We start from the raw sequence: 130,022 nt of genomic DNA, 5'->3' as shown, positions 1-130,022 counted from the left end.
TATGGTGATTACGGATGTTGAATCAAACGATTAAAAAGGACTTTATCTACTAACAAAAAAGAGACATAAATTTTGAATTAAAATGAATAAATAATAATTGAATACTTTTCAAAAGCCTTGAAAAATATTAATAAGAAGCTTATTGATTACTTTGACTTCGGCCGCGTTGACTGGAGAAAATTAAAATATATTATTTATGCATACAATAATACAAACCTTTCCTCTATTGTAGTTAAGTGCGGATAATATTGTCAAAAATATCCAAATTACAGTATTGGAAAGTAATATAATATAATATAATAGTAATAATAGTATCGAAACTATAATTTGATTTCATTGAAAGGATAAATGCTCTTAATTATCGGCTTAATTAAATTGAATCAATAAATAATCGAAGGAATCATTAATTATTTCTAGCAGGTTATTATTATGAAATCTCTGCTACCTACGCGTACCTGACGCAATGTGTGCTTGGCACATGTGTTATAATTATCTTCCTCGCTTACAGCACGGCTAGGATCCCTGTGCTGTATGATAGCGACGATTTATCACACACCTTGTTTACATGATAAGCTCTGAATACTCGATGTCAACGACACTACGCTTTAATGACTCGTTGCGTAATATGCGTAATTTATGTAGTATAATCGTGATGTCACGTAGTTCTGAGTGATGTGTGAAGTGTTCCTGTTGTACTTGTACTCAACTTTATACGCTGGCAAATGGGACGTCTCGTGGCAACAGGCTCTTGACCAGCTTTGTAAATTATTGGCCTATTCAGCCGTTAGCAGAACGTTTCGAACATAGACGTGGCCGTATTTTAGATAAAAGTAGTTTTTTTTACGTAGAATTGAAATTCTTGAATGTTTCTTTGAATGTATGAATATTTATTCCGCATAAACCACTCTCTGGTGGAATAAATCCGGTATTCATAAAATATTATAAATTTGTTATGAATGAAACACAAAATAATTTACAAGAAAATGCTTTTACTTGAGTCTTCACGCTCTTTCACTGAACTTTATTAAGTACCCCTTTATGACACTTGGGGGAGCTTTGCGGCAGGAAATATTAAGGGTTCTTAAAAGGACTTGTGTCCCTAATATGATAAGTTATGCAATAAAGTTATTTCGAGTTGTGATTGGATCAACATCTCCGTATAAAAGCAACCCCTGTTAGAAAATAGACTATAAACCTCCGTAGAATTTTTGTCAGGTCATATATTTCAAGTAGTTTACACTATGCGTTTAATATAATAGAACTTATTCGTGCTCTTTATTTGTAGAGTAGACGCTTTTCTTATTCAAAGCTACAAATGAACAACAACAAACTGCAACACGCTATCCAGGAGAGCAATTTGAGCCACATTAATTTGATAAGCAATATAAATCTATAAAATATAGTTCCACGCAGACGCATCTAGCTGGCTGAGCTAATGACTCGTAACAAACCACTGATGGCGTCTCCTGCGTGCCTCCAGGATATCAATCACGGTGACTCACGCGCAGAAAAACCATAATCATAGCTGTTATTAGAGCCTTAAACAACTTTTTAGTCAAGTTACGATTACATCATAATTGTTGAGATAACATTCCCTGTAACTGTTTTTGTAGTGACATTGCTTTCTTCCTTATTAAGATGGATATTAATATGCCATTACCATACTGCAATCAGTCACTGGCCCACAGTGTGTTTAACATTCTTGGAGATTTGAATTTGCTTGGAAAGTATATTAGCAATAGAAGATCTCTAACGATGTTTTAGTCCTGGTTTTTAGGGTTCCGTAGCCAAAATGGCAAAAACGGAACCCTTATAGTTTCGTCATGTCCGTCTGTCCGTCTGTCCGTCTGTCCGTCTGTCACAGCCGATTTACTCGGAAACTATAAGTACTACAGTGATGAAATTTGATGGGAATATGTGTTGTATGAACCGCTACAAAAATATGACACTAAATAGTAAAAAAAAGAATTGGGGGTGGGGCCCCCCATACATGTAACTGAGGGATGAAATTTTTTTTTTCGATGTACATACCCGTGTGGGGTATCAATGGAAAGGTCTTTTAAAATGATATAAAGTTTTCTAAAAACATTTTTCTTAAAGTGAACGGTTTTTGAGATATCAGCTCTCAAAGTCGTAAAAAGTATGTCCCCCCCCCTCTATTTTTATAACTACGGGGTATAAAATTCTAAAAAAAATAGAGGTGATGCATGCTAATTAACTCTTTCAACGATTTTTGGTTTGATCAAAGTATCTCTTATAGTTTTTGAGATAGGTTGATTTAACTGTAATTTATTATATTTGCTGCTACGGAACCCTTTGTGCGCGAGCCCGACTCGCACTTGGCCGGTTTTATTTTTTAAGCGTAGGTGTTCTTTATTGCAGAATATGTTTATTGCATTATTTTTCATTTTAAGTATGATATAGTAGTAAGTACGTAGTGCAAAAATGGGTGTGATGTGTTCATCATAATAATATGCTTTAAAATTTATGTTCACAATTTCGCTAATCACTATCACTAATCCATCTTAATACATCAGTATTAATTGTATAATGGCTTCTAACTCTTGATTACCATAGTCAACAAAAACAGAGGTTTGCAACTTCCACGATAATGTGAAGGCACATTGTCACCGAAATGTGTTATCGTAAGCAAGTTGGGAGCGCTTTCATAATACAATATAGCCTGCACACAATGGACGATACCTTTCCAGACTTATTCTTGTGGCGTGCGATATATTTACGACTGATTTAGGAGAAACTGTGGAATGTCTTTTCGAGTAGTATTATGAGAGTAAATAAGCAAAATCTAAATACGGGAATTTCCCTATGGTAGGGCAAAAGACGCGGGTTATACTCCCTAAATTAATAAAATGAAGAAATAATTTCTTATAAGTTTACATGAAAGACACTTACTTATAACACAAAAAATTTAAACAAACGTATTAGGTATAAAATGGTTTTACGTGACATAAGTATGTACTATTTACTATTTAACACATATTTTTACAATGAAGTATACATTCAAAAAAATTCTTCCTCCTGACTGTCAAATCTTCAGTTTAACAATTTAGAAGTTATAACAACGCAAAGCTCTAATAATAAGCTCCCATATCACGTGTGTCGTAACTCGTAAGGCAAGTGACAACAAAGAGGCGATTTGTCGTCCCATTGTGGCAGACAATGGCCGACCGTGGCCGCTTGCTAATGGAGGTGATGGGCTCCGCTAACTCTTACCAGAAAGATGACACTGCTCAATTGTGCCCTTACGTATACGTCACTTTAGACGAGTCAGTACTATGTCGCGTTAGAGTTTCTATGGTACTATGAACGTAATCATTTTGCTGTACAATCGAAGGAGGCTTTTTTATAACTGAAATAAACTTTGATTATAGACATGTTGTTGTTACAATGATAGGTAGTATTGTTGCATTATTTAAAATAATGTTATTTTATTTTATTCCGTTTTTCAGTCTATCCCTGTTTAAATAAGGACAAATATTTTTTGTACTTACACATCTTGAATCGATGTAATCTTAATGAAGGGCACGGGAATTAACGCCATGAAAATTAAACCTGAATGGGGAAAATACACAGGGGCTGAACTTTTTATCGGGAACGAGTAACGACCATCTCGTTATAACTTCACGATAAAAGCGCAAACGCGAGTGGAAAGTTACTTTGATTACATATTATAATAAATGAATGACTTTTTGTGACAATATTTATATGTCATGTGGATAATATATAGTTGCGACATTACTGTTCATTTTAAATACAATTTAATAACAAAATTGTAGCAATTAACCTCATATTTCCTTGAACAGAGCTTTTACCTACTCGCATGGAAATTTTCCATTTACATTACTAAGAGCTTTGTAATTTTAGCTATCTACGTTAAGCAGTAACAAAGTAAAACGAGTTCTTTTTTGCTATTAACGTAACGATGATTAAAAGGCAACGCTTTTATGTAATATAAAATTCAGTTTCATAACTAAAAATTAAAATTATTATATTACAAAGAAAATGCTGTACTGCGGCGTAAGTCGTATTTAATCATACAAGTAATACACGTAACTGATGTGTTTAACTAATCACTGTATAAGAATTCGTAATCAAATGCCCAAACATCATCACTACCTACATAGTATAAAACAAAGTCGCTTTCTCTGTCCCTATGTCCCTTTGTATGCTTAAATCTTTAAAACTACGCAACGGATTTTGATGCGGTTTTTTTTTTAATAGATAGAGGAAGGTTTTATTATATAATTTATTAGGTTTTAGAAAAAGCGAGCGAAGCCGCGGGCGGTAAGCTAGTAATACACATTTACAAGAGTAACAGAAAAATAAGGAAAATGTATCAACATTCGAATAACAGAATAATCGTATAGTTTAATTGACGGTATGTTTCCTACAACTTGAACTCTCTTTCTCAACCTTTTTAGGAGAATAAAAAAGTATGAGTAAGTTATTTAACCTACTAGCGCTATTCCAAAATGCTTTTCGTTTCAAAATTTCATTGCAGAACCATTCTTGAAAGTCAATAGACACACACAATGATTTCACTTACAAAACAGCGACAGCTTTCATGCTTTGTTGAACGGAATAAATTTTTTTGACATAATATTCTGTATCCTCGAAATATTGCTTCTTCAACGATTTAGCGACATATTTTTGCCCCACTAATGCGGTTAGTACAGGAGGAAGTCGTCAGGGCTGCGCTGGCGGAAATTGTCAGGCATTAAGAGGAACATTAACCGTTAATATTAAAGGGACACCTTGCCCTTCCTTCTAGATACAGTTATGGACGCATATTCGCAGCGGGATGACTCGATAAACTATATTTACCTATAATTAATGTTTATGGGCTACCATCATTTATGGACGTACCTATAGGTAATTTTATAATTTACAGTTGGAATAAATCCAATTTTACTACTTATTTGCCTAGGTGCCTATTAAACTAAAGAAATATATACCTACGGTCGTCTAAAACTTATTATGTAATTGTAATAAACATTGAAATATGTCCCATCAAGCGCTGGATTAAATCGGAAAACAAAATATGATAATACTACTTATGAATTGTATTTATTTGTTAGATCATTTAAAATAAAATACAAAATATAGAATAGTAAGTACCTAGGTATTATTTAAATTGCAATGCACTGCAAAACATTATCTACGAAGCATTTGTTTTGCTACATTAATAAAGCAGTGCATACAATTTATAAATAACTAGATAGTCGTTTAATAAAAAGAGACAACCCTCATAACCTTCAACGAGCAAATAAATTGGATGACTACAGCAGCAATGACTATTCAGTTTTTCTGACTTATTATTATACGCAATTTACCAGCCCCAAGCATAAAAACATGGAAATTTAATACAATAGAACATAAAATTGTATCGCCCCGTCTTGTTTGTGAAAATCATCCACTGAATTAATTTTTGGCCAGAGCGAAATCAATTAGTGTTCCCTCAAATGCATTTAACGACTACAAAACCTCACTTCATTACTTTATTGCATTAAAAAGCGATAAAAGTTTGTCATCGGTAAAGAGGGAATTAAAACTTGAAGAATTACCAGATCCCAGAAGGTCTACATGAATATGTATTTATGTTTTTTTCAATCAAGAGTAAGTTGTAACCGGGTGGAATATGTCAGACGTGCGTTCATCCAGTTATTTGGAATATTTGAAGAATTTATGATTTATTTAAAAAATCTAGCTCTACATTTTGGTTAATCCTTTAAGTTTAATAAAATATCAAAATTTAATCGAATTCCATAAATACAGAGTTCATGAGTCATTAAGTAAACGTCAATAAAAATTTCACGGAAACTCCGTAGTTGCCTTGGTATTTACACCCAGTTCTATAACAACAATTTCATCATCATATGTTCACAGACATACTGATAAGATTTGTGTTCCAGAAACCAATATAGAAGAGTGCTATCAATGAGAAAGTAGATTAAAGTTAGCAACGATGTCGCGATTTCTATATCGATTCCACATTGACCTCATTACAAGGTTCATATCAGTTAAGTAAAAGTATACAAAACCGAACCTTGATTATGCTAAAGTATTAAATATTTCTACACGGAGGTAATCGTCAATGATAACGAGTAACTTATCGAAAAATACAGAAATCTCATAAAATACGTTTATTTATTGAGGCCCGGTTCGATCTTTGATTAGGAAATCTCAAGCAAACAGTTGGTATTTATACAGAATTCGTTTTGTTACTGTGTTTCATCAGTGGGAATAAGGTAAAAATATTTCTGCGTTCCTTATCTTGTTTTACTTCGAAATTGCTTGAGTACGTACGCTTTTGCCGATATAAAATAAAATGTTTCATACACTTGTTTTTATATAACAAAACTAAAAGCTCTTTGACGATTGAATTCTAAGCTTCTTTTCTATTTATCTATCCTTAATCACTTACGGCAGTCATTTGATACGAATAAATCATTGTTTAATTAAACACATAAATCATTATTATCGTTTAAACAGAGACGCAGAGAACACATTTATGTCAGCCTGGAACGAGTTTAAATCGCACTTGACCGATTTCTTATTACGATCCACATTTGCGGTTTGTTTTTGTTCTGAGTTATAGTTATATCGGTGGCCACAAATCACAGTGCAATTGCCCAACCATGCATTCCGAAATAACATAGCATGTCGTTTCTGTGTCATCACTCGCTTCTGTTAATTTACTGTCTGTATCATATGTTTAATACAATGTAGATGCACCACATGTATTTTCTATACTTCTTGATATTGAAGATAGATTACATTACGCGAAGTTTGGGTATTCCCACGATACGAAATCTGCACGCAGCTCTGCTAATTCTTGGTTGGTGTAAAATGAAAGGAACGTAATAAATTAATTGCATCAAGTGTTACGGTACTCTGTGCAAATGTAGAGCATCAATTATACTGAAGAAATCATGAAGCTTATCTAGTTATTGCTGTGAAATATTTAAAAGCGTTATCATGAAATCAATCATAAATAATTATGCTTATCCATATTTTAATTAAATGTTACTTTTTATGGATATAATTTCCGGTAGGTTTTTGGTGCACTAGTTCTTACAAAATATTTAAATATAGGCATACAATCAAGTTATTCTTAAGTAAGAAGAATTAAAAAGCCAGATATCACTATCTGCAATCACACTAAATTAATTATACACTCCGAACCACTTACTGACAGTCACATTCCAACCTTACCTTTTCAAAAGTCGAATGGCGCGTAATAAATATGATTATGCGTGCGAGCGCCAAAGCCTTTATCTTCCATCGACATTAGTGGAAATATAATTTTGTGCGCAATATCGCCTGTTCATGCTCCCGTGCAATAGCTTCCGCCAACTGACGAAATCAAATAATAGCCACACACCGCCACTGGAATGCAGCCATCGATAGCGAAGGCAAGGTATGTGTACAATAAAGTAATACCTGTCGCAACCGTCAATGAAATCGTGGCTACTAAACAGTGTACGTTTCTATTTTCATCGATATAAATTTCATCGTATTAACAAATTGATAAGTGAGTAACTAATCCTTTACAAAATTTAATCAGACGTTACCCTGTAGATTTAGACAATACGATAACGCTCCCAGTTCCTTGTTCCGGTGATATCTGATCACTAAATAGATAGCATGGTCACGAAGGAAACCTGAATCTTAAATTAAATAAACGTTTTACCATCAATTCTAGATTCCGCTGTCAGAATGCAACTAAGTATAAATATTTCAAACGGACATTACACACCTCACGGCTGGGATTGTAGTTAAATGTCATCTTGACCTTTGGACGGGGTGTGGTTTCGGAATAACCTAGAGGTCGCAGGTCAAAGGGTACCTATTAAGATCGTCTAGATGCTTTTAAATTTTGCAAGTAGTTAACTTGTTAGCTACAGCAGCATAAGAATAAATAAACGAAACTATTATTTTATTAAAATGTTTGATGAATTTTGCATTGCATTGCATTTTATCTTCAGGCTAGATGATTTATTATATTTGATAACTGACATCATTATTTCTTATGTTATTTTAAGTGGAATTCTTGGTATTGTTAAATCTTAATTTGCAGATTTAACACGGCGGGAAACCGCTGAAGCATGGCAACTCTTCCGCTTCCCCTCTTTGTCTTATTGACATTTACAAAATGTTACCACATCTTACTGGCTTACCTTTACGCCATTGCAACAAACTATGGCTTGTTGTTACTTAACAATTGCAATTAACAGGATCTAACTAAATAAAACTATTTGTGCTGGCATCTGTAGATACAATTTGCATGTATTAGTTGAACTTTAAGATTACTCTACATATCTAACTTCTATTCAATATTCAAATATTTACTTACCTATCTTATAATCGGATGTTGTAAGTTTAATGCCATAATTAAGGAGGAACATGTTTTTCATTGAATTACATATATATCTTAAATATTACTCTACATTATGTTAAGAAAGTAACTACATTGTTAGCATCTTAACGATATATCCAGTTTATGATTATATTTACAATAAATTCTACACCCATTTTAGTATATGAATATTTTCAATTATTTATAAACATAAACTAAGCTGGAAGTACGACTATAGGTACTTAATATATATTTTGAAACTAGGTTTCCGCCCGCGGCAGCGCCCGCGCAGTCAAAGAAAAACCCGCATAGTTCCCGTTCCCGTGGGATTTCCGGGATTGCGTCATTTTCCCGGGACAAAAAGTAGCCTATGTCCTTTCTCGGGTATCAAAATATCTCCATACCAAATTTCATGAAAATTGGTTTAGTAGTTTAGGCGTGATTGAGTAACAGACAGACAGACAGAGTTGCTTTCGCATTTATAATATTAAGTATGGATGAAAAGAAGGCCAGTGAACGTTCATATTTTTCGATAATACAAGGTAAAGTATTCATAACTGAATAATATTTAAATTTTATAAAGCGCTTAAAACAAATTATGTCATTTATATACGTCCAACAGAATTAAATGCTTTATGATATTTCATTTCGGCAAGATAATTATTATTAAATTTTATTTTTATCTTATTTATATAAACAGAATCCCAATACTATTTGTGTTTTACGACCGACCTGTGCCTACAGGAAGAAATAATTAATAGAATAGCATTAACAGAACATTTATTATATCTATTTTAAAAGGAAACATGATGTTTAGTATATTTATGAACTCGTGTTGGTGAAATATTTCCAAATACCTACATCAAACTAAATTCGAATATAAACTTAAGAAAAAAACGAACAGTTGGATAATGTGTTATCTTTTTATAACGACACAAAAATAAGTTAAAATGTGTGAATCTCTTTTGTCACTTCTTCCTTCAAAATTCGTATAATATAAAGCTATTCCATATTAAAACATTAACTTCAGATCAGAAATGCATCCATAATCGAAAAAATTAAATTGAGTTCATAAAATTAAAAACTAAACGGTTACTACTAGAATAATTAATGCCTATAACAAACAAAAACTTGTAGTCGCTCGGTCTACACTTCTCTAGAAGTAGGTAGGATAATTACTATTGCATGCACGCATTCAACCGCAAAAAACATTTTACTCAAATGTACTTGACTAAGGAGTAAGCCTCATTCTTAATCCCATGTTTAGTAACATGTTTGCTGCTTGTTTTGTTTTAATATAAAATTAATGTCATTTTATTGCTCTACAGAAAGAAAACCTCACAGCAATCATAATTTGTCACGACGTGGATTGCAAACGGAATGTATTTAGAAAAAATGCAGGCTTTAAACAAGCTTTAAACGAAAGTTTGTAGTTACCTGTTTTTGAACATTAACTAAAAACTGTTCGAAATTGCACCTGAATTTCACAAAGCATGAAAAAGGAATTCGTCAATGTCAAAATGGCTTAAATACCTACACTACATTTTTTACTTGCAAGAAATATAGAGAACAAGTTAAAAATCGCGCATACCTGAAAGTAATTACGCCTTGAACAATACAGTTATTGCTTTCATTGAAGTTTAAAATTACATTGAGGTTCGTGCTGTCAAGGTGTTCATACGAAACATATTTAGAATAGCGGCGCGGATAATGAACTTTTAAGCGGTGATTTGCACTTTGCATCTATTTCAGTAACATTGGCAGCATGGTTACGTACTTGCGCTGCTGAACTTACAAACATTTTGAAGTCTAGACTTGTAACAACGTCTCCTTTATTACATTACGATCGTATATCATTTCATAAGTGACTTATCTTTGGTATTTTTGCAGTATAAAAAAGTTAACTGTAGTGAACATTTTATTATTCATATTAACGTAATCAGATCAAAATACCGTACTAATTACTCTTGTAAATTGCACTCGTTATTAAAATCAAACCAATGCACATTGCTTAAAAATCCTTCGAAGAAATGGTACGTTTTAATTAAAACTGAAAGGAAAAACGCGAAGAATTTTTAAGTAAGCGAACCGACAAAGGAGGGAATTTCAGATTAAATCGATACCCATTAAGCATCCTCCAGCTGTATCCGTGTGCAATGATAACGAAAGTTTATTAAAATTATTTCTAAACATTGAAAGCGGTCGATAGCGTCGTTGACAAAGTATGTAGATAATATTAGTTTCACCTGCTCACTTTATGCATCCTCCTCGCGGTAGTTACAGATTTGAGATACGCATTCGCTAACGAACAAAATACCTTCATGACTATTCAGTTACTGCGAATACACGTTATAATAAATGATAAATAGAGAAAGAGAAATCTATTTAATTCTAATTAAGTCTGTATGATAGATCGTTTTAATTTAACGTCTTCAGTTTCGAGTTCGTAAGATAAAGTAATGTTATAAATCATTAATGTATTTAATAGAAATACTGATAAAGTTAATACATGTAATATATAAAGACGCGTGATTTAGATTTAATCTCGCAATAATTAGGGGTCTTTAACATTTTTAAGTCCATTAACTTGCAATTTTTTTATTCTCTCGTACATATTATATGATAAGAATATGCAAATTAATATTTCTTAATTAAAAACACATGTATAACAGAACTATATAGGTACAACTTGTAAGACTTGTGTTTGTATAAAGGATTTTGTTATTAGCAAATTTCAAGCGTTCATATTGGGTAGATACCTACTAAAATCCTAAAGACAAATAGTTCTGCTACATCGCTAGTTCGTGCAATGAACCAAATCACTCGGTTCTCACGGGATACAGTTTAGTGTGTACTTATCAAATGTCACTGAATACCCAATTATGGCCTCGATATTTGTCTTATATAGTGTATTGGCGTCTAGTTAATCAGATTAATATTAACGAGACCAGTCGAACGGGTTGGTGTCGTGGTTTCGTGAGAGGTGTAATTACATCCGTGGCCAAACAAATAAATAAACTGCGCCATCCGATGACAGCGCAACAACATGATGGGAACTATTTGAAATAATTCACTGTAATAGCTGAGTTATTCAATCGTTAAAGGGCTTGTGATTAAGTGAAAATATTTTAACGATCGCGAAGAAACTTTAATTGCACAACGTCCTGGCTGAAACTTTTATGTAATCGCTGTGTGATTCACAAAAACTGATGCGCAATTTCTAATTTTACTTTGAAGGTTTTTGTTGCAAAATTATGTTTCATAATTGAAGACATATTGTTCTCTCTCATTATGGAGGAGAGTCTTTCTAATATTTGCAATATTAATACGGCTTTTTTTACGAATTTCCAATCGCCACATTGGAAATTAATGTAGTACCTACCTATACGTTGAATTGAAATTTCGTGTGCAAAGAATAATTGAATAGTGTAATAAAAATAAACTTTTTCATTCAAAGGTTTACTGAACCAAGAGGTCGCTCTTGGTTCAGTGAATCAGGCATCAAAAATATCAATATTTTACATTTTCATTACTGATTGACTTCTCACGCGTTATCTTTTCAGATATAAACTACCTATTTATGTCAGGTATATGTATGCACCCGCTCTATAATATTAACTGATAAGCTATTCATCAAATATAGAGGCATAATTTCTTTAATGGTATAAACTAATGGTACCTACGTTGCGATATAATGTATTCAGTTTGAACTTTCCATAAAATTTTCCATAAAGTAAAATTTTGTCAAATCTGCAATTTATTACAAAAAAAATACCAGAGCATGCGACATTGAATTGTGTGGCAGGATCAGGAGTACCCTAAAATTAACCGCTAACGTAACCCACGGCTTATTATCAAGGTAGAAAAGTGACGACGAAGAAGTTAATTTAGCAGACAGATCAATACTCATGTAAATGTTTCAGACGGCAGCCAGTTTTCTCTTTAATTACCCTCATAATTTTAATCAACAGGAGCTATCGTTTCCATTGAATGCGTTTCAAAGGCTTTTCATCTAAAGTAGCCATATCTAAAAATACCACATTGTCATGTACCAAAAAGGTCTGGCACAAAGGACCTACGACCGGGCCGCGTGAGACGCTCCGTCGCGACGGGTCGATATTACGCGTCTGCTCGCTGCAGAGATATGAACCGTCACACGATTTATTGGAAAGACGACGGCCGAATGCGAAATGCCGGCAAATCGTGGAATATTAATAAGTTTATCATTTGCCTTACACGGTGAAAGCACTGTGTAACGTTCCTGTTTATTAATTACGCAGACACTCGAAAATATCCTATTTATTTTACTAATAAATATATTTTGTTACTGATGCTGGAAATGTCATTTTCGTGAGAATGAGATTTTGGATTATTATTCAATTAGGTCCAACATTGGAATGAAATTTAGAAAAAATAGTGCAGAGGTAGACATAGAGTCCAGAATTGGACAAAGGATACCTTTATTATAAAGTTACAACTAATGCAAATTCGGGATTTCGAGGTTTGAATGTACAGTAGCTATCTATGTGTTCATAAATCGTTATCAGCGTTCTGTTGTTATGCTGAAAACGAAAATACTTTGAGATAGAGACGAGTAATATGAAAAGTAATGTTCACCACTGGTCTATGATCTACGCAGGATCGATAAAATAATATTACATCTATTTTATTGTTATTAAGTTTTACAAGAATTTTTATTGAATAAAATATAAGTGGTTATATTACATATTTTTTAGCGCTACACACGCTATAGTCGATATTGACCTCGCTGAATATTTAAGAGTCTCTCTAAAAATCAATAATTTTATTCATAATGTTTATTATTATTAACAACCATTATATTATTATAAACTTTATAATGATGACGGCATAGTACTTCTTAATTAACCACTTTAACAATCCTACCAAAATAAATATCGATGAACATCTGGAAACGATAAGAAGGTAAATTCATTGGAAATAATGGTGTTATACTTAAACTAATAAGCTTACCAAGTTTAGTGCAGTGTAGTTAATTAATACCCTGTTCAATAGAACGTACTTATATATAAAACTCCACAATAATAGAGTCTATATTTATAAGTAGTAGTTCGTGTTTCAGCATGCGTATGATAAACTTTTTCGTTTGCAGATTAGATTTATAATAAAGAATAAAACAAAGTAATTTTATTCTATAGTCATGAATATGAGGAGAGCTTGCTCATGTATTGTCCGGTGTCCCACACTCTCTCATATTTCTAGGAGTCGTGGAATATTCATTATAGTTTCGGCGATGTCAATACAATCATGAATCATTTGTTTTCAGATGTTAATGTATTCATATTTATTGGATACTAGCTTTCCACCCGCGGCATCGCCCGCGCAATCAAAGAACAACCCGCATAGTTCCCGTTCCCGTGGGATTTCCGGAATAAAACTTATCCTATGTCCCGGGGTAAAAAAGTATATATATTCTCGGGTATCAAAATATCTCTATACTAAATTTCACGCCAGTATGTTTAGTAGTTAAGGCGTGATTGAGTAACAGACAGACAGACAGAGTTACTTTCGCATTTATAATATTAGTATGGATTAAATGATTATTATTAAGAGTTATTATCCATAGCATAACATGTTCACTTCATGTTTTATTATTTTCTTCGCGATAATTTTTATTTATAGACCCAGCTTTTTCAGTACACTTTAATAATAATATCAAATTCGACTTTTTAAATCAAATTTATCTGGCTTTTTATCTACAATGTGTCGTTTAACACACATCACACATCTGCCCGTTATATTCCCATTACAAAAATAGAGTGTAAAGCTTGATAATCCCTGTTCCGGTCAACCAAACAGCTTTATTTACACGCCAGAGGTTATCTGGAGATAAGGGCTATCCTTAATGAAGGATCAGATGTGAGATGTGCCTGGCATTGATCTTTGTTTGTCCCTAGAGCGGTCCTAACTGCCACGGGGTAGGCGTTAAGACTCATATATTGTGTTTATCTTCTTTGGGCGAGCAAACGATGTTTTTGAGGATGTTTGATCTTTGAGTAAGGAGGTTTTATAACTGTATAATAAAATAATAGAATATTTACATAGGTACTAAATGGTTTTTAATACAAAGTAGGGTTATTTGGAATTCTTTCCTGAACATAGATTTGAATGAATTCTTTCTTAAACATAGATTTCAAGAAGTATTTTGTCAGAGACATTTGATGTTTACTTGCTACGATCATGATGCTGATTAAATAATAATCATTATTTAAATATCTTTACGCTTTCTAATAATTTTCACTTCTACGACATTTTTTACTCAAACCTTAAACCGCCGACCAGCACAAGTTACGTAATTTTATAGAAAGATGCTATAAAAATGTTATAGGCAACATTATTACATTATTTTATATTAAGTTTAAAACAGCGAAACAGGGAGGAAGTAACAAAAACGTGACTTCCGAAGCCAACTTCGCCATGTGCTGATCAGATCGGAAGTCGACCGACTTCGTGTGCAATAAAATATATTTATTACGTATAATTTATATATTACACATCTAGTTTTATATATTATAACCTCACATCTATCGATAATATACATTTAATTAGTTTTTTAGCAAATAAATTCAATTTACGATTTACGAGAATAATTTTATTAATTACGACAGAAATATATAAATATTTCATCATAGCATAATGTAGGTAGTTTTTGCGATTAGCAGATTTCGTGTGCGATTAAATGAGAAATCTTATTTTACATTAAATTTTTGCAATAAAATTACACAAGTGAAATAAAAAACATATTTTGATTTATTTTATTTTTATTAAGCAGGTACCTACGGTGCATGCAGAGTTGTGCAGCAATTCCATGGTTTATGAAGTTTTGGGTACCCAAATAATTCTTAGAAACATAACTGATGTTTGATTTTACCGATGTCTAATACTACAATAATCTGTTTACCTAAATCCACATATAGCTTTAATCTAAATGGCAACACAGATTTTTTAATGATATAGGTACTAAATTAGAAACACATACACATACAAAAGAAGATAAGGATAATCTACGAGTACCTACAAGGAAACAATAAGCTAGGTAATACGAGTACAATAACTCAAGTGCATCAAATGGTGAGAAATTACAAAATGTCTACAATGAGAGTTGCAATGTCTCGTATGAATCCTACGCTTGCAACATTCATATCCTGTTGAATCACGCCTTATTTTGAGATACCATCTTCAGCCATATTAACGGAAGTCGTTATTCAATAAGTCCATTAAAATTCAATCAAATAATATGAGTTTTGAGACAAATAACTTTTACAAAAAACTATGAGTCACAACTCACAAACGTTCCACCAAAAGTTAAAAAAAATCACGATTCTTATCATCTTTTGATTGAGGTAATATAATAATATTTATTATGTGAAAATGTGTGAGAATTTTTTCGTATTAAAATTGAAATGTTCTATTCTACTAGTAGTTTAAAAACAGTCGACCAAACAAACTCTACATTTCAACTTCCACATTTTTATTCATTTAAAATACAAGTAGGTACTTTCTGTTGTGCCTGCCCTATTCCCTAGTCTTGTGTTTCCTTTAAATAACACCAACACTTTAAAAAGCAATTTAAAACTACTACGTGATTATTAAGCAACCGTACATCCTGTTAAACTGTCATAATATTAATAATATCTCTACGCTCAGTTATTAAACTTTAAATACTATTGGTATCGCATATTAAATGACCATTCGATGTTCCAATAAGTGTATGGAAAGCTTTCTGGGAAGTTTCGAGCCCACTGCCCTCTGCAGAATACAAAGTAACATGAGCTCGTCCTTGCGACATGAACTGACATATAGGCAAAGGCTGATGTAAATTGAGCCGTGAATGCAAATGGTGTTTCTCGTATACATTTCGGTATTGTGAATGCTTCAGTATGACTTCTGTAACAAACAGTAGCATTGTTTGAAGTAAAAAAATTACTTGGTGTTAAATTGGCATACAAATCACAATTATTCCAATTTGAAAACAGAAAAACAAATTTATCTTCTCTAAAAGTTTGTGACTCAAAGACTCTTTGAAAGTAAAATACATATGGACCTTCTAAAAATAGGAAAAATATATATTGACCATGCTCTTTGCAAGTAAACAAAGTATAATACGTAATAAAGTATCTCAGTGTACTACCAGTGGCAACTGAGACGCGCTAATAAGAAATTTTAACATCGAAAAATGTCATACAAACATGCGTCAGTTACATTTGGCCCTGCAGGTCAAAGAAAACGGTACTCTGTTTAAGTTTAAACAATTGCATAAACATTGGGCGGTGGTACAAACCGAGGCACATTTAATAACGCAGTCACGCGGAATACTCGTATCTTCACGGTATCGTTTTACGATGTTGTTCACACACTGTGTAAATTAAACGCATGCGCGTGAACATGTATAAGTAATTAGTACACGAATAGCTTAAAGACTTGATTACATAAGATGCTGTTCCCAACACATTTAGCACTCTTCGAGAGAGATTTCTCGACACGAGATCATTTATCCTGCTTAAATAGGAGGTAAAATTTATGACAACGATTAGTTTTAATTACTCAATTCAGATCATTAGAGAAGATATCAGGTAACGTAATCCTCAAAACTAATAAACCACGATATTGACTGATTTTTCTCTTTGTTCTAAATTTGAAGGTAATAACTGTCATTAAATTATGCACGCTTGAAAGCCTAGACCTCAAATTGCTGATGTATAATAATCGTAACCGATTTAACGGTCAAGGTAATGTTTAATTACTCAAATTTCTAATTTATTAAATTAAATTGATAGAGTTAGCGTAAAATAAAGGTTATAATTTAAATTGATTTTTGGGGATGATAAAGTCGATATCACACCTAGTATGGAAAGATATAGAATGTTACTTTATCTGGAAGAACTTTAAAAGAATAATTATTATTAACAAAGTAGATAGTAGGTACTTTTATATGAAAATGTAGAGCAAAATCTTTCCACGTTGAAAATATTATGTTATATTTACCAAATCAAACAATCTCGACTCAGGGATTACAAGGGAAAAAATATTTCGCTACTTCAAAAAGCCAGTTATTACGGCCTATTTTCGAGAATATGTGAGAATATCAAAGTCGGAGACATTCATTTGAACAAATGACACATGAAAAATTTAAGTAGCGAACATAATTTAGTCCGATATTTGAAGTCGACTTACGAATACAATTTGCGAAAATATATTTTTTTATCAATTATTATATTTCATGCTTTATGTTGTATAGTAAATATTCTTATCATATAAAAAGTTTTTAGTGCATATTTTTTGTAAGTTGAGCCTCATAATGTTATTTACGTACGAGCCACGTGTTCCATCGCCGCTGTGTCAATATTAAAAGTAGATTTTCTATAACTGTTGTTCAAATATCTCTTTTCCAACCTAATTTATATACATACACGTGTACTTAAATACTCTTCAGGCAAACAATGGCATGAATATTATTAGTGTCTTTAAAATAAAATAAAACCTCAATAATGGGACAAACAGACAAAGTTCGCTTTTAAAGAGGTAAAGAATATTGCACGTCTCATAAGCGAAGCGTTGAGGTGGGTACTACTGTCACTTCGCGCAAAACATCTGATTTTTCAAACTTAAAATGTCTTTATGTATCATACATTGCACTTGTAAGATAATACATACACACACATATTAAGAAAAAACACTATTTTTAACATTCATGATATTTTTGATGTCATTTTTGTTATTTAAACTAGTTAAAAAACAGTTTAAAAAAGTTCTGTCTTGGACGTCCGTGTGTCTGTATGTGCGGAGGATTTTCTTGTTAACACGATAGCGACCAAAATACTTTACTAATCGAGTCTTTTTTTTTTCTCTTACGCTTGAGTATGCTCAGGAATAGAACCCTTTCATTTTTCAGGGTCTGATTCGATGTGGTTTAATTGTTATTAAATAAACAAAAAAAAAATATCGACTGTTCTCCATAATTTTAGTATATCTATATGTATATACTCTTTATTTTTTTTTTATATTTATAGTGTACTCAAAATTCACCATTATAAACTCGATTCTTTATACTATAAGCCAAGGTTTAAAAAATAAGTTGGTAGTCAGTCCCTTAAACCTGCGCAGTTTCACATCTAGGTGGGGCCACAAGAAAAATAGCTCAATTATTACGGTACCGCTTTCTTTACTTTTCCAACTGTTTTATTTTATTTCTTTTTTATATTTATAGTGTACTCTTTATAAATAATCAATTTTATTGTAAAGGATGAGATTATGAGGCGTGCACTTTTGGATTTTCCAAACTATTTTTGAATATAGTATAAGTTGTAAGTCAAAATAAACAGTAGTAGTGTAGTTTGTTGTCAGTCAGTATGTTTTCTGATAACTCAGAATAAAGAATAAACTTTCTTTATTTTATTGTAATCATAAAAATAGAGTATAGATAGTAGATATTAAAAGTCAAATGTATTTTATTATTTTTATATTTATTTCAGGCAAGAGCCGGTGACATAAACACCTTACCACTAAAATGCATATAAATATTTCGAAGTTTTTTAAGCGTCTTTACTCTTTAGTATATAAATCGATTTTAAACATTCGGCTTATAAAATTGAATCTTGTTTAATGATTCGTGTTATCTGTAACATGTGCAACAAGGACTCGGTTATCGAGCAACGTAACTTAAAACATCCCAAAGCAGTGCACTTCAATCTCGTTGTGATAAAGAGATGGGACATCTGGCATTCAGCTCAAGTATCAGGTTTGTCCCATACGACGCCAGACCTTTTAAACAATTTAAAAGGAGTATAATAGGTGGCCATCATATTTTTAATAGAATTATTGGTACTACTTATGTAGATTATATCGAATGTAATTAACAATTATATTCCATTGGTATAGCTTTATATACCTACATAATTGAAAATGATATGTTAAGTAATTGATCATTTAAAATTAAGATTGGTTAAAGACAAGATAAATCATGTTCAAATTTCGTGTTAATCTACACGGCAACAATTTTTTTGTCTATTCGTTTTTAATTACAGGAAATGACTAATAACAACGATGTATGAAAAACTTGACAGAATCATGTTTTGATTCTGACTCCGCGTAATTTCGAGTTGCGGTTCAGCAGCACGAATGAATGACATGAATAAATTCCCATCATTAGTGGATCCCGGCTTGCTTTTAATTGAAGTGACCTATTAGCGAATAGTTGAGTAAAAAGCCTCCCTGGCACTGTGCCAACTTTTGCTTTAAGCGAAAATTCCCTTGAGTTAAGGATTGGCCCAAATTCCAACATTCACATATTCTCCGCAAAAAGATTTTTATTTTCATGCCGTTCCATTTCTTGGATAGCGCCACTTTAACTTGACATTTCAGTAATATAACAATGAGAAAACAATCCAAAACACGTGTATCAAAGATAAAATTTTCCATTAACAAATAAGCATAACGATATCGAAATATTTCATGTATCTTATTATTCTATTTATATGTATATCAGAATGAGGATTATCATTTAACAGTCTTATTTTCCAGGAGTATTAGAACGATATATTTCGAATCAATCATATTCGTTTTAAATAATATCTAAAATTTATATTTAAAGTACATAAATTATAATATTAAAATTTGACCAACTTTTAAAGCATGAGGTATATTATGTTTCAGTGCTATTCCCTCTTGTGGATGAATCACGTTTTCAATATGGCTGGAAATATAAGTAGATCATCCAGAATCATAGCATATTGGTAACCTGATATTCTATGCCTCCGATTAGTGCAAATGAGCGAACGCCTCATTCTCCATACACTGTCGGATCCAGTGTGGTCTTAGACTTTGTTTATTATTAATTAAGCTGACAAACACGCTCACTATAGGCATAACTATTATACAGCGCTGCTCAGTATCCATGTACCTTAAATATACTCTGTCATACAATAAATCATTCGTTACAAAAACATTTAGGGTATAAAATTATGTTGTATTACAACCGAAATGCCCCCACGTGCTCGCACGTGTTAGAATAAGTGTTATCTTTAATTCCATGTTTACTTTATGCACGTCTTCCGAAACCATAAGGTCACTGACACTCATGATGTATTAGGGTTAGCTGGAACAGGTATCATTATACGAGCTTATTATCTTATCGATAAGCGTGTTCCTCGACAGGGTGATCGGTCTGAATACAGAAGGTGGTACACTTACAAGGTAATTAGGTGCGTTGCGTTCTTTGAGGTACAGTGACACGGCACGGCTGTGTAACAGGACCCTGGCTTTATTAGCGCAGATGACTTGCCGCTTTATTGGTTTCCATTGGTTTGCATCGCGGAACACACTAATCCGACCCCACAGAATGTGCATGTTAACGCATAGTAACAACACAGTAACAATGCGCGCTTCATCCTCGATTATTGCTTCTCAGAAGACTAATACTAATACCAAACAGTTGAAATCAGATCTATTAATTTGTTGATAGAAATCACGATAAGATAATTGGTATTTCCCACATAGCGTATGGTTTTAAGTAAATTAAAAATTTTAACATACATTAAAGATCAGCATGAAAGTTATGTTAAGAAGCTAACGCTAAAAAATCGATTACCTGATACCTCAGATTAGCTAGTACTTTATATTTATGATGTATTTTTCACATTTTAAATTGCATATTCATATAATTTGCGTTCAAAAGCAAAGTATAGTTTAGAATCCATGCGCGCACTATTTCACATTTAGGACATCAAAATTTTAATCTTATTGCGTAGCGAACAGAAAAATGCGATTGGAATGGCGAGCATTTTTAGTGAAATATTTGTAGTAAAGGTATCTTTTCATTATAGATTTATTCTTCTTAAATGAAAAAATATCAATGACTATTAATTAAACAAACTTCCCTCCACTAACAAGCTTAAAAAGAGTTATTAGTTTATCTCTAACAAAAACCCACCTCGGTTAGTTCCAGTCGGGAGACAAAGGCTCTCGCTACGCTCTTGTTAATTCCTAAGCACTTTCCCACTGTAACAATTTTAAAAAGGAAGTCACGGTCCGGAGTTCATTACCCCAAGAGCCTTAATAACACCATGGAGATGCGTAAAAGCATATATGAAAATGAAAGTTCAAGTGACAATGAAAGCAACATTGTGATGGGTAATTAGATATATGGGCGAGTAAATATGTTTTTACACATAAAAATGTGTAGATAAATAGATTATACGTTATATTGTCACATTATACAACGCAAATTCCATGTAATTGCAAGAACTCAGCTAATCTACATACATGTCAATCGTCAATTTCATCTGCCTTTTACGAAATGCGTACATAGCATTAGATGACAGGTTGATGGCAGAACCAGCCAGACATTACCCTCTAAAAGGACCTCTGCCTAGGTCACGAGAAGGTACAAAAACTTATTCGAATGCAAGAAACATAAACATGAATATTTAGAAGCTGTTTTTATCGAATGGCATTATGAACATTTAAAAAGATCTGGTCGCAGCAGACACATTAATATTCATGAATGTCCTGCAGTCGTATTAAAAACTCATTTATTGATTCTCACAGTTATTGCACAGTGGGTAATTTTTACACTTGTAATGCACCTTTCACGATCTTGTTAAATATCCATGTTTTACAAAATTAGGTATGCTTAATACCTACTTGTATCATTGCTGGAAAGCTTCAGAAGCATCGTTGTATTTTGTAAAATATTGAATGAGTGCCACTGGATCTGTACGATTCTGAAAAACTACAAAGGAAGGTTCTTAAAAAAATTATCTGGTAATGCACTCTAAATTCGTTCTCTATTTCTGTTACAACCCTTATTAGAATGAATAAAACGATAAATATAAACAAGATCCGTATAGATAGAGGATAGTGTTGAGTTTTTTACAACTATCATAAGGAGGACCCATTTCTTGATATCGATCCCATAAATTTTAATAAATTACCCATACACGCCGCGATAGTGTCGTAAAGGCAAGATAATAACTTATATCGTAACACTCATGATACTTGTTTTAATAGTCAACATTGTTGCACGCATCATTGAGTGCAAAACTATTATATAATCGCATTACTTTTAATAAAATCTGCGATTTATTAACATGATTAGTAAATTCATGTTCGCTAGTGAAGCGGAAAAAATACGCGACGGTAATAACGTTATCGTGGAGATGTTCTGACCGAAATTATTTTTACCCTTTATAAACAATGTTAATCCTAAGGATAATCCCTTATTTATCGTTCTTGACAGCTTTTTATCGAACCGTTTTGTTCAAGTTATGAATACAATTAGAATTAAATTAAGATTATAAAATGTAACCTTTGCAGAAGTGATAGGATAGTGGTAGTAGATATTTCATCCATGTAATTAGTAAATTAGTTTCTTTTGCAAATTTGTTTAGTATCGACTTCAAACTTATTTGCCGCAATCAAAAGTTGAAATTAGGTACAAACGTTAATTAATGTTATCCTTCATCAAGATAAAAATTGAAACAGAAAGTAATACTATTTACAGTCTTATACAAATAATCTTCACCTAAAATCCTTTACAATTCGTGAAGTTTGACTGACAAGCATCTTTTAATAAATATTACGTAATACAATGCTGATCTTGGTCCAGGGGTAAGTAGCCAGGGCTTCAGTCCGGCTTTAGCTAAACCAGTACCCATTAGCGAAGGCCTAGCCGCAAAAACAACAGGGAACGAATCGGGAATGCGTCCAGGATCGAGCTATAGATTAATGTTGCCCTATGTCTTACAATTTCCATTGGTATATTATTTTAGATTACAGAAAAATTTACGTTCAGTAATGTCATATTATAGGTGTAGAGCTCTATATGTTATAATATTGTCTTGTTGAGTAAGTTACTTTGAATGAACATATTTTGAGTTTGTGAATTAAATAAAAAGTTTTGTGGTATACAATGATAATGTTAAAGTGATAGTGTTTGGAATTCCGATGTATAACTAGTGAATATTGTGTAACTCTATATTTTGTGTATGACAGTTATTAGTGAAATACAGCCTTCAGTAAAACCACAGATATTTCTACCTTTTTTAAGAATTTGATTTATACAATCTGAACTAACTAGTTCAGATTGTTTTTCCTGCATGCATAACTATGCATTTTTAAATTAATTTTTAAATTCTGTCTAATAAAACACTTGGGAGACTTGTGTCAACAAGCTAGCAACACCAATATCTACTCCATTAGGTAGCGAAATAGCACACGTCTCAGCAAGGACCTCATTTACGACGAATAGCCATCCTTCATGAACCGTCCGGTTCTTTGCTTTAATTACACCTTCTTCAACGTCGCCAGCATTGTTGTGTCTATAAAAGTGTATGGAATTTTATTACCACCTAACCAGTAACATTTGAAACGCAAATAGCATGGCATCTCGATGCTATCGCCTTCTTAATTTGCAGGAGATAACAAAAAGTACCTTAGAATAATTAATACAGATATAGACTGTGTATAAAGTAAATAAAAAGAGCGTGTTTGGCGAGCACACGTGTCAAAAGTGAAACTTCTTTGGCAAGATTAAAAGATACCAAAATCTTCGCTTTACTCCATGTAACGTGACGGTATCGGTGACGTGACGGTATTACGCGACCTTGATATATTATTACTTTCAATGTGCCCAAAGAAGTGTAACTTGAAAAATTGTATAATTCGCTAAAAAATATTGATCTTTGCACTAACTGTGCATTAACATAAGTAAGCGTAAAGCAGTAAATAACTTTTCACTTCATTAAACATCGAGGAAACCACGCATTGTTTCATATTCATGTTGCTATGCAAAGGGCACTTTCTACTTGAAATTTGGGTTAAATCGCTTTAATACATTCATTTTTAAACCGTGACAAAATTGTGTGACAAACTTTTATAAATAGTTACCGTAAATTTTGAAAATATATTTTCAAATTTAAAAGTTTTTTCTGTACTTCTGAAAACAGTAGTTGACAGTTTACAAGAAAATAAAAATAACAACATCCACAAAACATTTAAAAAAAACAAACAAACGTACAAAAAAGCAAAACATTGATAAACAGAAGGAACTGTTTTCTTAGAAAAGATGAAAGCTAATAAACCTTATACCTAATACCATCCATTGACTTCACTTATTTTATAATCTAAACGAAATTAAGCACTCAACAATGCTATAGACCCGAATTGTCAAAGCAAGTTCCCATACATTACGTAGAGAGTTTCCAAGACCACAAGAACAGTAATTGGTCACAGCGGATGTAGTGATCTTGTCAAAATGTAATCTGTCTAGAATGCCATTACCCGACTTGATCATAGTTGCCTCATCTACGCGTAATTCACATAATAAACGTAATCTTTATTCGCGGCAATCAATCCCAAAGCCTACTCACTATTTTCTAAAGGTTTAAAATCTCTTTGTTATGAAATGATGGCTTATTATACCAAAATATTACGTAATATAAAACATAATATAACTGCGTAAAATTACTATTTTAAATTTGTGATTACTTTTTATAGTTGAGCTAAGCTATAAAATATGACTCTACAATAATTTGATTATTATATCATGAATAAAATTAATTTACCTACATTTTATATATAAATGTTCTTAAGTTTTTAATACATACTAGATACAAAAACATAAGCTACTGTAATGTTTTTTTAAGACTTATTTTCTGCAGACTAAATTAAACTTACGTGAGGTACGCAAAACTCAGGTTTCATATTATAATATAGAGATAGGGATTATGAATAAGTGAAATGTAAAATGTAGGATGAAATGAGAAGGAAACCACATTATACGGTATACCCTCATATTTGCAAATAACGTCTTATAATTTATTTTTTACCTTTAATTTTAATAAAATGAACAATATAGAGCATGAACCTATTAAAATTATAAAAGGCATATGACTAAAATAACAATTTAAAATAATCTCAGATAGCTCAAATAAAAAACGTTCATTCATAATACATATGATATTTGCACTAAACAATTACAAAGAGTGGCAGTAGCACCAACATATCTTGGATATTTCTCTCTCCCTCGCAGGTCAGCAGCACATAAACTCTGAAAACAAAAATAAAATATAATACTTTAGGATCTTGTAAATGCCTTTCTCGGTAATTTGTTTTTTGCTTATCGCAATTGCTTAATTGTTGCAATTATACTTGAGACCTTAATACTTTGTCGCAGATAATGAACGCTAGCTCAGGATTCTCAGTAACCGCTCAACTAGAAACCTGAGCTTCGTGGTACAGTAGAATGGACACGTACAATATGATATTAACGGTATGCGAGAATATAAAGCCTCAACGTATGCTTTATTTGATTTTCTAAAAAGCCTACGTAGCTAAATATTTATCCACTAAAATTACTAACAAAACAGTGCCGGAACATCATAATTTATTATTTACAGAAACCTGTTTCAAAGTTTTGTTTACACTCTGTAAGCGGGCATTCGTAGTGCGCGTTTAACATGTAAAATACTAAAGTTTAGTCGGAGCAAAATGAGAACTTCAGGTTGTCCGGAGACACGAATGTCCTAATAAAATGGAATGTTTAAGATTTTGATTCACTATTTCAAAATATCTTAATATTCAAACATCAAAATGGTGACGCAAATTTCAAAGGTTTGTAGATATGTATTATATTTATCAAACGAAATAATTATCTTCCCTATATATTAACGCTGCATATAATATAGAATGTCATGCTCTTAGATTTTTATATCTATTACCTATATAGTACGATACTTTGTATTGATAATGCTTTACAACAAATTAGCTTCGTAATCTTATCAATTTTTATTGGCTCATTTAATGGCATGTCCGCTTTATAGACTATATTTTAAACTTTTACAATCTAATTATGTATAAAATAAGTTATTTGCGTGTAAAACTCGATTTATACTAATATTGCAGTTTTATCTTTTACGTTTATTGTTAAGAAATGTGATAACAAAATATAATTTAATTATAAACATGAATGTGATAACAAAATATAATTTAATTTTCAATTATATCAGACAGACACTTGATCTAAGGACAGACATTAGCTTTTGAAAGCTTTTATTTTCATAGATACAGATTGCCTCACGATTGTCTACAAAACAATCATTTCGCGATCGCAAACCTGGTATACTGCACTTACAAGCGACCTTCTAACTTCTACCTTACTAAGCGGGTAAATAAATGCTATGCAATAGTGAAGCATGCGTGGTTGGCTGGCGCGCAAGGCCCGAGGAACTGTAACGACCTCGAAGGACGCGGGCGCATTGTGCCCGCGGTTGCAATATCCGCATACCTCGCTTGACCGCACCGTTAATTAATGATTTATACTGCAGCCAATTATCACTACAAACAAAATAGCGTTTACTCCATTCGTGCTCGATATGAATGGGTCAGCGCGAGGAATCTATATAGAAATTGTTAGCAACTGCCGATTGCGCGTTGCTTTCAGTGAGCGTGAAATAATATCGGTAGATCTATAATATGGACATTTCTTTGCATAATATTTCTTTATAGGTAAACGTAAGTAGCAGATTTTGTATTGCGTGTAATTTTATATTTAGTTGGTAATTCTTTATTTCTGTACATACAAGAGGTATAAAGAACCAATACAAACAATTTTTGAATCTAATAAATTAACTAATGCGCTCTGTGAATTACTTAATAAAAAAAAATCGCCAAATATAGAAAGAAAAGTTTTATATTTAATTAAAACACACCCAGGATAAATAGGTTTAAAATAGATTAAGACCTTGATAGCGCAGATTTTGTTTACAAAGATGCGATCAATGAACTTTAGGGAACCTCTAGCGATCACCACAGGAAACTATCGCATTCCAATAACTCCACTTGCTATGAATAGGACATGGCGACTCCATAAACAATAATCAATACCTAGAAATGAATTGTAACACTGCTAATAAAATAACAATAAATATTAATTTTATAACCAACTAATTCCATCTCGACAGAATCATTTTATTATATTTATTTTATTTTAGTATCGCGTCGTTGCATTCATTATTTACAAGTCATTTTTTATTACCATATATACCTATATGTAATAATCATATATGGTAATAGTGCATTTATTTATATTTACTATTCAAGAGCATTTAAGAGAGGTATTTCCGTAAACCACAATTGCGAAGCGTCATGGAAATCTGCATGAAATCTGCAATTAATATGATTAACTAAGGAATTATACTGAGAATTGCGAATAGTTAGCGCTGCACTGTATTACATTGATATATTGTAATGTTCTTGCTCAGTATCATTACACAACATAATCTGTATATAATCCAGTTTAATAGCTATGAATACTCATAAGTCATAGCCTAATGCTGCTTAATCGATGTATAATACATTGTACCTCATTGTACACACATTATATTTTATCTCACCTGACAAATATTAAATGCATCTACTAACAAAAAAGGTATATATTGACGGTACAATTGTCTATGAAATATTAAATTTAATGAATAAACTGGAAACGAAAAATAAAACAAAAGAAAAAGGTTTTTGTGACCCATCCCGAGCCTTAATACAAAAGGGTTCTAATATAATAAGCTATTTGGCCAAAGAATGGGTAGAATACAACATAAAGAGAGCCGGAACAATTTTCCCAAATAGATACTGCAATAGAAACGTGTCCTACATTTTTATCATTTGCTTGAAAAAATAACATGTATGGCAAATCACAGAGTTTTACAAATATACATTGTTTATGTGGATATATACAAAGTTACAGTATTTATAATAAATTATTTCAGTCACATAAAATGAATGTACTTCGTAGTACCTACCTACTAGACGCTACTCGCATTTTTAAGCAAAGTAAATATGAAAGCGACTCCGTTGTGTACCTACCTACCTCCAAATGCAAATATGTAATATGAGTTGAACTGAAATAAAAACCTTATTCAGCATAAAACTTAATATAAACTCTGAAAGATCTGAGTAAATTTATACCGTATAAACTTAATGGAAATGTAAAAAAGTTTATTCAAAGGTATTGAAATGTATTGTTCGTAGAGTCCAACTCTACTCATAAATAAGACAATTTAATTTTAATCAGCTCTTTTTCAATGACGACACATATATTATTATAAGTGATTCGCCGAACACCCAACGAGCAAATCGAACGTAAAATATATCAGTTCTATGGCTCTTAAAAATATACGTCCGTAACTTTCAAACAATAATGATAAAAAATAAGTGTAAGTTCTTTTACAGCCACTTCATCACTCTGCAGACACGTTTGTGACAGAAGGTGGGCGAAGATATTTCCCAATAGCAGACACTAATGACTGCGTCTCCCTGGTTTTGAGCGACATCAGAGACATCGGTTTCCGTTGCTATCATTGTGTTGAATTATTTGCTTAACTCCTCCGTATAAAAAACATTTCCTATGAAATAAGCATTATTATCTAATTTACCATAGAATACAATAACTCATATGTCAGGTATGACGATCAAATTTGAGAAATCCGCATGAATCGTAACAAGAGTAAAGTGTGTCGCGTGCGCCAACATAGATGATCTCCACCCGCCAATCATTCCGTTAATTGGAGAGAATCATCGCTGTAGAAAGTCTATGGCAAAGGGGGGAGTTGCGTCAACCAGCGCAGTGTCATCGGACACCGCTAGTGCAACAAACTTCACTTCGGATGCTAATAAAAGTCAACTTTTTATTTATATTTCGTAAACAATACGACAGCGCGCACGTGCCTGCGCCGGCGCCAAGTTTAAGACATAGCAAGCGTCCACTTTTTAACATAATTTCATTGAACGAACAGTACGTTCTATCTTTTGTTTCATGGCCCGTCTATTTGAAGAATAAATGAACCCATCTTGAATGACTTACTTCAGCAATAAAACATTGTTATTGTGGAATACACAAGCCACTAGATCCTCCCGCAGCAATTATGTTCGTGTGACTTTTGTCAAACAATACAATGGATGCGGTCATTTGTTATGAAGTTTTTGTCAGCAACGCCACATGAAAAATATTCCATAGTTACGATTTGAATGCTACCAATTTTGAATGGATATTTATTGAAACCGCAAACTTTTGCAACATAATGAAGAGATTGTATGAACAAAAAATTCTATTGCATTGTAAAACAAGCACAAAACTGAAAACAAAACATCGTTGCATAACCAGCCTTTGCTTCCTATATTAGTTATGCTAAAATCATTAAACTAGTCTATTTATTTTATTATTCATTCATCACAAGCGAAAGGAAGGAAGCTTTCAAACAATACATAGCATATATAGTTATTTATCGCTTATGTATTTGATATTTAATAGCGCACCTGCCTAAGGCGTCTAATCCAAATAAGGAGCGGTATCGGTGTATGGGTATCGCTATACTAGTTGCCTCATCCTGGAATTTATTTATCATGAAAGGTAAGGTTGCGTTGCGACTATGGCGTGCTATGGCAGCGTGGTGTCGTCGTATGAGGTCGTTGAGTCAGAGGCCCTTCCTGCGTTTACCATTTCGGGCCGAGTTACGTGAGCGGCTCGACGCGACCAGCACTCCAATGACAAGCGCCTGCTCGTCTGCAGCGATTGTTATTTGCAATTGAAGGAAGTCATTATCCATTGTTGTTGTCGCAAAAGTCGACAGCTCCAAACAATCAACTCTGCATAGTCCATTCATATTCACTTCGATTAGGTAACATACGAAAGCAATAATTGAAATGAATAAACTCTAATCGGGTTTATAATATCGCGAACCCATACATTATGCTTAACGGCCAATTTGTTTACTAACGATACGAAGATATTAATAGAAACCGTGATTAATATAATTAATACACTAATGATGCAATTTTAAATCAAAATAAGATCATTTCATTATCATAACGACTGATAGTGTAATCATTATAAATTTCTTGCAATCTTTAATAAAAGTGCATCGTAAAATTCTTGTATGTAATATATCCTTAATAAGGTACTTTAGTTTCTCTGATTAATAGATAAGAAATAATCGCTGCCTACCGTCCGCCTACAAATTACCTTCACCTATTATAATATATTTACAGATTTATAGGCTGTTAAAGGTTAGTGACTCATTTAATTTATACTTTTATTAAGCGTTTAGAGCTTTGTAGTTTCTAGTATTCGATTTGTTTTTATTGCAATTATAAAATAATAATGCGTTTTCTAGATTTACAGGTTATTTAAGTTTTTGGACTAAATAAAAAATGTTTGAGAGACTATAGTTGTAGTTTAGTGGAAGCCTAGATGAAAAAATCAATTAAGCTTCATGACATAAACGCTTTTATATCTGAAATATTATACAAAAACAAGCAAAAACATTACACAAATAATCCTTGATAATCAAAACAAACTTTTATGATTCACCTCATTGCATTTCTACAGCCACTAACTATATTTTATACTGAACAACAACAAGCAATCATCCCATAGAAAAATATAATAGACGACCGCGAAACAATTACGTTAAAAAAACCTTATAGCATCCATTTTATGGTTAACATCAGAAGTTGTCGCATTGCGTGCATCCACGTGCATCTTTCGATTTGTCAACGTCATAGAACATCATTGAACCTGTCGTCTAACTTTTACGAAGAAAGAAAGCGTTGACATCTTTTTTTTTACTAATCTGTACGAATGAATACCTAGGTTGGAATACATACAAAAATATGTTTAGGATTATTATTTCTACGTATATTTGCTATTTTGTGAAATAGTTTTTAATTTTAGGGATTATGTCCGAATCAGTGATTTAATATGTGAAGTAAGGCTTATCCACTTATCATACTATGAAAATACTTTATAATTATGATGAAGACGACTGTTTAACATAAAATAATATATGTAATGACGAACATAATTAAATTGAATGAATAAAAACAAAACCAAATAGCAAGCGACGATAGCATCATAGATGTTCATGTCCATTACTTCAATTTTTTCTCACAAATATTAATTGCGCGTACAGTAACATGAGACAGGTGTGTTTGTTTTATTTGTGAGGATGTGGAGCGACATTTTTCAGCCGGTTAATTGTAATCATACCTGTATGTAAACGCTAGTTTTTTGACAGACCACTCTTGGAATCCCGATGACATTCGCACTGTGTTGCCATTTATAAACTAAATAAACATTACGTTACTTGCATTCCATTACTTCATTCGTAAAGTTCACACGCTCGATTTTTTGTCGGCCTTGGCCATGAAATTAGCTTGAAACCAAATGGGGCTATTAAAATAATATTGTCGACTGTCGTGCGTTTAGTGTGCAATAATATATTTAACATTGATCGGTATCAAAGTTTATTGGTGTAAAAATGTAACAATTAAAATATCAGAATATGTAATCTCACGCATCGAGTGGCACACTTCTCGGCTCTCGGCTCGCGTGTGCAATGCGCATACGGCTCCGTCATTAAGACATAATTCGTTTATTAACCAAGTGAATCTTTAGGAACATCTCGAATACGTAATCATATTATCGTTTTATAATAGCTATTACGTCAATTATTGCGTTTCAACTACAATTTCCTATTTCGTGTACTTTATATTTTACGTAAAATCGTGTAATAAGTAGAGTGCCATGACCTAGAACTCGCGCAGTAAACTCATAAGCGGATTGCCTTGCTCGTATCGATATGACAAATTGGATCACTCACTGAATATCTTAATGTTCGCACCCAAATCGCATTTAAATATAATCAACGCGATATTTCTATGAATTTTCATACATAAGTTATTTCTTTATATTTTTCTTTCTTGTTCTATAAAAAGCTATAATAAAATTTATGTGCGTACTTCGTGGTAATATGAAATAGGAATTAGGTTATTAATAAACAATGAAACGCACATCAATAGAAGCCACAAAGATCCCCTATACTTTTCACACCTGGGTTCAATAAAATCATCATCATGTATATTATATTTTTTAATATTTATATTTCAGTTTCATATAAATATGTCGAATAAGTACTATAGACATAACACCTTTTTCTTTCTTTGATAAATTTTTGATCTTGAAAGATTCTTTCATTTTTAAACAATTTTTCCAAATCTCTACTCATCATAAACAGTGCACATTTTGCGAAGTGCACAAGTTGCGAAGTGTACCATTTGAGAAGTGCACCAGTTGCTAAGTTCACCATTTGAGCATGATCTACAAGTTGAGAAGTGCACCAAATGCGTCAAACCCCATTCAGAATCTACTCTAAAGAATAAATAACTCAGCCAATGATGGTCAATCCTTTCCTTTAAAACATTATACATATGAAACACCCATGATCTACTTACGCGCATATTGCTAACGTTTGCTTTTATGAAATTGTTTTACAATATTTATGATCAACAGGATGATACGGTTTATGGCTGGTTGCAGAGCTTCACCGACCATCAGTGCGTACGTCAGTCGCGCTTGTCATATGTATGGAAATTCATAAAACCGTTCATAGCTAGACCGACCATATGCACGCGTATTTCCATACATATGACAAGCGTGACTGACGTACGCACTGTTGGTCGGTGAGGCTCTGCAACCGGCCTAAGTTACGCATACTTAGTTATCTACACATTTTCGTAATAATGATACAACACCACAGTACAACACAGATAGACACGGTACGGTCTCCTAAATTTACAACGTTAATTATATTAATTGTTTTTAAATCAGCTTCAAAACTATTGCTCCGAAAAGCTCTTATTATTGCATGTGTTAAAGTAAAAAATTGACGATATTTGGGCATTGAATGATTTTATTATAAAAAAATCGCAATATGTAATGACGTATGTATTGCCTTATTGAACCTTCCGTCTTGCTTATTACCATTTAAGTAATTACTGTAACATATTATTACAATTGAACTGTAATTATATATGTAATGCGTTAATCTTTTATATGCTTCTTGGCATTTACCATATTGTTATGTATATGAGTATTTTTTATTGTTATCCCTTTGTTCATTAAATATTTTTATAGCAAAAAATACATAAACGTTTAATCCCAGATGTACGGGAATAAAAAATAATATTATGTTACCCACACATTATTGTTTATTATTTACATATTATTATACATTTTAATTTTACATATTAAGACGAGGAATATCATTTTAAATTTCTATTTCAATTATGTATTCTGATGAATTTATGTATTCAAGATTGCAACGCTTTTTTACTTCGTTCGTGGGCAAATGATTTTAAAATTAACTAATATTTATTAAATATGTAAATAGTCGAGTCTGTACACTAATTGAAGTTATATTTACATGAATGTCCCATTTTATATACTCCACTGTATATTACAATAAACATTAGAAATGAATAGAGTGCACATACATTACTTTTACGTTATATACTATAGCAATAGACACAATGTTTCGTAGAATTTCTAAGCAGGTAAGTGTTACAGTGAGATGTTAATTTATACCATATTGATGTTAAAACGAATATAAACCATATTATAAATGTATGTACGGAGAATCTCACTAATGTGGAGTTAATAGTGACGATAACGTATGCTTCACACGTGATTATGATGGAAAACGTGTTTATTTCTTTTAAATTACGATCCCGTGACCGCTTTACTAGCTTAATCTTATTTTTTTTAATAATTAATTAGTTAGACGTGTTATTTCTTGAGGTATACCCAAAATTTTAAGTGTATAATAATACGTGGGTAAGGTTATTTTATTAGTCTTCAGAATTATGTTGAACTGTAACAAAAAAAATTAAAATATTATTTAAAAAAACACTATCATATCACATATCTTATAACAATAATGTGAATTAAAACTGCATCCAATTAATAAAAATAACAAAAATCTTAAAACAAGTTTTGGTAGGTAAATTAATATAAATGAAAATAAAGCTTAGGTACTTTACTTTTTCAAATTGTGCATATTTTATTTCTTTATTCTAATTAGGAAATAACCTAATATTAATTATGAAAATATCACATAGAGCTGTTAATAGGTATTACTATCCAAATGCTAATTGTTCATCTATTATGATTCCATGCAAATTGCAAGCCTTGGTTTTCTCATATCACATAATAAATCAACGCTGTTTTTATGAAATTGTATACATTTAAATTTGTTTAGCAACAGATGTTGCTCACAACTTGCTTTGTAATAACAGAGTAATTGTAGCGTTACTTGCATATTAATCACAACGAAATCATTATTTTATCTAACGTTTTGGTAAAATAAAATTCTAAGTTTTAAAACAGAAGTTTTTTTTTATCACAGCTATTAGTTGGTGCAGTGCGATTCAGATTTCTATAAAAATCGAACTCTTACAATGAGAAGTTAAACTTTAAAGTAATATTGAGGTATTAATTACATCTAGCTAAAGTCTATCAAATTTTAAACTTAATTCCAGCGAAATTTTTCTCTTCAAGTTAATAATTTGTGTCTGAAGAGAAAAGTTTTCTCTTTCGTGCCAAATACTAGTAAAGTTAGAATTAATAGATAATATAGTTATAGTTAGTTGTATTTTTAAGCTCCTACATATTATGTATAAATAAACGAGAAAAATACCTGATTCATGTATCTTTGTATGTTTTATATTCTTAATGATATAAGTATATAAAGTATCCAATACTCTACCTGATCAAATGTTTGTACATTTTTTAGTAAACCATAACGATATCAACACCTCCCTAAGGAAAGTCGGGTTGTCAAGGTGAATTGAACATTAACTGTACAAATCCTTCCCGTTTGAAGATATGTAAGTAACAAGGTAATACAGAAATTATAAACAGAGAAGCAATAAACCCTTTTTTGGCAGTCGAGTAAAAAAAAACTACTAAGGGAACTGTAGACATACTCTCAAATCACATTTTCAAGATATGTTCCACATTCTTCAATAATAATGTCTATTTCGTGAACGATAAAAGGAAAATTGATCTTTTTTTTAATTAATGTAGTGGCTACAATATCTTTATTCACGCCGTTTAATATTCAATCAACCAATTTTATGCATCTATTCTATCGCTTTCTAATGTTTTAATAGTTATGGCTGTTCTCGTTAATTGCTCTGTATATAATTAAGATCTTTTTACTTTATACTTTCTTCTTCACATTATTGCAAACTAAATAATTTTACTTAGCACGTTAATTTTCTCGAACATTCATTGTTGGTATTTATTTTAGTATGACGCGTAAACTAACTTTCTATACAATTTCTATCCAATAATATGAATTCACAACTTGGCTCCAACTGGAACATTTTGATGGAAAAGTATGAATGAATGCACCGTCGACTCTATGCGACGTATCTTTTTAAGATAACGTAGTACAATCCAGCGCCGAGATAGCTTTTGATTGTACCATAACTGAAAGCCAAAATTCGCTCATAACTTCAGGCTGAAACAGCGCTGTAGGCGCATTGTTGAATAATGGTTTGTAATTCGTTGTAGCGCGGCTGCTCATCGCTGTACGGTGTGCTGCAGTAGAGCCGGGCTGGTGCGTCCGTCAGTCGCGCCGCGCGCACCGAAGTCGCCGCTCTTCGCTATACCGGTCCGTAGTCGATAGCCAAAGTCGATCGTCAGCATTGCGTCCGCACCCGCCCTTATCAAAACATTCCCGCATTGAGATCGATCTGCACGTCTCTACGCTATTTGTGATAACGCGTGCCGATTCCCAGTGACGTCATGACTACAATGTATTGTTTATAGTGTTGTGTCTTACTGCTCGTGCACGGTAGTTACTGGATTGTTGTTTATTTGTTTTGTTTCATTGATAAGAAGCTAAAATAGTGAGTATATTATTGTTTTTATTTTTTGTTATGATTGATTGTCAGAAAAGTAAACTCAAAATAATTATATTGTATTAGCTAAGAATAACATAAATGCATACAAATAAATTATTCTAAGAATAATACTGATACTCGTGATTTAAAAATATATAAAATATATATTTCACATAGTTAAGTACCTACGTATATAATAATCATTTAAATGTAAATTTAAACTTAATTTTATAATATACATGCACTGATAATTTAGTTATTAAAATTATTCTTTGCAATTTAATTTAACAAGCAAGGTTTTCGTCGAAATAAAAAGTAACTTTACAACCATTAAAATAAATAAGTTATTTACTAAATTGCTTCTAAGGCAATTGAAGATTATAAAAAGCCTATATAGAAAAGACCATGATATTATTATAATTTCCTAGTCGAGACAAAGTAACGGTTGTTTATCCTTGAAGAACCCATTCCCGCAATGTTACAAAAAAATATAAAGTACCATTTACATTTTCTAATTCAATTTGTATGCTAAAGAGCAAGACAAGATGCATTTAAAAATAGAGACAAATGTCTCAAAACTCACATCCGCTTTTATAGCTGAAGCGTTAAAAACGTATTTATTTTTACACACAAACTGAAACATTAAAGAGTTACCAAAAAAAGAAAAATAGTGGTCGCTTTTGAAACGTCCACGACTCTTTTAGAAAACATGGACGTTGGACGTATTCTATTTTAGATATCTTCGCAGCAAAAACGTTAATTTAACAAAATATCACTTTGTGTATAGCTGACAGAAATTGCTTTCTTGCACCTGCGTTATTTTCTTGGTCAACTATCAATGCCATCAGTGATCAGAGGAGGCCTTAACCATTTCACTGTAACTATTAAACTTTAGATTCAACGCGGCCTGACCGTGATTATATTATTGAACGTTTCTCGACCTGTACTTTAACGTTGTTTTTATTGATGTAAAAACGTCTACATAAACTTGATGATTCTTACCGTCCCGTTATAAAACTACTAGATTCAGTAGTAAAAAGTTTTTATCGAGTCCAGTACGGGCAGGCTTGCACGAGCCACTTATACAAATGTTCTAAGAAAAACATTTGTTGTTATATCCATCTATTTAACACAAAGTTATGAAACGTCAACAACTCCACATCTTGTATTGAATATGGGAACGTATTACACAATTAATAATATCATAGTCGCGTGACCGTTAATGGTATGAATGAATACGCATGTGTATTAATCTGTGAAGAGTTTTTACAATACAAAATAGAGATCATTGAGCCTGCCCGAGATAGTCAGCAGCGCTCACACATGCGACCTGAATGCCACTAGAGCGTCACAAGTCTGCTTTATTCATTAAGATTAATCTACGAATATATGAAGTACATTAATTATATTTAGCTAACTGATATTACTGGTCGCTGGTTCTAGAATGCTAAGCCTTGATCTTAATACACGCCCAAGAAAACAAAGAGCAGGTACCTACTTCAAAGACTAAACAAACAAGAGACGGGTGATTGTCTTTCATAGAAGTTTATAATCGTATCAATGTGAAAATAACAAAACCAATTAATGATTTCCTAATACCGATTGAATTATTTAGAGATTTACGATTGAGAGATGTATTTATTTAAATAAAAGGAGAGCATTTATAAGAGTTTATCATTAAATTTGTAACAGTTAGATTCTATCGGCTAAAACCAAACAATATTTATATAATTTATTATTTAAAAATTTAAAACTTCACTTTTTTTATAAAATATACTTCTTATCTTTATAATCATTATAAATTTGAGTAATTCTATTTCAATAACTAAGGAAATATTAATTTCATTACAAAATTAAGTTCAGTAAATTAATTACTTACGTATTTTTCCTAGAAGTTATAAATTAATTGCTTAAGATCAACATTTATTGATTACAAAAATTAATAAATATGTATTTATAATATAATTTGAAGTGTATATTTTTCTTTGAAAGTATTATAATTCTCTTATTATCCTGCTTATCTTTGAGATAGGTTTCAAGAAAAAAAGGTCTACCTTACTCAGGTATTTATCTGTTATTTACTCTCTGTCCCTTTTGGCACTTTATATTTAAATTTTGTTTATTCAAAACTTCGTTTTAAAGATCTTACAATTAGCTGCTCGTAAAAGTACATATAATAATAATAATCTCTTTATTCCTTTACGACCGGGACCGTCCTATCTTCGCTTTGCTCTACCTAACGAAAAATGATTTTGAAGTATTTACTTACATATGACTAAAACGTATTTATAACTATTTGCAGAACAAGTTAATTTCAACAGTGTTTGATTGTCAATCCTACAAAATGATTATAATCTAAGTCGCCTTCAAGAATATTGGTTCGTGCAACAGAAAAGCACTTATGTTCATGACCATTTTGAGCTGAATTTATTAAAGACATATTTGGCGAGGGGCTATTATTTGGGATCAAAACACCTGAGACACCTCCCCTTCGTGCAATATAGGCAAGAGTAATCCATGTATATATAAACGACCCTTGAGCTCCTCTTTATTTGCTATCAGATATGACATCTACTTGAGTACTTAACTTTTAATTAAAAATTATAAAAAATACTGTGAACCAATATAAATATAACAGTGAATAGAATGTTGCAACAATATTGAGGCATTCACAAGACCATTTTTACATTAACGAGCAGAAATTTGCAAGAAATCTTCATTTCAAAGCAAAAAAATAGCCAGCCAGCGGTCATCAATTTTCGTCAAATAACCCTCAGCCTATTTGCCAATTCTAAAAAGGAAACCTCTCTATTTTCTACCTTTTCTCGTCAAATTATTCTATGCTTCCAAGCATTCAAGTTTGTTAACAAAATAATCAATCAAAGACGACACTATTCCTTTATAAATGTAGAGAATATTTCAACCTCTCACAATATAAGAGAAAGGTACTAACGTAAAGTAATGATCCTTAATCACGTGCCAAAGGGCAGACACAATTCTAATTCAGTAATATTTCGCCTTTTAATAATTGTCTTAGAGAACAATAGGTGATTAACCTATCGTGGCTTGATCTGATGAAAACAATTTTGTTTGAAATCCAATTGGGAAATAAACGTATTTTCAGGACAATGTAATGAAAAAGAGATACTTACGTGCGAAACAATAGCGCCTAAAACTTCAATTGGATTTATTTTAAGCCACATTGTTTCCATTTTCCGCAGGATATATTTGAATGCAGATTTCAAAGCAATGTTATCTTCAGTATTCTGAGAAATAGGATTACACACATAATATTATTCTTTGGCTAATAATTAATTAATTCTTACTATTTGCATCTGCTTTGCGATTAGAAAACAAAAGGGTAACTACTACTTTATATGCAAAACTTTCAAATAATAAAGTGAAGGGCCACATCTTATGTTAATTACTTTTACGATATCAAAAACCATATCAATTCAATGTTATTAATTTAGCTACGGAGCCTTTAATTACTGCACATAAGATGCCGCGAACGAGATGTAAAAATGTATTTAAAATGTTTCAAAAAGAACAAATTATAAGCAAACGGGTTTAGCGTAACTCCGGAAGCGAACAGGTTCCATGGACTTGAGATACATATGTATTAATTGGAATTTTAATTTTTACTAATGAAACATCGGCGTAAATCGCCTGTCGCCGGCCACGATCGCTCTTTCTGAACTCATTACGTAGATTGAGTAACAGCTTTCACTGAATACAACTTGTTATTACAATCAAGTCATCACGCAACACTTTTTAGGTAACTGAACAACCTGTCGATAATTTCTGACCATGTTACAATCTAAGCCACGATTAATCGCCACAATCTAGTCCTTGTTAGTTGTTACTAACTCGCAACTGCAATTTGGACTTACTAAATATCTACATAAATGGTTATAATGAAACAATATTCTAAGGCAAAGTAAATTTAAAAGCAAAACGCAAATGTCATAAATGAAATCTGGACGGCTTGTCTCGTTCTGGACTGATATGGGATCAGATTAAAAATGAACGTTCGACTATTTTTAGTTTTAAAACAACACATGCAAGTATTATAAGAAGAAACTTTTTTATCCTGTATTCATTTGTGGCACCTCATTAGGTTCAATTTGTTTCTCTTTTTCTTTTCCTTTCTCTAATCCAATTTGTCGTGCCTGATTAGTCGGAGATTGTCAACAACATCGATTGTTGTTTATCACGTGCTTCTTTGGAAATAAAAAGAAACGCTTTTTTCGTTTATTCTAAGAAGGATCGAATAAAGTAAATATAAAAATTCGATGGCACCGGCCATAAAAATCGGCAGCAAAAATTATCATTACAGACCAACTTTCCAAAGGTTAAAATTTATTAATGTTTTAAAACGAAACAAAATATTACATGTGACCAGAGAACATTTTTAAGGTTATAAAACGTTTACAATATCTCCAAGTTTGAACGAACACTTACCAGATCGTAATCAGCTCCAGATGTGTCGATGTGGCAGATTATATTTTAAATGAATGTATACTAATTTTGTTCTGTTGCTCTTTTTTACGGTCGTTGGGTTTTTATGATCAACATAACACAAAAGAAAGCAATTAAAAAAGTACCTTTTACGACTTAATTTCAGTTATTTACAGGTTACATAATCAATTTTGCCCGACAACAATAACATTAATATTAAGGAAGTCAGTTATTAAACACAAAGAAGTGTGGTAAACTCAAATCCGATAAATGAACAAAACTAACAAACCAAAAATCCTGAGATGATAAATAATAATAATTAATGAATGGTGTTCCGTTAAAAAGTTTAATTAGTTTCATATTTAATTAATGAAATAACTTAGTTTATAGCGCGGCCAAGAGGCGTAACGAACTGCTAAAATAATAATTGCTTGAATCGACGAATTCTCGTAACACGTGAAACAAATCATAAGAGCCTAATGTATCGTGATCCGATCTACTTCTCTAGTAACATTATACAATTTCATTTCACCGCAGATGATCGCTATAAATAAAGACAATAAAGAACACGCAAAACTCCGCATCACGATAGAGCAAATTGTTAACCATAAAATTAATAAGAAATACTTATTGAATAAATTACTTATTAACGCATCCGTAATTATCCTGAATCACGATCTGGTTAAGATCTAATTTTGTGGCAGGAAACATTTCAAGATAATATTGCTGGAGCCAATTGAATTTATTTTATTAGCCGCAATTAATGTCTACCATGTTGACGAATTTGATTAACTTACTACGATTCGCGCTGAGCAAACTTTGTTCAAACTAAAATACCGTTGAATGAACGATTGAGATACATTCTCATTACTTTGTGTACGTTGTGAAATCTATCACAACAAAATCGGAAGGAATTCTGAAGTCACGTAAATTTCCTGAAACAACAAAAGCTAGAGCAATAAAACTTTCCCAATATCGGTAATATTGCCTTCAATAAAAACAATTGTTTACAAACTGTATACATGAGCTGTCAGTGTTTACTTTCAAGGCAACGCTGAAGTAAAAGTGTTAAAGTTTTATTAAAAAACGATTGTAGGAGATAATAAAAGCCACATTTTGGTGTAGGTGGAAGCACTCGCGAAGGGCATTTCTCGTCAATGGCTGTGTCCGCCTACGATGCGCGTGCGCTCTCCTCCCGCCCACATGCTTATAAATTGTTCGCTTAACAGTACAAGCGACAAATTACCGGCACAGTGCTCACGATACCCTTTCTTTATGCCCAAATTGATTGCATTCATATCTAAATAACTTATTTTAAAGCGTCATGTCGTCTGAATGCTATTTTATTACAAAACCGAATAACAACGTAATTCATGGTCATGGACAGGCTGAATACCGGGTCGCTGTAGCACAGTTTTTGAAGGTATAGTAATATAATTATTTCAATTAATTAAATTATAGGGTATTGTTAATTTAAAAGACAACTATCACAAAAAGTACAAGTAAAACCCGAAACACGATAACCATCAATATGATCAATAAGTTCATACAATCGAGATACCATAAGAAAAACCTAGTCTGATAAGTAGGTATGCCGCATTTTAAGTTAGTCAAATCACAAGAACAGAATTATGTATAATAATTATCTTAAATATAATATGTACTTACCTACGCATCTTGTAAATTATCCATCCAAATTACCTTTCAGGATTTTTGTATTTCCTCTTACAATCGATATTTTAATAAGGCAATAAATACTGATCTCTTAGCATTTACAGTGATATTTATTGTTTAAACATATTTCAAACGTAGGTATTTTGCTATAATAACGATGACTTATGTGAGGTTAAACCTTACTCGAGAAATATGTTGTTCCCATTATTTCAAGTATAGTATCTTCATATTATGAGAAAACTGGATAGATAATATAATTTATGGTAACTAACACGGGAATATAATCTAACTTTAGGACCTAAGTTAGATTTTATTACGGTTAAAATTATGAAATATAATAGATAGTACTACAAACCTGTAAATCTTAAAAAAAATGTATTGTGTTTGATATTGTCCAAATACAATTTAAACAGAATTGGGATTGAAAAGTAATATAGATTTTCGCAATACTTGAAAATCAATGTGAATGGAAGGTCGTGTTTTTATACTAATATTTGTGAAATATTTTTTGTTACTATTAAGTAAATAAAAGTTATCTAAGAAAAATAATTTAAGTTGAAAAAGCATCAAGAATATTTATTTCAGACCAATTAAAATACCATAACATAAAATTTTTAATAATTATGTGAACCGCAACTTGCAATGTATTAAAATTCATAATGTAGGTATACGAAATGTTTTATTTTGTTTGTTAGTGTATCTGACACTTTAACAGAATTCAAATGAATATAATAACTAAGTGCCGTAAGTAATTATTTTTGCGCAAATAAAAAATAAGTACCGGAGATCGTCACAAACCATACTTTTTTGTTCGGATTCTACGCAAACCTTTCTGTCGGCTGAAAACTTATTTATTTCAAGATGTGTTTGCCTCGTTTAACAAACTCTATTTATATACTGTCTAGCTATTATTGTATGTTGTACTAAGTATTATAATTCGTTGAACATTTTAATACAAAATCGTCAGTATCTAGTTAACAATCTAAGTTTTGTAAGCAGTTCTGAAAAAAGGATTTCTGGATTTTAGGTAATATTTTTATATGAAACTTGTAATATTTATTCTTTCATTATCTTTTATTTTCTTTATTGCAATTAAATCAGCTAGAGCTAAAAAAACATCCAGATTTAAAAACTCCACCAATGACAGGATAGCATACAATTTACTAACTCATTGCAAAATAACTGGAGAAATTGAAATCTATCACACATAAGAGAGAGAGTTTCGATATTTTCGACAATACTACCAAAATCTCTGTATCACGTAACACTGGTACAGCTTTATTTGCATGTCATGGTGAGCGGCTGAGCCATGATGCCATTACCATTAGCCACTCTTTCGACGCCGCCCTATTGTCCTGCTATGGATGGCGATAAATTTTGTACGTGATGGAATTTTTATGTTTCCGATCCCTTCGTGCCGCTTGCATTATAAAAACCAACTTCTATTAACACCTATTACGCGGTTATACTATGGTTATTATAATAACACTTAAGGGCCCTTAGTAGGTGAACACGGCAACATGGACTGTTTTCTATGAGCTATAATTGAAAATATTGAAGATTTTTAGCTCTGAAATTTCGAATATGTATTACAGAACGTATGTGTGATGGGATGACTGTTTCCAAAACACGATTGGAAAAATTTTGCTCGATAAAACAAAATCCTGAAGTTACCTCTAAAATATCATATAAATGCTCATTACAACCGTATTTTACAATAATAATTCGTATAAAATCACAAGTATATAGGCATTTACCTTCTCGATTTCGTGACTGTTTTAGATTTAGAAAATACTAAATATTTTCATTCACTTTTTGATAAAAATGTGAATGGCGCTTACGTTTTTTAGTTTCGAGCACGTTGATTCCATACTAAACGCGGACCCCCTCACCGCTTACCTCAGGCCCGAATAGCTGAATTTTTGCTCACCGCCTAACCCCCCTTAATGACCAGCAAAAAGTTATCACTATCATAATGAGCATACAATTACCTAATCTCTTTGGTGATTAATATGTTGACTTGCTTTTTATTTCAATTTTGCAAAGAAACAATGTTTTCATTGAAAAGTTCGAGCAATATTATGTTTCTTGTAACTGGGTAATATTGTTTATTAAAGCATGAAAAGAGTAATCTGAAATGATTCGTAGTTTAAAATATCCACATATTAAAATAAATTAACAAAAGATTTTTTTTTTTTGTATAAGCCTCACGTATTAAATTGTTAAGCACAGCATATATCCTGCAGATATAAGAACTATCTGATTCTTCAGAACTCTAGAATTAATTATCAGATAACGTTATAAACTAGATAGAAAGTAAAAACGTCAGTTATTGAAAAGTGTTTTATTTCTTATTTCAGTCAAGCGTCGCCTGCGCACGCCGCCGTCCGTCTGCTCCATGAGCATTCTTGGCATGAGGTGAGTCATCGCACTGCATTTATAAATAATGTTCCTAGGTCATATGTTTACACTCGTATTGAGTATTCTCGTACACGGTGTTTCTAATCCACATTACAATTACAAATTAACCTTTTTGTAGCTCGCTCACCGTCAGACCGTTCTCTGTTCCATTTTACTTTAAACAGAATAAGGTATCAAGCGACAACGAAAATAAGGCTAAGTTTGTGATAAATGTTGATTGGTCGTTGCATTACATCTACCTACTATTCACGATTGAAAGTGTTTCAATTAAATTCACGTTGAGATAAAATATTATTGACACTATTAAGTATCTAAGTATCAATAAATGATAATTATAATGCAGATAATTAACAAAATATATGAATTCGAGTTCCTGGTTGATACTTTTCTGTCGCTCAGCTTTTAGAACCCATTGAAATCTATATCTACTTATTATCTAAGAATGGAATGGATTGCACCCAGCAATAGGCACGCATAAAAAAATATCCGTAACAAAGCAATAAAATAAGTGCTAGTGGTAAATGTATAAGGATATTACTCACGCATTCTGCACACGTAATGAATGATACGCGAACAAAAAGAAGGAGAGCATTCTTAGAAATATCTGCATGCGATATAACCAGCATCTTGGTTATTCGTGAGTTGGCTATTAGCAAAGAACACTCGTGCTTAGGTGTATTAGTTAGCAACGCGCACCTGCCTCGCGAGTCGCAACTCGATGTCAATGCCCGTCAAACGCGGGACTAACTGCGTACACATTGCCACTCACATCAAAACAAAGCTTCTGTATGTAAACATGTTAGGTAATACTTGATTGCCAAAGCTTCTACTTCATTTTTGAAGAGCTTTGACTGATCAATCAACCGCCGACCTGCTACGCAAGTAACTCACCAACAAATATCATTTCGCGTGCTTCAAATGCTATGTATACGATAAAAATACCCGAGTTATGCTATGGACTACATCAGCAGAACACGTAACTACAGTTTTTTGGTTCAAATCTAACAGTTTACAAGCAACCAACAGAGCAAAACATTTTTTACCACCTGTTAGCATTATCATAGATTCCACAAATTGAGGTGACGTTGGATATTATTAAAGAACGAGGAAATAATCAAACGTAAGCGTATTATAATATCAAAGGACATTCCCATAGCTATGTTGATTAAATTAATAACGGTAGGGAAATAAGCATCTACTTACATAAACGTACTTTTGCTCGACTGTATGCCAGCATCATTAAGAAGAACGTTCGTAATTACTAACTTCGTATACAAATCGTCTTCAGGAATGGCTTGCACGGTATTCCTATCCTCCACCGCTAGGAATTTTAAGTGTGGGGTAATCTAGAAATGACGAACCGGCATGTTTCGTTACTTCAACACGAGAAATGTATCAAATTACGTTATTCGTTGACACGGTTCTGAGGAATGGCATTTAATTAACATCTACATGTGAATTGTCACGTGCAAGTGATCGTATACCACAAATTAATATCAGAATGCAATAGATATGGCAACCGCTAGAATCCTTTCATTAAATCTTTTCAACTCATTAACATGACTTCGACTATAAATTAATATAAATTATAATATTATATTGCTTTGTTTCAGCTGTCTCAATTTCACATATATATAAAATTAAACGTGCGCGTATTCACATTGGTTCGTTAATCAGGCGTAAAGAATACAGACATTTGTTTCTAATATATGAATACTTATTATTAATTCTACGCCTACTACTAAGTATTATGCAACTTACATATATTACACCTATTATAATAGAATTGAAAAAAAAGGACAAGGATATATCGCCGACGCATTAACCTACATGGTTTATTAAGGACTACAATAGTACCTAATAATTTTAACCTCCTGGGGCCTGCGGTCATATATATATTACATAGACAATAAAAAAATATTTCAACGCCATCTTTTGCGTATATGCGGGAATAATACCTCAAATCGATGTAGTGGTATGTCATCCGCTATACTAAACGGTTTTTGGTTTTATAAGTGACAGTGATTTGAAGTATTTTCATTTCGAAGTTGACGGTGGCTGTGCGACGGCAAACATGTGGTCGGTAATCTTACATTTCTAGTGGAACCATTAGTATATTGCAGTATATCTTTGTATATCTAATTATAATAGATATTATTTCTGCAACCACAATAGTTATTTTGTAAGATAAATCTAAAACTTGTGAAAAATATGATTTTTTTCTTTTATGTCATACTGGTAAGACATTCGGTCTCAATTCTTGTCAAATTGGTATTGGTTACAAGGGCCCCATGTATTACCTATATGACATTCTTTAGTTTATGTTACAGATTTTATTATAATTTTCAAGGATTATAAGATACTGAGATCTACCAACACCTGGATGAGTCAAATATTGACCTATATGATGGACCTATGGAGTTTCTTGCCGGTTTTTCTCCATAGATACTGCTTTCCGAATCGGTGGTAAATGTTAATACTGTTATGACGATTCAAAAGTGCTTTTGGAAGAAGTCTAATTGAATAAATAAATATTTGAGATGAAGATAATCCCCCAAATGATACCGATGAAGCCGCCCAAATAACAAAAAATGATTCTTCTTCCATTCGTCCAATGAGTATGAGTCAAGTCAGAATAGAATCGTCACTATGTATGTCATCTCCAGTTGTTGGCAGACCATCTCGGGGACGCACATGACGTGGACCAAGCATTAGAGGAGGCTGACCGAGAGGATGGATTAGAAATAAGACCTAGGGGTGGACGTGACAATATAAATACACCGCCGCGCCGGTGCAAAATACTTGTACTGGTCGTTTCTCACCCTTAAAAATACCTATCTTTGAACCTAGGTACATAAAATAGACACAGAACAATGGATAGGATAATAAATATTTAGATTCAAGTTTAAAAATATATAATAACTAAAAAACCATGTAGTTTTTCTTCATTTTCATAAACTTATTACACTCGGAACTGGGACCCCTTGTAATATATATATGACATAGAGAAAACCCAAGTTTTCCACGAAAGATTTTTTTTCCATTTTTTTAATATCTATAATTGCATTAAAACAGATACAGCTAATTTTTATTAAAAAAAGAAAGAAAAAAAAATCCTGGGTCTCAGGAGGTTAATACAAGCAATTATTTTGCTTGTCTTTGTTTAAAAAAATAAAGTTGAAATAATATGACTATCTTGAATATTCGGGTCCGGTTTGATTTTAACCAACCACCACGAATAAGTAGGTACAGCAATCTCATTTATTAATTTAGACGTGCAAATAAACGATACCTCAAAATAATGAGTTACGATAGCTATACACAACACAACTATACCATAATACTGCACTCAAGGTCTACACTAAACCCTTCCCTGCAGTTCTTTCCGTCCTTACCTTCATTAGTTCATTCTTTCTGTGTGCGTTTCATTAAAAAATACTGGCAACCCATTTGTTGCAAATTTTTATGGACGGTGATATTCGCTTAGGTATCTACCATCAAGTGACTCACCAGCTCAGTTGATCGCACTTACTCCTATTACGCTCTTACTTCTATTACACTTATGCCCGTTTTCACCAACAACCCGTAAAAAAGTGTCACCTAAGTCAATTTAGGGGATACCTAACGTAAAATTTGCTTTCACCGACAAATAAGTGTCACCTAAATCGTTAGGTTAGGTAGTGATTTGAAGGGTCCCTTAAACTAAGGAACCCTTACTTAGGAGACTGTTTAGGGGTTATTGGTGAAATCGGGCATTAAATAAATAAATAACACGAACCCTTAAAAACTTTTTAACAATGTTGAAATTAACCTGCTTCGTTAATTTCTTCCTTACACAAACAGAATACAAATTAATCATGTTGATACATAGTAAACTTAAACTAAGCAAAACGTCACATTCTAAATTTGCTCAGAAAAGTTACATATTTATGGTTAGCTATTGCCCTGTAACAGAATGGAAATTATTCTTGTGCATTATTTATGTACCTAGAGACTAATATAAGAGGAATGCAGCTTGACTACATATAGAATATACGTAGAATGAAGAGTTAGCTACCATGCCGCTTCATGTAGTTATAATTACAGTAGCCCTTATTATATACACGCACAAAATACTGAGCAAAACATTTCACAACAAATTAAATATATTAAACAATTGCACTTACTATAATCCTTGTTAAAAGTGGATATTTTAGTGTTCAGCCATAAAATTCAGGTAGGTACAGATTAAATACAGAGATAGTCTACACATAAAGCTCTATTAGAAATAATATAAACTGAATGTTAAAATGGCTCTACTTTTTAGTTTTGATAAGAAATTTAATTCTGACTGAAATGAATTGAATAATATTTGACATTACTATCGTTATTCGTCTCATACTTTAATAAATAATAATCTAAAATATGGTATTTACTGCAGCAATTTACCTATTGTCATAATTTTTTTTTTAATGTAGGGTGATAAAACATTCATCTCGGCGTCTGTTATTATCAGAGCACTTTATATTGCTAATCACGGTATTTGAGACAAATCATTTTTACAAGATCATTTTAATATCATCCAATCAGGAACTAAATATGGTTGATGGCATTCTCTTTGATGTTTCATTCAAAATATCCTTGGCGCCTACAGGCTTACGACCCACTCGATTTAATTTCAATGTTGATGAGCCAACGATAACCGTTAAGCGAATGCCATTAGTCATTTTAGAATTTTATATTTATCCCCTCTTACACCGGAACAGCTTACTTCCTGTACGGGACGTGCCATAAATATTTTTATTTAAACTCATATAGAGACGCCGAATAATAATGGTTTTGTTTTTGCGACTCATACCCGCGGTTTTATTATATGCGTATTGGTCCCTTTTCCATTAAATCATACACATCATACATCCGAAATCATTTTACGGCCCAACGGCGCAGTGGCTAGTGAGTTAGTGACCCTGATAATTGCAACGGGGTCCAGGGATTCGCTAAGCCCTTCGTAAACTTTATCCCCAACAAAAATATGATGAACATTGTGTTTTTGGATGTTCGATCTGTGTAATGTATCATTAAGCATGTAAGAATTCTAATAAAAACATTTACGTATTTTTATCAGTTCTCTAGTTTACATTACAGGAGCTTTACTTGGTTTGGAACTAAAAGGCATTGCGTGAATTATCCAGTCTACTTTAAATATGACTAAAAATCTGTGGTTTTTTATACTATGTGGATACTTTAGAATAGGAAAGGTAATTCAGAATTAAAATACATATAACGCAGGCTAGACCGATGTGGATATAACGCTATAAATTTCAATTCAACGTCCGGCTAGCATATTTGAAGTGTAAGGAACAAATGGACATGACTTAGGACCATTAAAAATAGAAAACTTTTCGGAGTCCGGTATTCGCATGCTTCGTGTATCTAGATGAATATTGAGTTCCAAATCTCTATACTTTGTCTTTGGTAGCTAGCGGATCTTAAGCGATTTAATCGATAACTAAAATTTATATCCGTATCCGTTAGGAAGATGTATAATAGGCGTTTAATGAATATATCCTTCCAAAATGTATTTACTAGTAATTACGAAATTTATTCAAGTTATAAATCATAGGTAATTCGTATTGAAGGATATAAAGACAATAAAACGCAATCTAAATAAGTAGCGAAAGATGATTGCCTACAACTTAACATAAATAATTTTTGTAATTAGATGCAGATTTATTATAGATTAGACTTATTATGTTTAAAGAAAAACTTCTCTTAAATTATAATTGCAGTTAAAGAAATTGTAAAATTAATGCCTTTTATCTCCAGTCAGCAATGCATACTAATGTCTGGACACCAGTCACAGACTTCCGCCCATACTAACAATTATCATTATAAGTTACACGACAGTTCCGATAAGTGAACATAAATATGTACTTAAAGCTATAATTGTTGTCTCATCTAATTATAGTATCTACGAATATCCGTCATGTAGTATCGCTTAATGACACCCGTTCACAATCCTCATCCTACTATCTTACCGTTTCACGTCCAGTTCTTAACAGTTAAATCATTTCCTTGCAAGTAAATTACTTATTACTTATTGCTGTTTATTATTGCAGAGTAGGCGGGACGTCCGCTAGCGCAAGATCTTCCTAAAGCTATCTCTATTATTAATGTAACCCAGTTCAAAAAGCGTTCACCATTGCGTTTATTAAGTGTCCTTAATAAAACTAAAGCAAGAGGCATATTTACATGTTTATGACATACGTTGCGTGCAAACAAGTTCAGTATATGCCTTGCAAAACTTAACATAATACCGCGATCATGTATCGAGTACTCACATTGAGTAATACGTGATAACTAAATTTTGCATAATTGCGTTTTAACATAATGATAAAAGCGTTTAATGCATAATGCAATTTATACCTGGAATATTACGAACTGTTCTGCGTATAGATAGATTATAAGAAATGTTAATGTACAATAGTTTTTCATTAGCTCTTCTTCTGTTTAACCAGACAAGTAGTGGTATTCGTAATTAGTTCCTCAAACATATTAACACACTTACCGTGAAATGGCACACGCAATCCTGAAAGAAAAGTATGATAATACATATAACGAACCAGTTATAGATGCGTGTATTAATATCATAAGTTTAAAATTAATAAGCTTATGTTTAATTGCAGAGTAAGTAGTGCGTGCGGTGTGACGCGATGGTTGCGTGATCGGTCATCATGCGCCTCTTCCGTGGGCCGAAGCGCAGGGAAGTGACCGAGCCGCAGGCTGCCGCGACACCGTCTCCACGCCGAGACGTCGCCGCCGGGCCAGCCCCGCACGATTTCACGCTCGTCACCGCACTCCCAGCCATGGTCATGGAGGAAGACGTGAAAGAGATGAAAAAAGGTAGTTCACTATTCCTTATTGACTGATATATCTTGACTTACGTATAATTAAAATGGTAGATTAAAATTCATATTTTTTTTCAGTTTTCGCAACGTGGGGTCGCCGTATGGGAAAGAAACTAGATATGTTGAAAAAAGAGCCCAAAGAGGCAGATGACAATTCCTCTACAAATGGGGAGTCATCAGTGATAACTGGGCAGTATAAGAAAAAACAAAATTGGAAAATGGGTCGTAGTACTTCAGATTCGGCATCATTAAAGAAAGATAGTGATACAGAATCAATAAGAAGTGGTTCAAGAGATAGATCGCCGAGTCCTTTTAAGTCTTTCTTCCATAGAATGGGTTCAACGGGTATGTTAAACGCATCAAAAACGCAATCACTTAATACACCTAAAACACCAGTCAATTATACAAATGGACCATCTTTATATCGGAGCTGTTCTACATCTCATTTGTCAACCTATATAAAAGCTGACGATCCTTCAGATGATATAGATCTGCAAAATACTAACAATGAGAACAAAAACTCTCCAACTAAACAGAAAAATAATTTACTTTCGGAAGAAAAATTTGCTAACTCCTCTGCTAAAGCTATAAGTTGTGATAATATACCTAAATTAGATGGTCATCAAAATAATACTTCTAACAAAAAACCAAACTTTCCCTATGCCTTTTTAAGGTCAAAGTTGTCTGTTTTGCCAGAAGAGAATAGCATTGCATCTCAACATAGATCTATTTCTATGAGACAAAGCTTCTCGGAAAGAATAGATAGAAAATCTCCAAAATTTAGAAAAGAAAGAATGTATTTAAATAATTCACGATCAGAAGAGAGGTACAGAAGCAGTGATAACATTTCCGTCCATGAAAACAGCGTTTATAACAATAATAATTCTTCTCCGAGAAACGACCTTGATTCATCAAGAAATTCTATTCGAAGTATAAACGAATGCGAAGGAACACCTTACCCTTATCGACGAATAGAGGATGTTCCAAGAAGATCTTCTATGATTTCACATCGACCACCGATAGATTATGACCCGATGCTAATTCCACGAAATAGAAATAGTCTTCCTGTTTATGAATACAATTCTATTCTTGGTTCTGCTCAAGAGTTGGCCTCATCGACTCAAAGTATACATCGCGAAATTCTACAAGCCCACCGACTAAGTAATTATATCAGTTCAAATGAATCTGGATATGACAGTGATGGACGGCCGACTGATGAATATAGTAATCACTCTCCCCCAGGATATTCGAATCATTTATCCAATGGATGTGGGACTATTAACAGGGATGGTAATTATGGAAATTTTTCCAGACAATTAAGTCTCAACCATAAAATAAATGTAAGCAGAGTTCAAGTGCCTGCTAGAAGAAGTTCAACACCTTGTGCTCTTTTCCCCATTGATAAAAGTCATTCTTATGAATTTGAAACTGACGGTGAAGCAACTACTAAATATACGAAGAATATTTCAAATCAACAAATAACCATTGACTATAGTGATGCTAAACCTCCTCCTTTACCAAAAAAGAATGTCTCTAAAAAGATGCCCTTCGTTTATAAAACGATAACTTTAGATGAACGAGTCCAAACAAGAAAAATTAACTTTTTACAATCGCAATTAGTCTCCTTCGAACATTCATCAACTCCAAATTTATGTGAAAATAATTCCTCAGATAATGAGTCTGAGATTAACAGAATTTTAGAGAAGGACATACTCGGTAGAGGTCCGTGTACAAAACGTTTTAGAAAAATAAGGCTTATCAAAACACGATTAGACGAAAGCTTGGGAGTATACCTAGCCCAACATAGAGTGGACTTTGATAAAAGTGGCTCAAATTTCGAAATCCGCTACATCGTAGTTAAACTTGATTTTGATGGTATAGCCCATAGAGATGGTCGACTTCGAATAGGAGATGAAATAGTTAGTGTAAATAATAAAGTACTAAGAGGCTTGTCATCTCTGAAGGAAGTTCAACATATTGTTAATTCCTGTTCAACGGAAGCTGCTCATGAAGAAGGGGCACTATTTCAAAGATATCAAGTTGATTTGGTGATGGCCCACGATGAGATTAATCCAATCACATTGAGTCGCATCATTAACAATCATCCAAATGAAAATCCTTCGTTCCAAAATAATGCCGCTAATGTTCCACCTGACATAATTTCACAAACAATACACAAACCGACACCTTCCAATCAAATTACTATTGAAACTCATTTTCCAAGTGAAAATAAATTTTACGTCCATAATGGTTTGGATAACAGACAATCGCAACATTATGAAAATGAATCCAAACAAAAATGTGAAGTTCAAGTTAATAATAGGCAATCGTTATCAAATCAAAAAAGTGACGATGAAAAATTACTAGAACGAAATTGTTTTACGCCTTTGCACCCATCTTTACAAAACATAACAAATATTGAAGTATCTATGCGTTCATCGCCAAGTCCCAGAAATAATCCAAACTATCGACCTATATCTCTTCATAGTACGAAGCCACAACCAGTGACAACATGTAACGAAAACGAATCAAATGAAATAAAGGAAAATTCATCTCACTATATAAAAAATGTACCAAGACTGTATCAAAATAGATCCTTCGAAAGCATACCAGAACAACTCAGAAGTAGCAGCCGCAGTCGATATTTTAGCAGAGTGGGATCGCAACGATGTTCTCCTAATTATGGTAATCATGTATCCCGTCAGCAAGAATATAAACCTGTCATTCATCAAGACACTCCACAATATTCAAATAATACAGTACACAAAGTAGAGTTTTGGAAAGGTCCTGGCCATAAAAGCCTCGGATTTAGTATCGTCGGAGGGACTGATTCACCAAAGGGCCAAATGGGTATTTTTGTCAAAACCGTTTTCCCTAACGGACAAGCTGCTGATAAAGGAACCGTGTATGAAGGTAAAATTCTTAACTTATAATTTTTTAATATAACAACTTACACAATAAGGATATGAAATTTAATGAATTATTCGATTGCAGGCGATGAAATATTATCAGTAAACAACGTGGCAACACGGGGTTTAAGTCACGCCGGAGCAATAACACTTTTTAAACAAGTTAAAGAAGGAAAAATTGAACTGACGCTTTCACGAAGAAGGTATCATCATATTTTTAATAGTTTAATGTATTTATTATTTTAATTGAGTTTGGCATTTACTTTAAACTAAAAATCTTTTCAGAGCTCCTAGGTCAAGATCTGTTGAGCCTCTTGGGATATTTCGGGGCGATACTAAATGATTCGATGTTCAAGAAACCGACACCTCCAAAGAAACTTACTGTTATTAAGTGCAATAATATTCATTTTATCGTTAAGCCAAAGGCGTCACATTAATTTAAATTAGTTATTACGTAAATTTCCTGAGTAAAATAGAAATAGTCTGTCATAAATATTGTTACTATCCGGTTTTTCTTGTTATTAGGAAGTTAGTGGACTTCAATTATAAACAGATCATAATTTAATTTAATATTGATATGTTATTATACCTTAAGTATTTTCAGTGACATTGGACGGCTATTTCTATAATACCGGGCTATGTTCGTTACATGTTATAAAGTACGTAGTACTACGCTATTCTTATTCGTTGCTGCAACGACTAGCTTCATTATGATGTTATGTTTTGTAGATACTTTTAAGTATTTAGTAGTTATATCCTTCATTTATACAATGAACTATAACATGCTTTACTCATACTATGATCATGCATTAAAATATATTAAGCTTTAGTATTAACATTAGCCTTATAAACTGTGAATAGAAGACTGTATGTAATATTTATGTCTAAGAAACATTATATAATCCAAGTAGTAAAAAGTTCTTCTCAGATTAATAATGTATATCAATAGAATTGCTAGATCTCGATATTTCCATTTTGTGTATATTTTTCTTAATATTATTTTGAAGAATCGATCATTTTACACTTAGGCCTCATTTTACACATATTATAGACTGATTAATAAAATTTGCTAATGTTTGTACCTACAAATACTGCCAAAGTTTTAGTCATAATGTGAGTAATATTTAAATCCTTATTCTGTAAGAAAAAAATCACCATACAGGTTAAAAATGCTACGTCTACTTAGCTCTTAATCTTTCGTAGTAGTTATTTTTAACAAAAATGTATTCAAAAAAATCTTAGACACACAGAGCGTGATTGTACCTAAACATCATTATTATCAAGCCAGCAATACAAGACTGATTTGTAAAATTGTTCATCGTTTTTCGATGTGGCAGCTACATTATACATAATACAACGATAAAAGATTGTGTATTAAATTTTATTAATATATAAATAAATGAAACTAAATGAAATGACAAAACCGAAAATTATCTTAAATAGCATAGATAAATTAAACGAAGCATTGCCTTGATCGTGTCTAGTATGATAAACTTGTAGTATACAGCAAATATTTCAATGAAATTTTAGTGGATCGAGTGTCACACAGCCTCAAATATATCAGTAATTAGTAATTTTAATATAGAATTTGAACTAGTAAGATCTAGATTAGATGTGAACAAAATAAAAAAATAGATCGTCAAAAATTTAATTTCTGTAGACATTACACGGTCTAGAATTTTAATACAGACGAAAAAGAAACAAACACCTACTCGAGCCACTAAAACTTACGAAACAAATTCAGCGAAGCAGCTCCGTCCATTGAATTGTTATCGTCAATTAATTCCAAGTCTCTAACTACTCGAAAGTTACAGATAGTTTTGTAAAAAGCCATTCATTAATCTCAGACGCTGAACAAAACCAACTCCTGGTTACTATGATGTCTTAAAGCAGTATTATTGCCAGTGTGGGAAAGTGATGGCGCTATACAACCTAGATAGCTCTACCTTGTTTCCACATTGGAATCAATACTACTTTAAAACATCGTTGTATCCCTGTTGTGTGATTCTATATATATTATATTGTAAAGTATGCAATGCAGTATTGTTAAAGTTTAATTAATGGAATTGTAAATAATTTATTGCAATACCTCTGGATGCTTCCGTATCTTTAATGAAAATAAATATCGTTTTAAAATATTTGTCTCGTTTATTTATTTTAAACTCTACTAAACTACTAACAAAGTAATATAAAAACAAAAATAACATTAACACGATAAAAACACTTTCAAAAGTATTATCATAATTTCCTGGAGATATCGAAAATATATAATTTAGGAAGCTATTTGATATCACACAAAATAGCAACGCCTCGTAAAATCCAATGGTCCGGATTTTTAATCGTCGTCAGCCATAGAGGAGTTATGAATGTCAAGTCTGTTCTTCTGGGTTTCTTATATACTGGACACTGTAAAAAGTAATTTATATTAATCGGAGTCATCTTAAGGATATTAATCCTCCTGTGCAAGATTGGGAAAGAATGAGTCCAGATTTTTTTTTTAAATATATGTACATTATTATAGCAAATGTACTCGGAAAATGGAGAATTTTAAATTAAAATATAGATTAATGTAAGAAAATCAAGACAAGTAAATAAGTTATTAATATGAAGGGGAAAGACAACGATACAAATACGTTAAAAACAAGAGCCGACACAGTTTTGATTAGCAACATTCTTCACGTTTTGTGTTTGGAGTTTTTCCAAAAGCATAATTACGATCTAGACACCTTTTAATATGATATTTTCTTACCTGATAGAGCTTAGGATCTTTAGGCGCAGTGGAGTTAATCGCATAAATGTGTACAACCGGCAGCGCAGTATACAACACTTTCAATGTTGACTCGCAAAGTCGCAAGTTGCGTCTGTCCCAACCCGCTCCGTCAAGGAAGAGACCGTGTACGTACACCCCTTCCTGTTATACCAAATAATTGATAAATAAATTGGTTATGGTATAAACTATAATACCTATAATTGTCTTGTAATAAAAGCAACATGTTTAAGTAAGGTACAAATATTTCATATTTATTTGTGATGAGACACAATGGATAGTTCTATGCAGTGTAACATTTTATTTAATTAAAAAAAATATTTAAAGGATGTCAGTCATATTATTTTAAAGCGCCTGATAAAAATATTGTATCAAATTATACTATTAGAAAATGTTGGATCTTTTTCCTTATCAAATGTCATAATATAAGATCTTTTGCCATAAAATATTAAGAATACTATATAAATGTAATTAATGCTAACCGGTGGTGGGGCTTTTATTTCTTCATAGAGAGACTTTGTTACGTCATTATGCAGTGCAACCATATCCAAAGCCCAGCCTTTATGCGCTCGAGTTACTTCTTGACGCATAGCCGTCAAGAATCCTTTAAAAATTATTTACTCATTAATTCTACTCCTTTATAATTAGTATCTTGTTATAATAATTCAGTACTTTAGTGAAGTGTTTATGGTAAAAAAAATGTAACTGTCCAAATACTCTATTACTAATATCAAAAAAAAAAGTCTAAGACATGACGTATTATTCTTGTTGTTATAACCTTGGGGATTAAAGAATCCTGTCATCCAAAACGAAAAGGGTCTTGCTTGGAAGCACCAAGTGGAGAACTGAATATTTCTTTCCAGAAATTCCGTAAACCAGAAACCCAACGTTGAAGACGACCAAGAACTTTTCAGCCATATGTTAGGGACCTTCGCGTCGTAAATATTATCCAAGGAATCGCGTAGATTCTGGGGGAAATTAGTTTAATGTATATAACATACTTGAAGATTACCCAAAAAGCATTAAAACATAATGCTTCCGTATTCAATTCACGTCGCATCTATATAAAAATATAGATTTTTGCATCCTACGATCAACTTATAACCGGAAAAGCTCAAATTTAAAAAAAAAACTTGATAAATATTAATCGAATGAATCTTTACTTGACATAGATTGGCTTTGAGAGCACTTAAGAGAACTCAATAAACGTCAAGAAATTTTTTATAAAATTTATATTATCAGCTATAACTAATCACCAACTTTTTCGTCAATGTTATTCCACTGGAAAAACGAAGCTTTTCTACAAATTATGATAATATTATTTTTGTATACTTACTTCATTCATAATAATAGTTCCGTCGATAGCAAGAAGCAGATCTTTTAACGTAGTCCTCACTAATGTGATCACCTTTTGCATGCGGTCAATCTCTTGGCGCAAAAATATCACCATCGAGTTCAACATACCATAATATCTCAACCTAAAGGAAAAAAAAACATTAATTGATCTTTTTTACAAACTCTATGTGGTATAAGTTTAATAAAATAAAATTAAAAATCTCCAAAAGAGAGTCACCAAGTTTTTGTTGGACGATGTATATAAATAGCCCTTTAATCGATATATATTATATATCATTCAATGCAATGAAAAATGTCTTTATCAATATTTCAAAGCTTATTTTTATTTACACCTTAGTCCTTAAACGATCTTACCTTTCCTTAACCTCATGTGGATCAAAGTTAGGTGGGACCTTTTCAAGCATCTCCTTACTCTGTCTATACACAGACGCTTCTCTGGTTTCCCCGCCACCGGAGCTAGATTCTTTTGGCTGAATTGATAGAATTGTGTCCAGCAATTCCTGGGTTTTATTGCGTTGATACCTAATAGAATTATTATAATAACAATAATCAATATTTTAATGTCGAAATAATTGTGTGGCATCTTCATTTGATTTCTTTGAGCTACCGCTTGAAATATGTGTATTAAGTAATAGTTTAAACAAATATTATCTTTACTTTTTTTTTGGATTCAGTACTTAGTTACAAAAAGTAAATAAATTACGTGATATCTGCATTAGTATGTAATCCATAAGCTTGCGGTGGATCGACCGTCTTCATCTTGTCAATCTCTTCCAAATATTCCGGAATGTTCTTAAATTTCAAAATGCCGTAGTTCTTGTAGAACTGGAAATCCTCTTCAAATAGCTGGTCTGTGAACCAAACCCTAGTGAACGTGCTTAACAGACGGTTATCGTAGTCGTCTGTTACTCGGCCGCCATATTGCACTGCGGATATCATGTATCTGCAATAAATTACTTATACTTACTCGTAGATAGATCCCCCACACAATTAATGAGATAATATCGCTGGAAATATAAACAATTCCGAAATAGAGCCACTTATATTGGATATAAGAAGAAAATACATAATTAAAAGATAGTGAAAGCCCGGTGAAGAAAAAATATCTCGGTCTGGTAACTGGAAACAGGAATTCACAACACTGAAAGCTGAAAACATACCTCACAGTAGTCCAACTGACATTCTGACCAGGTTCTAGGATATCTAAATGGTTCTGCACAAACATGCACGAAGCGAGCCAATCAGCGGAATTGAACTCATAAGGAATATTCCATCCCAAAGGACCAAACTTTCTTCGCTCTTGCACCACAGTATGTAAGAACGATATGGTATAAATCAAAGGTAAGTAGAACGGACTGTCGCTATAGTCCAGGAAATCTTGACTCATCGAGTCATATGTTCGCATTAATCCAGCTTTGATACCTGCAAATTATAGTGTCTAAATATTATCTAATAATAGTTCCTTTAGAAAATTTAATATTTCTAACACACATATCACGAATTGTCCCTGTTAATAGTATGAGATTTAAAAACCATTCATAAAGGCTTGAATACGATATGATAAGGTGCAATTAAAAAAAAGGTTAATTATAAAATCAAATATATAATGTTTACCTGACGGTGGTTCACATGTGTATTTAATCGCCATTTGCAACAGAGTAATTGGGAATTTATCATGAGGCTCTGTTGTAATCCATAATCTGGAATACAAGAACAATATCAAGAAGTTTATTCGATTAATTTGATTTGATTTGATATGAAAATGGATATGAACTTTACCTGAAGGTCTCATGTACTTTTTCAGGCTCCTTTTCAAGTTCTGCAAACTGCTCCATGATTTCCACCATGTATTCCAACCCTAAATGGCAATTTTGCAGCAACACCCATAAGCCCTTTTACATGAAAACAAATTTTATCATCAAAATTAAGAAGTCATAATTCCAAAAAGTAACAAGTGTTGATAATTATTAAAAAAACAAAATACCCGACTGCACACTAAAAAAAGAGTAAAAATCCTATATTAATTACTCCCGTGATTGAAATGAATCTAATGATACCGCATACATATTTTTTTAAAGGGAAATTTAGAAAAAATATTATTATGTCTTTATCCCGTGGGACTTTTAGGATAAAATGTATCCTATGACACTCCCGTAATCAAGACAAATCTAACGATACCTCATACATCAAAATCCATCAAGCCGTTTAGGCTACAGGTGGTCACAAAGGAAAAGACATACATACATACTTACATACACTCGAAAAACATTACCCTCCTTCTTTGGCAGTCGGGTAAAAAAGGCCATACTTTTGTGTCTTGTATCGGATGTCATTTCTGAATATTTAAAAAAAAGAGAAAGAATGGAAAATCTTTAACATGGATTCGTTCAAATTTCTTGAACTCATGTGACACGAGTTGATCACGAGGAGTGTTGATCACTTAGACCTAAAATTTTTAATCTAAAAAGCTAAATAACATGCTCAACACATAAAATATTTGTGTATACCTCTTTAAGACCTCTATCAATAAGTTTCCTAGCATGAACTTCTTGTCCCTGTCCCATAGATATAGACGAGCACAGACACTCCAATCTCTTCGCAGTTGTTTCAATAGAAGGCGTAGGATCCGATCCCATCGCTAAGAATCCAATCAACGGTACTAAAGGACGCGATTCTAATACCATATTCTGTAAACATTTGAATGTCTTAGTATGTGTTTTATATACAGACAATAATAAGGTCGAAAAAGGAAAGCTTACTTCGTAGTTCACTATTACGGCTTCAGAAAACCTTGCACCCATAGAGCTAATTACGTATTTCCTGTAAAAGTTAAATGATAACGTAATATAAAATAAATTACTGCTTATATAACTTTACATCATGAACTGACTTTATTCTGCATTACACTTATTATATCGGCCATATTTTTTTTTTGTATTAATATTTGCATGGCATGATTGCTGCATTTGCAATCAAATAATAAGGAAAAGTTCCAGAATTATTCAAATATATTGAAGACACTCACAAACTCTGCGCCAAAGTTCGATCCGGACACCAAGCTCGCACAACCAGTAATTTTCTAAACACATCTAGCGTGTTTAAGCCATCTGGTAATGGCTCATCTTCAGGAGCTTCCTTATCGAACCTTCAATAAATAATTGTATAATTATTGTATTAAGTTTTTTTTTTCTATTAAGCTTTGAATTATGACTAATTCTTATGTATGAAATGGAATTAAACAAATTGCGTATTACTAGTTATATGATGATAACATAGCACAGAATAACTGATAGCTAGTTTCCTAATATATATAAACTACGTATCATTTTTATTATAAAAATTATATAATATAAATACATAACTCTAAGGGATACAGATATACTAACAAAATAAAAAACATGAGCAGCTTCAAAAACAACGAGCAAGAATCTCAATTACCAGTTTTTCCAACCCTTTTCATTATTACACACTTGATTCAAAATATTTGTGAACTGCCTGAGATTCGACAACTGCACCAAGTTTAACCAAGACATGTCCGTCACCCACTTGAAAGGTTTTGGAGGACAAGCATTCAAATCTAATGCAGCACCACCTTTGAAATTCATTTAATTTATTATATTTTCCTTAAGAAAACTCGATGAAAGTACTTTATCAAATCTATTGTTTAAATATTAAGCTATGTAGTCAATGATATTAGGATACCTTTGATAAATGTTTGGAACTCATCGTAAGTTATGTACTCCTTTTGTAAATCAATTTTTAGTGTTAAAAGCAATGTAAATAGATACTTATGCTTCTCGTAGAAACCTCTGCTTATATACTTCCATACGTCGTATGTCTAGAAGTTTAAATAAAATTTATGTAAGCGGCATTGATTCTACTCAAATGATTATTTGATCAGTTTTATCACTCGTGCATAACGAGGATTCTATCAATTCAAAATTAATTGAATGAAGCAGAATTTCTTCAAAAGTTCTGAGGTAACAAACAAAAATACAGTCGAATTTAAACTCCTCTTTTTTAGGTCTGTTTATAAACTAAATTTAGATAAAGTATTAAAATTATGACTTTCAAACTTAAAATATAACTTATATCAAATCCCAACAGGAAGGCTATTTACCCGAATAACACTTACCAAATAATCAATAATAAAGGCGATCCTCTTAAACGTGATCGGACTCTGCGGTGATCTCTCCATTGATATATCGAATCTCTCCAAGAACTGAGCCAGCGAAGTTTGATACATGTTACAGACAAGCGACATGTTGCAAATTAGGAAATAGAGGACCGAGCCTCGGGTCGCTACGGGACGGAATTCCTCGCGAGCCGCGTTTATCTTTAATTCCGTTTCCTTTGCACCGTCAAGTTTTTCTCGCACCTAGAATTATAAAGTATGCAATAAATGTAACTGCTGAATATTTATAATACTATAATAAGTTTTTTGAAACTGAAAAATATTGTTATGAATTTTCCAATCTAGAGCAATTTATCCTGAATTTCAACCATCCAACTTATCAAACAATTTACAAAACAATCAAATCAATTTATTATTTTAATAAAAAGACAAAATTATGAATATAGAAAAAACATGTTAAAAACATGAAATTTTGTATTACAACCGATCCCCGTTAAATGGACCTACATAATGAAATGGGTTGAAAATGGATCATTCGTCCACCAAACAGTTTGATAAAAAAACATAACTTCCTTTTATCGATACGCTTAGCGTCAAAACAATAATTACCTAATATATTTCATTACAAACCGTACCTCTGTAGCTGTAGCTTTAGTTATATTCAACACTTGAATTAGTGACACGTCTTCCACTAACGATCCCTGTATAGTGGTCAGTTTGTGAAGCAAATTCGCCTCAAGTTCTTGCATTTTGCGCCTGTTGGCTGTTACGTCCATTATCAGTTGTGTACGTTCAGCTTCCATTTCAGCTTTCTCAGTTAAAATTACACGACCTAATAGCTGATCTTCCAGACCTGATGAAATAAATGAAATTAAATTACAAACCTATGTCTTACTTATCTTCGAAATATAATTTTCTGGAAGAGATTGAGCTTTGAACATCGTACAATAAATGTCATGATAATACCTTGCATTGTGACGGTAAAATCAATGATGGAAGTGCGCGCAGATATTTCTGGCGTATAAGCAGGGTTCGGCAACTTTGTTGTTATATAAATCTTATGTCCTGCCATTACGTCAATTTCTTTATCCCCTAGTTTCACCTATACACATATTAAAATATTGATTGATATGACATTACGAACACATTTATTTCAATTTTATTGCAGACTTACTTTGTATGAAGAACCAATTTTAATATAGTTCCTCTCCAAAATATTGTCTAAAGCAGGATCGAGTTCCTCTGCCACATCTTCGATAAGCAGTGGTCTAGCTAAAGACACGCAGTCTTCAATGTGATTTCTGAAAAAATTACCGAAACGGATTAAACAAACTAAACTCACCTAAATGAAACCTGATAATTAGATAATTTACTCATAATTTTAAAACGAATTTTTATCAACTAGTTGTACCTGAAATATTTATGATTTAGAGTAGTAACAATCAAATCGTTATATTTCTCCATGTTCTTTATCCAGATCTTTCCTTGAGTTTGTGGATCTATTAGCAGCGGGAATCGAGCCGCTTTCGTCACAATGATACCATTTTGAATCGACAGCTCATCGGTTGGCAGACCACATAAGTTCCAATCACCAATCTAGGTATATTAAATGACTTAATTTTGAAACTTACTAAATGATGCTTTTAAACATTTATATTGTTTTAATTTAGAGAGCAAAGTATTGTATACTGCATGCTGTGTTAATTATATTTATTTACATGAAAAAGTCTAACTAATTTTATTCTATACATCAATATTGTCGGGAAAAGATTTGTATTACTTAGGAAGTGTATTATCTTTCAAATATTTTTCTCAGTTGTATAATACCTATATGACTGTTTTAGTACTCTTACAAATAGCAGATGTTAAGATTTTTACCGTAGCTGTATCCGTGAGTTGTTCAGTTATATTTAAATTCATTGATACGGGTATCTTTCTTCGAAGCAATTCGGTCAACCAATTGCTTATTAACAGCGAACGGAACTCTTGATTAAACGGTCCCGAGTATGATAAGAACCTTACAAAAGAATAAAATTAAAGAACATCATTTGAAATATTGTCCTAGAATACCATTTATTCATTTTCCCAGTTATCAACGTGTTACGTGCATAACAAACTGTGATCACTCATCATATTCATTAGAAGCAAACAATAACATTATTAAAATATAGAAACGTTAGATGTTAAAAATAAAAAAAGTATTATGGATCAAATTTACTCCTTGTCAAAACAGCTTCTGCGTCAATACGCTGTAATAATTACCATACATTATGTTGGTCTATAACGGAACTATCCTATACACAATGGTCTATCCAATTTGAGCTGAACCATAAGCATGTATCCGCATGCATGATCACAATTTGCATAACAAGCGCTCATCAAAGCGATCAGACTGTCTTCATCGTACATATTGATACACGGCTTTTGTATGCTCTTCTATAAATAAACTTAAATATGCATCGGATGTAAATATAAATTGGTTCCCACATCCCTCGGAAGAAAATGACTTTCCTTATGTTCGAATTGCGGAAGGCCTTTGTCTAGTAAGCGAAAATATAGGCTCCGGAAAAACATAAAATTTAATGTCTATCCACGTGAAATGTGATGTTAGGTTATTTTTATGAATAAATCGGGTTAATCTAAGAAAAGAAGTAGGTCGCTTTTTGACATAATATACAGGACTTGACTAAAAGGATAAAAAGGAATGGAAATGTATAGTGTCAAGTGAACATTTGCTGAAAGTAAGTCAAGTATAATCCACACGCCACTATGCAATCTAAACAAGACTTGAATTAAATTAATTGTATACAGACGACATATAGCGAGGTAATAAGAGGTTCATATGAGCTTCAAATATAGATTTGTATATTTAACACGCAACTATATTTTTAAAAGTTAACACATAATATCAACAATAATTATCTTATATAAAAATCTCACTTTCTAAGGTCAAAGCTAGACCAAATTTGTACGCACGGGTTGCACCTGCTTTCAAACAAAAAAAAAGCAATAAAAATTTGTTAATATTAAGAATTTAATCGTCACTCACCCAGTAAGAAGAACAATATCACCAACCAATCGTTCAATTTCAGACTTAAAAAGCGCAGACTGTTCAGTCCACCGGACCCTTTCTCCACTCAAGCCATTTATAAGAGCAGTCGCGGCGTCCATCTTCTGTTGGCATTTAGCTGCATCGTCTAACACCGCTTGTTTCAACGTCATCGCTTCGTCAAATCGCTGTTGCACGTCCCTTAGTTCACGCTGAAAATGTGTTACTCATAAAATTATCATTATAAAGCTGAAGAGTTTGTTTGTTTGTTTGCGTGCTTTAACGCGCTAATTTCAGGAACCACGAGTTCTACTACAAAAATTACTTCACAGTTAGATAGTCCACTTATCAAGGAAGACTTATCGTCACGCTTAGAAAAGTAGGAGCAGAGCAATGCGAGTAAAACTGCGGGGCACAGCTGGTAATGTATATTTTAGCACAATTTTAGGTACCGTTCATACCTAACTTAACGCTCTTAATTTATAAACAATATGAAATCCATTGAAAGTACCCATAGGAGTAGTAATATTACTGACTTAAATCAGTTGTACTTTAATAGCATAATTACAAACCTCTTTTGCTTCTAATTGCGCTTCAGCAGCCTCTAGCTCCTTTTTCGCAGCTTGATATTTCCCCTGCATAATGGCTAAATTTGCCTTCAAGGGTAAAACATCTTTATTCACTGCATAAAATTGAGCCATCGCAATGGTCCATGAAATCAGACCGGCAACATTGCCGCAAGCTATTTTGGCCGCTTCAAATGTGTACTGGCTAAAGAAATCATTAAGAAATTTATAAATAAATTTATATTAAATTAAATATTTGTTTTTCAAAATGTTTGAGACTTCATACAAGCAGTCGATATTTTGGTTTAGACTGAGATTTTATCATTTTCTTACCTGAAGTTAAAATATGGCTGCAGCAAATCAACCATTTCAGCATTAATTTCATCTTTCGGGTAAAACTTTAAGTTATTTAAAAACCTCGAATCCGCCATAACCTAAAATTAACTTTTTTAGTTTATGATCTAAAGTCTACTATGATAAAAAAGTTTTATATTTTTATAAGTTTACCTTCAAAGATTCTGCCCAAGAGGCCATTAAAAATTCTTTTTCCGGATCAGGTTTTATAGGATCAATTCTTTTTCTGAACAAAATAATTACAGCGTCCATAATGAGTGTAATTAGATAAGGCGGTTTTCCCAACTTTCTCACCGTCGCTATATCAGCGGCGTTAATGGTCTATAATTTGGATGAAAAAATTAAATGATTACAGGATAAAAAATATTTGAATAATTAAAATTTTTCTATTCACAAGTAAGGACACATTCCGTAACGACGTTGGATTCTTCGTTACATTATTTATTGTAAATAATTTAAAAAATAAAACTAAACAACTTTTAATGCTACGTAAAAAGCTTTTCACTGCTTGCTGACAATATCCTGACAGTCTATTTCACACTTTTTGGCGTAAATTTTCGTAAATTATTTGTTAAGTAACGTTTGCATAACTAACGGATAAGATAAGCAAAACACATCTAAAATAATTATGTTATCTCTTTTTTTCTAATCATTGCATCATCGGAACTTACCAACAAAGCAGCCTCCGCAGCATCAAGCGCTGGTTTAGCAGCCGCTAACTTCTCTTCAGCCACCGCAGTCTCAGCTGCGATAACGCTTACAAGTTTTACAGCTCGATCTTTTACAGCTAAAACTTCTGCTTTCACCACTTCTGCTGCCGCTTGAGATTCTGCGACTGCTGCTAATACCTAAAAACAGTTTTATTAGGCTAATTTTGTAATATGTGTAGAAAGTAAATTTATTTTCCAGGGTTTGTATCTTTATCAATAATTCATAAAGTGGCTGTCCTAAAAGAAACTGTAAACCAATCGATACAAAAAGAGGACTAATTACTTTAACATGGAATAACCATCAAATACTGAATACACTTCGAATTACGATATTTGTTATAATTCTTATTTTAGTAAACCGTGCATTTTAATAACATGGGTGCCTCATTACCTCTTCAGCCGCAGCAGTCGCTTCTTTAATTTCTTGGTCTTTGATTTCCAGTTCTTTCTTAAGTTCATCAACACTAGCTGCAGCTTCAACTAATTTGTCTAAACCAGTCGTCATACTACAATGATAAAAAAGCAAAAATTAACGCTTAAATGTTCAGCTAATTTGTATTTCAACAAATTTAATGGATTTTATTACAAACCGTCTAGCCATTTCAGCAATGTTAACATGTTTTTCTTTATAAAGCACTTTGTATCCTTCTAAGAACGATAAGTATGATTTAGGTGTAACATGCGTCTGCCGTCTAAATCTATCATAATACATGCTGCAAGTATCAGCTACGTCATCTTGTACCATTCCCATTATTTCTATAAGCTGTTGCTTCGTTTCTGGAGAGCAGACAATCTAAGAAGAAAATTTAATGAAATGCAAATGTTATAATATCAGCTCGCAACTTATGCATACTTACGTCCTAAAATGTTTTTTTACGTCCTAGGCCTTAATATGAACAAAAACAAAGCTATAGTAGAGCCATTTTAATGGCAACATTTGACAGTTCAACAAAATTCAACAACGTAACCTAGTAACGACGACATAGAATAACATGATATTTCGTTTTGTTAGAACTGCACATTTGCTTAACTTTTTTCAATTACGATTACATATTTATAATAATAATGACCGATACAAGTTATTTTAAGATTTCATTTTACTGATAAACCATCCTAAACATAATAAACAATTTCTGAATTGAAGAACTGACGTCGCTACAATTTTGTGTCAATAAACCTTTTTTCTTTTTAAATACTAGAGACGTTACTCTAAAAATCGAAATCTGACATCTTGAATCGAATGCATTGTGACTTGTGAATAAAAATCATCATAAATTAATAAATTCGATTGACAAATGTTTCAAATCCGTATCGATTAATACACTTTAATCGATGTTATTAAGCAGGTTACCTCTCTTCGAAGATAAAATTGATAGACGTCAAATGTTGCCTATTAAATTGGCTCGACTATAATAATATGTATTACTTAATTTTAAAAAACGTGATGAAATCTACTTGAAATAACTGTGTACATACTGGAAATTCAGACAAGAAATGATGTGCGACTTCAATCAGAGCGCTTCTCGGCCACTTTTGGAACCAATCCATTGTCGATCCAGATATGAGACCGGGAAATTTGAGTGCTCTGCTTCGGAATTTCTCACCGACCTTTCAATAAATATTTATTATACCACCTTTTTTTAAATATAAACGCAAACGATATATTGATATTTTGTTAATCTTACCGGTGAAAAGCATAACACAACATGCAAATTTGATCGTGAACGCATTATAAAGAATTCATAGAGCACATCTGGTACTGGAATTCGTTTTGGTGCAACTTTCTTCATTATGGGAGTTAACTCGTTTAATATTTCATCTATGTAACACATTACCATATTAATAATACTATAAATTGGATTTTAAGGAAAAATATTGTCATACAATTTTTACTATATTTTTATGAAAATGTATTTTAAGTAAATTTTTATTTCTTACCCATTTCATCTTTAGCAAACAGGTTAGCAATTTCTCCTGAACTCAAAATATTATTAAGAAACTCTAAAAATTGTTCATCTTTTATATCATTGTCCGTAAAAATAAATGTTATTCCATGACCCTGTAAGCCAGCTATACGGTATAGTATTTTAATATCCTCCATGAAATTATTTACATTGTAGGATCTGAAAAGTTAATTAATTTTAACATGAGGAATGATTAAAAAAGTATTATTTAAGAACTCGAAATGAAATGAAACCAACCTAGTCAAAGTAATTTGATAAAAGGAAAAGTTTGCTATGTAAGAAGCCAATTTAGTTAAACTTTGTTTACCAGATCCACCCACACCGACGAGCAAAGCATTACCTCTGTAAAAAAATATTGCGATGATTGTTTTGTTCATATTTCTTAAACAAATTTAATTTGAAAGATTTTTTTATTAAAACATTGTAGGCTGGAAGAACTTCCTTGGACATCACCACTGCTAAGATTGATCATTTGTCATGATAGATGCCGCAAAGACCAAATTTAAAAGTTCCGTTATTTCAGAATATACTAAAAATGATAATGAACAAAATAATAATTACCTAGGAGTATTAATAATCCTAGAAATAATAAACAAATGCACCATAGCGTCATGGAAAAATACCAAATCCAGATGAGCACCACGGATTTGATCATTAAATTGCTCTTGGAATTGCCCTAATTTAAACAACACGAATTCCCATCTGAAATAATTGCAAAATTATCATTTGGTTTTTTATTTATAAACAGCTTTTTTTGTTTGTCTTTCCGTAAAATATTTATTTCATATCATTTGGACTAACGATGGAAGTTCTTCATATATTTTAGGCGCTTCAGTACTAAAGTCCTCTTCTTCATCTCCAGTAGGGTCAACTGGTTCTCGGAGGAAATTAACAAAGAACGTCTCTCCCTCTGGGAATTCATTGACTACATCGGCCAATTCCTGGCCTGCAATCTTCCAAAACGTTGCTACAAACCAATCCTTATCGTCGAATGTTGTGAACCTAGAGGGACCAAGATATTATCTATTTGTTGCGTAGTTTCAACTTTCTCTTTGTTACACATAATTTTTATGATATCTGTATAATAATATCATTCAATTGTTTTTTATCGTCTATTTTGAGATCAATTAATAAAATGTCATATCTAATTAAAACCTTAAGTTCATGTAAATGTACCTATCTGAAATAACTCGCAAGCATTCATGGAACCACAACTTCAAAGCTGTCTTTATAGACGGCAGTTCTTCTCTCTTTATGAAGAGAATGCCTTCCCAAATACGAGACAAATCTCGGAGATTGAAAACATAATGGAACTTGGCTGGTGTAGGCAACATTTTTATCTGTAATACAATAAGTAAGTACATAAAATAGTGCTATATAATTATTTCTGTTTTGAAATATATGAAATGAAAGAGCTTTAAAAGCCTTGATTTAAACAATAGTTTGGAAAATCCAAAAGTGCACGCCTCATAATCTCATCCTTAACAATAAAATTGATTATTTATAAAGAGTACACTATAAATATAAAAAAGAAATAAAATAAAACAGTTGGAAAAGTAAAGAAAGCGGTACCGTAATAATTGAGCTATTTTTCTTGTGGCCCCACCTAGATGTGAAACTGCGCAGGGGTACCTAAGGGACTGACTACCAACTTATTTTTTTAAACCTTGGCTCATAGTATAAAGAATCGAGTTTATAATGGTGAATTTTGAGTACACTATAAATATAACAAAAATAAAGTAAAATAAAGAATGTAAGATAAAGATATATATAGATATACTAAAATTATGGAGAACAGTTGATATTTTTTTTTTTTGTTTATTTAATAACAATTAAACCACATCGAATCAGACCCTGAAAAATGAAAGGGTTCTATTCCTGAGCATACTCAAGCGTAAGAGAAAAAAAAAGACTCGATTAGTAAAGTATTTCGGTCGCTATCGTGTTAACAAGAAAATCCTCCGCACATACAGACACACGGACGTCCAAGACAGAACTTTTTTAAACTGTTTTTTAACTAGTTTAAATAACAAAAATAACATCAAAAATATCACGAATGTTAAAAATAGTGTTTTTTAATAATATGTGTGTGTATGTATTATCTTACAAGTGCAATGTATGATACATGAAGACATTTTAAGTTTGAAAAATCAGATGTTTTGCGCGAAGTGACAGTAGTACCCACCTCAACGCTTCGCTTATGAGGCGTGCAATAAAATGTTCATTTTGTAATGTAAAAGTTACTGAACATTCATTTAAACTTCACATACTCTTATGCCCTTTGTTTTAATGAAGTAAAAGCATTCACATTACCTTTGTCTGTTGCCATATAATACGCGTAACCCGCACAAGTCTGGGCATGAAGTCGACAATTTTCTTATCGAATCTAGTTTTACAAAAATACCCTGCGCTTATTGTTTCTGAAATAATAAAGAATAAAAATAACTACGTTAAAAAATCGAACTTCAAAAACGGAAAAGTAAAAAATAAAAAATAAATTGATATCATTAATTACTACATATTATTAATTAGTTGTGCTATTTACTAAATATGTTTGCACTAAGCACTTAAGTATTAAACACGTGTAAACAGGGCATTATGAAATCAAATCTCCTACTAAATTAAGAGTTCCTACTAAAGTAAGAACAACATCATCTAAGACGACATTGGCGCTAATAATAATTTTAATATTCAATATTTAGATTTAGATGCTAAGAATGCGTGAAAGCAAAAAAACAGGCAGACATGGCGGAAATATTATAAATTATATCTTATTAACTATTTCCATAAACTAGGCAACTCACAAAAGAGAATAATTACCAAAGATTTTATCCATCGAGACGTCGCTAGGCAGAGTGCAATTAAAAATATTAAATTGCCTCTTCAATCGGGGTGGAATATCATTACGACCGCCACCTATTATATTGAATTAAGTATGTGTTAGGCACTCGGAATAATTATAAAAATAACTTATTTTTTAATTTTGTATCATACCAGGATGAATCATAGCGCCAAACATTTGTATGTCCGCTATGATAAAGAAGTCACCAGGTTTATCGAGGGAGTAAAAACCTCCACATTCCATCATCTGTCTCACTATTTCATTGGTAACCTAATCAACAATGAAAACTTTACTAAGAAATACATTATGGGGGTATTCATAAATGTGAAATTGTGTATTAATAAACAAAACAATAATTTTCTATAGTTATTTCCTACCTGATCACCCCATTCATTAACTACGGGCATGTTGATGTCGTCAACAAATACAGTCATAGCTCGACCACCGGGAGGGCCATACGTCATACCGACTCTCTTCTCTACGTAGGATTCAATGATTCGCTATAACAAATAGTTTGGTTTATAAATATTTTCATTTGTATCATAAAATTATTAAATTTTGCAAAAGAATTCAAATTAAATCTATAAAAAGGACGCAAAGATCTGAAGGGTGATATAAGAAAAATATATAAAATAATATAAAATAACGTATAAAATAATTTTATTTACCTGGAACATATTCGGTGTCGTAGCAGAAGAAAAGTTGATCATCTTGAACAGTTTGACTTCATTATCGTATTTTGCCATATAACTTTTAAGCATAACCGTTTTAGCAGTACCCTGTTCCCCTATCAGTAACACTGCCTTATTCTGTTTCGCTATTGTTTCGATCAAGAACGAGATACAGACATTATCAACATTAGGTACTAAGATAGATGCATATTCTGGTACACTGTCTGACGGATAAATGTAATCCTCGACACTTTCAGCCCTAAAAAAGAAAATAAAATAAATATTTTCATTATAATCATTATTCTGCAGAATTTGGAAAGATAGAGCAATAAATCCGTAAGAATCAGAAAAACTAATAAGTAATTATCATTTTTCTATAGCCCAAGTAAAAACTAAACTAACCAATGTTGCCATACACCAACTTCATTGACCATATATTCGAAAGGCATAACCCATTCTTTAGATTTAGCGCCAGGCCAGTCCATTCTTCCGGGCAATTTCGTCATAAATTCAGCCATTCGAGTGCGGGCATCTAACTCAAGAACCGCACCCAAAGACCACATCATGGCAAAGATAAAGAGACGCTCAAGATGTCGGTCAGTGTGTAACTCTAAAAAGATTTTTATCAAAATACAGAAGTCAATGTTACAGAAATAATATGCTCACGTAGAATTAACTAAGTATAGATATTACAGAAATGAACAAACACGAACTTACTTCCACCAGGAATTTCAATTTGTAAGAGACCAATTAAAACATCGATGCATTGTCTGAAATAATATGATGATATTCATTATCTTGTTAACAAAATATTGTTTCATAATATACCCATATTTCAATCGTGATATACCTGATATAAATAGCTTCAAGTAATTTCATCTTAGCAGGCAGCTTTTGTTGAACATAGAGATGTACCTCATCATATACTTTATTAAAGGCTGTACGGAAACAATCACTTTCTTTTGGTGATCGCTTCTTCAGCCAACCCTTTAAAAAATAACAAATTACGATGCTAGTAACCTATTTAATATATTTTTTATAATTATGCAACTAGGAATATCAATTTTTGCTCATTGAAAATATGTTAATTTCTTTCTCTACCTCAAGTATAGGTTGCCATTTAAGTACAGAAGATGACAAAAACACCATCCCCATACGACTGACGGTAGCCGGAGAAGCGTTATCCACATTATCTGGTTCAAACACCAGTTTACTGTTCTGAGCCATTGTAATACGATCTCCATTAGCCAATGTTAATGTTTTATTGTCATCGAGCACAGAGTTTAGATTTTCGATCCATACGGCATCTACTGGACCATCTGTTCAAAGAAAATCCACACAAGTATATTATCATTGTTGCTAACATGGCTACAAACAGCACTACAAAATTAATGACACCGGAAATGTAATAAACCAACGTATTTTTATTTTGCCACACATCACTATACTTAACTCGATCTCAATGTCTATAACCGTATTTTAATTTTAGTATATTCCACCGACATATGTTTTATTATTTATTCGACAATAGTGTAGTTATTTGCTAACCTAATACAATCCAGGTGGTATCCGACTTCTTAACTTTCAAAGCACGTCGCCACAGAGTGGAAAATATTCCATCAGTCCAGTCATTAGTCGCTACATCTAACCGACCAAACATTTGAGGTGCAGTGATAGCCTATAGTAAAAGCAAATTACTTTTAAATACGATTCATTAGTATGAGTAAAATTTGAAGTAATTTCATAATAGTCATCACTAACGCAGATTCAAATAAAGTAACGTAAATTTTAAGTACGTTTACCTTTACAGTTATCACTTCATTTTCATTAAACCACGTACCTTCGGATTCATCCTCATTTCCTTGTGCGGTTTACCGACTTCAGTGAGCGAGGCCATCAGTGTATGTATGCACGTCGTTTTACCCGAACCAGTCGGGCCCATAGTCATCAAACCGTGACGTACTAGCGACGTCTCGTACAGTTGAATGATCTTCAAGTTCCAATCGGGATGATTTACCAGGCCAGTTCGCTCTGTCACTAATGCTATGGCACGTTGCATTTCTCTGATGATTAAAATAAAACAAGTATTATCCCATCAAAGATTATACGTTTGTGTCAAACCACTCTGCATCGTTATTTCTTTTCCACGAATTTTATAAATTCTACCTTAGTAAATCAGAAATGTAACTATTCATACAGACGGAAACATTACGTGACAAAATATACTTAAAAGATAAAATAAAATTTACTTACTTATGCACCGTCTGACTCAACTTAATTCCAGGGAACAGATCTTCAATTAGGGACACGAATAATGGTTCATCTTCATCGACCAATTTGGAGACATTCATTTCCCTAAAATAGTTACACGAAAAAAATATCATTAGTGAACTTAATAAACATTTCGTAGATATTTGTTTTTTTAAGAACATGCAGGGGCCGTAGACAAAGTAACAATTCAAAAACGATAACGAAGTTAGAAAAGGCAAAAATGTATGGGATTGACATACGCCGCGTTAGATCACGTGGTCTATCTAATGTCAATCCCATACATTTTTGTGATTTCTAACTTCGTTATCGTTTTGTAATTGTTACTTTGTCTAAGGCCCCAGAAGTAAATTCTGTAGATATAGAACACATAATTACTTTAATACTCTCATCATGATGTTTTCTTCCGTGCTCTCAGGATTCGCACGTTTTTGAGAACCCATAGTTCTTAGCACAGACAAGATATTACGAAGACCAAAATCGTAATGCACTTGTTTTGACAATTGTTCTTCGCAAAGTTTGTACAGAGTGAAGAATTTACGTGCTGGAAACAATGAAAACATGTTTGTAACATCATGATTCAAAAATGTATTTTATTAGGTTCATTTATTTTATCCTTACCCAGTAAAATGTTTTCTTTGAAACCACAACTGGCCAATTTTACTCTGATAATGATCTGTCTATCAGGTACCATCATGGCAACTGATCTAAATTGAATTTTAAGATTCTCTGGTAATTCTTGTCTTCCAGCATAACCAGGGTTCATAGTAATGATAAATGCGAATTCTGGATTTAAACTGACAACATCGCCATCGCTAATAATTTTAAATTAATTAATGTAAAACATTACTTTGAAAGGATTGAAAAGTTATGGAATATTCCAAATAAATAGAATGAAATAAAAATTTATTTCATTGTTTAATACACGAACCTGAAAATGAAGAATTCCTTCTTTTCCCTCCTAGCTGTCAAACAAATATAAATTTGTTGAGCTGCTACAGACAACACGGGAAGTTCAATTCTGTTGAACTCATCGAAACATCCCCACGTGCCCGATTGAGCCAAGCCTTTGTAAATACGACCCAAGCCTACGGAAATTTTGGAAAATTATTTTTATCTTAATTTAAATACCATTTACCAAATATATAATAACGAAATTTCAAAATTGTTGAATATTATTAAAGTCTTTATCTATGAATTTTTACTGAAGATATCTCGCAATCAATAAATAGGTAAAATATAATTAAACCACCACCAGATATAACACAAATCTTTCTACTACAACATAAGCTACGCCTACATTCCCTAAAGTCTACAAATTATCCCACCTCTAAAGTCCATCTGATCAGAACAATTGAACACAATGACCAGTTTGCCCAACGTCCTGGCCATATCTTTAGTGGTCTCAGTTTTGCCGGTACCCGCAGGCCCAGCGGGAGCACCGCCCATGCTCATACCGATCGCTTGTGATAGTGTTATATAGCAACGATCTGTGAGGGGCGTGATTACTAGACGCTCGGTTATACCGAGGTATTCATTCTGAAATTTTTTGTCAAGATTTAGATACGTAATAGAGTATTTGTTAAAAGTTATTATGAAGGTTTCTTGTAAATTTCAAACCAATTATAATCATAAATACCTACTACGTTCTACAGGTGCATTTTAGTGACTTAAGTGGAATCATGAGGATTAATAAAATAGTTAATCTGTCTTAGCAACACAATATGGTCATAATAAGAGAGCTCTAGAACTCTAGCTCTAATGCTGAATTTTATTAAAATTTCACTGTAAATCTTTTTGACGTGACAACGTCTTATAATTCGATAAAGCCGGCTGCACGCAAAAAACATGACTCATGCGGCGTTACCTCGCTCTGAGGCGTTCCATGTAGGCTTGAAGTGCAAGCGAGAGCGCGGAACGTGCGACAAAGAAGCACAATCGTTGTCACGTTCAACTATCGTCAGTAAACCGACTTTACAGACAACCAATTTCTTTTTTATCAGTTTTAATTGGAATACGAAATATTACCTGATACAAAAAGTCAACATCCGTTATAGAAACAATGCAATCATCGCTTTCATCGAAATAGTAAAATCGGGCCTGTTTCTGCCATTCAAAGTCAACAGGGCTCTTGATTCTCATTTTGACTAAATCATCAAAGATATCTCTGCAAAATAGGATAAATTTAAAAAAGTTACTTATAACATAAAGGAAAAAATTGAATTAAAAAAAAAATAAGTACCTTTGATGGACATGAATAGTGATCATAGTTTCAACTCTTGTTCTATCTAAAGGCACCAAGTCTGTTACAGTTTGGTCAATCAAACCGTTCAGCAAATCCAAATTCTTTTGGTTAGTTAATCTCATGATGAAACGATCAACTCTTGCCTTTTTAAGAGCGTATTCAGCATCACTTGTCCACAATATTTGCATGCCCAATAGACCGGCCTACAAAGTATCTCTCTCTATTCAGTTTGTTTTATTAAATTACAAGTAAAGGCAAAAACTTATAAAAAATTTACTTGTAATTATAGACAATAAGAAAAAATAATGCTGTATTTGCCAAAATTGATGATTGTACCTGGCCAGGGAAGTGCCAAAATCCAGAGAGGAATTCAAACTCAGGATCTCCAGCCATAGTTTGTGCAATATTCGCAATGAAATTCCTTACAGTATCCTTCATTGTATCAAGTAGGGTATTTAGCCATATCTTAAAGGAAATCAAACATTATTATCACAATTATAATTATAATATTTTATTGAAATATTTATAAATTCTTTGTAAATTAGAATATACCTCGACGCCTCCAATACACGTGACTGGGCGATCCAATGGAATAGTTTCACCATTGTCAGAGTTCATACCGACAATTCTGTCTTTATCGTCGAAGTCTACCATGTATATGGCATCGAAAATACTTAGTAGATGAGGCTAAAACATAAAACAGTAAAGACAAAGAAAGACCATTTAATATCAATAACATGAATTAAATTTTATACATTAAAACAAAGAACCAAGCTAGAACCAAGGGTGGCAAAAAACTTTGAACAAAGCTAACATATTTGACAATACCTGAATAGAATGTGGATCGGAAGCCTGACCAAGAATTTCCAATAGTACTGGATCAGACACAAAGAAGAATCGCGGGAAGATCAACCGCTTAGTTTCCAAGTATCCAGTCAGCGATTTCTGACAAGCCTCCAATTGTTCATACAAATGTGGCAATAGTTGCTTAAGCGTATCATCAGACACGCATGTCTCTACACAGTTCACTACGTCACGGGCTCGATACATTATTTTAACGTACGTTTTATCAATTGTCTGCAAAGTATTTAAAACATGATATTATTTGTTAAGTACTGGAATGAGGAAACTATGGAGATATTTCCTGCATCTTTACATGGATTTTTTTTAAGACGATAAGTCATTTTCTCCTTTGACCTATTTACTATGACTTAGGCTGGTTGCAGAGCTTGACCGACCATCAGTGCGTACGTCAGTCGCGGTTGTCATATGTATGGAAATTCATAAAACCGTTCATAGCTAGACCGACCATAAGCACGCGTATTGTCATGCGCATTAGTGTCATAGTCATACAATTGTTGATGCGTATCGTCAGGACCGACGGTACGCACTGACGGTCGGTCAAGCTCTGCAACCAGCCTTAATAGTTAGATTTTGTCTTATTATTAGTGAAAATCAAATAACCGCAAATCTCTTAGCTTCAGCAGGCAACTGTTTAGCAATATCACCACCAACGAAGACGGCTTCTAGATACATCCACAAGTTTTGTACTTGCAACCACTTTTCCAATATCTCCGTGGTACCAACCAATTTATTTATCCAGAGTAATATATCTTTTTTGAAGGGAGCATTGTATCTAGAACATATTTTAGGTTTAAGATTGATATTTGAGCATACTTTTAGAAATATATTCGCCTGATGGAACTACAATATTATGTGCAGTCAAAATTTACCTATTAGACGCCAAAGAATTCAAAACCATCAAAGAATCTTCAAGCATCGTTATAATATCAAGAGTATCCTGGGCTTTGATCAGTAACTCTCCTCTATTCTTAAATGGTGCGAATGTAAGATCAACAACGGCCCAATCAGCTATTATTTGCTTGAGTTTTGCCTCTATGTCTTTCTCTTTTACTGCACTGATACAAATATCCTAGAGAATTAAAATCCAGATTAAATTTAGATATACTTTCATCTAAAATACGTAAATGAATTATAATAACTTGCCTCTACGTCCTCCTTGTTTTGTAACAAAGGAGCTTCCATAACATTGGCTAAAGTGAACGTTTCTGACTCCACATCCAACACACAGTCTACAAAAAACATATCAAGTAAAATACAGTTTAAAGTAAGGTAATTAAATAAAATCAATTTTAATTTTCCATTGTCTCTAAGGAAATAATTATGTCTTCTTATACTAACTCATCAATATCTCCAATCGTCTCCAATGTCGATCTTTCATAGATTTATCAGCCATAAGCTCCAACAAAGGACACGTTTGATTGAAGTCGTCGATTTTGTTCTTCAGTTCTATAAAAGCTGGCCAATCTTTCATGCCTCTCGGTAGTTTGCGACACCTATGTATGAAATATACCATTTTTATACTAAAATCTAAGATCAACTACTAAAATAATATAATTGTTCGATAATTACCTTAGATCGAAGTCAGCCAATTGGGAAACAATTTGTTCAATATCAATTTCTACCCATGGTGTTTCGAAATATCCATCGATGGAGTTCATAACCGCAAGGTATAAACTATACCTATTTACGAAATAAACATTATAATTAAATTGATGTAAATATTATAAATAATAAAGTCTGGTATACAATATATTATACATCAAAATAGAAATTCTATAGAAAAATTGGTGGAATGAAAAATATAATGGCACAACGTACAATTTGCTCAACAAATTGAACTCCTTCTTCTTCTGGTGTAGTATAGGATAATCCTTCACTTCCATACCAAATAATTTTTCACCATTGGAATACATTTCGAATCGTCTCCAGAGTTCATCAAATCTCGATTGGAACATAATTACTCTGAAAAATTAAAAATTAAAATTACCATCTTCATAGTTTGTGTCACTAGCAGTACGACTTTTAGCAAAATTTTGTATTCTATATTCCATTTCATATTATATCACGTCCAATTTAAAGTCTACTTAGCTTGCTTGATCTTTCTATATCTTCATGAAATAAAATTCAATTAGTTAGTTTACTTATTTAGAAACGTGATTGTTGCATGTGATCAAGGTGTATTATTTAACAATACAATTCTCAGTTCCTATGTTCATACAAATAATATACCTGTCACTAGCTTCCTTAGCAGATAGACCAGGAGTCATTGGTCCGAAAGCGTCATAATCAGCATCAAATTTCAGTACATCAGAATTGAATGTTGCTACACCTTCCGTGAGCTCCTTCTGTAGTGGTCCTTGCATATCCACAATTCGTTGTTGTACTTGTTGCGACTTGGGAAATAGGAATATTTTTATATTCATTATCATTTATGGTTTTTTGGATTGATTTTTAACTATATTTTGCTCTTATAGCCTGAGGGAAGAGGCAATAGGTAACAGATATGTGAAATATGTAGTTTAAGAATCGATTTCGGTTTATGAATTTCTAGTAAAGATATTTCACGTAACATTATCAACTTTTAAACTAAACAAAACTTTTGTGTCTAGTTCCCTACTACTCATATAATATTAGGAAAAATGTTGCTCATGACTATCTCATAGCACAAATAAGCACGAATGTTTGGACTTACAGTTAGTAACATATTTTGGAAAGCATATCTCAATCCATATACCATATCGATATCATCTTTTGGAATATCAATATTGAAATGGCTGAATGTCGCATAGCTCTCTTCAATGAGATCTAATTCCATATCCATCCTATAAAATGTTTAATATAATAATAAATAAATATTTAAACTAATGATAATAATCTACGTAAATATTACCAACGGCTCAGGGGCAACCCCCATAAAATGTAGCTCAAAATAAAAATGACGTCAATGATCCTTGGTTGTAAAATTAAACAGAAACACACAAATAAACAAACACATTCATAGTATGTAGCATTATTAACTCAGTACCCAATAAATTCCTCCCGAATCGATTCAAGACAGAGCATAGCGACTCGTACATCATCAAGATCTTTAATTTTCTTGCTCATAACTTTCATTTTGTCCTTTATAAAGTTCATCAGTTTATCCACTCGCTCTTTGTAAGCGTGACTTAAAAGTTTACCTAGAATCCTCTTCCATTCAACTGATTCAACGTGCAATGCCAACTTAAGATTTTCTGGAAATTAGAATGTATATTTTTTCACTATCACACAAATACTAACGCAAAAAGTACCAAAATTAGATAACCAATATTTCCTTCAGGATTATTGTTTTTTTTGAGAACTATCATATAATATTTACCTAAGTTAATTTGTATAGATCCAACAATATGCCGATCTGGCAAATTAAGCACTTCCTCCGTCTGTGCTTCGTATTTCTTCAACATATCTCGAATTATTACATTTAAAGGATTTGAATCTACAAACGCTTGAACTTGCTGCACTCTATCTTCTGCCCATAAATGAGAAAACTTTCCATAGATCTAAAAAAAACATAAGAAGTCAATGTTTCGATATGAAATGACATTATACATAATTTTTATGTCAAGATTACATACTACAAGGAGTTTTTCAATATCTGGCTTGTACATGTACATCATTCCTTGCAAAGCCATAACTGCTCGAACAGTGTCTTTGTGTTCAGACACCATTCGGAAGTAACTCCTTATCCCAGTCATTGTTGATCCTGATCTCGAACCTATTCAAATAAAGGGTGTTTTTTATCGTCATCATTTTCAATATACCTTAATAGATTATAACCTATGTAGATTAAAACGATTATTTCAAGTAGATTATGTTTTTATTTCTTGAATACAAAAATGTATTTTATTTTATCATCGTTCTAAAATTTGGGATCACCAACGAGTAAAACCAATTTCTTACGGGAAAGCTTAAGCTAAATATAGAGGAGAAAATAATGACCGTTTTGAAAATAACTTTATAGATGTATATTTGGTGATTAAGTAAAACTCGTCAAGCCTTACTAATACTCCTAGTAGTGGATAGACTAGACATGGCTGCCATTTTCTCTTTCTTGATTTGTTCTTGCTGACCCCACATAAAGACATTACGATGAATGTCCATTATACAATTTAAGACCACCTGCGGAAAACCAAATCAATTACAAAAATACTTACTTATAGATACGAAAACCTTATTATATATTAAGTACTAGATTTCCGCCCGCGGCTTCGCCCGCGTTTGCAAAGGAAAACCCGCATGGTTCCCGTTCCCGTGGGATTTCCGGGATAAAAACTATCCTATGTGTTAATCCCAGTTACCCTCTATATGTGTGCTAAATTTCATTGTAATCGGTTCAGTAGTTTTTACGTGAAAGAGTAACAAACATCCATACATCCATACAAACTTTCGCCTTTATAATATATATGTTACAGTCAAAACCCTGAACCAGTCAATAACGTTATTGACCGGTAAAATCAGTTAATAAGGATATTGACTAAGGGCGTTGGTTAATATCCTTATTAACTGATTTTATCTGATTAAACCAGTTAATAACGTTATTGACTAAGGGCATCGGTCAATATCCTTATTAACTGATTTTAAGTCGAGACATCTAGTCAATATAGGTTTTAACCGACGTGCCCAGTCAAAACTCATAAAAAGTTAAGGACGTTAGTGAAATTATACTAGAAAATCATTTAAAAAGGTTCATAAAACTTTTTAAAGTGCAATATTTTGAGTTTTATGTTTTATTAATTAACTAGCATTCCGCCCGCGGCTTCGCCCGCGTTTAAAAAAACCCGCATAGTTCCCGTTCCTGTGGGATTTCCGGGATATACATATATGTTTATCCAAGTTACCCTCTATATATGTATACTAAATTTCAATGTAATCTTCAGTAGTATTTGCGTGAAAGAGTGAGTAGGTACATCCATCCTCACAAACTTTCGCATTTATTATAAGTATTACATTTCCCAACGTGTAGAATCAACAAAGCTAAAAACAGTGTAATATTTATGGCTATTAAAATATTATATAATATTAAATAATACATCATTTATTTTGATAAGGGTTAATACCAAGGTACAAATAAAGAGCTTTTTGTAGCGGTGGTATTTTAATTTCTTTTTTTCAATAAAAAAACGCTTATTGTGACATGACTGTAATAGTTAGAGATATGCTGCCGCTGATTTTTTGTAGACAATGGTGTGTTCTAAAAAAATGTAGTATATCATTTTGTTCTATCATCAATAGTTTTCGCAGCGCACGCGATGTAAGGTAGTTTTTTGATATTTTTTTCACACCTTGGATTACGTTATCGTAATTTTAGTAAGGATGCCTATTTTTTTTGAAAATGAAATATAGCCTATGTCACTCAGAAATGATGTAGCTTTCCAACAGTGAAAGAATTTTTCAAATCTGCCAAGTAGTTTCGGAGCCTATTCAATTCATACAAACAAACAAACAAAAAATCAAACCTTTCCTCTTTATAATATTTGTATAGATTTGGAGTATTGTTTGTAAACTGCAACCGCGCGAGAATACGTGCCCCAAAATATTTTTGAAGATGGCAATTGTCTTTTAATAACAACTAGGTTTCCGCCCGCAGCTTCGCCCGCGCAGTCAAAGAAAAACCGCATAGTTCCCGTTCCCGTGGGATTTCCGGGATTGCGTTAGTTTCTGATTTGATGGAGTGACCTGCAGGTGTACTTCGAAGACTGCTACTAGATCTAATAGACGAGTAGAGCTAGGAATGCCGAGTTTGGGCTCGTTTTGTTAGTTATGTCGAGACCTTACCTCCGGACTTGATGGAGTGACCTGCAGGTGTACTTCTAAGACTGCTACTGGAACTATTATACGAGTAGAGCTAGGTGTGCCGAGTTTGGGCTCGTTTTGTTAGTTATGTTGAGACCATTCCTCCGGACTTGATGGAGTGACCTGCAGGTGTACTTCGAAGACTACTACTGGAACTAATAGACGAGTAGAGCTAGGTGTGCCGAGTTTGGGCACGTTTTGTTAGTTATGTCGAGACATTACCTCCGGACTTGATGGAATGACCTGCAGGTGTACTTCGAAGATTGCTACTGTAACTAATAGACGAGTAGAGCAAGGTGTGCCGAGTTTGGGCTCGTTTTGTTAGTTACGTTGAGACCTTACCTCCGGACTTGATGGAGTGACCTGCAGGTGTACTTCGAAGACTGCTACTGGAACTAATAGACGAGTAGAGCAAGGTGTGCTGAGTTTGGGCTCGTTTTGTTAGTTACGTTGAGACCTTACCTCCGGACTTGATGGAGTGACCAGCAGATATTAACAAAACGAGCCTAAACTCGGCACACCTAGCTCTACTCGTATAATAGTTCCAGTAGCAGACTTCGAAGTACACCTGCAGGTCATTCCATCAATTCCGGAGGTAAGGTCTCAACGTAACTAACAAAACGAGCCCAAACTCGGCACACATAGCTCTACTCTTCTATTAGTTCCAGTAGCAGTCTTCGAAGTAAACCTGCAGGTCACTCCATCAAGTCCGGAGGTAAGGTCTCAAAGTAACTAACAAAAAAAGCCCAAACTCGACACACCTAGCTCTACTCATCTATTAGTTCCAGTAGCAGTCTTCGAAGTACACCTGCAGGTCACTCCATCAAGTCCAGAGGTAAGGTCTCAACATAACTAACAAAACGAGCCCAAACTCGGCACACCTAGCTCTACTCGTATAATAGTTCCAGTAGCAGTCTTCGAAGTACACCTGCAGGTCATTCCATCAAGTCCGGAGGTAAGGTCTCAACATAACTAACAAAACGAGCCCAAACTCGGCACACCTAGCTCTACTCGTATAGTAGTTCCAGTAGCAGTCTTAGAAGTACACCTGCAGGTCACTCCATCAAATCAGAAACTAACGCAATCCCGGAAATCCCACGGGAACGGGAACTATGCGGTTTTCTTTGACTGCGCGGGCGAAGCTGCAGGCGGAAACCTAGTTGTTATTAAAAGACAATTGCCATCTTCAAAAATATTTTAGGGCACGTATTCTCGCGCGGTTGCAGTTTACAAACAATACCCCGAATTAATTAATAAAACATAAAACTCTTAAATATTGCACTTTAAAAAGTTTTATGAACCTTTTTAAATGATTTTCTAGTATAATTTCACTAACGTCCTTAACTTTTTATGAGTTTTGACTGGGCACGTCGGTTAAAACCTATATTGACTAGATGTCTCGACTTAAAATCAGTTAATAAGGATATTGACTGATGCCCTTAGTCAATAACGTTATTAACTGGTTTAATCAGATAAAATCAGTTAATAAGGATATTAACCGACGCCCTTAGTCAATATCCTTATTAACTGATTTTACCGGTCAATAACGTTATTGACTGGTTCAGGGTTTTGACTGTAACATATATATTAGATTAATAATTGACAAATTATGTTTTGTTAGAATTCGGATTTTATACCTGAGAAAATGCAGACTGTATTTCTTCCAAAGTAGGTTTTATTAAAACCCTTGGAATTTGAAGAAACATCAGTGATAACATTAATGGCTTCAATTTCTTTTGCTCTTCAGGGTCTGTTGTCATTGTTAAGAAGCTGCAATTCAAAATAATTATTAGTACTATACATACTATTATTCGATAAAAATTGTGATCTGTCTCATATCACTTACCTTGAAACAGAAGCCCTTTTTCTTAATAAATCTAAACTTTGTCTGGTACATTTTATAAGAGCTTCTACACACTTAGTGGCAAAATAAGCGAACAGCTCGTTGCACTCATTGATTGCATGCATTGGTTCATAACGATCTGGATTCTCTATTTCCAAGAAAGCTACAATAAAAAACGAAATATTTTTAACAATAACGTAAAGTGGCATCGATAACTTAAAGTATGGAAAGATAGATAATGTAACTCTTAATTTCTAAAATGAATAATTGTATTGATCTTGATATACCTGCATCTTCAGGAAAAACACGTGTAGCCGATGTTACTTGCTTAAGAGCTTTTTCAGTATCCAACCTAAAAAAAATAATTATTATTATTGTAGAGACATTAATAGACACAAGAAAATAAACATTTCTTAAGCTAAAAAAGCTTAAAAAATATTATAAAAAAAAAACAAACCAATTATTCTTCAAATCTTGAATTTGTTTTGATGGTACACTGTCCAGGAATTTATTTATGAGCTCAATCACAGCAAGCTCGGCATTCCAAGATTTTTGTTGTAAATCGCTTGCTGAAAACGTGTGAGACATAAGAAATAATAATATAGAGTATGATAGTATGTATGGTATTAATTATATGAATGTTAATTCACATATTTTCATAGGATTTCTACAAGAAAACTATGCATTTTTGTCTGTACAGACAGCTCGAATTTTCATATCAATACAACATATTATACATATAACAGGACTTAATACAAAGGTTAATTAAATTGACTGTAATGAAACATTAAAATCCACCATACAAATAATTACCAATCTCATCGCGTCTCATTAAGTTTTCGTCATAGAACACAGTTGGGTCGACCGCTTGTTCCGGCAGATATACCAATAATGTTTTAGTGATAGATAATAGAATTGCATCAATACGTGCTTCTTTCATATCTACAACCTATAAATAAATTATTTTTAACGGACTTTCCCTAAATGTTATATTTTTTTTGTCAAACTACGGAAGGTTCTCGAGTTATAGCATATTAATTGTGGCCCAGTAAAGAAAATAATTAATTCATTAAATCTTAGAATATTACCAGGAAATAAGTTACATAAGAAGCAATACCTCTTTAACAAAAAGATCGACTTCATCTAATACTTCCTCTATTTTATCACAATAAGCAGGTATTTCTAGCGCCGTCCAAGTGATTGTTGAGAATCCTGGTTGGAATGCCTTTTCTAGTTTTACTAGCTGCGCTCGGAGTAACGGCAAATACAGTTTTGGCATACTTCTAAAATGCACGAAAAATATTTAACAAGACATGCGCTGATAAAGTATTAATTAGTTAATTAGTAATATTTATTTAATTTATTACCTTCTTATCTGATCATTTCTGTCTACCAAAGATTTTATCCTTTCGAAATTACTGAATATTTTCTCTTTGCAATATGCTACAATTTGAGCTGCATCAGGAACACCTATAATAAACGAGCTTTTAAATTCTTCCAAAGCTATTTAAAATACTGCAGAAAAATCTTCTACTAAGATGAGCTTCAAACTAAAGATCAATCGATACGATATAAAAAACCGAACTGACTACTAGGAAATGATGGTTCTTCACAAAATATTCTTCTACTCTTTGCGTTGATGAACCTACATCCTCTAGGGCAATAATCTCCCACCATTGCACCACCGGGGTCTCAATTAATTTAATTAACTTACTCAAACCCAATTGCCACATATATTCCACTTCTCGTATGCACTCAGGGATGTACACACTGAAGTTGACAATATACCGATTGGTAACAGGATGTCTAATAAGCAAAGGTGCTATTAGACCCAGACGAACCTAAAATAATAGTTCAAAAGTTTTAAATTAAGTAATATCCGATCCTTCTAATATAATAAACATGAAAGTTAGTGAGAACGAATGTATTATCTTTATCAATATTTCACAAAAAAAATCTGGATCGATTTTTGCAGGTTTAAATACATCAGGCTAATATAATATAAAACATGACCTATAGAAGTACTTGATTTTGCCGGCGGGTTAAACCAAATGGCACAGCTACCTAGTAATAGATATTATAGACATTGAATTACCATAAGTAATATTTATATTATGTAACTTACCTGTCCCACATTTTCAGCCCAAGCACTGTGATATATGAATTCGAACTCCGTAAAAACAATAGACATCACATTATACAGTTTTATACATCTTTGAGTGTTCTGGAAAGTTAGAATTAAATAAATTCCTGGTAAATTTATGTGTTTCAGTTTCAAAGTTTGTAAAGTTAAACTCTGCTTCAACTTTAAGATTTGTTAAACTTTCATCATTTGTCTTCAATACAACTTTATCTAAACTTTATCGCAAATACAATTTCGAAGCTATGGTAAAAAGGTAACTATATACTACTCCGTATTCCTGCGTATTATTGCTTATATCCCCTTTTTATTACTATAAAAATAAAATAGACACACACCATATGAGTTATAACTTCATGATGTTTCATAAACTCTTTCATGGGCCCTTTAATGTTCTTATCATAAAAGCGAATCCACATAACTCTACCGGCCACGGGCGGCATGTTCCTCGGTAATTCGGGATTTTCACGCTCTTCGTTATATCTTTAAAATTTATATTTTATATTATATATCTTTAAGCTTATAGACTATTAGAAATAAAATATTTATTATATCATTAAGGGCTGATTTTTCAATCGTTAGTTAAAACTTATTCGTCGAATAACGTAGCACGTCCTACGCACGTTATTCGCGCGTAACTAAATCTGTATTTTATAGTAGGACGCGTGAGAGATTAAACTACCATTTCAAAAATATTTTTCTCTTGCCTTTGTTTGACAGGTAATAGGTGACATTTTAATATTACCGTGTAATACTTTATTGGATGGGTAAGTTTTAACTAAGGGTTGAAAAATCGGGCCTAAATAGAACAATATATAATAGCAATCAAAACGGATATATTTTGTTGCACTTGGGATGAATTCACGCGAGTAGCTTTATTTGTATTATGTTATAAAAAGTAATGTATGTATTTAGTTTGTATGTTAAATATTTCTATGTAACCAATTAAATGTAAAACCACTATCGTATTGGGAAACTGTAATGTTAGTGTGTGTTTATAAATAAATAAATAAGTAAATAAATAAATATATTTTATACAAACAATTACAAATGACAAAAATTAGGTTTCTTGAAATACAGGCTTAAAATTTGATCAATCAGTCAATTATCAAAGGAATTTTAAAATGTCTGTCTCAAATTCAGGTGATTATAAATTTTGTTGAAATTATAATTCTATCAATTAAGTTCTTAAAAAAATATTATATACCGATCACGTATAGCCTCGATTTCTGCAGTATAAGTACTAATTAAATCATAATACTGATCTTCCAAATACAGACAATCTAATTTCAACGTCTCGAATCTTGCTAACAGGTGCAATGCGATTTCTGTAGTTGGACATTTATTTACACTCTGCAAGAATTAATAACAAACTGTTTGAAAATAATCATTATTTAATTTATAATTATATTAAGTATAATATTAAACTTACTGCAATCATGAAATTTTCAAGCAATATCTCTTGAGTAGCTACCCCATCTTTATAAATTTTGTAGTCCTTATCAAAATCTGGACGTCTGCAATTTAATTTATACATAAATAACTCAATAACTATGTATTTTTATCTTGATTAATAATTAATTGATATATTTTTATTGCATTTGAGCTTACCTATGATCTAACGCGTCGTAAGTTTTGGAAGAGATTGCTTTAAAGAGCTTATTAAAATTTGCAGCATATTCTTCTATACCTTCTAATGTAGTCTTGTTCAAAACATAATACGTAATGTACGTTTGAAATAGATCTATTATCTGAAAATTAGAATATTTTTCAATTAGCCATTTATATTATATAGGTAATAGCACAGACTAATAATAATATACTACGTATGTAATAGCCATATAAATATGTTGGAAAAAAAAAGTTGATTATATGATGATCCCTATGTTCTTCTAAAAGTGTATCCTTAGCGCATTTTTGAATGAATATCGATATGTGGTTTCCTTATAATTTATATTTACCTTTAGTAAACGCCTTCTAAAAGTTTCAAATTTGCCAAAAATATACATTTCCGAACAATCAAACGGTCTCTCGTCAGCCGCTTCTCTCATTTCCTCCTGAGTATCGCTATAGCATTCACGGTAAAAACTGTATAGATTCAAACATAACTGCAAATTTAAAAATTACGAAATATAATTATTAATATTCGCAGTATGGATAAGTTCAATGTTGAAATAGACAATCGAAATAATTGTTTTTAACAAAAAACTAAACTACCTTCAGTCATAACTGGACAAAAGTTTAATGGGAAGACACTAGTTTTCAAATAGAAAAAATAGAATGATCGAAATCGATTCACCCAGTTGAAAGATCCGAGGTAACACACCCAAGAAAATACAGTCGAACCTGTCCTTTCTTTGAAGTCGGTTGTCAAAAAGAGAAGACTTACGGGAATAACAACTTTTACCACTTTCGTTTAACATATTTTACGAAAATTCTTCAAACCTACCTTCGACTTCTTAATAAAGTTAAGTTTATCCTGGTTCCAAATGGTCTTTCTACCGTTATTTGTCAGATAGTCCATGCACATGTTTAATATCTGATTGGTGACCTTCACCAACAAAGTGGATATTTGCTTGGTTGTGTTATAGTATCGAGACGTAGCGAACACCATACGAACAGTGTATAATAATCCGGGTATAAACTGTTGCATTGTTAGGGGATCACATCTGGAATATATGTTATATGACAAAAGTGATTGGGAACGTATGTGACCGATTTTTCTTTAATTAATGTATAACTTCAGGAACTTTTTATTACTCTTTCTAAACTCACTTTTACACAATACTCGCAACCACAATTCTCAAATTTGCAAGTTAACAGTGCTTTCTCCCAATACTAACTACCCTCTTTTTGTTATTATACTTAGCACGTCGAGTTCAACTACCCTCATTAATAATCACATAAAATAAAACAACTGTGATCATGTATTATCAAAATAATACCTGCTCTATTTTCTACAATGATATTTTTTATTTATCACGATGAATTTGATACAGTTTCACGATTAGAGGTAAAGTATCTTAAAAGTCAATAATGCTGAACTGCAATAATATTGTTAAAATAGTGCTTATATTTAACGTAAATACATTCAAGCATCCAGACACTTTTAAGTGGCAATCAAAACACCCACTCTAACTAACTAAGCTTAAAACAACCCACAATACAAACTGGGTATTTTCACAAGTACTTTTCTAGGATTGCGGTTAACATTGCAAAAAATAGTTAAATGGAATGCAAAATGTAACTTTTTTTATTCCAAGAAATAAATTACCGGTATAATGGTTCACAATACTTTTCCAGAGCGTATAGATATTTCACATTATCATAAGCTTCGTTGTAAAAATCTGTCACTTGGTTATCCAAAGCTCTCCATTTCTAAATTATAGAGCGATATTTCAATGCATCGTAAATTAAAGAAAAAATCTATAGATTAGGAATAAGAATGAACTAAACTTTAGTAAATCAACTAAACGATTTAAGATTTACTGGGCTACATTAAGAACATTTTATAGAGTACGCGATGCGTAATCAAGAGCTTTTTAAGCAATATTGTTTTGAGGTCTTTAGGACGTTCAACTTACAGTTATATCACAGATACTATAGTAGGTTATACTAGGTAATATTAAAGGAAGGTAACAAACTTTAAATACATTTGTTTACCTTTATAAGTTTGGATTTGGCTCTTATAAGTGTATGAATATACATTTGACACGGATCACTTTTAATGTGCTCAATTATTGATGTAAAAGTAGTCAGCTGTCGTCTCCAATGATCCAATTCAGCTAATGGCCCGATGTTCGAAGGCTCACGACGTAACTGTTGACTTTGAACTAGGACCTATAAATTATTAACAACTTTTCTTTATTAAAAAGAAATGAAATCAAAAGAGATTGAAGAATCTTCAGTATATTTCGAAAATACAATAACAACGATTTATTCAAATAACGAATCCAAGTTCGTACAATATTAGGTAAACGCAGGTATTAACGACCCCTCTAAGGCAATTTCAAAATCAACCATATTTTTTAAGTATACTGGTTCTTCCAAAGATTTATAGTTTCATTTTATATGCTAGTGCTATGTCTAAAAAATGTTTTTATTTAAGAAAATACATTCTAATAAAGGATTATCTTGTAAAAAATAATTTACAATGTGACTTAGTCGATTGTTGCTATTACCGACCCATAAAAACGGCTGTGCAGCTATTAACGATTTTTATGCAGCTATTCCCGATCGTATGTGAGAGGAGGCCTTTTCCAGCAATGGAATGTATAGAAGCTAGTGATGATGATGATTACCGATCTTAATAAAATGAAATAAAAATGCAAATATATTCGTATTTTTTTTAGTATGGTTATTTTTAATAAAACAAATGAGTACTTCTTAGTAATGAACTAAAATAATTATAAACTTTTAAATTAATCAACATAATACTATTAATATAATATATCTTAATATATATAAATCTCGTGTCACAATGTTTGTCCTCAATGGACTCCTAAACCAGTTAAGCGATCATAATAAAATTCGCACACCATGTACAATTCGATCCAACTTGAGAGATAGGATAGTTTTTATGAAAAAAAAAAACGTAAACATGTAGGTACCACGGGCGAAGCCGGGGCGAACCGCTAGTGTACATATATTAAATTAAGGATTTCAAACTCTAGGATATTTCCTTATGCTATTTGATTGATTGCTTCAGCGAGTTGTGTTTTACTGTATACTTTTCGCCGCTTTCGTGGCTCCATATTTCTGGAAAAAAATATAATTATATGTTTTATGTTAATTTAACCTAAAAAAATATAATTTTTAATAGGCATCTATTATTTCATAAAAGTAATAAAAATATATTTGCACGCTCAACTACGAGCAGAATGTTTAAGGATCAATATTATCTGTATCTACAAACATCTTTATTCTACATTCTGCAAATAAATCAATTTGAATTTGAATTTGTAGATGAGAAACTAAACAATCTATATTCGATCGGTAATAGCTTCCTATAGTTGCTATTGCCGACCCACATGGGTCGGTAATAAAGTATGTAAGTATAAACCTAAATTGTATTACCGACCCATAAAAAAATGGTTATTTTAATTCATTCGACCATCAGACTATAAAATAGATTATAATTGATTAATGTCACACAAAATATGAACAAATGCATATTGTTTGAACAAAAAAACAATGATTTACTACTGTAACTATTCGATATCGATCCTCGAAAAATATCATAACTTTGTATAAATTGACAACGCTAAAAGGTAAAAACTAGACAAAAAAGTTTAGGTCGCTAATAGATTTTTATGAAGACTAATAGCTTAGATTTAAACTGGTCTATAAAACCACTTGTGTTAGTGTGATACAATTACATAAAAGAAAATTAAAACAAAAAGTTACGTTGCTGCCATTGCCGACTTATGGGTCGTTGATACCTGCCACGACTTAAACTGGTGAAGCTAACACCGTCCCATTTTAATTTAAAGTTTTATCGTTTCAAATTACTTTCTATTAATAAAATGTTGTGAGAAATGAAAAGTTGACACTTAAATGCATTGACATTTAGTAATATAAAATAAAGTATAGATGTCATTTGTTTGTAAATGTCTTAAAAAGATAAATCACAGTACTTACCCGAAGGAACAACGGAACAGTACGAAACGTCCTGCGTCCACGCTACCCCGCAGCAACTTACGTATTTTAACTCTTTTTTGCACAGTTACTCACACTAACGTAAAAGTATACGATGCTCAAATAATACATTCGTGTATAACTTTGCCTACCTATAGCTAAAATAGTTCTGGAAACGTTTAAATTTCGAATTACTATTATAGGTCGGTAATACCTTCAGATTTTCGATGGGTCGTTGATAGCTGCGTTTACCCTTGATAAATTCTTAATAATTTTTTTACCCTTATAAACCTAGTTTTAAAATAAGCCTATCGGTACGACTCTTAGTAGGATCTCAAATTTATTTTAGTGCCTCCAAATTATTCTAATAAGATACCTCTTTCGATAATTATTTATTTTACCATAGTTATCTGTTTATTCCATTGCTTCACGTAAGAACAAATTTCTTCTAAAACATGAGTTTTAGTGATGGCCAGTTTCATTTTTTCGGCATCTGCTAATTCTTCTTCATACAATGATAAGTTTATTTTGAACTTCGTGCAACAGTCCAAATCTATCTTTGTTTCTGCATCAGAAATTACAAATATGTATTGTTTTAAATTTAAATTTTGAATAGGTATGTGTAAGCAAATGCATTTTTGTGATAGTTTAGCTCAAATTGTTACAGATAATTTTTGTTGCAATCGATACTGTTACAGCAATTCGGCTTTCTGCTCAAAGAAAAGAATAATCATCGATAGATTTTATACCAAATTATAGTCGATGATATAGACTGAGAAAAAAGACTGCGTAGCTAGCGATGGGCTCAAGGTGGGGCAACAATAAAAAAATAATATTATGTAACCAGCAACTGTATGTACCCAAAGTCATATCCAGGTCTTCGAACCTCAAATGCCGGTGGCACGGCCGGCGGCTGTGCCGCCGGCATTTGCGAAGGCATTTGCGAAGGCATTTGCGAAGGCATTTGCGAAGGCATTTGCGAAGGCATTTGCGAAGGCATTTGCGAAGGCATTTGCGAAGGCATTTGCGAAGGCATTTGCGAAGGCATTTGCGAAGGCATTTGCGAAGGCATTTGCGAAGGCATTTGCGAAGGCATTTGCGAAGGCATTTGCGAAGGCATTTGCGAAGGCATTTGCGAAGGCATTTGCGAAGGCATTTGCGAAGGCATTTGCGAAGGCATTTGCGAAGGCATTTGCGAAGGCATTTGCGAAGGCATTTGCGAAGGCATTTGCGAGGGCATTTGCGAGGGCATTTGCGAGGGCATTTGCGAGGGCATTTGCGAGGGCATTTGCGAGGGCATTTGCGAGGGCATTTGCGACGGCATTTGCGAGGGCATTTGCGAGGGCATTTGCGAGGGCATTTGCGAGGGCATTTGCGAGGGCATTTGCGAGGGCATTTGCGAGGGCATTTGCGAGGGCATTTGCGAGGACATTTGCGATGGCATTTGCGAACGCGCCTGCGAACGCGCCTGCGAACGCGCCTGCGAACGCGCCTGCGAACGCGCCTGCGAACGCGCCTGCGAACGCGCCTGCGAACGCGCCTGCGAACGCGCCTGCGAACGCGCCTGCGAACGCGCCTGCGAACGCGCCTGCGAACGCGCCTGCGAACGCGCCTGCGAACGCGCCTGCGAACGCGCCTGCGAACGCGCCTGCGAACGCGCCTGCGAACGCGCCTGCGAACGCGCCTGCGAACGCGCCTGCGAACGCGCCTGCGAACGCGCCTGCGAACGCGCCTGCGAACGCGCCTGCGAACGCGCCTGCGAACGCGCCTGCGAACGCGCCTGCGAACGCGCCTGCGAACGCGCCTGCGAACGCGCCTGCGAACGCGCCTGCGAACGCGCCTGCGAACGCGCCTGCGAACGCGCCTGCGAACGCGCCTGCGAACGCGCCTGCGAACGCGCCTGCGAACGCGCCTGCGAACGCGCCTGCGAACGCGCCTGCGAACGCGCCTGCGAACGCGCCTGCGAACGCGCCTGCGAACGCGCCTGCGAACGCGCCTGCGAACGCGCCTGCGAACGCGCCTGCGAACGCGCCTGCGAACGCGCCTGCGAACGCGCCTGCGAACGCGCCTGCGAACGCGCCTGCGAACGCGCCTGCGAACGCGCCTGCGAACGCGCCTGCGAACGCGCCTGCGAACGCGCCTGCGAACGCGCCTGCGAACGCGCCTGCGAACGCGCCTGTGAACGCGCCTGCGAACGCACTTGCAAACGCATTTGCGAACGCATTTGCGATGGCATTTGCGATGGCATCTTCTTTACCTTGAAAACTTTTTTATAACACTCACTTTATTCTGTGTAATATTTTCTGAAAGTTTTTTTTTCTAAGGCCCATATTTTTTTGAGTTTTGTAACTAACTGTTGTACTACACTCATTTTTCTTACAGTTTATGTAACATAGAAGCCTCAGCTATTTTCTTTTTTCGTGTGTAATTCGTTATTCGAATTATTCTTATTCAAAACACCTTATTGTTCACCTACCACATCACGAAATAGATCCAAAATGTGTCCCTATCTTCAGCCGTTTGGTCGCTGGGCGTATGACAATTATTTGTTAATCAGTCATTGTAGAGGTAAATAATACTAATGTTTTGGTCTCATTTTCTGTGTCGACTGTCGACTTTCGAGAATCGAGTGTGAATTTTCTAACGGATATTAAGCTTAGTAGTAAGTACCTGGATAATTCAATTTTTAGATTTGGTTAGGTACCTTCCAGGTCAAAGCCTGGGTGGGGCAAGCTCCCCACCCTGCCCCACCGTGGCTACGCCCATGCACCTACGCATGAAATTATGAGATGTGACGGACCACAAGATAATAATATCATACAATACATAAAAAGACAACATCTTACTTTCAAGATAATCACTAAAAAGCATTATCTTCGAAATGTATGTCTTTATTATATCTGAACTTCTAGGATTTGGCGGGTTTAGATCTCCCCACGCCTTACAAACATTTAGAGCTGGTATATAAACTCGTTTTATCGTTCTATATATTCCCGATACCACATTCTCACTTTCTTGGTTCATGTCAAAGAAGACTAAGTAATAATCCTGCAAATAATATGGAATATTTTTTAATTTCATAATAATATTATAAATCACATGAAAGTTTGTAAAACCACTGAACGGATTTTGATGATACTTGGCATTGATGTAGCATAAGTGCCAGAATAACACAAATGCTATAGAAATACTTGCCTTTGCGCGCGTTTTCATCGTTTTAAAAGTTATACAATTACTTGTAGCAAATTTAATAAATAAAATTTCATTTTTGAACCTTAACAAACAAATGAAATTGCATGCGTACCTCAGCTACATTTTTAGTATCAATAGATTTATTTTTTATTCGATACATGCCAACGCACATGCCTTCAGTCCCTATAGTACCCGCATCCGATATGTAAGTCCTCTCCATTCTACCTTTTTGATTTGGTATAAAACGGCCAGATTCTAACAAAAACAAAATTTGTTAAAAAAAAGTCCAAGGGATAAAGAAGATATAAATGGGATTATAATCATTCTCTACCCATTTTCAATGGCGGCAACCAAGCATCGCAAAGAACTATACAGTTTCTGCCGCCCTCAGCTACTGCACTATCCAAAAGATCGATGTGAATATCCGCATCGTATACTCCTTCCTTTAATAAATAATTCAATACATTACATTTATTTATTTGGATTTGAGGTTTTCTTCTTTGTAGGCAGGATATTTAGAGGTTTTCTACATTCTGTGATTCTTTGCAGGGCCTAAATTACTACGCCAAATTATGTATAAATAGCCACCCATAACGGATTTGTGGGTATGTGGCAACGTAATATCGTATTACCACACTATTACAATATTATTATTGTAATACTGCGGTATTACCCAAATGGATAAAGAAAAGAGGATTTAGTTTTTAGTAGTAACTAGTAGTTTTTATTCAAAATGTTCTTAGCATGTTTTTAAAATAGTAATTAACTGTTAGGTATACTTTTTTAATCGGTCTAGTAGTTTCCGAGACAAGTGCATTCAAATAAACATATAAACTGTTCATATTACTATTTACTTTATCAGTAAGTACCTTTAGATTTAAATCAATGGTCAAACTCCCGCAAAACCTGCTAAATCGATTTGGGTGTGGTTTGATTGGAAAAATCATATATACCTACAGGCTTTTCATGGAGGAACATGAATTATCTAACAAGTCCGCTGATAAATATAATATAATCATCTGCACTCGATACAAAAGCTGCGGTGTGCCTGCACCCGCTAGGCGGATTTTGCGTAAGATATTATGATGTATCGTTTTTATCGCAGGCATTTTATAGCAGGTTTTTTTGAAAAAATATGAAATTAATTTCTATGTTTATAATTTGGACAAGATAGAATATATAAAATGTTTTACCAATACGTATTCAATAGATTTATTTAAAATAGACGCAGCATTTTCCAATAAAAATCTATGTTGTGTCTTCAATCCACCAACTCTATTATTGCGAGCTTCTTTGGCTTTAGCCTAAAAATAACACAAATTTAATAGACTATAAATAAAACGAACTTATATCATTTAGGTATTTTATTTACTTGTTTGTCTTTGTAGGACTCATGGGCCAGTGCCAAAGTACTCATAGAAATCTTGCTCTTCTTCTGAATGTCTTTTAAACGTGCACTGACATCAAGGATTGCTTCCAAAGCTGTTCTATCAACATCAAGTATCTCGTCTGCCTCTTCCTGAGCAGTTTGATAGATTGATTGCTTCCTTGAAATTCTTCTAGCGATTTCGTCGATTTTCACTGCAGTATGCTCAACGTCTGCTGTATCTCCTTCAACAGCTGCTGCTTCACCAGCTTCGGCGTTTTCAGCATTTTCTGCAGGTGCCTCCGGTGGAGCCCCACCAGCTTCTTCTGACATGGTTTATGCTACATAAATCTATAAGGTAGGTAATAACTAAAATAACTATTTGTATTTCTGACAATATTTTAAACTAAAAATAATACACCTCCTACGTCTGACAACAAACAGTTTATGAAAGCAATAAACAAATCCGCGTCAAAAATCCAAACAAACATTCCATTTTTAAATTTTAAATTACGTTCCAAAATTGTAACTTTTTATTAGATAATAAAATCGGAAAGTCTATTGTAATAATATTTTAAAGTATCATAAATTATTGTACCTGGGATTGTACACTATTGTACTTATTAATATGAATTCGATCGAAATAATTAAATTATAAAAAAATAAAATTTCTAAACAACTCTCTATCGCTTCATAACGTCCGATCAAGTTCATTAATCTACTGAAAAAAAATTAATTTAAAAGTCATTCATTTTATTTAATATAGCTTTTTTCGCTTTTTTAATAAGCTAAATAATATATAATTAATTAATTAATCTAAATTAATCGTAAGATTCAGCCGATTTTCTATACTTATATTTTAAATATGGCGATTTTTTACTACAGCCGTCATCATGACAGATGACAGATATACAACAGAAATTATTAGAAAATGCTGCAATTTTGTGCGGGAAAAAGAAAACTGATTGAATAGAGTTTCGCACAAAGAGTAAAGTAATATAAGGGCAAAAACTTCAAACAACATTTATTTACTATAAAATTTTTCAAATTTTCATGACAGAAATTTTATAAAAATGAGGCGAAATTGGCGAGGGCGATACAAAAATAATTGGAATCGAAACAGGAATAATACACGAAACTCCGCAGACACCGGCAGTGTTAATAATTCTACATCTTCCATTCCTATATCTAATACATCTAGTTCCGTTAGAGCTCCAGCAAACCGGTTACCTATTGTAGTGCCTATAAATTCAGGAACAAATGTATGGAAATTGTACTTCCCTACAGAAGGTCTGTAAAAACTTTTCATATCGATGCTAACTTTATTATTTTTATCACTTTAACAGAAACAGTAACAATATTTTATTTACAGAACAGCCGAGTACAGAAGTTTTACCTCGTATACAATGCTTTAAAACCTTTATAAATAAAAACAGAACAATATTTGATTTGGAAAAAATTGATCAAACCAGAAGTGTTCCTTTAGATATTCAGAGTTTAACAAACGATGAAGACTTTAACAACCATTGGTCTTCATTTCAAACAGATTTGTTTGAAAAGCCGGAAATGACATTACGCTTGTTAGAGTTTTGTTTACATGAGGTTTGTTTATTATATTTAATAAATAATTCCAATGCCCTCTTGAACTGCAATTCTATCTTTCTAGTTAAATAATGTGAATATTATTATTATTACAGAGCCTTAAATGTGAATCCAGCATTAAAGTTAGAGTTTTTAATCACCAACCAGTAATACCTATAAGTAATTTAAAGGTCAACTATTTTGGTGAGTTTAACAATATTTAATCTCTTTTTTAACAGTACATTTACATCAAACGGACATAGAGCTAGAGAGAGGCATTATTTCCTGATCTTTTAGTGTAAACGTAAACTCATGTTCAGTGTTGTTCAGTATTAGAACATTGCATAGAATCTTTAAACACACAAAGAACAACGAAAGAATGTTCTACGCCTGTTTACAATAAAAGAAGTCGACATAGTGGCATTAGAATGAGCAATCGCTTGTTTGATGTAAATGTATGTATAACACGCATGCATTTATTTTTATTGGTTAATTAATTTCTATATTCCAGGGAAACTCGTTACAATAAAAGGAACTGTGATAAGGGTGGGTAGTGTTGGACTGATTTGCTCATCTATGGCTTTTGAATGTAGTAGCTGTCATAGTGTACAAGCTGTAATGCAGCCCCAGGGTGTGTTTACAGGTAATAACTGAAATTTTATTATGTTTTTTTGTTTAGTTTTTCTTATACATGACATGACTGAATGCCAGATTGAAGCATTTTTGTTATGTGATGAAAAATTATATTTTTAAAGTCATGGTGCAAGTATGATATGAATGTGCTTACAATGTAAATTAATATGTTTGTATGTTTACACGTCTAAGTAAAAGCCTTGGTCAATTTTGATGTCCTTTGCTTAGATTGCCTTGATGATATCGAGAGAGTCTGGTGATATTTTTTAATTACAGCCTTCAATAAGCTAGTTTGTTCTGTTCATATTCAAATATTACAAAAATGTATGGGTAATGGGTACTTTCATATTTCCAAACTTACCTTTTTACTTTCTTATTAAAGGAGTTATTAATTGTTTATTCTTATAATTCTCAGTACCAAATTTTTGCCACAATTGCAAAAGTGGTCACAAGTTTGAACCTCTGCAGTCATCACCATTTACAAATACAACTGATTGGCAAGTTGCTAAGATACAAGAAATACAGTCACAGGTATTACTTATAATGTTTTGTTTATATAAATATATTTGAATCTCTTTTTGTATTTTAAGATCTATGTTCATTTTTAAAAACTGTTAACTGCTCCAATGCATGTGACTTGTTGAAATGTATACATTAAAGAAATCAATAATATACGACAAAAATTATCATTGCAATATGTGGGAACAGTCAAACATATATTATATTAATACAAGACAGTAAAATTATACTGATTTTAAGGGCTGATTTTTCAATCCTTGGTTAAAACTTATTCATCGAATAAAGTATTACACGAACATATTAAAATGTCACCTGTAAACTGTCAAATACGGACAATTACAAAACATTTTTGAAATGGTAGTTTAATACGTTATTCGATGAATAAGTTTTAACCAAGGATTTAAAAATCAGTCCTTAATTAAATAAATTTATTGTTTTTTTTTTTTTTCCTTCTAGAGTTTATCAGGTACAATTCCGAGGAGTGTTGAAATAGACCTTCAAGGCGATCTGGTTGGTACAGCCTGCCCGGGAGATGTCCTTTCTGTTACAGGCGTAGTACAGGTAAAGAAAAGTGTAATCATCATTTGATGCAGTTGGAAATTTATTTTGTAAACCCAATAAAAAAGCATTTTTAATTTGCAAGTTTAATTTTTGTAACAACGTAATTTTCAAATCGTATAAATTACTGGTTCATTTTTATTCTAGCGCAAATTATTTATAAATGAAATTTAAATATATATTTCAATATTATTAGTATATATTGTAGATATTATATTGTCAGTAGGTGCGTGGTGAAAGCAAAGGTGGAGAAGACGGCAAAAGAGCTGCAAGATTGTTACAACTCTATGTAGAAGCTGTTTCTATTCACAGCCAACGGAATTTGAGCAATCCAACGCTCACTTTCACTCTAAAGGATTATTATGCAATACAGGTACTTTACTCTTATAAAAATTGTATTTTCGTTCACATACAGTATCTGTAATTAAATTCTATAATTGATTTTTTTTTTAGTTTTATGGCATTCAAATGCTTTATAGTTAAAATATGAGAAATTTTAAAGAATAGAAAAATTCGAGGCATAAATGGGATTCGAACCCACGACTTTTTGGAAAACCGGGACAACGCCCCACCTATACTTTAGATTTTATTTTATTTTATTCTTTTAAAATGTCTTATTTAATTGAATCGCATAATTTTACGAATTTTTCAGGAAATCCATGCATCAGAAGATGTATTCAGGCTTCTAGTACATTCTCTATGTCCAACTATATTCGGGCATGAACCCGTCAAAGCTGGTCTGATTCTGGGCTTATTTGGTGGTACTGAAAATGATAATGGCTCGAGAAGCAATCCTCATGTTTTGGTTGTTGGAGATCCTGGATTGGGAAAGTCTCAGTTGTTACAAGCTGCCGCACATGCAGCTCCTAGAGGTAATATAAAATATTATATTAAACTAGCCTTCCTGCCGCGGCTTCGCCCGCTTTGTTTAAAACCTAATGAAATATTCCTCGAAAATCACTTTATTTAGAAAACCGAATCAAAAGATGTTGCGTTGTTTTAAAGATCTAAGTATACCGACACATAGACAGAAAACGACTTTGTTTTATACTATGTAGTGATGGTATTTCAAGGTATGTTTTTGTTGAATGTCAGTAAATAATGTTTAAAAATATATGTGGTAATAAAGTCGTTGTTATTAATTTTATGACATCTTTACGGCTACACTAATATTCTACTTTTTTATGGTAAATATTATTTTATCATTGACTTCACCTTGCTCTTGGTATATAAAGTTTCCATTGTATTTAATGACAACCTGTTTATACCAAGTATATTTAATTAGGTTCTATAAAAATATAAAATCTGTCCATGACATTTGTACTACTTTAACTGTATGCAGTATGCCGAAATGAAAAGGCTACTTTGCCCGAATTAAACCTGAATGAAGCGAAGCGAATAGCTAATTTACTATAAGTTGTATTTGCAGGTGTGTATGTTTGTGGAGCGTCAGCATCAGGCGGTGGTCTAACCGTAGCGCTCGGCCGAGAAGCCGGTGGGGACTTCGCCCTCGAGGCAGGTGCTTTGGTCCTCGCTGATAAGGGCGTGTGCTGTATTGATGAATTGGATAAGGTATATAGATTTTGTTATGTTTAAATAAAATTTACATCACAGCAGAGGCGGCTCGTGACAAAATTTTATGGGTGTTCACTTGAAATAAAACACTGAAAATACCTACATGGTGTAAAGCAGTACAATTTAATTAAAAAATTACTTATAAAGGAAAATCTATTAACCTTCGTAAAATATGTCTGTTTTCATCGACACGGTCATTGAACTCGCGTATTGACTTTCGGTACGCGGAATCTTAATGCTTTACGAATGTCTTGTCGTTCGATAGACGCCAATTGCAGTTCATTCAACAAATGGTACCTACCGAGATTGTGAATGGTTTTTCATCTTGATTGAAAGATGAGCTAAGCCGGCTCGCCCGCTTCAAATAAAAGACACGGAAAACAAAATATTTTGTTGCTTTCATGTTCATCACAATCACACAACCACGGTGTTTTCACATATTGTTCGGATTTAAACACACTATAGTTTGGGTTCGTTAGTTAATGGGTTTATTGGAATTATACACTATTACTGATAAAAGAACATTTATTATAATATTAAAAAAACACAAAATACTACAAGGATCAGATCAAAACCGTTACAATGAATAATTTTAAAAGCGCAGAGACATGGCTGGACGCTGGCGAGATTGTAACTGACTAACTTTCTCTTTTAAATACCTACGTCGTATCCCGAAACCGAACGGGCGGTCGACGAGTCCTTTAGGCGCGCGGGGTTGCCACATTGCTTGGCGCTATATCCTCCCCCTCCAAGTCAGTAGCAATATCTGGTGCTGGCTTGGGACCTTGTTTCTTCTTTGGTCTACCTCTTTTACGACCATGAACAATTGGGGTGGAAACACCGGTATAAGGGGTCAGAAGACTGACATGGTACTTGCCTCGGAAGGTATTGTTATTGTCCACGACTTCATAGGTCGTGGAAGATACGCATTTGGAAATTTTGTATGGACCTTCGCGTTTGGGAGCAAATTTACTGGTGAATCCCCTAAAAGCTTTATTTGGGCGATGGGTCTCCACGAGTACGAGAGCACCCTCCTTATAGGTAGGACTTAGACGACGGTCTTTATCAGCAGCACGCTCTCTAAAATCCTGTGGATGATCAATTCGCCCTTTTACTTGAAGGTAGGGCGTTTTATTGGGCAAATAATTTGTATCAGAGATTATTGCCCCCGAACGACCCGTTCCTTGATTAGGTTCAATCTTATTCACAGCGATGGAAGTAGGTCCTCCCCCTGAACTGAAGATACCACTATTATCTTCTAGTATAGTTGTTAATTTATTCTTATCAACATCTGTTAAGAGAGTTGTCTCGCACTCGCGGAGAACCATAGCAGAACGAGCCACAACGTGGTCGTCTCGTTCGTATTTGAGTTCAAAAAAAGTGGTGGAGCGCATTGAATATTTGTTGTTAAAAAAATCTAGTACCATGCCAGCGTCCCGGATAAAATTCATCCCCAATAATGAATCGGTGGCGCCTGGTAAAACTATAAAAAGCGTATGGCAACTCCGTGAACCTTTACATTGACTAAAGCGGTTTCTACTATTTCTACGCGCCTAGTACCATCGGCAAATTTCAATTCGGTTTCTATGGATTTGAACACTTGCCCATTGGCACGCAAACATCTCGTTAAACTGACACTAGCAACGGATTGTTTAGCACCGGTATCCAATAAAGCGGTACCGATGGTATTGTACACTTCCACACTGAAAATTGGTCGCACACACGGTTTAAATACTGAAATGTCAGCTACTATTGATTGAAATGAAGATGTGGAAGGCATAGGTGCGCTTCGTCTTTCTTTACACACTTCACAATTTGATCGAACCACCCCCGGTGCACCACATCCAAAACAAGTGATTGCCGGGCGCGGTTCCAATAACTCTGGTGAAAGTGCGGTTTCCTTTTTTACAGGTTCTGAAGCGAGTCTCCTTTGCGATAACTTCCTACAGTCGCCTATATTATGTCCATAAGTTTTGCAATATGAGCACCTCAATCTTTGTCTATTGTTAGGTGGTGTATTGCTAGACGAAGGTATCGATGTAGAGGTAGAAGGTGTTTGTATTAACGGAGATTGTACAACAAGTGCCGGTGTAACGGGTATATAAGTATTTTCCTTGACGGGCGCGGTAGCGCGCACTTCATCAAAAATATCTTCCACCACTCGGGCGTGTTGTAACAACTCGGAGAACGACGCAAATATAGTTCTCGGTACTCTTTCACGAATCCTTCTATGAAGCAGGCCGTAAACCATGTCAAGCTGCACTGGATTTTCTGGCAGTGTATTTGGTGGGAGTTGTGCAAACAACGATCGTATTCGACACAGAAATACATCTGTTTTTTCATCTGTTTGTTCGCGGCTGAACACTTCTCTATATACTTTATGTGGTGGCAAGCGCGGTCCAAATGTCTGACGCAATAGATGTAAAGCCTCATCCCGACTAGAAATGGAGTGCTTCACGCCTTGCCACCATGTGGCAGCAAAACCTTGTAGTAGCATCGGTAATCCTCTCAACGCCATGTCATTGTTGACTCCTAAGCAGTCCTTGTATATTTGAACAGCGTCTATGAATGCCATTATGTCTCCTTCGCCGTTAAATCTTGATGAGCAATTTGAAAGATACAGTTGATGACGGCGGCGGCGCGGCCTGGTAAGGCGGCTGCCGTAATGCTTGAAGTAAGTATACAAACTGCTGATCTGATAAAAGCACAGGTGCTGAAGCCGGCGGCTGAGGTGAGGCGACAGGCGGAGCACGCCCGTGCTGCGATCGCGGTAAGTAGTCGGGCGACTCACGCCCGTATAGCGGCGGAGGTGATGGGGCCGAGACGCCGGCGGACATAGGTCCAGCCAGCGGCGGTGTTGATGTACGAACATCGACAGGTACGGCGCTGCCATGTGAAGTAGACGGTAACGAACCGTCATACTGCTCCGCAACAACAGGGTGTGTGTTAGGTCGCTGTTCACTGTGTCCGATACTATTCGCACGTGACCGAGTAAGCACCATGGTTAATAATAAAAGTTATGCAAACACAAATGTTCTAAGTAAAGTGTAAATTATAAAAAGTCTAACGTATATAAAAACCCAATCTATAACAATAGTCATTCATATGTAGTATCTATTGTAATTAACACTTACTATGTAAAATTATAAAAGTCAAACGTATTTAAAATAACCAAACTATAGCAAATATTATTAACTAACATTTAATATTCACAAGTCTTTCAAATATCCTTTAAACTTACAATTAAAACGATCACTATAAGTTTAATACGACGTTCACTATTCACTTATGTTCAAAACACACGATAATATTCATAATGTTATATACAAAAGTTTTTAATACTTGCTAACTGTCTTTTAAACTTAAATACTGCACAGCCTAACGTTGGGACGCCACATATAGTTTGGGTTCGTTAGTTAATGGGTTTATTGGAATTATACACTATTACTGATAAAAGAACATTTATTAATATTAAAAAAAACACAAAATACTACAAGGATCAGATCAAAACCGTTACAATGAATAATTTTAAAAGCGCAGAGACATGGCTGGACGCTGGCGAGATTGTAACGGACTAACTTTCTCTTTTAAATACCTCTACGACACATCCCGATATCTAACGGGCGGTTTTCGAATCCTTGAGGCGCGCGGGGTTGCCACATTGCTTGGCGCTATAACACGCGTATATGTTTTCGTTTCTGTCGTACTTACATTTATGCGTAAATCAAGTTCAGGCCGTGGCGGTCCCTTAGCTTTCACTTTTTAATGAACGCCACATTATAATTGTCCATTTTAACACTCACAAGTAATACTGATAACTACAGGCTATTTCAACAGTCAACACGTATCTTATGCTTTTAATTAGAAAATTCCCGAATATACATTCGCGCGCGTGCAAGTTGACTAGAGTGTTTGTTTATGTATGGGTGGCAACGTCGCGCGCAAGCCGCAATCGCTGTCTTGTTTACGGGCGCCCGGGCACGCGGTAAAAACGAACCGGCAACGTTTGCGGGAGCGGCGCTCCGAATTTTGCTATATTTTCATAGAAAATCTTCTGTTTCACGCGCAGGACTCTGACAAAACTATCTCTTTCACTCCTATTGGATTTCGTATTAGAAAATGTACTAAATATTTTTTCAATGGAGCGCAATCGTGAGCGCTCCGCTACGCGCGTTTTATAATACAGTATTATACCTACAGGTGTATGGAATGATGGAATGATGGATATATTCATTGGTATTGCCAGTAGTTTTTTACGATTACGATTGATTTTAAATAGTAATAATTAATATTAATAATGAAATTAAGGAGTATGATTTTATTATAATTATTTATGGGAGTTCACTGCACCAGCGCTCCTTAGGGCGAGCCGCCTCTGCATCACAGTATTGAATTAATAATCATTTGTCTTTCCTATTGCCTTCATTGGATGATGAAGAATTTATTGAGCAACATATAGGTATAAAATAAAATAATGTGTGCGTGTACACACGTAAGAAGTAAAACTTCTTTATGACCTTATTTTTCAAAAAAACATTACTATATGCAACTTTACAGAAATACGTCGAATCACGCGTGGTAGGGATAAGAAAAAGATGGCACGTAACGGAAAAATGTCACGCGTAACGCAAAAATGTTACACTAAATTTTTTTCCGACCCCGATAAAGAAGTTTCACTTCAAAAACTTGAACGATGTCAAGGGACATCCGGATGGAACGAAGTGTTAAGTTAGAGAGAGACAGACAGAAACCACGCACACGCCGCACGGCTTACAATTCTAGCAAAAACTTTACTTTTGATATACTGTCATACGATACATACTGTTACTTTAGCAACAATACCAGTCCTGAACAATAAATTGCTCTTAACTTACAAAATACATCGTTATCTACTTTGATTTTACTCAAAGGCCAAGCATTTGAGTAAATAAATGTATTTGAATGGACATAGATGTCGTGCCACCACAGCAGTCTACTAGAAGCGATGGAACAACGTCGGGTGTCCGTCGCTAAAGGGGGCGTGGTTTGTAGTCTGCCCGCACGGGCTACCGTACTAGCCGCTGCTAACCCCGCTGCGGGGAGCTATAATAGGTACGAATTGTATCCTACTATATAATATTATAAATGCGAAAGTTTGTGTGGATGTATGGATGTTTGTTACTCTTTCACGTAAAAACTACTGAATGGATTTGAATGAAATTTTGCACACATATAGAGGGTAACTTGGATTAACAGATAGGATAGGTTTCATCCCGCAAATCCCACGGGAACGGGAACTATGCGGGTTTTTCTTTGAAAACGCGGGCGAAACCGCGGGCGGAAAGCTAGTTATTTTCATAAAATGAATAAAAATATTGATAATAAAAACATCTCTGTATTTATTAATTTTTAGATACCAAGGCACTGGCTACTGTATGTAGAATTATGATACGAATTATTAACTTTCTACATGCCTATATAAATTAAAAAACTTCTCGTTTTAAAATATCGGTCAAGTGTGAGTCGGATTCGCGACACGTCCATAAAAAATTGTCAGCCATCTAATTTATGATTTTGCCCATACTCGATTTTTTTATTATTTGTTGAAATATCGACAACAAAATTAAATCATTCAATTTATATCTGAAAACTGTCTATGTTATAATAAATTTATTTTTCAGAGCTAAAACAGTATCAGAAAATTTAAAATTAAATTCTGCGTTACTATCCAGATTTGATTTGGTGTTTATACTTCTGGATCAACCTGATGAGGTAAGCCTTTTGAGTTTTACCATGGACGAATATAATCTAAATATTTATTGGGTCCATGGTTTTACTAATTTATAAGTATTTTTAATATTAATTATTAAGTTTTGGTGTCACTTTTAATTATTATTTATATTTTTTTAGAAAACAGATGCCATGTTGTCAGAGCATGTTTTAGCACTACATTCGGGACCAAAAGGAAAGAAGAAAGCAACTACAAATTTTGATGCTTTCAACACAAGTTCTACTCAAAACAATAGCAATAATATGTCTCTGAGGTATGTTGCATATTAAAAATAAGAAATAATCAACCTATTATGGTAATAATTATAAATTTCTCTAAAACTAAAATTACGTAATAAAATGCATTTTAGATACTTAAATACTTAATGAAACCATATTTTTCTAGCAACCATACTCATAACAAAATATATCTCTTACAATATTTTTACAGTCAAAGGCTTCGTCTAAAACCAGGCGAGGTAATCGACACACTACCAATGGTACTACTTCGCAAGTACATTGCATACGCAAGGAGATACGTACACCCAAAACTTAGTACTGCAGCGGCGAACGCTTTACAGAACTTTTACTTGGAACTACGTCATAATCATCAGAGTACAGTGAGCGATGGAACACCAATCACAACGAGGCAATTGGAAGCTTGCATTCGGCTCACTCAGGTATTCTAACATCTATTTTTTTTTAACTTTATGTAGGTAGGTACTTAACAATAATTTTTATTCATCATAATGGAATTCAAGAAAAATGAGATCGACGTTTATCATAATCCTAAGTATAAAGTATATAAGTATTGAAGTGAAACTTTGTTGAGAGTAAAATTTCAAGGTCGCATCATGGCATTGCCGTCACGTCATGGAGTAAGGTGACGATTTTGGTATGCTTGAATCTTGCTAAAGAATTCTGACACGTGTGCACGACACACACGCTCTTTTTTTAAATATTGAGTTACATCCTGTTAAAAGAACTAATTTGTGATCACTGATAGATAGGGAGGCGAGGTAGCTAAATGGCGTAATTCAACGGCGTCGTCGAGACTTATCAAAATCGAAAGAGAAAATAATTTCGAAAAGAAAAGCTTCTATGGTAAAAACCATTTTAGCGGTGGGTTTGGCGTGTACGGATTTTCAAAAATGTAAAAAAAAACAGTTACTTGGGCATTCTCGAGCGCGTCAGATATTCATACTACGTATGCCCCAAGTGCCTCTGATAACAACGGTATACTAATCTGCCGGTTTGCGTGGTGGGGCTAGGCATATTAATTCGTCAAAAATGCACAAAAAAAAATTTACTCGAGCGCGTCAGATTTTCGGAAGGGGTGTTAAGTAGGCCCCAAGGAAGCTCCCCTTAAAAAAACTGACGATTTCGGCATGACGATAAGTTACGATGAATTTTTGAAAATGCAGAAAAAAAAGTCCTTTTGAAATACTCGAGCGCGTCAGATTTTCATAGGGGAGGTTTATCTCGGTCTCCTGAAAGCATATTTTCTTAATCTGACAAAAATGTTGGTGGGTTCTCTTAATCTGACCGAAAAAGGTTTGAGAGTTTCTTTTTTTTAATCATCGTTATTTCATATCAATTTTTCTTAACACCCTCAGTTTTCGAGATATATTCAAAAAACCGGGAGTTTGAGTTTTTATGATGCTTCAAGTCAAAAAGTTTTAACTTTGGACAAAAATGTAAAGAGACCTTTTTTGTGTAAAATAAAATTACCTTTTTTGTTTATTCAAACTTTTTTTTTGTAAAATGTATCGTTCGCGACTTATATACTGCAACGCGTTTTTCGGAAGACGAAATGGCTTCTCCAGACTTCCGGTCACGCGGAAACCGGCAGATTTTGTATTTTTAGTAAGTTTTAGATTATATTCTTCAAAATAAAAATAAAAACAATCGCGCTCGAGAATGCCGGATTAACGTTTTTTTTTTACAAGTTCGCGACCCTATAACTTGGCGGCGTCAAGGACTTATCGTCAGATTAGTTAAATTTAGTCTTAAAACACTAAAATCAACCCCCAATATCTTAATCTGACGCGCTCGAGTATTTCAGACTATCGAATTTTTAATTTACTAATCTGATCGTCTATCCTGGGCGCGCGTCACTACTTAAAGAGCTAAATAGTTAACAAGGTTGTTCTATTAGGTCTAAGGTATCTCTCATATCTTAAACTGCCACGCTCGAGTATTGCAGAAAATTCCCCTCTTCGCCTCCCTATCTATGAACCCATTGATGTAAAAATTATAAATAAATCGTTCTTCAAACACTTCATATACAATATTAAACTACATTTTATTTCTGTAATTTATTATTCAGGCGCGGGCGAGAGTTGATTTAAGAGAAGAAGCCACAGATGAAGATGCAAATGATGTTATAAGCTTACTTAAACATAGCTTAGTTGATACATTCAGCGATGAATTTGGGAATATTGAGCTATCACGATCAATCAATGGGTCCGGAGTCAGCTCTAGGAATAAGGTAGCCGTTAAAAATTAGTAAATCCCAAATAATTGTCATTGTAAATCATTTAGCATGATAGATGAATGGCGTTATTCAATATAGAGAACCTCTTATTAAGCTAGTTGGCTTAATTATTACTAGCTGTGCCCGCGGTTTAAGTCGCATTATTGTTCTTAGCATGATTATATTATTATAATATACCTAGTCTATAACAGTTTTTCAAATCAGTCGGTCCCATAGTTCCTGTGATCAACCAACCAAACTAACTTTAGCTTTATAATATTAGTACAGATTTCATCCTTTAAAAACTATCTACTACATAAAAAAAAATCTTATTTTATTTTTCTATATGCTCAATCTTGCTCTAATAGTTCTAATTTAGGTACTATTTTTCAGGTCAAAAAATTCTTAGACGCGATATCAAGAAGAGCTCATCAAATGAATAAAGATGTGTTCACAAGACAAGAGTTAATTCAGATTCATAAAGCAGCGGGTGTTGCTGGAGATCCAAATGATCTTATAGAAGCTATGCATATTCATTCATATTTATTACTCAAGGGGTCTAATACGTACCAATTAGTTGCAATATAATTGATTATTATTTTAATTTAAATTTGATCTAATTTCGACTCACTTTGATGTGATTACTTATGGAAAATTGTATTTTTGATAAAAGAATGATGTATGGTAAATTTCATAAAGTGTTGTTAGTATAATTAAACTCGAAAACATAATATGTAATTAGCTATTTTATTTATATTGCAAATACTCATAAAAATGTGATGACACGATTTTATAATAAACTAAAGCATAAAATAATATACACTAATGTTTTATTTTAAAGAATCTCTAGATAAAATTATATGTTTGAAATTACAAAATTGTGATTTTTTTGTAAAAATAAAACAAACAAAATAAAATAGTAATTAATACAACAGTAATTTTTCATAAGCCTATATTTAAAATGTCATAACCATTGTTTCATACCTAAAATTTGAGAGTATAGTTACAATAAAATTACAAAATTAATTTTATTCTTAAACCAAAACACCCATACTTTAATAACTAGGCCACAATTCAACGCTGACCAGTATAACGAGATTCAAAAATTTACTTATGAATATAGTCATTGTTTTTTGTCATCATTTTCCACTGCTTTCTCCAAAAAAGTCCTAGATGGAACATCTTCTAAAGCCATAGAGACATGGCAACAACTATATAATGACACACACAATATTATACTATTTAAAGTGGACGGCTGAGAAAAGCACTCAAAAAACAAACTACCCACATCATTACCAGCAAATAAATAAAAGTTTGATATAGCCGACAATGCTAGTAACGGTGTACATAAAATGGCAATAAACCTCGCCTCCATAGCCTCTGTTCTCAATATCACTCTCTTAAACCAAATGTATCTTTCATGTTTTGAGATTAGTTTACCAAAATGTTCCAATGTGATACCAGTATAGTTTAGTATGGTCCACATGAAAATGTGCCAAACTATACCATGCCACATAAAAATAAATATAAAAGTCTCAAGTGATGCCAGCAACTTGCAGATTATATTTGGCAAATTAAGATATTTCTTCAAAATATCAAAGCTTGGTCTATAAATATACCTGCAAAGAGATAATTCTTAGTTATTTTAACAATTCTATAGACAATATTATAAGAAACATAGAAAAAATACATACTTGACTAGAAATCTGTAAAGGCCTACATCAAAATGTCTCCACATTTGAGAGTACACATGAATCCGCGCTATGCATCTAGGTGTAGGGGGAGGTTCTATATTGTCCAGTCTAGCAAATGATGCTGCAGTCCCATATGAAATAACATACTTCATGTGGAACTCCAAACCCATCCATAAACCTCCCCCACATAAGGCAATTGTAGGTAATTTTCTAATTAACTGCAAAGAAGATATATATATTAGAAGAAAACAATTTTATTTTAACACAATTAAAAAAATGGTGTTATTCATACCTCCATATCAGCCTGCATAGCATAAAAGTAAACATAATGAAATGAAAAGTCTAAAAATACTGTATAAAGTAGAAATATTACAGCATCTGGCAAAAATCTTGATAACTTTGTATGCAGCCTCTTATTTTGTCCATGAAAGCTTTTATTAAATTCTTCATATATCACAATTGGGCCTGTATACAGCAATGGCAAGTACAGGACATAACATAACATGTCAATAAAATCTTTAGTGGTCATAGATGTCTTCTCTTTATTGTCCATAAAGTCAATTGAATAACTAATACACCGCAACTCAATCCATGCCATACAAAACAATATTAAGTACACTTCTTCATCTTGCAAATCTCTATGGTCTAAGAATCTCCAAAAGAAAAATTTGTACTTCAGTGAATTATAACTTAGCAGTAAAATTAGACTGATCACCCAAATGCTAGCTTTTTTTCCTCCAAGAAGGATAACTGTAGCATATACTATTGGTTGGATTATAATGATAATCATGTGCTTGAATCCCAAATATGTACTAACAAATAGAATACTGGATAGTATATACCAAGATTTGAGTAAATGTGGACAATATTGTCGAACCAATTCCGAAACAAAAAAAGTTATAATAAGGTAATACCAGGACGTTTGCAAAAAGTATTTCCAACTACTCCATTCTACATCAGAAACATCTTTAAATCGCGCTAAAATGTTCCAACCTGGTTGTAAATCATTCAATGAGTAAATTAAATTACTGTCCAACTCTAAAATTTCTGAAAAATATAAATGTTTACTTTAATATTTTGTTAAAAACTAAAAACTAAGTTCTTTTGACTGCAATAAATTAATTACCTACTTACCTGTTTGCGACTTAACTAACATGTACAATGAAAATATATTAGCAGAAATCCAAATAGAAAAACACAAGAAAAGTTCTGTTGAATTAATTTTGTTTTTCATTTTGATTCGAAAATAAATTTGTTACAGTTCTTACATTTTCAATTTTACCGGCATGAACTTTCTTAAAGTCAATGTCAAAATAAATCAATCACAAAATATAGGTAGGTAACATGATCACAGCTCCTTTAGCACAGAGTATAACCTACATAGAGTAATATAATATATCGATAGCCTACATTAAGAAATTACAAAAAAGTATTTAGTTAAATATTTACAATCAATGATAACAATTATTATTTTCTCTAATTAATTCGTTAGGTTAAATTAACATTAAATTATTAATTTGTCAAGAAATCAGACTGCCAAAAACATTAAACCAACTAAAGTAAAAAATAAAATATTGAACACAAAACTATTAACAGAATATATCGAAAATATAAATTATTAATGTAGTTATAAAGAAAAAGATAAACTTCTTATTGAAATAAATTCTACTTTAAAGGCTTCTCGTAGAAACATAAACTGTAAAATCAATTAACGACGAATTCGTGATTACTTATATTACAATTACCTACCATAAAATTAACCGAGGCAGCAATAAAATCAACCTCTAAATTGCTCAGTGCTTATTTCAAACATAACTTTATGATGATGAGAATAATAATAATTATATATTTCTCTTAAAATAAGCTATTCACGATAGAGCAGAGGAACTACAGGTAAATTAGCTTGGAGAAATTTTTGCGTTTGTAGTAGTGTATGGTCAGCAAATAAAATAAAACAACATTTTATTTTTAGTTTTTATTTTATATATGTACATATATTATATATATATGGGATTTTAAATTAAACTAAATTAAACTATATGTGTTTCTCCTCTGAAAAAGATGAGACTTTAATTTAATATTTGCACATTTAACATACGTATAACTTTTACAAAATGACAATGTTACTAAAATGAAAAATTTACTAACCTTAAAAAGAAACGACATTTAAAGTTTAATTCTTTAGTTTGAGAAGTCAAAGGCTTGCCTCGACCATGTTTTAACACTGGAGCCATTTTGAATTAACAATATAAAGTTACAACACTTACACACAAATTAAACACTTCAACAAATATTATAACAATAATAACAAATAATAACAACAATCAACAAATACATTTATCAATTAAACTACGTACATAATAATTATAATTTTTGAATGAAATGTGTGCTTTATGTTCTAACGGTACCAAACAACTGCATTTGGCACCCGCGGACAGCGTAAACTGGTTTATTCTGGTTTTGTGCGTGTTTCCACTTTCCACTATCAAGTGACGATTTATTTATTTGTTTTGTTTCGTAATTATTATGGTCAAATATTAATTATGAAACAAATTATAATGGACACGATATTTTATTGTTTCACGGTAGTCGCCTTGTCGTTTGCTCAAGGACGTGAAATTGAATGATATTTTTTTTTTATAAAGTCAAAACCATTTTCTTTCAAATTAAAAGTTGTTTTTATTGAAAACAAAAGTGTTGCTAGGAATAAGTATAAAATTAAATAGTAATGTTAGGATATCAAAACATTTTTGTATAGGCCAGAACGATACCTATAGTGGAAACGCGCTCTAAGATCTGAGTAATATACACACCACTACATATGCAAAAATTTCTCCAAGCTAATTTACCTGTATGTCCGTGATCAGCCAGTTATTGTAGATGTTTATTTAAAATCGCAGTATTGGCGGCAAACATCGACGAGCATTTTAGTAAGACCAACGATTATCATTGTGAAGAGGACCCATTATAGTTTCAGATTCTTATCTACAGTCTGTCTATAAAGCTATGAAACAAAATAAGTGCCCGAGTGAGAGGGTTCGCGCTAGGAAATAGTCTCTTTCTAATGAGGTGACCACGGAAAAAAATAAGGGACAAATCGCTTGAAAAACAGCGCATGTAAATCAAAGAGTAAACAAATATATTATACGGATAATGGGTGTAAGTGTTCTGATGTCTTGATACATATCAATATAATTAATAGGTATCAGTAGCATCTATATAAAATACATATAAAATATAAGCGGCTCGCCTAGACGCTTCAGGCAATACCTAACTTTCATAGTGCCAGTTTCAAGCGTATTCAACGTATAGGTTCCTACTTTAAATTTAAGAACTTCTTAGATTGTAGGTTTCCCATGGAATATTATTACGGCACATAACTGTTTAAAATATGAATTCTGGTTCATAAATACCACCTTACCTGCCGCCTTTTTCGTATTTTCAAAAGTTATTTATTTATTAACTGATTTTACAATTTACATTTAAAAGTACCTAAAGTTTGCTTTTCAGTACGTGTTTATTATTCAGTCACAAAGTTTATGAATTTATGTTTCTTCTTGCACAACTATAATGATGGTGACCCTAAGGTAGACGCCTAATAGACCTTAATATACCTACATTATCCATAAAGTAGACCTTGAGTTGAATTAGCAATACCTACACAAATAAATTGAATGGAATTATTATTGAATTTATGCTATAGACCAAACTGAAATGAAATGGAATAATAATATACTTATTATATCCAGATAAACAATAGGTATTTAATTTACTTACGTATGACATAAGTAGTTATTTCCTTGTTAAAATATTATTTAATTTAATTTTTACATTTATATTTTAGTTATTTATCTTAAAAAAATATATTCAAAATAATGTTCAAAACTCTTTTCTTCATGACCCTTCAGTATATTATTCAATATTTTATTGTGTTATTATGCTGTTATTTATAATGTTACTCATTCATGACTTATGAGGTAAACATTATAGATTTTTTTTCTTAATCTTAAGGCCAAGACCACAGAGTACCTACATTATTATATGGCCAAGACCAGCCAAGACTCATGAAGACGTGTTCATGCGCTTGTCTCGTTCATTGTTAAATTTGTATCTCGTCGATTTTCGACTCTAAAGACCAGTTTACGAAGTGAGAGTAATCATTGAAGTTGTGTTTTTAGTTCAAGCCAAACTTTCTCACTCGGTGAAAAGTTGTGATATAATTTAGTTAACATAATATAAACTTATTGAATTCCTTATATATATAAATAATAGGGAAATAAGTACATAAATAATATAATGAAACTCATTACATTTAGTGTGTGTTTTATATTGCAATTAAGTTTATGTAAGTACCTGTAAAATATTTAGCTATTAAAATTTAATAATATCATCACACCCATATTAAAAACTATGTGAAATTTAATATTATCCTAACAAAATTCGTACAAGGAAGGTCATGTTTAAATACCACAGTTTACATAGTTTTAGACGCGGTAATTTTTAAAATCATTAATATTGCACTTCGAAGATAGGTAATAAAAAATCGTATGTAGGAATTCCGTATAATTAATTAATTTAGTTATTTCGATGCTATTAAAGTGAGAATAATGATGTTATTAATTAGGTACCTACCTAGTATGTTACTTATAAACTGTTGGGTATGCGTGCGATTAAAGATGTTAATAAGTCAAGGGCAAAGCACAATCTGGCCAATAATAGTTTATATACATCATCCAATGTTCTAAATAATAATTTATTCATTTGTTTATATTATGCATTACTATTTTTTTATTTTCAACTAAATACTTAGTCTGTCTTTTACTTTACAAGAAATGATTCCAGCGGCCACCCTTTAAGAAGTCAGAGGACTTCTTAGAGGGTGGCCGCGTACCTCTAAGGCATTTAAATCGACCGCTTTGATTTTGAGAGTATATATTATTTTTTTTGTTTAAACCATTTCGAAAAAAATCTTTTCCCAGGTTGGAACAAAGAAAGATACAATCCGATCAATGACTTCCTATTACATGAAGCAGGTGGCCCTGTAACGCCTTTTAATAAGGACAGTAATGCCCAGTTTCCAACATTGAGACCCCCTTCACCAGCTCCTACTCAGTCTACACACAGCTCTACAAGGCCAACACAAAGAACATCACCATCAAATAACAAAAGGGACTATGTAGCTTCGCAATTTCCAACTTTAAAACCGATTACAAGTACATCGATGGGATATAATAAGCCCCAAACAGCCAATCAAACTCCACAGCCTTCATCAAAAAGAGATTACGTTGCTCCCCAATATCCGACACTGAAACCCACGTCCTCGCCATCAACGAAACAAACGACAATTGGTACAACCCAAAAGATTTCAACACCTCCAAAAAGAGACTATGTGGCGCCAAGTTTTACAACACCAAAACCTATGCAGAACAAAAATGAGCAACCTGGGAAAGTAAAAGATTTGATTAATTTCTATGACGGTCATGGTAAGCAAGATGGTACTACTTTACCCAAAATGCCAAACTACAGCTCAATTTTAAAGAACCCATCTGCCACTCAAGCTCCCACGGCAAAACCAACTCAAGGCTCTCACACGAATACTCCCACAAAACCCGGATCCTGGAGTTCAATAGTATCTGGTTCCAAAAATACAATGTCACAACCGGCGACTACCAACAACAAACTAAAACCGACAGCTCCAACTAGTCTCGCAAATAAACCAGGTTTATTACCTAGTGCTATTTTAAACAACAACAATAAGCAGGGATCAACAACTATAAGTGACGCTGAACTGCAAGTAGTAAGTGAAGAGCTGCTTAAAAAAGATGTAAACAATGCAGCCAAATATGTAACCATAAATTATCAAGAAAAGACAACGTCCCAGGAAAAGCAAGATAAGGCGTCATTACCGTAAGTATAATTATGGTATTAACCTCACTTAGACTTTTTTAATTTCATAAGTTTCCTGGAGTACCTAATTCCTTCTAAATATTTCAAATTTAATTAGATATAGGTATCCGATATATCTATTATGCTGCTTAGATCATTAAAAAATCAACGATATTTCAAATAGATAAAAATCAAATCTAAACTTAGTTCGAACGAAAGTTTCCTATAGATGACCTCATCAAAGCTTTAGTGGGTAGAGGACAGGATGTGCAACCGGACAATATACATTTTAATACAATACTTTTTATATCGTGTTCGTCTTACAGCTAAAAATTACTTGCTACATGCATTATCTCTCACGGAAAAAATCTTATTTTATTTCCCTTTATTACTAGGTACTTTCTAAGTTATTCAAAATCAAGTTTATCATTGTTTTTGTAAACGGTTTTTCTGTAGTTCTACTTAGAATTTATATTTAATAACCAGGTGAATACCAATGACCAATATGTAAATAATATAACGGTGCAATTGGACCGAACCACCGTAGAGCTAGAGCTAGAGCAAGAGCATTATTTTGTGATCTTTGGCCGATTTTTCAATCCTTATAGGCCACTTGCAGCAAAATTTTAGTGTAAACAAAAACTCGTTTGTTATTCGTATGTTTCAGTAAGAACATTGCTGCATAGAATCTTTTCGAACGCATTTTGAACAACGAAAGAATGCTCTACGCCTGTTTACACTAAAATAATTTGACATACCTACTTAAATGCAATAGAATAAAAATATCTTGTTTCTATTTTCATTAATTCCCAAACGTTAAAAAATAAAAATACTTCTCGTTCGTTATCGGTCTTAGGCATTGTACGCACATACTGTATAATTCTCTATGCATAATATAAGGAGCGCTCGTACTTTGGGATACCTTTTCTATGCTATAGGCTATAGTAATCCAGTAAAAGTTCTATCAACTCTAGCTTCTGCGTGTTTTGTATTAACATACCTATTTATAATGTTGAACTTTATTGATGATGTTTGCAGATTACTCACTATATCACCTGAAGCATGGAATATACCAACAATAGAGAAACTCGTACCGCTTTTAGATAACTACGAGAGGAATACTTTAGTAAATGAATATGTTACGGCTCAGGTTAGTATTTCTCAATGATTTCGCTGATATTTTATTACTACCTACTTACACATTACTTGTTCTTATAAATCAATAGTTCAAAATGTACGTGGTCAATCTGATCAAATAAATGTTTTCTATTATAATCGAAATTTCGATTTCGAAATTCGAATAATTTACGAAATATCGTAAATTATTTTAACAACTGAAGGTTAAAAATGAAAATAAACTAGGTATTTACCTACTATTGTCATTGATGAAAAGTAACACTGTAGTAATAGGTAATAAGCTCAATGAACACTGTAAAGCCTTCCCCCTATCAGATAAAGAGAATAGGTATAATATACGGTCGAGAAACTATTATTTGCTTTTGAGTTTATACGTATACATATTTCAGTCATAGTAAATACATATTACAAGTAATAAGTTTTTGTTCCCAGGAAAGAAATGAAGAAAATGCATTTATGGACGCTATTATGTCTACTTCGGTTATTCGTTACTTAATGAACTTTTTAAAGGAAAAAGGTAACATATTAGTTATATATGAGTTGTATGAAAAATGAAAAATACGTTTGAATACTTCTAATGTGTTGATGTATTTATTATAGGCTACGTAAGCCAAGATCCTCGCCAACAAAGAGATTTTCTAAAGCAAATGTGGTTTGGATTATATTCGAGAGGAATGGGAAAGATCAGTAGTTCCGGATTTGAACACGTATTTGTATCAGAATTGAAAAATGATCAAATATTAGGTAATTTATTTAGCGATGTATTATAAACCTCATCGACCAACCGACCGACTCAATTCTTTATAAACTCACATAAGTTATGTTCGTTACATCTAATAGATGGGATTGAAATGAATAAACTTTTTTTCAGGTTTACACAATTGGATATACTTCTCTAAAGAAGAAGCAGCAAATAGAGCTAATTATTTGGGATATCTGAAATATATTAGTCTTGGTGACGTAAGTACATAAATAAAATAATGAAGCTCTACATACCTAACTACAGTCTTGTTTTTATTTATTAAAATAAATTTTTAATCCGCAGAAAGGCACTATCATGAAAATACACTACGATCAACAAGGGATCATAAAACCAGTAGGATCATTGGTCATTGGAACTTCCCCAGAATTAGAAATGGCGCTATACACTCTTTGTTTTGTTGCACGGGTGGATGATGATTGTAAATTAAAGCTCGCAAACACCGAAATAATCTTTGTTACGTACAAATTTAGATATCGCAGCAAGAACTATATAGGAAGTGCTTTTCCTCAATTATAATTCAACAAGTAAATCAGTCATGAACTCTGCATAATATATGTGTAAAAATATACTCATTTTTTAAACGCATTTTTTATTCGTTTTGAATCATTTCAATTTAAACCGAGTCATTATTCGTTAAATAAAAATTATATTGTGCGTGTTCTTTTATTTATAGTAATATTTTCCACATTCTTCCACGTTTTAATTAATTTTCGATGTCGCATAGTAAGGGTAAAAAATAGTGATATAAACTTTATATCAATGCGGCAGGCGGCCGCGGCATCAAGATCATCAATGGAACGGGGAAGATAATAAAATAATAAACGAGAATAGTCTGTTAAGATAATAATTATTTTCCAAATATAGAAATAGGAAAGTCGTGTTGGTTCGAATCAGGCCTCATGATCAATTTTTTCCATTCATATTTACATTAAAAAGTACGACTAGGGGTCGATCAACTTTTATTGGTCCGACGTGTACGGATCATGTCCCTGAAGGATAATTAATAAACATGAAATCATAAAGAGTTAAATTCGTTTTAATTATATTCCTTTTAATATTTTCTAGCATTATTGCGAACAATATTTTACTTGTTTTATTAATTTGTGCGTTGTTTCATGGTTGTCGAGGGACTAAATGCAATTTTCCAGTACTATCACATTTGTCCCCATGCCACAATGCATTAACAAACTTCGCATCACGAACACATACTATCACGACCATTAATACCAAATACACTCCTTGTTTCAGTACATAATTATTGACATCCAAACATACAAACCATTTTTTTTTTATTGGATATAATACGATTTTCAGGCATTTTACTTTTGTCCCCATAAATCACCTACATGGCACAGGTCTCACAGACAACCGTAATTTAGTTATGAAACCAAAACACATATGGCGCGGTAGATTCCTAAACAACAAGCTAAACACAATAATTAACTGTCGGGCTCAAACGCCACTTTGATTTGTATAAAATCACGGCAACAGTCGTCCGAGCGTTGTTGGTGAGTGTGGGGTGGCTTTTTTGTCAGTCCGTCAGACAACTGTGATTAAAACGTAAGTACTTGATGCATTGTTATCAATTATACTACACGAGATGCGCTTTCGTCTATATTTTAGTGTGAGCTGAGATTAATATATAAAATAACAAAAGTATTTGCTTGGCGGCTCAAAATTTAAAAAATGTCCCGCGGACAACCAGTCACTTGGTCAACCAAAGTGGTTGTACCATGGACAATTTGGTTGTCCCTAGGACAATAATTATATAAAACTTATACTTTAACAGTTAAATATATAATAGTTCATGTTTTGTTTATTACTCGGCTGTTTCGGGAACACATTTTTATTACGCGATTTTATGTCTAGTTTAATTGTAATTTTAACATTTCAAAAATCAAGACGCTACTACTACAACTAAGATGTCCCCATATGAAAATCACATTATACTTCATTCATTCAGTTTTATCGAGAATCAGTTCATTTTAATTAAGTAAAATCAATAATACGATACGTAACAACCTCGCCTTAATAGTTTTTTTGTAAAAAATATCAATATTTCCGCTTTACTGAAACTTTTTTATCTATGAAACATTATTTGGTTGTTCAAAAGACATCATTCGTTTCAATTTTAATAAAAATATTTCGTATTTTGGGTGTAAGTAGAACAAATATCAAAATATTATTTATTATTTAATATTAGAAGAATTTGTTTTAATTCTTAAGGGAATTTAACATTTAAAAAAGTACTATTGTGTAAGTTGTCCAAAGGACATTATTTCCCGTGAATAGATCTGTTCGTGAAGTTAAATCCACAAATGTATTTAATCAACATCACTGCTGCTTATATAATCTTAATCTACGAAGAATTATCTTCTAAATGAAATAGTAAAATGCTGAAAATTAAGTAAAAAAAAAAAATACGAGAAAATTATGATCGGGACCTTTAAAAATTGATTGACCCGAAGCAGTTATTTGACTATGTCAGGGGAGTTATTGTGACGCAATGTGACGTTAAAAAGCAGTAAGTACTATAAAATAACTCCAGTGCGGCATGTGATGGCGATGGACGACTTGTGTAAGTAGCTCAGTCTTTTTTATAGTACTGCACTGCTTTGAGACGTCGTGGGAGGCCCCCTTAACTTGAAGATATTTTTAATATTCATTGGAGCAAGGTTGGAGCAAGGCAAAGCAAGGATACGATGGTATGTTTTTTTATCTGTGCCTTCTTTTTATTTCTATTTTTTAAAGATTTTTTTCTGTGATTTTTTTCATAATAATATAATTAATAATCTAATATTATAATAATAATAATAAATACACTTTATTTAGCACCAGATAAAAAAACAGACAATAAAATAAAAATAAAAAGACAATATTACAATGTTATGCCAAAAAGGCGGCCTTATCGCTACTCAGCGATTTCTACCAGGCAACCTATGGGTAGGATTTTGAATTAAAAAAGGGGAAAAACAATAGGTGGTGCAGTAGATTATGAAAATTTAATTATAATAGATTTAAACCAAATAACTACTTATAAATATATACATAATAAATATGATTTATAAATACATATACCTATGTATGATATATATATATATATATATATATATATATATATATATAAATACCAACTTGGGCACTAAGTTGATCCAGCCCGACTGCCGTGCATTCCTGACTCCACCTTTTCCCCGATATTACTCGACTCCGGTTGCATAGATCTTGCCCGGAGTGGCAACGGCGCAAATGTTTGGGCGATGTTGCCAAACGTATTCATGGAGAAATTGATATACTCAACATTTTTATTGCTAAGATCTCGAACTGAATCGACTCCGTAACGGCCGAAATTCAGAAACCCATAAACACTTGTTGGCTCCGTTTTATATACCAAATCCAAAGTCGTATGTTGATCAGATCCATTTATATTATCAAAACTACAGCTTTATTTGATCCGACAAAACGAAACTGTATATTAAGTAACGTAGATTAATTTTTCGTAAACACTACAGTATTTGTTGGCTCCGTACACAAACATATTATAGTTAGGTATAATGTTCCATACATTGCTAAATCCGCCTAAACTAGACGAACTCGACTCCGTAACGGTTCAAATTTTGAAATGCTCAAACACTTCTTGACTCTGTTTTATATACCAAATCATAAGTCGTATGTTGATCTGTTCCATTTATATGCACTTGCATGACATTGACATGGAGATATGAAATTAGGGCTAGCAAAAATCTCCTGAGTTTTATGGATGTGGAAGAAGTCGACCGTAATTCAATTGAAACTTATAGAAAACGTTGTGAAACTAAAAATACGGAACCCTAAAAAGATAAATATTTGGACGAACCTTTCGTCATACAGTGACGGTGATAATTCTCAAGTAGTATGCAACCTACAAATAACAACCTACCACTTGAATCAGGGCAACTCTTTCGCGAACGCTACACGTGATCCGTCAATATTTACTATCGGATTACGATATTTATTGACGAGTAGGGTAGTGTATTGACGGATCAAAATATATCGCTGGATTTCTGGAAATCCTTGTGATCGGATCCCAGGACCTAGATCACTATGTTTATCATGCCGTCAGTATTGATGGTGTAGGGTGTGCTGTGATCCCTCCCAGGATACATCAGTAAATATCAAGATAATTATCATAATATTTGTTGACGTGTAGCGTTCGCCTTTGCCCTGATTCTGACATCAATCTGATAAAATAATTAGAATGTTAGATTTAGGTCAAACAAATGACGACTCATATTCCTGCACAAATTATCCATTGCGGAGTAAATATGAGTGTACGCAGATCACCAACATGCAGTGGGTACTGCCGGTGGATCGCATCCCGATCTATCAAAGCTAAGTTCGTTTTCTACGAGTTCTACGCCAACTGATACTCAAATTACTTACAGAAAACGGAAACAACCGCTAGAACAAGATTGCAGATTTAGTGATGATATGAAGGATATTCGGTCGGAGTTGAGCCGTATTTATTACTTGAAAAATATTTATGCTCAAATAAACAAATAGTAAACAAAATTCATGAAAACATTTCTAAGGTAAAAACACAAATTACCGAAATTAAATCGTCCAACGAACAATCTTTGAATTTAATTCGCCAAAATACGAATCAAATCAATGAAATTAAGTCATCAGCATGTATGATAATTACTGAACAAAACATATTGAAGAGTACTATTTCTCAATTAGAATCCCAGATAAACCAGGGTGAGAGTAAAATAAAATCACTGGAATTAAACCTTCAATCAATAAATCAGTCAGCCAACCCATCGGGTTTTACGTCTAAAAATCAACTCCATATAAATTAAAACTAAATCAAGGAACTACGGGACAGAAAGAGCCGCGAAAAAAATTTTTACTGGTTTCCCAGAATCGAACTCTTATAACTCAGAGGAGAGGAAATCTAAAGACAACTACGAAATTTTAAAAATTACCTCACTAATAAGTTCAGACCTACCGAAGCCAGTAAAAATATATAATTATAAATAACCTTAATTCAAACTGTAGTACAGGTCTTGATGGTATTACTACAAAAGCAATTAAATGCATCAAAGAAAAATTAAATCATACCTTAAGCGACTGTTTTAACCAAGCCATAAGTCAAAGACGTTTTCCGGACTCGTTAAAAATAGCGAAGGTAACTCCTATCTATAAGAGTGAGTATTCGGTTTTGCCAGTATTGTCAAAATATTGGAGAAGATTTTACACACGAGATTACAAAAATATTTAGACTCATTTAATTTTATTTCAGTGCGTCAATACGGATTTAAGCCAAAAAGTAACTCTCTGTCAGCGACTATGGACCTAACTATTAAAATAAAACAGAACATTGACGCAAACAATAATTATAGTTTTGGGAGTGTTTGTTGACCTACAAAAGGCCTTCGATACAGTTTCTCACGAACTTTTAATAAAGAAATTAACCTTTTGACCGCCAGAGCAAAAACGCATCGCCGTGCCCTCCACGCCAAGCCACAAATTCAATGAGATAACCTTGAAAATAGTAGGGAGTCCAAAATGTTATCGATAAACATAATAATTCACGTCTGAATATTTGAATAAACAGCTTATAACACAAAAATAATATTTATTTAACCTCATCTCCTACTGTAAAAACTTAAGACCACATTTATAGCAACTATCAACAAAAAAAATCAACCTTTTGAGATACAAAAATACGTATAAAATTGCAGCAAGTTACAGCACTATTCTCTATCAGTTACGCCCCATTGGCATGTATACATGCCAATGGCGCGGGCAACCATCCTTTTTTTTATAATCTCTCGCTTCTGATTAGTGATGTGTAGCTGTATATTATTATAACTTATCGAGTTTATTTATTAAGTTTATATGAACTATAGGTATTATTGTGGAGTGTTTATTTGTAAATATCAAAACAACTATTACCTTTCAATAAAGGGAATTGCATTAAAACTACATATTTATTTTCCAATCATTTAGTTTAATACTTGAGTTATTACAAATACTAATTATATGTAGGTACCTATTTAGGTCAATTACCATATTTTGATACGACATAGCGACAATTTGTATCTTAAGAATATTCTAATAAAGGCACTGATTATACTTATTAGGTAATAAATTTTGAAAACTGCTAAATAGGTAAGTACCTACAGATTTTTAGAGATATTTATACATTTTGGACCTAAGCGAATTTTTATCATTACATGAACAATAAATATTATGCTAGAACGCATACATTGTGTTTGTGACGATAAAATAAAAAATAATAAAAAATCAACAATTGTATATAATCATTATGTTCATTAACAGCCTTGTATTTACCTACCTATCTATATAATTATTATGCTCATTAATAGCCATGTACTTATTTGATTATAATATTGGTAGATACCTACTCGATAAAATATTTTTACAACTTTCCGCACTTAACAACACGGCACGCGCTTACGACGTCACCAGTCCGACATCTATTCATGTCAATGGCGCAGAAGGGATTGCATATCGATACTGTGCTAGGGATGCGCATGATTGGCGAAAAGGAAAATATTCAAATCAACAATATCCACAATATAGACAATATGGTATTATACCAAAGAATGTAGTATTTACCTTTTTTCTCAGTGACTAAGCTTATATATTTTTTTTTTGTAGTTATTACAAAAATTAAGCGAATTAGAGTAATTTCGCTGAAATTTTAATGAAGTTACTTGAATATTACACTACATCACTAGTAGGCACGTATACATGTCATTGGCGCGAGAGAACATGCTTTTTTAGCCATTAATTAAGTTATTTTTTGTCATCAAATATTTGAATAACTACTTGGCAATTTTGTTTACTGTGTACAATTATGTAATAACTGGGGATTCAGTTCATAAACTGTATAAATAAAACACGTAAAAGTAAAGGTTTAATATGTTTATTTTGTATTTATCTATGATCTGTTTCTTGGCATGTATAGGTGTCGTTGGCGCACAGGGCACGATTGCGCATGACATCTATAGATGTCATTGGCGTTCAAAAGGTTCCCGTGTAGCGTCCTACGCACAGCGGTTGTAGCGTAACTCAAATTGTACTGAGAGCGTCCTGCGCCCGTACGCGGCCCGTGACATTGAAGGTCATCAGTAGAGACGTACAAGTGAATGTTTCCAGTATAAAAAATATTTCTCTATGCCTTAAACATTTATAATTCGAATCGACACGACTCCGAGACAGGAAATACAGACTAAAACCACAAAAAAAAAAAAAAAAAAGTGAATCATTGATTGAGTTGCGTCATCGGCCATAGTTTGTAACGTTCGTCTTGTTCAACGAATATTTGGATTGTGAATTATGCCGAGAGGAATAATTAGATGAGTGATAATTGAGACGTATATTACTGGAAATTTTACGTAGAATACGTTTATGATATTGGTTTTAGGGATATTTGAAGAATACTCAGTGAAAAAGTGTCTCAACTTTTCAGTGCGGAAGACGCAAAATGGCGCTTTTTTTCTTGTTTGTGAATAATGGATATTTGTTATTATTCATAGTGAAATACGTTGTGTTAAATGTGTGAAAATATAAGTGAATGTATTTGGCAATCGTGTAGTGATATGAAAACGTGAATATGATCATTTGATGACTCACCATTATCATGTAAGTGTTAGTATGTAAGCAATTAAAATTAAAACAAAAGAAAATCAATTTTTTATAATTTTATTGAAAAAATATATCGTCATGATTACATTTTTATGCTATAACTAGTTTCTTCCTCTTTCCAAAAATATATCATACATGGCATATAATTATAGAACAATAGGGTAAATAAAATTTTCAAACTCGGTAGTCATAAAAAAGCTAGATTTCGTAAACTACCTCGACATACTTGGGACGCATAACATCTGTGCGTATGACGCTAGACGGGTTAACTTCACAGAGCAAGTAATATAGGAAGAGACGGCACTCAGTACTTCGATTTCGAGCTCACGCACACATATGCATGTATTACTTAGGTTAAGTCTTATATACCAACCTATGAAAAGTTCACGTCAAAAATGATCCACATTGCTGCCAACATTTAAAAGTTGAAGTTGCTAGTGATGTCTCCTTTGAGTACATATTATCGATAAAACTTCATATCGATATCGATAAAATTTTCGATGCTGGGTAACATCACTACTAATTCTCATCCTTATTCAAATTTATAGGAAATTAAAAATAAAACACCAACAATGTAGATCAATAAGTTTATTATAATATAATAATAATTACCTATATATAACATTTTTATATAATATTAAAACTCACTATTATCAGCAAAAATGGATAATTCCATTTGAATTTTGAATTTTACTGAATATCTTTATTTAGGCATGTAGGACTTAATTCGGCTTAAATATTATGTGAATACAACTAGATTTACATTTTATACTTTTCCTTGAAATATTTTGCGGGATTTCTATTTTAAAATCTCATTCTAAATTTCCAATATATCGTTGCCGTTCGGATCGCCATATTGGAATTGTAAGAAGTCGTTGTTTTCTTTGGACAAAACAATAATAATATTATCTCCTCTCCAATTGATTCTACAGCCAGAACATGACGTAATAGAGAAGTTTTCTCGTAAAAATTATTATTTTTTATATCTTCCTTTAATAGAACAGTCATTGGGTATATATTGCAACTTAGATTACAAAATAAAGTACAGATGGAGCATGACAACCGCCCGTCGCCCTTGTCAAAGAAAATACGAAATCAAAAACAAATACGTCGCTGCACCAGTGCTATAGCGCATATAGTGTCATGCAATACGTCAAAAAGGGTTTGCAATTTTAGTAAAAAAAATGCCGTCTTGTGATAATAAAACGCTGTAAAATTTGTTCCCGAAAACAAAAAAAAAGATAAAACATCGTTTCACAGGTTTTCTGTAGATTATTTGGCTGATTTATTTCTTTAATACGAATAATAATTTTACAGATATGAAGGAATACAAAACTTCAACGTATGTTGCCAGTATTTTGAAAATGAATTTGCCATTTTTATTGGTAAAACGGTAAAATGGTTAAAGGATCTTCAGGGTAATGCTGTTGGATTTTTCGATCGTGAATGTGATTATTTGTATAGTGCACTAAAGGTTCATGAT

The 130,022-nt window shown here is 33.0% G+C and overlaps 5 protein-coding genes across 5 annotated transcripts; 3 read left to right on the top strand and 2 right to left on the bottom strand.

Moving 5' to 3' along the window:
* The first annotated feature begins 35,879 nt into the window (after positions 1 to 35,879).
* On the top strand, positions 35,880 to 56,650 carry LOC123695992. The gene is made up of 6 exons (XM_045641968.1): positions 35,880 to 36,166; positions 44,656 to 44,713; positions 51,382 to 51,598; positions 51,682 to 54,516; positions 54,598 to 54,715; positions 54,798 to 56,650. The coding sequence occupies exons 3-6, from the start codon at positions 51,430 to 51,432 to the stop codon at positions 54,853 to 54,855; spliced, it is 3,180 nt and encodes a 1,059-aa protein (XP_045497924.1). The 5' UTR covers positions 35,880 to 36,166; positions 44,656 to 44,713; positions 51,382 to 51,429; the 3' UTR covers positions 54,856 to 56,650.
* Positions 56,651 to 56,661: 11 nt separating this feature from the next.
* Positions 56,662 to 98,740, bottom strand: LOC123695986 (dynein axonemal heavy chain 8). Its single transcript, XM_045641956.1, has 91 exons — positions 98,320 to 98,740; positions 98,141 to 98,251; positions 97,279 to 97,390; positions 97,060 to 97,202; positions 96,602 to 96,803; positions 94,157 to 94,320; positions 91,782 to 91,958; positions 91,393 to 91,496; positions 90,568 to 90,787; positions 90,080 to 90,226; positions 89,730 to 89,869; positions 89,551 to 89,635; positions 89,326 to 89,471; positions 88,457 to 88,601; positions 88,104 to 88,202; positions 87,693 to 87,819; positions 87,346 to 87,448; positions 87,096 to 87,261; positions 86,792 to 86,927; positions 86,436 to 86,547; positions 86,266 to 86,330; positions 85,982 to 86,141; positions 85,773 to 85,905; positions 82,344 to 82,461; positions 81,918 to 82,057; positions 81,662 to 81,842; positions 81,329 to 81,536; positions 80,996 to 81,125; positions 80,533 to 80,696; positions 80,122 to 80,265; positions 79,873 to 79,983; positions 79,642 to 79,796; positions 79,447 to 79,532; positions 79,173 to 79,372; positions 78,904 to 79,075; positions 78,268 to 78,516; positions 77,992 to 78,126; positions 77,776 to 77,904; positions 77,437 to 77,642; positions 77,223 to 77,361; positions 76,523 to 76,733; positions 76,126 to 76,282; positions 75,816 to 76,009; positions 75,573 to 75,738; positions 75,180 to 75,281; positions 74,767 to 74,989; positions 74,475 to 74,604; positions 74,028 to 74,245; positions 73,777 to 73,913; positions 73,644 to 73,696; positions 73,329 to 73,536; positions 72,924 to 73,185; positions 72,633 to 72,755; positions 72,408 to 72,525; positions 72,234 to 72,329; positions 71,727 to 71,833; positions 70,590 to 70,753; positions 70,215 to 70,415; positions 69,975 to 70,115; positions 69,651 to 69,755; positions 69,388 to 69,572; positions 69,135 to 69,268; positions 68,926 to 69,057; positions 68,040 to 68,242; positions 67,841 to 67,955; positions 67,411 to 67,587; positions 66,893 to 67,060; positions 66,719 to 66,819; positions 66,392 to 66,590; positions 65,820 to 66,031; positions 64,649 to 64,787; positions 64,182 to 64,366; positions 63,945 to 64,071; positions 63,737 to 63,872; positions 63,406 to 63,623; positions 62,771 to 63,013; positions 62,338 to 62,473; positions 62,074 to 62,227; positions 61,661 to 61,780; positions 61,395 to 61,455; positions 61,143 to 61,322; positions 60,415 to 60,527; positions 60,250 to 60,335; positions 59,796 to 60,057; positions 59,339 to 59,578; positions 58,990 to 59,157; positions 58,616 to 58,757; positions 58,058 to 58,247; positions 57,762 to 57,883; positions 57,262 to 57,423; positions 56,662 to 56,918 (listed from the first exon to the last, which is right to left on the bottom strand). Exons 1-91 carry the CDS (start codon positions 98,644 to 98,646, stop codon positions 56,793 to 56,795), a joined length of 14,043 nt encoding a protein of 4,680 aa, XP_045497912.1. The 5' UTR covers positions 98,647 to 98,740; the 3' UTR covers positions 56,662 to 56,792.
* Positions 98,741 to 99,342: 602 nt separating this feature from the next.
* On the top strand, positions 99,343 to 112,223 carry LOC123696017 (DNA helicase MCM8-like). Its single transcript, XM_045642000.1, has 15 exons — positions 99,343 to 99,603; positions 99,686 to 99,915; positions 100,011 to 100,098; positions 100,406 to 100,537; positions 100,943 to 101,058; positions 101,503 to 101,607; positions 101,831 to 101,977; positions 102,257 to 102,476; positions 103,034 to 103,176; positions 108,131 to 108,270; positions 108,840 to 108,930; positions 109,069 to 109,202; positions 109,379 to 109,607; positions 111,257 to 111,418; positions 111,797 to 112,223. Exons 1-15 carry the CDS (start codon positions 99,387 to 99,389, stop codon positions 111,989 to 111,991), a joined length of 2,349 nt encoding a protein of 782 aa, XP_045497956.1. The 5' UTR covers positions 99,343 to 99,386; the 3' UTR covers positions 111,992 to 112,223.
* Positions 112,224 to 112,425: 202 nt separating this feature from the next.
* Positions 112,426 to 114,541, bottom strand: LOC123696032 (protein-cysteine N-palmitoyltransferase Rasp). Its single transcript, XM_045642025.1, has 4 exons — positions 114,232 to 114,541; positions 113,390 to 114,144; positions 113,098 to 113,315; positions 112,426 to 113,022 (listed from the first exon to the last, which is right to left on the bottom strand). The coding sequence occupies exons 1-4, from the start codon at positions 114,329 to 114,331 to the stop codon at positions 112,527 to 112,529; spliced, it is 1,569 nt and encodes a 522-aa protein (XP_045497981.1). The 5' UTR covers positions 114,332 to 114,541; the 3' UTR covers positions 112,426 to 112,526.
* Positions 114,542 to 117,167: 2,626 nt separating this feature from the next.
* Positions 117,168 to 121,537, top strand: LOC123696022 (uridylate-specific endoribonuclease D-like). The gene is made up of 7 exons (XM_045642013.1): positions 117,168 to 117,442; positions 118,077 to 119,004; positions 120,022 to 120,133; positions 120,553 to 120,637; positions 120,721 to 120,864; positions 120,992 to 121,080; positions 121,166 to 121,537. The coding sequence occupies exons 1-7, from the start codon at positions 117,394 to 117,396 to the stop codon at positions 121,397 to 121,399; spliced, it is 1,641 nt and encodes a 546-aa protein (XP_045497969.1). The 5' UTR covers positions 117,168 to 117,393; the 3' UTR covers positions 121,400 to 121,537.
* The last annotated feature ends 8,485 nt before the right edge of the window (positions 121,538 to 130,022 follow it).

Source organism: Colias croceus, chromosome 1, assembly GCF_905220415.1.
Source record: "Colias croceus chromosome 1, ilColCroc2.1".
Classification (NCBI taxonomy): Eukaryota; Metazoa; Arthropoda; class Insecta; order Lepidoptera; family Pieridae; genus Colias; species Colias croceus.
This window is presented reverse-complemented; position numbering and strand designations above follow the sequence as displayed.

What these genes read in the sequence shown, in the direction of transcription:
- LOC123695992 (XM_045641968.1), top strand. Translation starts at nt 51,430, where the DNA reads ATGCGCCTCTTCCGTGGGCCGAAGCGCAGGGAAGTGACCGAGCCGCAG. An exon ending in TAAAGGAACCGTGTATGAAG is followed by an intron (nt 54,517 to 54,597) that starts GTAAAATTCTTA and finishes ATTCGATTGCAG; the next exon opens with GCGATGAAATATTATCAGTA. An exon ending in CTGACGCTTTCACGAAGAAG is followed by an intron (nt 54,716 to 54,797) that starts GTATCATCATAT and finishes AAATCTTTTCAG; the next exon opens with AGCTCCTAGGTCAAGATCTG.
- LOC123695986 (XM_045641956.1), bottom strand. Translation starts at nt 98,646, where the DNA reads ATGTCAGAAGAAGCTGGTGGGGCTCCACCGGAGGCACCTGCAGAAAAT. An exon ending in CCGATCCACATTCTATTCAG is followed by an intron (nt 78,127 to 78,267) that starts GTATTGTCAAAT and finishes TTTATGTTTTAG; the next exon opens with CCTCATCTACTAAGTATTTT. An exon ending in ATTTCTTGTCTGAATTTCCA is followed by an intron (nt 68,243 to 68,925) that starts GTATGTACACAG and finishes TTTTCTTCTTAG; the next exon opens with ATTGTCTGCTCTCCAGAAAC.
- LOC123696017 (XM_045642000.1), top strand. Translation starts at nt 99,387, where the DNA reads ATGAGGCGAAATTGGCGAGGGCGATACAAAAATAATTGGAATCGAAAC. An exon ending in GTATTGATGAATTGGATAAG is followed by an intron (nt 103,177 to 108,130) that starts GTATATAGATTT and finishes GAATGGACATAG; the next exon opens with ATGTCGTGCCACCACAGCAG. An exon ending in GCTGCGGGGAGCTATAATAG is followed by an intron (nt 108,271 to 108,839) that starts GTACGAATTGTA and finishes TTTATTTTTCAG; the next exon opens with AGCTAAAACAGTATCAGAAA.
- LOC123696032 (XM_045642025.1), bottom strand. Translation starts at nt 114,331, where the DNA reads ATGAAAAACAAAATTAATTCAACAGAACTTTTCTTGTGTTTTTCTATT. An exon ending in GTTAGTTAAGTCGCAAACAG is followed by an intron (nt 114,145 to 114,231) that starts GTAAGTAGGTAA and finishes TATATTTTTCAG; the next exon opens with AAATTTTAGAGTTGGACAGT. An exon ending in CTATGCAGGCTGATATGGAG is followed by an intron (nt 113,316 to 113,389) that starts GTATGAATAACA and finishes TCTTCTTTGCAG; the next exon opens with TTAATTAGAAAATTACCTAC.
- LOC123696022 (XM_045642013.1), top strand. Translation starts at nt 117,394, where the DNA reads ATGAAACTCATTACATTTAGTGTGTGTTTTATATTGCAATTAAGTTTA. An exon ending in TATATTGCAATTAAGTTTAT is followed by an intron (nt 117,443 to 118,076) that starts GTAAGTACCTGT and finishes ATCTTTTCCCAG; the next exon opens with GTTGGAACAAAGAAAGATAC. An exon ending in GAAAAATGATCAAATATTAG is followed by an intron (nt 120,865 to 120,991) that starts GTAATTTATTTA and finishes ACTTTTTTTCAG; the next exon opens with GTTTACACAATTGGATATAC.